The sequence below is a fragment of the Kogia breviceps genome, chromosome X, assembly GCF_026419965.1.
Source record: "Kogia breviceps isolate mKogBre1 chromosome X, mKogBre1 haplotype 1, whole genome shotgun sequence".
In the NCBI taxonomy this organism is placed as follows: Eukaryota; Metazoa; Chordata; class Mammalia; order Artiodactyla; family Physeteridae; genus Kogia; species Kogia breviceps.
Window position 1 is genome coordinate 10859946 of NC_081330.1, and position 144179 is coordinate 11004124.

The 144179-nt window shown below is 40.7% G+C and overlaps 1 protein-coding gene, 1 long non-coding RNA gene and 2 pseudogenes across 2 annotated transcripts; 1 reads left to right on the forward strand and 3 right to left on the reverse strand.

The window, feature by feature from the left end:
* The window catches only part of LOC131748884 (52 kDa repressor of the inhibitor of the protein kinase-like), a 2392-nt pseudogene extending 641 nt beyond the window's left edge, over nucleotides 1-1751 (reverse strand).
* Nucleotides 1752-25367: 23616 nt separating this feature from the next.
* On the forward strand, nucleotides 25368-26337 carry LOC131748885 (cerebellar degeneration-related antigen 1-like). The gene is given in 3 exon segments (XM_067023920.1): nucleotides 25368-26002; nucleotides 26004-26108; nucleotides 26110-26337. Coding segments are annotated over 3 exon segments (732 nt in total). The 5' UTR covers nucleotides 25368-25603.
* Nucleotides 26338-30805: 4468 nt separating this feature from the next.
* Nucleotides 30806-84045, reverse strand: LOC136793409 (uncharacterized). The gene is made up of 7 exons (XR_010838627.1): nucleotides 84001-84045; nucleotides 82105-82140; nucleotides 81069-81282; nucleotides 66568-66654; nucleotides 33892-35775; nucleotides 31212-33795; nucleotides 30806-30997 (listed from the first exon to the last, which is right to left on the reverse strand). It is a non-coding gene; the product is annotated as an uncharacterized lncRNA (long non-coding RNA).
* A 10346-nt stretch (nucleotides 84046-94391) lies between these two features.
* On the reverse strand, nucleotides 94392-94512 carry LOC131749047 (U6 spliceosomal RNA; annotated as a pseudogene).
* Nucleotides 94513-144179: the final 49667 nt, after the last annotated feature.

Sequence of the window (144179 nt, forward strand, 5' to 3'; positions counted from 1 at the left end):
GGGAGTTTCATCTGAATACCAAGTTTGTTTGCCAAATTTGTGGCTTCCTCAAACGGAAATTCATAATAAACTTCGATATTTTCCATCACTTCATTTAGTGAATGCAGTACTGAAGTCAAACTACTGGCTGCAAAGAAGACATCAGAGGTTTGCCCCTGAAGATTTTTCCCAAAGGCTCTTGTAAAACATAGAACATTTTTAGGAACAACAGTCGTAACGATGAAATCACAATCTGTTACCACACTACAGAGTACAAATGCTCGGCCAGCTATACAGTTATTCCATCGAACATTTGTGTCACTATTTATACCATCTAAACACAAAACAAGTGCTTGTAGGAGGCCCACTAAGATTTCAAAAGCATCATCCCTGCCTGTCCACTGAGAATGGCAAATTTCCTTCAGTTCTTTGCCCCTTTCTTCATTGTTCTGAAAGAGGACAGAAATTACATTGTCAAACTCTAAAAGCAGTTGTAGTGATTGAAGGAAAAAAGAACAAACTTCCCCAGTTGTTCCTAATGCGACAGATACTCCCATAACAGGCACTGATTTTGCCAACCACATATTTAAGGCACAGGAAGAGCAGAGTGTGTAGGTAGCTTAGGGATATTTCCCTAAAAGTCTAGAAGCAACAACTTTCATTTTGGAAGAAAATCCACTGGACACAATGTAAGCCTGGCCACGACAGTCCTCCATGTTTAATCCCCACTTCTCAGTTATCGTAGTGTGAAATTTCACAGCCAAAATTTCTGCATCAGCTTCACAAGGCAGGAAGCCCACAAATTCCTCTCTCAGGTCGCAAGCTTCGTCAACAAACCTCACCAACACAGGCAGGTGCTCTTCCCCTGCTATGTCCACCACATCGTCAGTGACGATGGAAAAGAAGTGAGAGCCTCTCACTTCCCTGAGGGTTTCTTCCCGAATGCAGCTCTCACAGATCTCTATCGTCTGTTTCTGTTGTGTTTTTGAACAGAACAATGTGTTCGCTGCCGTTGTCTCGAAGCGCTTTCTCAGAACCTCTTCGCCAGAATGGATCCGGCACTCCAGCAGTGCTTGAAAGTTATCAGCAGTAAAGAGACCTTCTGGGATTTCATCAGCTTCATGTCCATCCAGAGGTATGTTCTGTTTTCCCGTAAGAATCAAAATTTCAAATAACGATTTTAAGTATTCTTTGTTTTCCCTTCTCTTCAAGGGTTAAAGGTAAAATGTCTGCATCCTGCTCTTCACCCCCTTCTTCTGCACTGGGGTTCTGAACATTGCTGTTGTTTATTTCCTTATGGTTTGGTTCCTGTTCAGAAGTGTCATCAGTTTTTTACTGTTTCAGTGTCGTGATTTCATCTTCACTCAATTCTTTATTCGTTTTCTGTGTCTACTGTGCAGATTATTCAAATAGCTGGTAAGATCAAATATTGTTGTTATGGCATTATCTTAAAGAACTATGCTATAAGGACTCTCCCAGTGACTTCACAAGTATCTGCTTCAATTAATTTTGAGAATAAAATAACCCAACCATTCTTTAGTTTTCTGATGCCTCTGCAAAACGTATAGTTCTACAGATCATAGAAGTCTCAAAGTGGCACACAATCGATAATGTTTATTTAGTTGATCAGGTGTTTTATCTTCTTAGTCTGCTCTCCTACAATTCTCCACCCACTTCTGGCATCTGGCTGGATCCCACGGGAACCTAATAAAGGCCAGGTCCCACTGCGTGCTCCTCCCCGTGCAGCTGGGGGCCGCGCAGAAGTTCGGCATTGTCCTCTGCACGCCGGCTGGCCCAGCCCTCCCCTCCCGGCCTCGTCAGGGCAGCCACCCCGCCCGTAGGGGCCGGAGAGGGGAGGCCTTACAGTTTTTAAAAAGACATTTCTGAAAGTGAGGATTGTGAATCTATATGCTGTATTTCTAATACCCAGGGAGCCCTTACAAGATACATCTGCTGAAAAGCAAAGCAGAGATTCTGGGGTACTGCCTAAAATAAAAACCTACCACTTTGTAAATTTGCATTTACTTTAATATTTATCATGGATTACAAACCCAGTCAGTTAACATTTGTAAATATGAAACACCCAAAAGCAAACTCATCAGTTGGAGTCTTTTTACATTTCCCTTAGAGACCATGATTATCTGTTTGCACTAAAGTCCTATTATTTTATCACAACTATTATTGCTTCCCAGGAAGCAGTGATTGAGGTTTGGCCAAACGTGTGAATTGCACAAATCATACATTTCTTCTTATGGGTTTCATTAACCTCAATATTTGGCACTACTAGAGTAATAAACAATTAGAATTCAACAATGAGATATCAATAAGGCACTATGTAATAAATATGTTACTATTCTAAAGAATTACTAGAGAAAACAGGTTAATGGACCGTGGTACATTATGAAGACCTTAGATTCAGTATGTCAGAACTGGAAGAGCTCTCAGAGGAAGTGTTGCTTCAGATCACTGACTTAGTCTTGGAGTCACTAGTCTTCTGGAACCCTGTCCAGTATACTTCCAAGTTTGGGATTTTTTATTTGTGTGTGTGTGCGTGCATTTCAGTAAATATATTCCCTGTTTGAAGTTCATAGCAACTTGGTTAATTCCAAGATTTTTCTCTAGAGCAAATCATAATCTAACCAAGTTTCATAGAGATAAGTTCCCATTTATGGATATTAACTCTTGTTAGTTCTTCATCTGTGACACATTCATATTTGGAAGAAAAAGAAAGATAATGGGGAGAACTTTCACATTACAAGCATTTTCCATTATTTATAAATATAATTTTTCACATGTGGCTTCTTAGATTTATGTTAAAATGTTACATACTAAGAAATTAGCTATAGAATCATTCCTGTGGTTTTCTAAAGACAATTGTACCAGTTAATTTATTTTAGACAAACTAAGAAACTAGGTAAACAGAAAAATCATCTTGAAAATGGAATTGCACAGCAATGACAAGCACATGGGTCTTTTTAGTGACTTCATAGAAGCCCACTGCCACAATATATCCTTCTAAACTCTCAAGAGAATGGACTTGAGGACTCGGGGAGGGGGAAGGGTAAGCTGGGATGAAGTGAGAGAATAGCACTGACATATATGTACTACCAAATGTAAAATAGTGGGAAGCAGCTGCACAGCACAGGGAGATCAGGTCGGTGCTTTGTGACCACCTAGAGGGGTGGGATGGGGAGGGTGGGAGGGAGACACAAGAGGCAGGAGATATGGGGATATATGTATACGTACAGCTGATTCACTTTGCTATACAGCAGAAACTAACAGACCAGTGCAAAGCAATTATGCTCCAATAAAGATGTTAAAAAAAATAAACTCTCAAGAACGGACAATATAATCATATAATAACCGTTCAAACTTTTTCTCTGATTTGGGTTCAAGAGCTACTCTGGCACAATGCTCTCCTTGAAGGACACCTCAGCCTTGTATACTTCTTTAGAACTTTACATGATGCTGTAAACCAAGACCAAGCTCCTCACTCACATCATCAGGGCATTTTGTCTCGCAGCCTTGTCGACTAAACGTGCAGTTGGTTGCTTTTTCTTTGCTTACATCTCCCACTTACGCGAATGAGCCGACTTATTTGCCCGCTTATCAGATTTTATCTAGAGAGCAGAGTTTAGGGGAGAGCTCCATGCCAGCCCCCTTAAGGGAGGGCTGCAAAAGCTATAAAACTTCTCAGCTGTGGCGTGCAGCTGGCCCCTCGGTAACAATGCACTCCGCTACTTATATTGCCTGCCACCTGCCCCCTTTTGCTTCAGTGTTTCCCTGTGGCACAAAGGATATGGGGAGCTGATACTATAGTGATCTTGCTTTTGTTGACTGTGTAATACATTGAATCTATTTGGGCTAATTGGGTTTTTTTTCCAGCAGAATCTGTCATGGTGTCTGACATACTGTGTATCAGTAAACACCTCAAACTCCAGAGTAAGACAACCTGAATATAAATCCCAACCCTCTCACTTATGAGCTGTGTGATCTCGGGCAAGGTGCATAAACTTTCTGTGTCATCATTTCTTCGTGTTATGTATCATCTAAGTCTCCATGACAGTAAAAGAGCAAGTTTGCTGTGTCAAAATCCATTCAGTGTCATAAAATGAGCTATGCCACTTTTTTCATCAACCATCACATATTCATTGAATAACTATGCACTAGACTTTACAGAAAATACAGCTTTTAAGACACAGAATCTGTCCCCATGAAACCACTTCGTTGGGAATACTGGAGTAAAGGACATGCACTTAATGAGTAGTATGTCAAATAAACCCTCCAAGAGTTCAGAGGAGAGACAGACCACTTTGACCTGGGGCCAGAGCGTGGATAAAATCTAGATATCTTCTCCATTTAATCCCTAATATGTTTTAGCAAAACCATTGTTGTCTTTCCTCACTATTCCAGAAATGCATCAACCATTCCTTAGTTAAATGATTTTAGACACCAACATTATAATGATAAACTCATAACTTACACAGTATAAGCACAAAAAGACCTATTTTTTGTTCATCTTGTGAAATTTATTTTTGTTCAACTGTTTATTTTCTGCTTAGAAAAATTATATACTCATTAAAGATATTTTAAAATACAGAAAACATTTGAAAAACCATCTATTACTCTATTACCATGAACAGTTTGGGATCTTTTCTCCCATTTTTTTTTCTATGCATTTATACACTGTTGAGCTAACATTGCATAATTTTCTTTTTAAATAACTTTCTTCCTCTTAGTTTAAAATAAGTAAGACAGGAAACAAAAGTTCCACATAACTGTACTATCAGTTAACCCCAGATGACATTTTTTTTAAAGTTATACACATGATTAGAAAACTCAAATGGTATAATAGTGCATCCTTCCACTGCACATATATCAATATATATGCTGTATAATATGCCAAAAGATCTTCTAATATGTTTTCAATCATTTGAAATTACAAACTATGCTGTGTTGAATATTTTTATCACCACATATCACATTAAAATGGCTGGATAAATTTTCACCAAATTTGCAGGATATGTTTAGAATAGTCTGACTCAAAATATAGGCTATTTTAAATACAGGAGCTTCACTTTTTGTGAAACTTCACTTCATAAAAACATGCTTCAAAGCAGCTATAGCAGAGGCCTCTATGACTGCTAATCAGGAAAGCACTGTCATATGCGTTAAGATGCCAAGGAGAAAAAATCACACAGTGCTTAAAGAGAAGCCCCTTTTTGAAAGTCACAAAGGCAGATACTCCAAATTACAAGCACTGCTTTTCTATTGAATTATTTCTCAAATAGATAACTCGATGTTATGTGATCCAGAGTAACAACAGGGATAGCATTCATATTATGATCATTGATAATTAACTTGAGCAGTTCAGAAGAGGCCAGCTGAAAAATAATTGCCCATTGCCTGAAGATAATGAACAGCATGAAAAAGTGATGCAAAGCTGAATAGAGGTTACTAACTTCAAAGGATTAATGCAGGAAACAGAAGAAAACTTTAGAAAAAAAAATCCTCAGTGATATTCAAGAAAATTTTGTATCCATAAAAGAGTAGAACAAGCTACTGCGATAAAAGGGTATAATTGTAAAGCAAACAGTTTATGAACATTATAAATATAATTGCCGGATTAAAATAGAAAATACTGCCTCAAAATAAGGCCTAGTAGCAGAAGGGACATAGCAAGAAATCAAATTAGATGTCTGGAAGATCCCATTAAAGCATTCTTTTAGAATATTTGGGGAGGGGTAGAAGGAGAGATAGGAAAGCTAAGAAAGAAAAGTTGTGAGGTATGGAGAATAGATATAGGTGAGTCAAAGTCTTTCTAATAGAATTTCCAAATGGTGAAGAGAGAAAGGAGAGATGGGAAAACATAATTTAAGGAGTAACAGAAGATACACCTCCCCGAGCTGAAGACTATTGTTTTGAAGCAAAATACTGAAAAATAGCACACTATGGTATGTTGCTTACAAGAATGACCACAATTTTCCCCCTCATTGTATCCATGCCCCTTTGCAATGTGACTTTGAATTTCCTCTCATCAAGGAGCACCTTGAATCTGACTTGACCTTGTTGCTTGCCCAAGATATCCCACATTCCACTAATAGAATGTGGTGGAAGTAACATTGTGTTAGTTCCAAGCTGTATCTCAAGAGGCCTTGTGTGCTTCTACACTTGCTTGGAACCAACCCTCTGATTACTATGCAAACAAGCCCAGGCTACTCTCCTGGCAGGTAAGAAGTGATGTGGAGCAGACACAAGCCATCATAGCTGAAGCCTTCCTAGCACCCAGCTGACCTACCAGATTCTCACAGCCACATGAGTGATCCCAGCTGAGACCAGAAGAACTGCCCAGCTGAGCTCAGGACAAATTGCCAACCCACAGACTTGAAAGAGCCAAAGGAACTACCTATGCAGATACCTGGTGGAACAGTATTTTAGGCAAGGGATCAGTGTGTGCAAAGGCCCTGGGGTGAGAGCATGCCTGCCATTTCTCAGGAAAAGCAAGGAGGTCAGTTTGGCTGGAGTGGAGTAAGTGATGGAGGGAGGGGTAGGAGATGAAATGAAAAGAGGAGTATGGTAAATTGTAAAAACGGCCACATATTATTCCCCTTTCTGTATCCTCACCCTTGCACTATGATATCACAGATCCTTCCCTCAAGAAGTAGACTCTGTATTTCCACTCCTTGTATCTGGGTTGGCCATGTGGCTTGCTTTGGCCAATGGGATATTAGCAAATATAACACAAACAGAGGCTTGAAAAGCACTTGCATATAAAGGCTTGCTCTCTCGATGTTCCTGAAGCCCCTGACTGCCATGCAAGAAAATCCAGGCTATTCCCCTGGATTATGACACTCAGTCACTCTTGTCATCCGAGACAACATCTAGTCAGCCCCGAGACATGTGAAGCCATTCACTACACCTGCAGATGCATGAGTGATTCCAGCAGAGATCAGAAAAGTTGCCCGGCTGAGCCCAGCCCAAATTGCCAAACCACAGAATCGTGAGCTCAATAAATAATTTAAGCCACAAAATGTTGAAGTGTTTTGTTATACAACAAAACTTAATTGATGCATATACTTAAAATTATGAGAATAATGTGAAAATCATGGAAAATTTCAGAGAGAGGGAATAAAAGTTTAGCTGTAATAGCTGGCATTGAATTCTTTACCCGTAATATGGAATATTATTAGACATTATGATAATGTTCATAGAGTTCTGAAAGGAAAGGATTTTGAACCTAAAATACCATAGCAAAGAAATAGGCTTTGGAGATACCAGAAAGCTATCATCACCTAGGGGCAGAGACAATTTCCTTTTTTTTCTTATTAACATATTCTGCAATTAAAAATTGTCTGCATTTAAGGTATATAATTTGATTATTTGATATGCATATACATTGTGAAATAATCACTCTAATAAAGCTGATTAACATTTCCATCACTTCAGATAGTTACCACTTTCTTTTTTCATTCATTTGTGTGAGTGTGTATGAGAATAGTTAAGATCTACCTTCTTAGAAGAGTCCAAGTATACAGTAAAATATTGTTAATCATAGTCACATTGTTGTACATTATCCTCAGAATTTATTCATCTTGTATAACTTAATCTTTTCAGTCCTTGACCAAAGCATCTCCATTTCTCCCTCCTCCAACCCCTGGTAACCACCATTCTACTCTCTGCTTCTATGAGTTCAACTATTGGGCTGGCCAAAAAGTTCATTCCGGTTTTTCCATAACATCTTACCAGAACAAACTTTTTGGCCAACTCAATATTTTAGATTCCACATGTAAGTGAGTATTCATCTTTATCTGGCTTATTTCACTTAGCATAATGTCTTCCATATTCATCCAAGTTGTTGCAAATAGCAGGATTTCCTTCTTTTTAAAGTATGAATAATATTCCATTGTGTGTATACAGGCATGCTTGGAAGATATTTCAGGTTTGGCTTCAGCCCATCACAATAAAGTGAATATTGCAATAAAGCAAGTCACATGAAATTTTTAGTTTCCCAATGTATATAAAAGTTATGTTAACACTATAAACTATTACATGTGCAATAGTGTTGTCTTAAAAAACAATGTACATACCTTAATTTAAAAATACTTTATTGCTAAAAAGTGCTAACCATCTTCTGAGCCTTCAGCAAATCATGATATTTTTGCCAGTAGAGGGTCTCACCTTGATGTTGGTGGCTGCTGACTCATCAGGGTTATGGTTGCCAAAGGCTGGGGTGGCCATAGCACTTTCTTAAGATAAAACAGCAATGAAGTTTGCTGTATTGATTGACACTTCCTCTCACAAACAGTTTCTCTGTAGCATGCAATGCTATTTGATAGCATTTTACACACAGTAGAACTTCTTTCAAAATTGGAGTCAATCCTCTTATGTCCTGCCACTGCTTTATCAACTAAGTTGATGTCATATTCTAAATCCTGTGTTGCCATTTCAACAATCTTCACAGCTTCTTCACCAGGAGTAGTTCCATCTCAAGAAACCACTTTCTTTGCTCATCCTTAAGAAGCAACTCCTCATCCCTTAAAGTTTTATCATGAGATTGCAGCAATCCCATTGCACCTTCAGCCTCCACTTCTAATTCTAATAGTTCTCTTGCTATTTCCACCACAAATGCAGTTACTGCCTCCACTGAAGTCTTGAACCCCACAGAGTCATCCATGAGGGTTGGAATCAACTTCTTCCAAACTCCTGTGATTGTTGATATTTTGACCTGTTCACATGAATCACAAATGTTCTTAATGGCATCTAGAATGGTGAATCCTTTCCAAAAGTTTTTCAATTTACTTTGCCCGGATCCATTAGAGGAATCACTATGTATGGGCAGCTATAGCCTTACAAAATGTATTTCTTTTTTTTTGAATTTTATTTATTTTTTATACAGCAGATTCTTATTAGTCATCAATTTAATACACATCAGTGTATACATGTCAATCCCAATCACCCAATTCATCACACCACCACCCCAAAAAATGTATTTCTTAAATCGTAAGACTTGAAGGTCAAAACTTATCCTTGATCCATAGGCTGCAGAATGGATGCTGTGTTAGCTGACATGAAAACAACATGAATCTCATTGTACATCTCCATTAGAACTCTTGGGTGACCAGGTGCTTTGTCAGCGAGAAGTATTATTTTGAAAGGAACCTTTTTTTTTTTTTTTTTTTCCTTTTTTAACATCTTTATTGGAGTATAATTGTTTTACAATAGTGTGTTAGTTTTTCCTTTACAACAAACTGAATCAGTTATACATATACATATGTTCCCATATCTCTTCCCTCTTGCATCACCCTCTCTCCCACCCTCCCTATCCCACCCCTCTAGGTGGTCACAAAGCACAGAGGTGATCTCCCTGTGCTATGCATCAGCTTCCCACCAGCCATCTAATTTACATTTGATAGTGTATATATGTCCCTGCCACTCTCTCACTTCGTCACAGCCCACCCTTCCCCCTCCCCATATCCTCAAGTCCATGCTCTAGTAGGTCTGTGTTTTATTCCCATCCTACCACTAATCTCTTCATGACATTTTTTTCCCTTAGAGTCCATATATATGTGTTAGCATACGGTATTTGTTTTTCTCCTTCTGACTTACTTCACTCTGTATGACAGACTCCAGGTCCATCCACCTCATTATAAATAACTCAGTTTCATTTCTTTTTATGGCTGAGTAATATTCCATTGTATATATGTGCCACATCTTCTTTATCCATTCATCCAATGATGGACACTTAGGTTGCTTCCATGTCCTGGCTATTGTAAATAGAGCTGCAATGAACATTTTGGTACATGAGTCTTTCTGAATTATGGTTTTCTCAGGGTATATGCCCAATAGTGGGATTGCTGGGTCGTATGGTAGGTCTATTTGTAGTTTTTTAAGGAACCTCCATACTGTTCTCCATAGCGGCTGTATCAATTTACATTCCCACCAGCAGTGCAAGAGGGTTCCCTTTTCTCCACACCCTCTCCAGCATTTATTGTTTCTAGAGTTTTTGATGATGGCCAATCTGACCGGTGTGAGATGATATCTCATTGTAGTTTTGATTTGCATTTCTCTAATGATTAATGAGGTTGAGCATTCTTTCATGTGTTTGTTAGCAATCTGTATATCTTCTTTGGAGAAATGCCTATTTAGTTCTTCTGCCCATTTTTGGATTGGGTTGTTTGTTTTTTTGTTATTGAGCTGCATGAGTTGCTTATAAATTTTGGATATTAATCCTTTGTCCATTGGTTCATTTGCAAATATTTTCTCCCATTCTGAGGGTTGTCTTTTGGTCTTGTTTATGGTATCCTTTGCTGTGCAAAAGCTTTTAAGTTTCATTAGGTCCCATTTGTTTATTTGTGTTTTTATTTCCATTTCTCTAGGAGATGGGTCAAAAAGGATCTTGCTGTGATTTATGTCGTATAGTGTTCTGCCTAGGTTTTCCTCTAAGAGTTTGATAGTGTCTGGCCTTACATTTAGGTCTTTAACCCATTTTGAGTTTATTTTTGTGTGTGGTGTTAGGGATTGTTCTAATTTCATACTTTTACATGTAGCTGTCCAGTTTTCCCAGTACCACTTATTGAAGAGGCTGTCTTTTCTCCACTGTATATCCTTCCCTCCTTTATCAAAGATAAGGTGACCATATGTGTGTGGGTTTATCTCTGGGCTCTCTATCCTGTTCCATTGATCTATATTTCTGTTTTTGTGCCAGTACCATATTGTCTTGATTACTGTAGCCTTGTAGTAGAGTCTCAAGTCAGGGAGCCTAATTCCTCCAGCTCCATTTCTCGTTCTCAAGATTGCTTTGGCTATTCGGGGTCTTTTGTGTTTCCATGCAAATTGTGAAATTTTTTGTTCTAGTTCTGTAAAAAATGCCAGTGGTAATTTGATAGGGATTGCATTGAATCTGTAGATTGCTTTGGGTAGTATAGTCATTTTCACAATGTTGATTCTTCCAATCCAAGAACATGGTATATTTCTCCACCTATTTGTATCATCTTTAATTTCTTTCATCAGTGTCTTATAGTTTTCTGCATACAAGTCTTTTGTCTCCTTAGGTAGGTTTATTCCTAGATATTTTATTCTTTTTGTTGCAATGGTAAATGGGAGCGTTTTCTTAATTTCACTCTCAGATTTTTCATCATTAGTGTATAAGAATGCCAGAGATTTCTGTGCATTAATTTTGTATCCTGCAACTTTACCGAATTCATTGATTAGCTCTAGTAGTTTTCTGGTAGCATCCTTAGGATTCTCTATGTATAGTATCATGTCATCTGCAAACAGTGACAGCTTTACTTCTTCTTTTCCTATTTGGATTCCTTTTATTTCTTTTTCTTCTCTGATTGCTGTGGCTAGAACTTCCAAAACTATGTTGAATAAGAGTGGTGAGAGTGGGCAACCTTGTCCTTTTCCTGATCTTAGTGGAAATGGTTTCAGTTTTTCACCATTGAGAACGATGCTAGCTGTGGGTTTGTCATATATGGCCTTTATTATGTTGAGGAAAGTTCCCTGTATGCCTACTTTCTGCAAGGTTTTTATCATAAATGAGTGTTGGATTTTGTCAAAAGCTTTCTCTGCATCTATTGAGATGATCATATGGTTTTTCTCCTTCAGTTTGTTGATATGGTGTATCACGTTGATTGATTTGCGTATATTGAAGAATCCTTGCATTCCTGGGATAAACCCCACTTGATCATGGTGTATGATCCTTTTAATGTGCTGTTGGATTCTGTTTGCTAATATTTTGTTGAGGATTTTTGCATCTATGTTCATCAGTGATATTGGCCTGTAGTTTTCTTTCTTTGTGACGTCTTTATCTGGTTTTGGTATCAGGGTGATGTTGGCCTCATAGAATGAGTTTGGGAGTGTTCCTCCCTCTGCTATCTGTTGGAAGAGTTTGAGAAGGATAGGTGTTAGCTCTTCTCTAAATGTTTGATAGAATTCGCCTGTGAAGCCATCTGGTCCTGGGCTTTTGTTTGCTGGAAGATTTTTAATCACCGTTTCAATTTCAGTGCTTGTGATTGGTCTGTTCATATTTTCTATTTCTTCCTGGTTCATTCTCGGCAGGTTATGCATTTCTAAGAATTTGTCCATTTCTTCCAGGTTGTCCATTTTATTGGCATACAGTTGCTTGTAGTAATCTCTAATAATCTTTTGTATTTCTACAGTGTCAGTTGTTACATCTCCTTTTTCATTTCTAATTCTATTGATTTGAGTCTTCTCCCTTTTATTCTTTTTTTTTTTTTTCGTGGTACGCGGGCCTCTCACTGTTGTGGCCTCTCCCGTTGCGGAGCACAGGGTCCGGACGCGCAGGCTCAGCGGCCATGGCTCACGGGCCCTGCCGCTGAGCGGCATGTGGGATCTTCCCAGATCGGGGCACGAACCCGTGTCCTCTGCATCGGCAGGCGGATTCTCAACCACTGTGCCACCAAGGAAGCCCCCTCCCTTTTATTCTTGATGAGTCTGGCTAATGGTTTATCAATTTTATTTATCTTCTCAAAGAACCAGCTTTTAGTTTTATTGATCTTTGCTATTGTTTCCTTCACTTCTTTTTCATTTATTTCTGATCTGATCTTTATGATTTCTTTCCTTCTGCTAAATTTGGGGTTTTTTTGTTCTTCTTTCTCTAATTGCTTTAAGTGCAAAGTTAGGTTGTTTATTCGAGATGTTTCCTGTTTCTTAAGGTATGATTGTATTGCTATAAACTTGCCTCTTAGAACTGCTTTTGCTGTATCCCATAGGTTTTGGGTCATTGTGTCTCCATTGTCATTTGTTTCTAAGTATTTTTTGATTTCCTCTTTGATTTCCTCAGTGATCACTTCGTTATTAAGTAGTGTATTGTTTAGCCTCCATGTGTTTGTATTTTTTACAGATCTTTTCCTATCATTGATATCTAGTCTCATAGCGTTGTGGTCGGAAAAGATACTTGATACGATTTCAATTTTCTTAAATTTGCCAAGGCTAGATTTGTGACCCAATATATGATCAATCCTGGAGAATGTTCCATGAGCACTTGAGAAAAATGTGTATTCTGTTGTTTTTGGATGGAATGTCCTATAAATATCAATTAAGTCCATCTTGTGTAATGTATCATTTAAAGCTTGTGTTTCCTTATTTATTTTCATTTTGGATGATCTGTCCATTGGTGAAAGTGGGGTGTTAAAGTCCCCCATTATAATTGTGTTACTGTCGATTTCCCCTTTTAAGGCTGTTAGTATTTGCCTTATATATTGAGGTGCTCCTATGTTGGGTGCATAAATATTTACAATTGTTATATCTTCTTCATGGATCGATCCCTTGATCATTATGTAGTGTCCTTCTTTGTCTCTTGTAATAGTCTTTATTTTAAAGTCTATTTTGTCTGATATGAGAATTGCTACTCCAGCTTTCTTCTGATTTCCATTTGCATGGAATATCTTTTTCCATCCCCTTACTTTCAGTCTGTATGTGTCCCTAGGTCTGAAGTGGGTCTCTTGTAGACAGCATATATATGGGTCTTGTTTTTGTATCTATTCAGCCAGTCTGTGTCTTTTGGTGGGAGCATTTAATCCATTTACATTTAAGGTAATTATCGATATGTATGTTCCTATTACCATTTACTTAATTGTTTCGGTTTGTTCTTGTAGGTCTTTTCCTTCTCTTGTGTTTCTTGCCTAGAGAAGTTCCTTTAGGATTTGTTGTAGAGCTGGTTTGGTGGTGCTGAACTCTCTCAGCTTTTGCTTGTCTGTAAAGGTTTTAATTTCTCCATCAAATCTGAATGAGAACCTTGCTGGGTAGAGTAATCTTACTTACTGTTGCCATTTTGTTAATTGTTTTATGTTTATCTTGCAGTTGTTTTGCTCCTCTCTTTCAGCTTCTTTATTGTACTTCTTTTTTGTACTCTGGAGCTCTCCTAAATGTATTCTCATTGGCATGTAGTTCACTGTTTTTGTTGTTTTTGTGGGAGGGAAGAGTGTTGGGACCTCCTAGTTTGTCGTCTTGCAACAGGACAGAGACAATTTTCAGTAACTCATCAGGGCAGAGACATAAAGGCATAGACAATTTTCAATAATTCGGGGATTCTATTTGAATATATTCTCTGAAATGGAAACATCCATTCATGAGTGCTTTACCCTCATAACCTAATCACCTCCCAAAGGCCCCATCTCCAAATACCTGCACCTTGGGGATTAGGTTTCAACATATGAGTTTGGAGGGGGACACAAACATTCAGTCGGTAACACCCGGTAACTTGCTTTGGCCAATAGAATGTGGCAAAGGGATGATGTGCCAGTTCCATCTCTAGGCATCAAAAGGCTTAGTCCTTCTAAATCCTATCTTGGATCCCTGCCACGTCTTGAAAACAAGACTGCTGAAGAACAAGAAAATGTGGAACAAACCCCAGTTGTCCCAGCTGAGGTCATCCTAGGGCAGCATAAGCCTAGAGACCGCCAAATATGTAAGAGCACAGTGAAGAGCTCATCCACAGCTGATGGCCACCATTAATACACTCCCTATATTCATACCTGCTGCAATGTGACTTCGCAGTTCTTCCCATTAAAAGGTGGAGTTTATTTCCCCACACCTTGAATCTGGGATCCATTGCAACTTCCTTTGGCCAGCTGAATGTGGCAGAATTGATAATGTGCCGGTTCCATGTATAGGCCTCAAGAGGACTTGCACACTTCTTTTCTCCTTCTTGGAAGTTTGCCATGCTGTGAGAACATACTTGGGCTAGTCAGATGGAGAAGGAAAGGCCAGGTAAATGGGCAACTGATTATTCTAACAAATTCCCAAATATGAGAGAGAACCCAGCCAAGATCAGCAGAGCTGCTTCCTAACTTACCCACAGCTGACTGCAGACACATAAGTGAGTCTAGCAAAGATAAGAAGGTATGCCCAGCTAACTCATAGGTTCATGATAATAAAAGATTATCAACTTAAGCCACTGTATTTTGAAGTAGTTTGTTATACCACAATAAGTAAGCAATACAGGCTCTATCAGCAAAGTAACCCAGAAAAGAGTGACTTTGTATATCTTTTCTGTAGTGATCAAGTTACCACTGAACTCAAAATTGGGCTTACTGAAATGAGACATCTTAATCCATTTTGATCTTTGCACTAAAACTTTAAATAGCTGTTTTGTCCTTGTTTTAATAAGAAACCATGTAAAGAATGTCACTACTTGGATTAGTGGGAATCAGGGGAGGGTGAGAAAAAGGATAAGTAAATGTGACTTGGACATAAAATTGCAATTGAAGTTTGCTATCTTAATTTTCTGGCATTTTATGTTTTGGTGCTTATAGTAAACAAACAGAATTGTAAATTATACAGGAGTACAGAAATAAGCCCACTTGAACTTTCTGGATAAAGTTTAAGTCTGATGATTTTTTATATTGGCTACATTTTCTGATATTCTTACTTGCTATTTGCAAACATGCACTGGTGCAGTACTGAGATAATAAATATCTGTATTTATCTAAAAGCCTTTAAGAAACTGGAGCTCAACATTAAAGCTGCCCGCAACAACAGAAAAACACTAGTTCCCGTAAAAATAAAGCATTAATGATAACTTTTAGACAACTGCTTGATAATCTATTTAAGCTATTCATGTCCCACACTTCTGGATTCCTTTGGTGGGGGTGGAGATTTTTCTTTTCAGATCACTGAAGATTGAGATGGAGATGGAGATGGAGATTGTCTGGAGCTACACAAATTGTGGCCTTTTCTTTTTTTTTTTAAACATCTTTATTGGAGTATAATTACTTTACAGTGGTGTGTTAGTTTCTGCTTTACAACAAAGTGAATCAGTTATACATATACATATATCCCCATATCTCCTCCCTCTTCCGTCTCCCTCTCACCCTCCCTATCCCACCCCTCTAGGTGGTCACAAAGCACCGAGCTGATCTCCCTGTGCTATGTAGCCACTTCCCACTAGCTATCCACCTTACGTTTGGTAGTGTATATATGTTCATGCCACTCTCTCACTTCGTCACATCTTACCCTTCCCCCTCCCCATATCCTCAAGTCCATTCTCTACATCTGCGTCTTTATTCCTGTCCTGCCCCTAGGTTCTTCAGAACCTTTTTTTTTTTTTAGATCCCATATATATGTGTTAGCATACGGTATTTGTTTTTCCTCTTTCTGACTTACTCTGTATGACAGTCTCTAGGTCCATCCACCTCACTACAAATAATTCAATTTCTTTTTTATGGCTGAGTAATATTCCATTGTATACATGTGAATTGTGGTCTTTTCAAAGAAATACAAGGCTTCCAGTGCTGTCATTTGAACTCATGGTTTTATAACACCTATCATGGAATAATACAGCCAGTAGAAAAGGAAAAAAAAATAGTAGCTTAAAAACACAACTGAAAAATTGGATTAATAAGCCCTCATTAAACCAGATAAAAAGAAACAGTGGCTTAAAAGCAAAAACATGAACTTGGGTGTATTTTGGAAAAAAAGTAATATTTTTGATTCATCATGAAAGTGAATAGTAGCCACCATGCTACTGTGTTCTACTCCAAGCAGTCATGTGAAACTATTTCCACTCTTAACATCCTGAGTTTGGTCTCTCAGTTTTTCAATGAAAAGGAACTGGGGTCCTTAGATAGTAGCATACTTTAAAATCAGCCTGAAACATCCTGTTCCTGGAGGAAGCAAGGACACTTTCAAAGGTGTCTGAGTTGTGGCATCAGAGTCAGTGTAAAGTCATCACCACTGGTCTATGAAAATTTGAACATTAAAAAAGTGATTTTGGTCTCCTGGAACCAATGGAGTCTGTGAAAGGCCAAATGTCCATGACAATACTCACCGGGGATGACATAAAGTAAGCAGGCAATACAAAATGCATATATGATCACAATCCTCAGACAAACTGTATTAGGACCATCTGAGTCTGGATATTAAATTGAATCTGTGGGCTTTCTCACCTGCTGGGGACTTGGGGGCAGATACAGCATGAACACCTGAGCTCGTCCTCCTTTTTCACGTTGCTGATGAGGATGGAAACTTTCTGATGCTGAGCTTGGTTCAAAATGGAGGCACCAATTTTGCTGTGTTCTTCAGGAATGACATAAGACCCACGTATAAAAAGGTGGTTGCTGTAGTGAGTTTAGATATGTCAGGACCTGTGGGGACTTTGGCACCTATATGTTCCTGGTGATCTAGGTACCCAAGAGACGCTTGGTTGCGATACGAAAAAGCTGAGACTTTATACCACACTCCAGGGAGGGAAATGTGTTTTATTCACTAAAAATGAGAAATGCATGCAAGAAGGGAGACGACTTGGTGCTAACAATGGTAACCAGGAAAACATATTTTCTCAATAATTACTGGTAATGTGGTTATGAAATTAAGTCAACTATTAAGTTAAAGTCATAAAGTAGAAAGAGCATAGTGTAAAGAACCAAAAATATTTTGAAGTCTAGAAAAGGGGCAGTGGTTCATCAAGAATTCAGCTTTGTTGATCCACAGAACACCATATCATGAGGATAGCATTACTAACAGCTGTGCTCCCTTCTAGGAACTTTGGGGGCAGAGTGATCTGGAGGAAGTGATAAGGGAAATAAAAGTACAAAGTATGCTAAACACCTTGTCTTTTGGGGGTAGGAGCACTGTAGATGAATGATTATTTCTTGGCATTGATAAGAAAATGTTTCCTCAGTGCCTAGAGATTTGGGGCCCCATTCCCAACTCCATTCTGGGGAAGGAAGGGTCACACTGACTGAAATGGAAGCAAGGGCTCTGTTGAGGAATCAGGCCTGGAGCAGTTGACAGAAACTTCCAGAGGAGCTTAAGGTCATGGACTAAATGCTGACATGCCCCCAAATAACTCTCAAGGAAATGAGAGACTGACTATCCTCTGTTAGAGAGGATCCAGAAACTACAGAAACTGGGGAAATGTTTACATTGATGCTGTCCTGCACTGTTATTAAGGAAGAACTGTAAAGAAACCTTTGTTTTGGGTGAGGGGTTAATATCAATCTCAATGTTAAAGCATTTTAGGACACTGTCAAAATTGTCCCTCTTCAATAGACATCAAATGCTTTAAGGTTTCTTGGTCAAAAGTGAAGTCTGTTCCCATAGTTTTATGACCAGAATGTTGCATCCCTGAAGACGTAGGTCTTCCCTAATGGAAAACTATCATGACAGAAGAATAACTTATCTTCTAAGACATGTATCTACACTCTTTGTGGTTGGGTAGGACTCCAAGAAAACATAGGGAAAAAGTAGGGAACAAAATAAATGAAAGTAAAGGAAGGAACAAATGCTGATTTATAAAGGAATGAGGAAACCAGCCTGCCTGGAATAGATGGTCCATGGTCAAGTAGAGAACAGGAACGGTTATGGTTATAGGGATAAGGTCATGGAGGACTTCGATGTCAGGTGTAGGACTTTAGATTTAGTTAGGAATTGAGTTATATGGAGAAAGTTATATTTTAAGGAGATGATCTGGTAGCAGTACACAAGATGGACAGGTGTAGTGAGAGACTGATAGGTTTGTGGAAGGATATAAAATCTAGATGATGAGAGCCTGAGCAAGGAGAATGAGACTGGTAAGGAATGAACAAATACTGGACACATTTAAAAGCAGATGCTTTTTTTTATTACAAAAGTATTATATGCTCACCTTAAACATATTTTTAACAATATAAAAATGCATGAACTAAAATATGTATATATCAGTGCAGCCACTCTTAGAAGCTATATTTCAAACTCCTAAACCACTATATAGGAAAAAGGAGGAAACACACTTTGACAAATCTAGGAAGAAGAAGAAAAACAAAAAAAAATATTAATTGACAGAATTATTAATAAATATTTTACAGTTGTAATCTATGTAAAGGGTTTAATTATGAATTAAGAGGCAGACATTCTCAGATGAAGTTTAAAAAAATCGCATCACATGCTGTTTTGAAAAGATACACCTAAAACAAAACACAAAAATGTTGAAAATATGGGAGTGGATAAAGATACACCAGACAAATGCTAACAAAAATCAAGTGGGGGGGGGGATGTAAGGCAAAAAGCATTAAATCGGTTAAAGAAGGTTTCTTTATGTTGTGAATTTACACAATGCAATAAGAAAATCATGAAATTTAACACAATGAAAAAGAAGTTCAAATATGTAAAGCAGAAAAGGTTAAAAATAGGCTGTGATAAAACAACAGTGGGAGATTTTACATACTTTTATCTGAAAAATTAGATCAAGCAGTTAAAAAGGGAAAATCTAAATAACAATTAACAAGTTTGATTTAATATGTAGAAATATGATATAATATTACCAAATAAAAAGAAAATACACATTTGCTTTAATTGCCATGATTTGAAAAAGGTAAAGAGGCACTGCTCTAGGGACTTATTAATACAGAGATTTATATTCTAAATGAAATATCAACATAGTCAAAACATCATTACCAAGTCAGTTTTATTCCAAGAATGCAAGAATAGATCAACATTAGGAAATCTATTAATGTAATTAATACATTAATGGATTAAAAAGAATAACAATATTATCACCTTGGCAGATACCAGGAAAGGTCTTTGATAACATTCTATATCCGTTCCTGACAAAACTATAAGTCAATCAGGAATAAGGACCAGAAGGGCATTTCCATAACTTGAAAAAGGGTATCTATCAGAAACAATGGCAATCATCATATTTTAGAGTGAAACAATGAGTTATTTCTATTAAGGTCAAAAACAAGAGAAGGATGCCTACTCTTTATTAAGCCATATAAATCTGCACTGTCTTGGAAGTCATACGATCTTTACCAATATGCTAAAAACGAATAAAATTAGATGTAAACATTAGCAAGGAAAAGACAAATGTTTCATTATTTACTGCTGACATGATTGCATATCTAAGAACTCAAGATAACTAACTGGAAAAACCCCCACAGAACTGAGTTTAATATGATGCCTGTGTACAAGATAAATACAAAACTCTATATTGTAAAGATGCTAATTTTAACACATTACTCAAAAGGTCCAAGGCACTTCCAGGGATTTTTTTTGTTTTACAGAAGTTGATGAGTTGATTCTAAAATTCGTCTGGAAAAAGAAAACGTACAAAAACAGCCAAGTAAATTCTAGGAAAAAAAAAAAAGAATAATGAAGGGGGGACAGATTTCAAAAATATATTACAATGCTACAATAATTAAAGCAGTGAGGTACTAGCTCAGTAATAGACAAAAATTGAATAGAAAAGAAACATAGCAGCATACCCATAGAGAGAATTCCAAATCAGTGCAGATATAATTCAATACAATAAATAAGTTGGGAAGACTAGCTATCTCTTCTGAAAAAATAAACATAGGTTACTACTTTCCACCATACACAACATATGTGGATTAAAGCACTAAGCTATAAAAACATATAAACTAGTAGAGGAAAATAATTTTGGGTACAGAAGCCTACCTAAATATAAGACAAAACCAAGAAACTGTAAACAAAAGATTACAATGTTTGCCTTTTTACATAATTAAAATCTATGTCAAATACCATCATAAATAAACATTTAAAAAGACAAATGACAGACATTGACAGCATATAGCAGACAAAAGGATACCAGCTCTAATATCCAGAGACCTCCTACAAATCAAGAAGGAAAAAAGACAAATGACTCAACAGAAAAAATAGGCAAAGGATATGAACAAGCAATCTCCCACAGAAGAAATACAAATAGCTAATAAATATATTAAACGGTGCTTAACTTCACTGGCGATTAGGGAAAAATAAAGGAATGAGATTCAATTTTTCATCCAAAGTGCTGACAAAAATTAAAAAGAATAATAGTGTCCAGCATGCTGGGAGGCAATTTAGCTCAAACCCTTTGATCTATCAATTACACTTCTAAGGTACTGGCCTATGAAAATACTTCTAAATGTGCAAAAGATAGATTCAAAAGACCATTTTTTATAGCATTATCTGTAATAGTTAGGGAAAAAAACTTAACAACTTAAAGATGTATCATGTGGAAAGAGTTGAATAAAGTATATAGTACACCCTACTATAGAATTCTACTAGCTGTTACAATGACTTTCTATTGATCTGGGGATGAGAGGTATGGGTTGATCAAGTTGTAGATAGAATAACATGCATAGGATAATTTTGTTTTGTAAGACATACGAGAACACATAAACAGAAAAAGTACTTGGAAGGTACAAAACAAACAAATAATCATGCCTGTCTCTGGGCTGTGGGACTAGGAGAGGGATATTTTCACTTGCTACCTTATAAACCACTGTACTGTTTACTTTTATAATAAGCATGTATTACTTTTCTAACAGAAAAACAACATAAGCTCACTGTATAACATTTGGATTTTTTAAAAACTGTAAGGAAACAGAAGAAAAGCAATATGAATTCTCACCACACAGAGGCATTAGTGTCACCACTTGTCTTTTCAGTCCCTGTTATGCATTTTTAACATACTTGAGATCTTACTCTACATAATTTGGGGCTTGTCTTTCAATTAAGATAATATTGTATTTTCCCTATAGAAAATTCAGAGAATAAAGAGACACAAGAGAATAAAAAGCACATGTACTTCCACCACCCAGAGTTAATTGCTTAAAATGTGTAATTCAAGTGCACAGAACTGAATTATGAATCATGCATCCACACTGTCACAGAACATGCACACTGTTTCACTGATCCGTGCCCTCTTTTATTTTGATCCAAGAACTTGTTCTTTTATTTAATTTTCATAATACTCATACAGTCATTAAATAGTCAATGATATGTTTTTAGTTATAGAATGAATACCCACCTACCCACCCACCCATCAAATCTGAGCATTAGAATACTGACAATAACTTCCACCTACTTCTATGATCCCCTCCTATTCCAACCCCCTTTCCTCAGCCCCAGTGGCCATTATCCTGAAGTTTTCCTTGCTATTCCTTTGATTTCTAATAAAATATTTTTAATCCCAAATATATATATACACCTAAATAATACAGCCTTCAGTTTTACTTGTTTTTGAATAATAAAAAAGAATATCCTATTATATGTAGTCTTCTGGGACTTGATACCTTAATTTAACATGATAGAAGTAAAATCTACCCATATTATTATTATTATTATTTACCTGTAGTGCCTTCATTTCTCTGCTGTATAATATTCCATTGTGTAACTATACCACAATCCTTTCTGGACTTTCACTACTAATACTTTAGTGTATATTCTACTAGTCATTTTTCTGAAGACATTTATATAGTTTTCTTTCTACAAAATTGGAATATTATACATACTTTCATGTGACCTGTTTCTCTCACTACTGAGATCTTGTGAACATATTCCCATTTCAGTAAATATTCTTCTGAATATTAAATGGCTGCATAATACATCATCATATTGTTGCAACATAATTTTAGTTAACCACCCCCAACTGTCGGACATCCAGATTGCTTTTAATTTTTTTGCCATGATAAGCAATGTGGATGCATATACCCTTTGACTCAGCAACTCTCCTTTTCAGAATTTATCCTAAGTAATATCTGAACATTTATGCACACAGTCATGTACAGGGCTACCACGTGGGACAACACAGTTTGTGTTCTGCACAACTTATACAATGTATGTGTTCATCACAGCAGTTTTTAGAATACAAAACAAATTGGAAAGAATTTCATGCCCACCAGTAGGAGACGAAGTAAATAAGTTATGTATTAAAATTATAATACAGATGCATGTTTACTGACATGAAGAGATGTTTACAATTTATTAAGTGGAAAAAATAAGATAAAAGGCAGTATGATTCCATTTTGTAAAAGAAAATAAACATACATAGAGTGTGGAAGAGCATACACCAAAAATTTTACAGTGTTTGTCTGAGTATTGAGTTTATTTTTTAAATTTTTTCACTTTGCTTACTTACATTTTGAAGTGTTTTCAACAGTAAAACTTGATTACATGTATAATAAAAAGATGACTAAATGATGAATTTTATGCACAATCATTTAAATATTTTTCCTGAATATAAAATACTTTCACACTGTAAGAACTTTCGCAGAAAATGAGAACATAGAAAAATAAACAAAAATCACACATAATCCTACCCACCTAGAGATAATTAGTTCACAATCTCCAATGTGTTTATTTCTAGTCATTTTTCTCTGATTATACATATTTAAAATAATTGCAACCATACTCCATATAATCTTATATGCTGATTTCTCATTTAACATTATATAATATGAACATACCATAAATATTTTAATGGAAGAATAGTCTATCACATGGAAATAGCACATTTACTTAATCATGCCCTTAAAGTTAGACCCTTAGGTTTTTCTGTTTTTCACTATACCAAATAACTATGGGAGGAATATCCTTGTGCATGAATTATCCATATTTTAGATCATTTCCTTGAGTAACTTTATTGAAGTGAAAATACTAAGTCAAAGAGTACCAACATTTTCATATACCTTGATATATATTGCCAAAACTGTATTTACTATATATTTTAAGGCAGCATGGAGAAGTAGAAAAAAAAAGTCAAAATATTTGGATCCCATGCTTGTCTTTAGTACTTGCTGTTTAACCTCTAGTTAGGTAAAAGTGATATAAAAACATCTGTCTTAGCTTAGTCACAAGGTTATTTTGATAATCAAATAAGAAAATAGATCCTCCAGCAACCATATATGTTACTTCCTCAGGAATGCATTTCTTAACTTTCTGGACTCTTACAGCATCCTATACTTAATTTTCCTTCATGGCTTTACAACAACTGATAAATAATTGTTCAATTATTTGTACATTGTCTGTTTCCCCCAAATGATTTTAAGCTCCATTAAAATATGCCTGGCACACAGTTGACGCTCAATAAATATTTGTTGAATGAATGGATGGATGGAGATGGATGAAATGAAGTGACAGCACTTTGTAAACTAAATCATTAGACATTTATTTGGAAGGTATTTCAATTATTATTATTATTCACTTGTATAGATGATTCTAGATCTTTAGAGGTTCCTTGCCTAACCATAATTTCATTATGTAGCGTTAATGCTTGCCATGCCAGCCAGAGGCACAGGTAGCAACGTTGCTGGAAGCACCTGGTAGGAGCTGAGACTTGGAGAACCAAGTAGTTAGTTCTCTAGGTCACCAAGCTGGGAGTTAAGGAGTTGTAGTTACCATTAATCAAACACAAGGCAGTGGTCAGGAATCCAGGATGTCAGTGATATTTGAAGAAGCAGGTGGATCCTGGAGGTCAGAAACAAACTAATGGTAAATGGCCTAGATAGCAAGGTGCAAACTGGAGAATGGATTAAAGTAGATGGGAGAATTAAATTCCAGGCATCAGTGCTCAAAGCATGGAGTTATGAATATGATTCTAAAGCAAAGGTTACTTGAATTCAGTGCTCCCTTATGTTATTTCTGCCCCAACTGAAAATGATATCAGAAATGTTTGTGCCTAGTTCCATATACACGAGCAAGGAAATGATAGTAGCTAGTTGAGGAATGAGATTTGAGGAACACAAATAGGTTCTGATAAGTGATAGGATAAAGTGAGACCATTTATATATAAGTATAAGATCTTATAATAGTTTACACATAAAATGGGAGCAATCAAGCTTCAGATCCTCTAATTCTCATCTTGATTTTCAATAGCAGATATTATGGCATAATGGATAGGGTCATAGACTCTGGAAACAGGCTAGCTGTGTTCAAATCCCAGTGCTGTACTTTATTAGTTGTGTCCTTTGGACAAGTTACTTCACCTCTGTGTGCTAGTTTCCTCATCTGTAAAACAGGGATGAGAGTATCTACCTCAATGAGTTCTTGTGAAGATTAAATGAGTTGATGCATGTAAGGACCTTAGAACAGTGCCTGGACATAGTAAATGCTATGTTAATGTTATTATTATTATTATTAATGTCACATAAGACCAAACAACAAAAATTGATGCTATAAAAAAAATGGATAAATACACTGTATGTCAGCTTTATCTAAAATAATAAAGTCTCTAAACAGGAATTTTTCTCATTAAAGTAAGAATTTGACTTGTACCTAAACAGAGTTGACTGTATGAAATATATGAGCATTAGTAAATTAGCAAAATTTATCACAGCAATCCCATCTATGTGTTTATTCTATAGAAGCTGTTTTATGAACACTATCTTTAAAAGTTGTAAAGAATGAATGCACATTTCCTAGTAGCAAAAACACTATTAAGCTGAAGTACAGTTGACCCATAAGATCTGGTCTATAAGAAGGAATGCCCTATTCAATTTACTGAAGCTAATTCTACTAGAAGCAGAAATATTTGAGTTGGAAGGCTTGTCTATGGAAAAATCTGAACATGGAAAGGCTCGAACTTGGGAAGACTAATTTTGAAAACGTCTGGACCTGGGGAAAGGTCAGAAGGCCTGGACTATGGAACATGTTAAAATACCTGGATATCGTAGACACTGGAAGACCTGAATGTTAGAAGACCGGTACACTGGAGACGTTGGAAGACGTGGATATTGAGCCTGCTTTTGGAAGACTGAGTAGTTGTTTGGAAGACATGGAGATGCTGGAAGACGTGGAGATGTTGGAAGACGTGGAGATGCTGGAAGACACAGAGATGCTGGAAGACGAGCAGATGCTGGAAGCCCTGGAGATGCTGGAAGACCTGGAGATGTAGGAAGACATGGATTTTCTGGAAGACGTGTTTTTTTTGGAAGACGTGGATTTTCTGGAAGACGCACCTTTTTTGGAAGACGTGAATTTTCTGGAAGACGCACCTTTGTTGGAAGACGTGGATTTTCTGGAAGACACGGCTTTGTCGGAAGACGTGGATTTTCTGGAAGATGCCGCTTTGTTGGAAGACGTGGATTTTCTGGAAGACACACCTTTGTTGGAAGACATGGATTTTCTGGAAGACGTGGATTTTCTGGAAGACATGGGTAGGCTGGAAGACATGAATTTGATGGAAGACACAGTTTTGTTGGAAGACAAGGATTTGCTGGAAGACGTGGATTGTCTGGAAGCCATGGATTTGATGGAAGACATGGATTTTCTGGAAGACTTGGATAGGCTGGAAGACCTGGAGGTCATTGGAAGACATGGATTTCCTGGAAGACATGGATTTTCAGGAAGACCCGAATTGTCCGGAAGACCTGGATTATTTGGAAGACATAGATTTGCTGGAAGACTTGGAAGTTACTGGAAGACATGAATTTTCTGGAAGACGTTAATCTCTAGGAAGACATAAGTTTGCTGGAAGACCTGCATTTAGTGGAAGACATGAATTTTCTGGAAGACGTGGCTTTATTGGAAGACCTGGATTTAGTGGAAGACATAGATTTTGTCTGGAAGATGTGGATTGATTGGAAGACTGGATTTGGTGGAAGACATGGATTTTTCTGGAAGATCTGGATTTGATGGAAGACGTAGATTTTTCTGGAAGACGTGGGCTGAGAGGAAGACCTGGATTTCTTTCTGGAAGACATGGATTGACTGGAAGACTTGGATTTTTATGGAAGACGTAAATTAGCTGGAAGACTTGGATTTGGTGGAAGACGTGGATTGGCTGGAAGACTTGAAATTGTTGGAAGACATGGATTTTCCTGGAAGATATGGATTTTGTGGAAGACCTATAATTGCTGGAAGACTGGATTTTCTGGAAGACATGGATTGTCTGGAAGACGTGGATTTTCTGGAAGACTGGGTTAGCTGGAAGACCTTGATGTTGTTGGAAGACTTGGAATTAGTTGGAAGACTTGGAGTTGCTGGAAGACTTGGAGTCGTTGGAAGACCTTGACACTGGCGCCATTGGAAACCCTGGACATTGGAGACATTGGAAGCACAGGATGTTGGAGACATTGGAAGCCTTAGATTTTGAGGACATTCGTTATTCTGGACATTGGAGACTTTGGAGGCCCTGAGTGTTGGAATTAATGGATATGGAAGCCATGAATACTGGAAGCCCTGAACACTACAGACCTTGCAAGTCCTGTACCTTGGAAGCCCTAAACATTGGAAGGTATGGACAGTAGAAGACCTAGACATTTAGAAATCTTAAATCAGAATCCCTGGATATTGGGAGACACTAGAAAACCTAGATATTGACATATTCATATTAAAAGACATAGAATTTGGAAGATGTACTTTTCATGATGCTGGAAGTCAAGAGTGTTGGCAGTCCTGAACGTTAGGACACCTGGACACTAAAAGATCGGGATATTAAGAGAGACCTAGTTATTCAGACACTGGGGATGTTGGAACACCTGAATGTTAGAAGACCAGGCTCTTGGAGATATTGAAAGACTTGGGCATTAGAGGAACTTGTGATGACAAGACATTGTAAAATCAGGATTTAGAAGATAACTATAAATTGTAGGAACTGAATTATTTGTGTGCTGGAAGATATTAGAAGAGCTAGAGTTGGACACAATGAAATAAATGGACTCTAGAAGACCTGTAGCTAGGAGGCATTGGAGGATTGGGAACATAGAAAAATTGGAAGTTAGAACTCTGGCCCCTGAAAGACAAGACCTGGAACTTGAAGACTGATTTTTTGAGTTATTAGAAGACCCAGACTTTTAATGACTCGGATATTGAGGACGCTAAAAACATTAGCCCTGGAGATGCTGCAAGCCAGAGAGTAGGAGACATGGATATTGTAACATTTAGAAGATCTGGCAATTGGAGATATCAGAAGCTATGTAGCTCAGAAGACCTGATATTAGAGACACTGAAGAATTGAAAGGCCTAATCTTAGAGCTATTGGAAGGTCATGTTGAAAAATATTGGCAATGTTGAAAGACTATCATATTAGGACCTGATGTAACATTAAAAGACATAATAACGCTACTCAGTCTTTATGACTATGGCATCTCTTTCACTAAAAAGTAAAACACGGAGAAAGGACTTCTTAGGAGGATGACAAAGAGGAAGCAAGGCAATTCAATTAAAAGTGAGTAGTTTCAGTGGGTTGGAACCTACTTCGTAGTCTCAATGAACTGGGATTCTGGGGGTTTATTGATTGACAGCATGAGGAATGAGGAATTATCAAAGAATAAGCAACAACATGGAAGGGGAACTACTTGACTTTAGGTCAGGGGTCAGCAAAAGTTTTCTGTAAAGGACCAGATAGTAAATATTTAAGGTTTTGCAGGCCATATGGTTTCTGTTGCAACTACTCAACTCTGCCATTGTAGTGCAGCCTTAGACAATACGTAAATGAGTTGAGCCAGATTTGGCCCACGGGCCTTAGTTTGCCAGGCCCAGCTCTAGATGCCAAATCTAGGGAATGGTAAACTTAACTACTTCCAGGCTAGCATTCACATGCAAAAAAATGGATAGAGCAATCTGAAGCCCAATGGTAAATAAAGATAGTATTTATGTGATGATATTCGGAGATGAAGCTGGCAAGAACCTAAGAATGTAGTTTAGATCTCCAATTAATTGTTTCAGGACCCTAAACAAGGAGATTTGTATTCAGAGCCAAAATTAAGTGGGTAGCATTCAAGGCCCCTGGCCAGGGGGATAAGGTTCAGTGAGGATGCTCTAATTTAGTAGGTTGGAAGCTTAAGAAGAAACTCACAAAAAATATTTTTCTTAAAAAAGGAAGAAACTCACCCCTACAGACTGGTGTTATCCTGCCAAGACTAAGCACCACTCAGCCAAAGGGAGAGAGAGTCCCCAGCCAGTGAGAGACAAGAAGCCAGTGGAAAAGCCTTCATTCTATGTCCCATGTTCTTGTCATCATACCACTGCCAAATAATCAAGAGCCAACTCTAGGTGTTTGCAGTGATGGAGAACAGGAAGGAGATTACAGCTTGGTAGGCTCATCTCAGGCACTCTGGCTTCAGATAATCTGATTTCTGATCTTACCCATCCAAGACTGACAAGCTTAAGAGATCAGGATTGAGCTATAGGCCAGGAAGATCTTTGGTATTTAGATAGGGCTGAGGAAGAGAGGGACTATCACATATATTGCATAAAAGAGAACACTGGTAGATAAAACTGGTTAAGGTACACTGGGATTAGGCCTGGACTTAAAGGTTAAATAATGGACTATATAGACAATGGGCAGCCATTGATGATTTTTGAACAAGAAAGTACCAGAATCAGAATTGTGCATAAGGAAAGTTAGTCAAGCAGCAAGATGCTGAATGCCAAAGATCACTAGATAAATATACTAGAACACCAAAGACTCCAAATTAAAACACTTAAAAAGGTTGGGATGTGAGTTATAACATTACAGTTGAATTAAGGTTAATTAAGTTGAATTACAGTTCTGTTGCTCAGCTCACATAGCATCAGAGTTATGATGAATACTCAGAATGCTGAATACCACTATTTCAAACTTCTTGATTGCCAACACAGAATACATGAAATACAAGGAAGTTCAGAAGCTAGTTATAAGGAATTGTCTTGTTCTCACCGAGTAAGATTACTTAGACATCTAATTTTTCTCAAAGGCAGCTGAGCTAATACTTTGTGGTTTAAGCAAAGTAGATCCTATATAGCTTTATCTTTGGCTCCTATATCACAGAGTGATGTAATTATCTTAAAAGTGGGATCAAGTGGATGAATTAGTTTCTAAAGAATAGGAATACATCCATGTGAGAAAAGTCATTACTTCTAATCACTATTTAAATAAATAAGCACATTATAAATATAGTATATAGAATCTCTGTAGGTCAAGGTGTAACAGGGACGGAGGAATTATTGTTTCAGGTATCTCTCATAAGCAAACAAAGAAAAATATTTAACATCAATTTTTAGTCATTCTCTCTTCTTGAAACCATCATGCATAACTTATTTTGAGGGAAATTAGATAAAATATCAAAATGGTAAAATTTGGCAAAGAGTAAACGATCATATTCTAGTTCTATAATGATTATTCATGTTATAATAATAATAATAGCAACAATTTATTGAGCGCTTATTATGTGCCAGGCACTGTACTAAACATTTCATACAATCTCATAGCTATCCTATAATGCAAGTATTTTCGACCCTGTTTTACAGATTAGAAACCCAAGTTTGAAATGGTTTAAAAACATGGCCACAGTTACATAGCTGGTAATTGGCAGGGAGAGACAGGATTGAAAGCAGGCAGATCTGTCTGATTCCGAAGCCTAGGCCCATGCTGACTTCTCACACCCCAATAGGCCAAGGGTTATCCTGCCAGGACTAAGCACCATTCACCCAAAGAGAGGGAGTCCCCAGCCCAGGGCAGACAAGAAGCCATCGGCAAAGCCCTAACTCTAACTACCATGTTCCTGTCATTAGGGCACTTATCATACCAGGGCCAGTTAATCAAAAGCCAACTCTGGGTGTCTGCAATGATAGGTTAATTATATCTTTGGCTTTATGTAGTAATGCAAGAAAAATGAAGTGCAGTGTCTCAAGCACACTAGATTCATATTTAATTTCTCAATATTTGTTATACATGCTAATGAAATGTACTATTAATCCTTTCATCTATTTCTACTTGATTTTATGGTTCCCAAGAACATATACATTCTGTTCATAGCACATCATATTTATTTCTGAATTATTAGAAAAACAACCATAACAAACTGACATCAAAGGCCATTAAAATGTAATAAAAACTATGCAAAGTTCAGTGAGTAATGTATTTCACAGCACAAATATGACCCCCACACTCTTAGACTATACACACTGTAGAAGCCCTTTATTAGCATTCAGGTGCCGGCAGCTATGTAATCCAAATGTGTAGTTTAAAGAGCCTTCTCTGCATTTTGATCTTAAAAGATTTTAAGTAAACAAAAAGCTCTTTTTTAATGTAATGCCAGTTTTCTAATATTTTCTACAAATTTCAGCAACCTGGACTGTCCTTTCTCTCTACCCCTTTTTTCTTTCTTTTTTTCTTTTTGTCAGTTGTTAAATATCTGTAAAGAAGGAAATTACCATGCATTTCATGATATTGACCACAAGAATTGACCTGAACCATTTGACAACAGAAAGATTCTTTCCGCTCAAACTGTGTATAAAATATACTAAAAGAAATTTCAATGTTTCAATTTTAGGGACTATTCTTAACTTAAAAAAGAAAAAAGAGGCTTCCCTGGTGGCGCAGTGGTTGAGAATCCGCCTGCCGATGCAGGAGACACGGGTTCGTGCCCTGGTCCGGGAAGATCCCACATGCCGCGGAGCAACTAAGCCCGTGAGCCGTGGCCGCTAGGCCTGCGCGTCCGGAGCCTGTGCTCCGCAACGGGAGAGGCCACAACAGTGAGAGGCCCGCGTACCGCAAAGAAAAAAAAAAAAAAAAAAAGAAACACCCATGTACATGGCACTGTTGTCATTAACTTCTATTTCTACCACTTAGCCTATACCAACTTTCACATCCTCCTATAAGTTCTGCTGACTTGTTAAACTGAACCATATTAAAATGTTCTTTTACCCTCATCAATGATACTTTTTAGATTATTTTAACTGGATATTGCCTTAAGCAAGAATTAGATCTATCCCAATATTTTATTTCAAATGGCCTGGGACCTAGACAAATGTTTCCATATATCAAGCCAAAGTCTAGGCATTCCTACCACAATCAGAATCATACAATAGTCAGTTTCCCGTTGTATTATTTTATACTAACTGGTCCCGATGGATGCTATTCAACTCAAAATTTGATTTGTCTAATTCTGGTCAAATTAAGACAAAAAAAATTGCCAACACAATAATCTCAATAAATGGTAAAATTATCAAGAAACTACGTTCTTTAAAAGCATATGGGGGCTTCCCTGGTGGTGCAGTGGTTGAGAGTCCGCCTGCCGATGCAGGGGATACAGGTTCGTGCCCCGATCCGGGAAGATCCCACGTGCCGCGCAGCGGCTGGGCCCATGAGCCATGGCCGCTGAGCCTGCGCGTCCGGAGCCTGTGCTCCGCAACGGGAGAGGCCACAACAGTGAGAGGCCCGCGTACAGCAAAAAAAAAAGCATATGGAACTACTGATTATGCTGGTAAAATAATCATTAACTTAAAAATATTTTACCTCTAGGTATGATTAAGAGTACACCGATCATCCATGGAACCTTGAAACAGTTAACACAGATTTCTCTGCTTTGGTTTATGTAAATAATACAAAATGTTAAAGTGCTTTACTCACAATATCTATGCATTATATACATAATGCAAACCTATAACTCAGAGGAAAAAGAGCAATTATCACATTGAAAAACTCACAGAAGGTACTCTCTATCTTTCCTCTCAGAGAGTTGATGTTATATTGGTTTCCCTTTTTTCTATGGCATCTATGCCTAACGCTCTTTTCTGAGAGGGACTAAAACATGATAAAGCTTGAACCACAAGAACAATTTTAAAAATAACAGTATAAGACAGTAATATTACTACTTACCTTGGTCTCTGTGAAAGGGGTTGGGTAGTCTCAAAACCAACCAATGAGGCTGATGCACCGTTCTCTCAAGGTAAGAATGTCAGAGATAGAAGGACATCAGAGACCAAGTGGTCCTATTCTCTCCTTTGACAGATAAGGGAAGAGTAGGGTGATTTGAATAAGACCATCCATTGAGCTAGTGGCAGAGAAGAAGGTTGGAATCAAGTTTTCCTAGCCCCTGGGCCCACTATCATTTGTATTACATTTTCTATCATAATTATGTGTAAACTTAGAGCAGTGGTTTGCAACCATGACTATATTAAAAAATCATTTGAGAAGCTTTCAAAATAAACAACTGCTGGCCTCACCTCTCACTCAGCATGTCCAGGGGCAGGTCCCAGAAATCTGTGTTTTTTGAAGCTCCCCATAATGATTTTGATGGGCAGTCAGTGTTGAAAAGCACCGTGGCTTACAGAAGAGCGTAAGCTCCTACGGCACGGTGGCAAGTCACTAGATCTCTATCACCCTATAGTGGGTTTTCAACTCTCATCTGCCTCTTGTGAACATGTTGAGGAATGTCTGTCATCTCAACTGTAACTATGCAAGTAAGCCTTTTAACTTTTGTATATTTTCCCTGTTCTCTGATCACTTCAAACTCAGATAAAGGTAGCCTATCTTTCAGACCTCCTGGCTGGGAGGGACATTACTGGATTTCCAACATCTTTAGGGACGAGGATATTCAACCATTCAAATCACTGGGAAGAGCAGATATGAGAACAGAGAAGATGGATGGAAATGAACTCTAGCAGCTTCTCCTCCTTGATTAGGTGCCAAAGTAAATCCAGGAATCCATTATAAATGTACTGCCTTTCAGGACCTTAAACAATTGCTGCAAAACAAATTAACTTATACCAAACTAATTAGAAGGAGAAGATTTGTGTCCTTTCGGTTGAGATAGCAAGTCAGGCTTAAACAGAATTAAAATAAATTTCAGGATCAAGAATACAAAATTTTCCAATCAAGTTGAGTACCCCCTCGCTAGGTCTTAGAGGTGAGTTCCTGAAACCCTCATTGTAGGGGAATTTGTGTTGGAGGAATATATAAGGTTTGGGGGGAAATTGGGGGAGAGAAGAGAGTATTATGAAAGCCCAGACAATTGGTTTGTTCACTGAAATAAAACACTAAGTAAAGTGACTCTTGGTGGTATTTCACTAATTTTACATTAGCAATAGCGATTGTTGGGCAATTAATTTCTATTTCTCTCTGAGCTCAAGGTGAGGAATATCATGCATCAATGAAAATGCTGATCATCACAGTAGTGACAGGGGAAGAATGGAAAAAACAGAATTTTGTCTGAATATGAGTAAGCTCAGTCTCCCGCTCCACTTTCATCCTTCAGCACGTGGGTCATCACATCATCAGAGCTGTCAGTCTGAATCCCGAGGTTCAACTATCTGTGTGAGGTCTTTCTGCCTGCTGTTTGTAGAATGGGTTTGCATGACACAGCCCGATGGTCCAGCCTCTTCTCCCTATTGAAGCAAGCAGAGAGAAAACGCTTACTGGCCTTTGTTTGAAGGTTTCTTATTACTGCTCTATAGGGTTATGGGTAATCATTTAAGCCTTGCCTGAAGGTCAATAAATATTCCACCGAAGGATCTCTTTCCTCTGAATCATCACGGCAATTTGATTTGCAGAGGGGGTGCTTCAACCTTCTTCCAGTTCTGGAAGTTAACCTATACTGACCTCTTTCATCAACTTTGGATGTGATCACATCTCTGAAATATTTCTCAACTGTCTTCTGAGGGTGAGAGTCTACAGTTCAGCAATGTCACTTAATTCACTGTCTTCAAATCCTTCACCACCAAAACGTTTTGCAGATACTACAACATTTTCAATATTTTCTGCAACTGGAAGGAACCTTTCAGAATCAGTTACAACCTCATTCCAAAGTTTCTTCCAGGCTCCATTAAGGTTTGATTGTTTTATTTCTCTCACTGATTCTTCTACCACAGTTAAAGCGTTACAAACGGAGAAATTTTGCCAAGCTACTTTCAGAGTAATTTCTGATGTCTCTCTCATAAGATCTGCCAGGTAGTCAAATATACTCACAAGTGCCTGGATTGAAGGAGTGGAGTCATACTGGGGGGAATGGAGACGACTTCAACACAAAGATCAGCATTTACTATCACGCTTTTGTCACTGGGAGCCGTGTCCAAAATCAGCAACACTTTGAATTCAAGATGTTTTGGGTTGAAATATTGTTTGACCTCAGGAACAAAACACTTCAAAAACCAGTCCAAAAAGAGTTTCTCAGTGATCCATATTTTATGGTTCCTTTCAGGTACACAGAAAAGTGTTTCTGGCATTTTCTTTTAAGAGGGCAAGAATTTCGGAATCTGTGAAGCAACATGGGTTTAGTCAGAAAGTCACCAGAAGCATTGGAACAAAGAACTTAGAGCTTCTCTTTCCCAGGCTTGAAGTCTCTGGTCCTTTTCTCATCCTTTGCAATAGATGTGCAAGTAGGCATGCGCTTCCAGAACAAGACCATTTCATCAGCATTGAAGACCTGTTCAGGCAAATAGCCATTTTTCTCTCTCCGTTTCTTCAGGATATTCTGCAGCGGCTTCATGATCTGCTTCCTCTGCCAGCCACTTCTTTTCATACAGACCATAGCGGTTCTTAAACCTATCCAACCACCCATTACGATAAATGTTATAATTTTCCATCCAGATCAAAATTTAAACTTGCATTTTTGTGATGCTCACTGCCAGATTATACACATGGAAAGAGGCTTATTCAGGCCTCTATGTTTTAGAAGCCACAAATGCAAATCTCTTTCCATTTTCTCTATTTCGGCATTTCAAGTTATGTCTGATTTTCTCAGTGATTCTGGCGTGCCCCTTGACGCACTGGCCCTAACAGCTTTCTCATTTTTCTTTACTGATTCATTAACACACACACAAAAATGCCCTACAGAGGTCTTGGTTTCACCATTATCAAGCGTTTCAAGAATTCTCATTTTGTTTGCTATAGACACCACCTTTCTTAACCTCTTCACTCTTCTTGCATTTCTATCATTTACCTCTTTGGTTTTTTGCTTGGATGCCATTCTCACCCAAACTTACACAAGTGTACATTTACGGAAAGTTTTCTATCACTGAGCAATACACAACACTATAAGGAGCAAATGATGACATTCACAAGACACATAAAAAGGGCAAAAGAGGTTTTGCATGACTACACATGTGTGGGATTGACGGCCGGAGAGGGAACGATAGGCAGAAGAACCAGGGTACAGGCAAGCAACCCAAATGCTGGTCTTGTCACATGAGATAGTCAGCAAGACAACATGATGCTAACTTGAATTTGCATATTGTTACAAAACTCTCAAAGGTGCAGACTAGGTAAACTCAAATTTCGTATGAGAATGACTTGTAGCTGTGAAGGCACCACAGAGCTCAGGAGTCAAGGTCAGGCTACCAGGCTGAGATGAGAACAAGTATCACCATCTAGGAAAAAACAGACACAAAAATAGGAAATGAAGTCAGGAACAGAAGCAGTCTGCACAAGTGGGTAATAAGCTAGTGAGGAGAACAGAAATGTGGAATAATAATAATAATATATGCCAAATTGCCCTTTCAAAGGCTGTACCAATTTGCATGCTCACTAAGAGTGGATGAGAGTCCTTTTCCCGCATGTGTTCACCAACATGAAATACTATCAGCTTCTGCAATTTGTGCCAAGCAGAAGGTGAATAACAAGGTATCTCATTTTTGTTTTAATTTTCATTTCTTTAATCATCTTTCCATATGGTAAGCCATTTCTATTTCATCTTTAACTTGTCTGTTCATATCCTTTGCCCAGTTTCTAATGTTTTTCTTACTGATTTGTAGGCACTATTAGCATATTAAGGAACCCTTATTTGTAATTCTATATTGCAAACATTTTCTCAAAGCCTGTCATTTACTCTTTAATTTTATTTTGTCTTTTGCCATAAAGATGTTTCAAATATTTATGTAGTCAAACGTTTCATGCCTTGCTTTGAAAAACCTTCCCTTCCCTAAGAGGATAAAAAGACATATAAAAATAAAAATACATACAAAAATACATTTCTATTTTTCACATATTTTCTTTCATTGTTTTCATAGTACTGTGGTATTATTTTAAGCTGTGGAGGAAGGGATGGACTACTCAATAATTGGTGTTGGAATAATTGACTATCCATCTACAAGAGTGTCTGAAGGCCTCTAGCAATGGCATTTCTCCTCTGTACTAGAGTCACGGAGCTTCTGGTAGAGTCAGAGCTCCAAGGTGACCAAGTTGGGGCTCAAGTTGATTGCAGTTGATACTCAGTTTGTCTGGAGGTCAGCGTAGCTTGAGGAGGGTGATGTTTCCAAATGAATAAATAATGACTATACATTTTGCTGGCTTAAGTTCCATTCTGCTACCAATCTATACTGCTAACTTTTATCAACTGAGTGACAGTACCAAGTTCTCAGATCTCTGATCTTCTGGTGGCACAACAGGAGAAACCTGAATATGAGTTGGTTGTTAGATGAGATTAGGTGATTACTATTGACTCTATTAGGTATAATAATGGAACTGTAGTAATATAGGCAAATATTCACTTTGGCGGGGGAGCTGAAGTAAACACACATGTTATGTAATCAGTTTTGTTTTATGGAAAAATGCTAATTGTTAAATCCAGGTAGTTGGTAGGTAGGCATTCATTGCACTATTCTATTTCTCTATAGGTTTGAAAATTCTCATAATAAAAAGTGTATGTGTGCAAACACATATGTGCATGAAGTATTAATCTCATGTTTCATGGCTATGTTTTAGGCACTATCCCATATCCATCAGTGGCTTTTCAGGTTAAATACAAGATGAAGAGTTACAACTAAAGACTAACTGATCACTGGAGGGAAATCACTTTAAATGAAATATTTTCCTTTAGTTTTAGTCAATAAATTAAATACTAAGGCATTATGAAGCTGAATCCCAATATCATTTTGAAGGTAAGAGACTCAATTTCCAAGTCTTTTCTTTTTCTCTACCAAATTTGAACGGAAGGTTTATAGCAATTTTATTAGAAACTTGATTATTTGAACTGAACCTGGGGATAATTCAACTTCATAATATTAATAACTGTTTTCTATACCATTCAAGAGATAGAGATTTATGAAAGGAAATAAGGAGGAAGTAGGAGCTTTAAAACTGATAACTCCAGGTAGGGAGAATGATATTACTCTGTGTTTAATTACATCACTGAGTAAAACTTCATTCAACCAACTTTCCAATGGTAGCTATACTTCTACCCATAAAACTCACTTTGGGCCAGAGTTTAATCGTGTGTTCTCTGACTTTGCTAAAGATATGTCACTTTTGCAAGATGCTGGAGCCCAGTTCATGTGAGGAATAAAGACTCTGAAATAAACTTCCCATGTTAGCTTTCACTTCTGCAAGCTGTAAGGAGACTTGAAGCTGTTAGGATGCTAATAAATAATGGAATAATCAAGTGCACCTCTTCTCAAGGTCTTTTTCCAAAGTACCTTTAGCTAGAGAGTGTAACCTCATGCTTCTAGCCCTCCTGAGTCCGAGAATGCCTGGCATCCTCTGTGAGGAGAAATAGAGCCTGGCTGGTTGAGCTCTGTAGTCATGAGCTGGGACTCACCCTGCTCAAGTGCCCAAAAGGGCAAAAGGATCTCAGGATGCTTTTCTGTCAGCATTTTAACCAAGAACAAAGAATTTTTTAAAACGCCACACCCTGTGAGGATTTGTATGGACAAAGAAGATTGAGTTCACTGCAGCTTTTGTTATGAAAGGACATTTGGGTTTAAGGAGTTTGCTTTTATAAAAGCTGTGCAGAGCTATCATCCTCCTCCTTCAAAAATCTTAAAACACACACACACTCAAGTGGTGAGCTCAAAAAGTACAGGCCGTCAGAATCATTTAACATTCTAAAGTATGTACCCATAAATGGTAACCAATGGTGAGGTTTCCATGAGAAATCTTATTTTTTCAAAATTTATAAACTACCCACAATGAATTTACTAATATGTTAAACAAAGATGTCATCCAACTGACTTTCGAGACCAAAGGGCAATAATAGAGCACTTCAAAAGCAGTTGCCTCAGGCTTCCCTGGTGGCACAGTGGTTGAGAGTCCGCCTGCCGATGCAGGGGACACGGGTTCGTGCCCCGGTCCGGGAGGATCCCACATGCCATGGAGCGGCTGGGCCCGTGAGCCATGGCCGCTGAGCCTGCGTGTCCGGAGCCTGTGCTCCGCAACGGGAGAGGCCACAGCGGTGAGAGGCCCACGTACCGAAAAAAAAAAAAAAAAAAGTAGATCCTCATGATCAAAAATTTCAGCCATTCATTCCTTCTCCTAGGTCAACTTATACTGACAAAGAGCTTATCATGTACAAGGCCATGTGATATGAGGAATAAAGACATGAATTTAAAAACCTTTATCTCAAGGAACTTAGTCTCCTAGGGAAGATAAATAGAACACAATATAAGGTAGAAAGCCACACATTCCAAAAGAGTTGCAAACAATGTTTTATGGGGGCCTAATCTGTGCGGCTTGCAGGATCTAGTTCCCCAACCAGGGATTGAACCCGGGCCACCGCAGTGAAAGCTCCAAGTCCTAACACTGGACCGCCCGGGAATTCCCATGTCCACTCGTACTTAGATACAGGCCCTTCTCATTCCATCTGAAGAGTGGCGTAAATTCCTAGGTCTGCCTGCCATTCAACCCTGTCGACGACACTGCCTCCAGAGCAACCTTTCTAAATAGGGTCTGATCCAGTACTTCCTCCACCTTAAATCACTCCCATGAAAGAAGTCCCCATGCCTTACTGAATAAAGTCCAACTCCCTCCGTACGATGGCACCTGCCTACTTTCCCAGTCCTATCTTAAACTACCTCTTCCCTTCCTCCGCTGTAATCTACAAGTCAGCCAGTTAAGGGGCTATTTCAATCATCCAGATTTCCTTAACCTTTAATGCTAGTTCAAGTACCATCTCTTGCAGGAAGCTTCCCCTGCCCCCTCTGGCCGCCTCGGAAGCACTGATGGAAGCTCTCAGACCCTCCCTCCCATGCTTACTCTGATTACAGCATTTATGACATTTCCTGTAGCGCCCTCCGTTTCCCCCGCGTTTTCATCATTTGTGAATGCCTCGACAGTATCTGGAACAGAAGAGGTCCTCATTTTATTGCATAAATGCTCCACTAGAGAGAGTAAGAGCTACATGTAACACTCACAAAAGGGTCAGCATTTGAATTGGACCTTGAAGAATGGGTAGGATTTCCAGTGCATGAAGGGGCAAGTGAGTGGGAGGTGAGGGCGGCAAAGGCAGAGGCAGGAACTGCTAGGGAAGTATGGGGGTTTGATTTGATGAGCCTGAAACAGAGGGTGGCTGAAGTGGAGTGTCAAAAATAAAATTGGAAAAGTCTGTTGAGGCGTATCATGGAGGGCCTCTGATGCCAGATTTCTTTGGTGAGATGGAGTTGCGTTTAACTGTCCCAATATTAATGAAAGGGTTTATGTTTGCAATGAATAAAAGAGCAGGTGTTTAGGATAAATCAGACCTATTCTTCCCTGTTACTAGGTCTCAGCACACACATTCCTAGGAGAAAAAGTCCTAACTAGTTGTGTCCTAAATAATTTAGGGATATCGTGCTGAGATTTATTATCACTTAGCTATTATGTTCTTGCTATTTTAATCCTTGATAACAAAGACAGGTATGAAACATCTTCACTTCCCTTTTCTGGTTCAATGGGTCATTAATCAAATAGACATCCATCAGTTCTTAATAATAATCTATTTTCCCCATTAAAATTACATGGAAAATCATGCATATTTTTTACTGGATGCAAGCATTCTTTACAGCTCTTAAAATTCTTCCTCCCCCACCCCGCCTCCCCAAAAGTCAAAATGGATTCTATGTAGCAATAGTGCCCTCCTCTGGCTACAGAGAGGAACAGTTAAAGCCGGGGAGAGAAGGCATGCAACAGCTCAGGGGTCTGCGGTGCGCTCTGCCCGACAAGGCCCACAATGTCCACACTTGCCCAGTTCTTTCCCCTTTTATGTTAAGCAGAATGTTGAGTTAATAGCTCCTCAAGGTAAGCAAATTCGCTTTAGCAGGGCAGGAATCCGGCAAGTGCTCCAACAAATTTCACCTTTTTTCCTGATCTTTTGGAGGACTAGCCATACCCAAAGCTTCCAAAGAGTTTTTTTTTAAGAAAAGGCACATAAATTTAAACAATAGTCTCCTGATCTCCTCCTCCATTTATTTGCTCGTCCTCTTTACCTCATTTTCACTGGCCTGCGTAAGACAAAAGAAAGTTTTTAGTTAAGGAACCCTTTAAGGAACCTGGCAATCGTGGACCTAGTGGCCGGCCTCGTCCCAATCCGGAATATAACCAGGTCATCTCCAAAACCTGGGCTAGATGCGCCGTTTGTCCCCTCTCTTAACCTTAAGGACAGCGAACAATACAAGATCAGCATAAAAATGGTTCCAGGGGACAATGACGATTAAAAGGCGCTTTTAGCCAGCGCCTAGCAGAGTTTCTGGCCTAGCAGAGTGTCTGAGGGAAGACAGGGGGAGAAGCACTGTAAATTATGGAGTGTGATCCTTATTAAAGGTGTTTTTATCGTTGCAATTTCAGACTGAATTGCAACACCAGGAAATGCTCATGACAGGCCAGCGTGGAACGAGGCGTCCCCAAGTTCAGAGGCATCCTTCTTTCGCAAAACCATTTCAAAAGCCCTTTCCTGCTACTTGTGGGTCCTTTAAGGTATTTATATTCAACCCAGTTCTGAATGGGTTCCTAAGCCCTAATTAAGGGATCACCGGTTCCTTTTGTGCCTTACTTCCGTGGGGTTTTTTTCGGCGGTTCCAATGCAGAGCTTTGCAACCTGGGGCGATTATGTAAGCACTCACCTTCCGTCTCCTCCAAGCGCCACAGCGTCCCCGCCGCCTCCGTGAGCAAAGCCGGGGCGGGGAAGCAACAGTCCCTTCCCCGGAGCCAAGGAGGCACATACACAATAAAACCCAACTCATTGCAACGGAAGATCAAATAAATAAGTACCACAGAGGTCCAGGACTCGGGACGACGAGAGAGGAGGGAATCACTTTAGAGTTGATTTGCAAAGCCGGGGATTAGGGTGAGGCCCAAGTCAGGGTCGGATCATGTCTTTATGTGATATTTTCATATCTTGTTCATCTTGGAATTTTTTGCGTTTAACTTTGAATTTTAAAGGTAGTGCATTAAAACTTTTATCTTCATTACTGAGTGTCTCGTTGCCCCCTTAAATTGTGTGCCTCACTCAAATCCCCTGGTGATGGGTGTGAGCGTTCAGCTAGAGACAGGGAAAAGGCAGCCCGGAGAGGCTCCTGGGAGCCGAAGCTTGGGCCGCGGCAGGATGAGGAGGAGGTGGCCGAAGAGGAGGGCTCCGGCTGGCTGGCTGGGAGCCGACGATGCTCCGCTCGCTCGGCTACTTTGTGGCAGCCCCCGAGGGAAACCAGCTTGGTTAAAGGAGAATACCGAAAGGACGTCGGCTTACCTTGTTCTGGCTGCTCCAGCCCCCCACGATCTCCTCCTAATCGCCCAGGCCCACTCTGCTCCCCGTGGGGAGGATGCGTCTCGTCTGGGCAGGGCGCCTGCTCTGAAGCAGTGCCCTTCGGCGCAGCCTTTATCCACCGGCTGCTCTCGGGAGAGAACTGCCCCCACGGGAGGCCCACTCCCTCGGCGCAGGGACGGCTCATCCTCCGCAGGGATGGGAGGACCGTTTGCTGTCACTTCCGACCTGCTCGCGGTGTGTCAGGACACTTCCTCAGCTACACCCTCGACCCACCCAACCCCGCGCCCCACTCGGCCCCAGCAGCTGCAGCCGAGAGGCACTCGATTAACTCGGTCAAGGCCAAAGTGATAAGAGACTCCGCGAGGGTCTGAAATTCCATAGCGGCAACAGTCGCTTGGGCGGGCGGCAAACCTTAGAGCAGGCCCGAGCATCAGATTTGGGTAAGATGTAGCTTTCGATGTCTTTCGTGAAAAATCATCGAGCAAATGAAATATGTGTCAACGTTTAGTACTAGTAGTGCATCCTACAAGTACGCACACAAAGAAACCCGTCAAAGCAAGCCCTACCAATCGCTGCCTGTGCACCCTTGAAATCGCCATCAAGAGATATGAAAAAAAGTTTAAGTACAGAGGTGAACTCCCTGTGCTATGCTGCAGCTTCCCCTAGCTATCTAATTTACATTTGGTTTAGAGACGGGAAGGGTTTCTGGGCGGAACTGTCCTAAAGTAAGCCTAGCCCCTTAGAACACCAGCCTGGGGGGGACTGGATTTGTTGTTTCCACTCAACTCCTTTATTATAAGACCTCGAATTTCTCTGAAGCTCTCTGCAAGTGCCTGTGGGTTGGGTTTCTTACAAAGCAATTAAAATGTCTTGTCCAAGTGAGACTGGCAGCTAAGAATGCTAAACAAATACATCGGGAGAAATGGATGCCTAAAACTGCTGTTTACACCACACAGTTGTTTTAACGGGTTAAGGTGTACATTTCCCCCAAAGCGCAAAAGACATATTTTGCTTCCGAAGGCCTGTCTTCAGATCTTTGGTTATTTTTCAGGCCTTAGTCGATAAGTAACAAAGTCCATAAGTACAAGAACCAATGCCAGATTTAGCAAATAAAAACACAGGTCTCCCAGTTCAAATTGAACCTCAGATAAACAAATATTTTTTAATGCAAGTATGTCCTATGCAATATGTGGGACACACTTATACTTTAAAAACTCTTCGTTGTTTAACTGAAATTTAAATGTAACAGGGTGCCCTGTTTTTTTCTGGCAACTCTAAGAACAATGCAATCACTGCTTGAATTCTTCTGTCTATAGTCCAACAAACAAGATGCAAGTCTACATGGAGAGGTAGGCAAAAAATATCACAAGGATTCTTAATAATTTATACACAAGAAAGAATGGTCACTTTGAAATATTTATTAGGAAAGCAGTAAAAAACTTATTTAGAGGAGATTGTCAAATCAGGTAGTTAAGGGTATTAATGCAGGCATCTACAAACTACTCCCTGGGGGCCAAATCAGGCCTGCAGCCAATTATTGCCTGGTTTTTGAGCTAAGAATGGTTTTCACATTTTTCAATGGTAGAAAAGAATCAAAAGAAGAATAATATTCTGTGGCCAGTGAAAGTTATATGAATTTCAAATTTCAGTATGCATAATTAAAGTTTTATTGTAATTAGACCACACCCACTCATTTTCCTACTGTCTCAGGCTGTTTTCAGGCTATAAAAGCAAACTTGAGGGTTTCCTTGGTGGCGCAGTGGTTAAAAATCCGCCTGCCAATGCAGGGGACACGGGTTCGAGCCCTGGTCCGGGAAGATCCCACATGCCGCGGAGCAACTGGGCCTGTGAGCCACAACTACTGAGCCTGCGCATCTGGAGCCTGTGCTCCGCAACAAGAGAGGCCGCGACAGTGAGAGGCCTGCGCACCGCGATGAAGAGTAGCCCCCACTCGCCACAACTAGAGAAAGCCCGCGCATAGTGATGAAGACGCAACGCAGCCAAAAATAAATAAATAAAAATAAATATCTCATCGTTTTTAAAAAAAGCAAACTTGAGTCATTGCAACAGAGACTAATCAACCTGCAAAGCCAGAAATATTTACTATCTGGGCCTTTACAGAAGTTTGTCAACCTCTGATATGGAGGAAACCATTACCCGTAAAGTGCTGTTACAAATAATTGTTAACTCAGTCAGCTATAACTCTGAGTGGACTAAACATTTTCCTCATTTGCAGAAAATATTTGCTTAGCTGTCCTTTTTCTAACAGTCAAAAGAAGACCATGTTTTCATAGATACAAAATGTTGGTAGATTGAAAATCAATGGCGTTTGAATGAGATTTGTTGTAACAATACAGGCCATCTCTGCTTTTCACAGTTTCTAATTCACCCTTTGTCCACTGCTGCACCGCCTCGCAAACCACAATATATGTGGTTTTTATATCCCTAACTTGCACAGCATTTGATCCAAGTGGTTCGCCTGACACCTTAATGGGGAAAGATGTGTGTATTAATTTAGGTAAACTGACTAGTTGGCTTTAAGCTGTAGGACCTTGGACGGTGATGATTATAATAGTAATTCTTTACATTTGAATGGTAGTTTGCCATTTACAAAGCACTTCCCCGTATAGTATTTTAATTAATCCTCCCTCAGCACAATGCAGTGTTATAAGCAGATCTTCTCTGCCCTATTTTTCAGATGAGGAAACTGGGTCTGAACATTAGCTTATTTATTCAGGGTCACACTGGTGGGCTGAAACCCAAGTGTTCTGTTCGCCGAAGCCCTCTGAACTTAGGCTCCCTCATTTCTACATTTCTAGCTCTACTTTATGAATGCTTTTGAAAGCTTCTATTTGCCACAAATTCAGTTATTTTAGGAAACTTCCATGGATAGTCTTTTTAAACAAACATGAGCCATCTAAACTATCCCCTCTCAAGAAAAAAATTCTAAGGAGGTCATCACAAGTTTTTCTAGGTTAATGTCTAATTAATGTTTATCAAAAACAGGATATGAGTTAAGATCCATTTTCTGATGGAAGGTGCATAAATTGGGCAGAAGATGCTTAAGGCTTAATCCTTGGAGGGCTGTTTGATTACTGGCAGAATACCTGCCACCAGCCACCTTTAAAAATTTTTCGATTAAGACATATAATAACCATTTTTCCAATGCAATATGACTCCCTTACTTTTAGGCCTACAAAATGAAGTTTGCACAGAACTTTAAGAGTGTAAGACATAGAGGTCTCAAAAAGAGATCCATTTTAATTGCTCTGTGTCTCAGGAACTTCCGGGGGCTTGTTGTGAATCTGCAAAGGGACCTTTGAGCTCGCTGTGCTAAAGTTCATTTTAAAAAGGAGATTTGTGGTCTCTTCCAGGGCTTATTAAGGTGCCTCCGTCTTGTAACAGCAGCCTGTGTGCTTAGTGATGACCAAGAACCAGATTAAGTCAACCAAAAGTTAGGGCAACCCATAAGAAAGAGTCATGTTTACGATGACATCCATCTGCTGACTCTACAGTCGGACACACAATGGGAATATACTCAATCACGGGCCACCTGCTCAACACAGCCGTACTTGTTGAGTGTGTCCAAAAATGCCCAAAGGGTCAAATGAGAAAGAACAGTTTCCACAGCTTTGCAGATCATTGTTCTCAGGCTGTGCCTGTTTCTTGTGAACACGCCCACAGTGGGAACACTTTAGTTTACAGTCATCCCTCCGTATCTGCGGGGGGTTGGTTCCAGCACCCCACCTCACTCCTCGCAGATAGCAAAATCCGCAGATGCTCAACATCCCTTACATAAAATGGTGTAGAACAGTCGGCCCTCCGTATCTGCCGGTTCCGCATCCGCGAAGTCAGCCAACAACAGATTGAATTTGTGCATTCAATTGGTTGAATCTGCGGAAGCGGAAACCACGGATAGGAGGGCAGACTGCACTTGGAAACAACCTCACTTCATATTAAAATTTTAGCTTGAGCTACGGGTATGAAAACTAAGGCACCTGGGACATGGGAATTAAGTTCTTTTATTGCTAGACTTTCAGCACAGTCTTAAGTTCACCACAGATGATCCCTACTGCTTGCAAGCTTTGCTGATGTGATTTGTATCATATATGTAGAAGCTTCCTGAAACTCTAACTTGGACATGATCTTGGACCTGTTTTATTGGTTGTCCCCATTGTCCTGGCAGCCAACATTCTGGTTGAGCCATTTCTAGCTGCTGAAGCTTGGCTATGTGTGTGGCTAGTACATGGCTCGACTCAGGTGTACCTCAACAATTATGCAAAGAGGATGGTAGTGATCATTTTTAAATAGCCCCTGAGATTCACTACAGGTTTTCTTAAGCAAGTCAGGTCATCCTAAGTTGTCCCTATAAGTTCACAGCACAAAAACTCCCTGAAGTGGCTACTTATTTGCATCACAACTATTATTGTTACTGCTACTACTACTGCCACCAACAAGTGACATATATAGTGTTCCCTTTTGCCAGGCACTGTCCTAGGAGCTTCATATACATGAACTAAATCAATCCTCATGGATTGTAACTGTGGGATACAGTCTGTTGCCACCCCCATTTTACAGATGTTAAAATCAAGGCCCAGAGAGGCTAAGAGACTTGCTCAAATTCACTAGTGAACTGGAATATAAATGATGGGGCAATATTTGAATGCAAGCAGTCTGATTCCAGAACCCTAGCTTGAATATTGCCTCAGTCCAAAAGCACAGTCAGAAGAAGAAAAGACACACTGCCTACTCAATGAAGTCCAACGGCCCAGCTTGGCATTCACTACCTTCCATGATCTGGCTGCATCTTATGTTTTCCTCACACTGTGCCACCGCCCAGCCTAGTCCACTCCAGCCACTTCAGAGGACTTACTGATATGGAGCAGGACCCTGTGGGGCTCCTGGCCACAAACACCTTTCTGTGTCCCCCATTTCTTTTTTTTTTTTTTTTTTTGCGGTACGCGGGCCTCTCACTGTTGTGGCCTCTCCCGTTGCGGAGCACAGGCTCCAGACGCCGCAGGCTCAGCAGCCACGGCTCACGGGCCCAGCCACTCTGCGGCACGTGGGATCTTCCCGGACTGGGGCACAAACCCGCGTCCCCTGCACCGGCAGGCGGACTCTCAACCACTGCGCCACCAGGGAAGCCCCCCCATTTCTTGATTACAGGAAATAGGCTTCATTCAGCCTCTAAGACCTTCCCCGAGTTCCAAGGGGCAGGTTCAAACAGTTGCTAATTAGGGAAGGGAGGGGATGCAGAGACAAGAGGGGAGCAGTCAAGAAGCAACAGTGCAGCCTTGGGGCAGGGTCCTGGTTCCCCCTCAAGGGATACACTTAACAATATCTTTGAGCTGTTTTGCAGATACTGAAACCCCCACCAGGTGGGAGAAATTAATTTAGTCTGATCAAGCTTATACCTCTAACCACTAACTTAAAGAAATACAAGAGGCTGAAACACATGTTAAAGGGCACCAAATTAACATTGTGCTGCCCACCAGCACGTACACCCCAGACCGGTTGGAACCAGAAAGTTGATGATGTTGATGCCCACTTACCTCACCACCAACCAATCAGAAAAAAGTCCACGAGCTGATCACACCCTCTTTGAACCATTACTATAAAACTTCTCACTACCCCTCCAGGTGGGATCACACAGTTTTGAGGGCATTAGCCCACTGTGGCCCCCTTTGCCTGGCAAAGCAATAAAGATATTCTTTTCTACTTCACCCAAAACTCTGTCTCTGAGATTTAATTCGGTGTCAGGGTACAGAGGCTGGATTGGGCTTCATTAACAGGAACAGGCCACTCCTCTATTTATGCTGTCCCTTCTGTACTATCTCCTCCATCACCCTTTTCCCTGTTGAACTTCTATTCATCCTGTAAGGCCCAGCTCCAATTTTGTCCCTTTGGTAAATATTGGGTTGGCCAAAAATTCATTCAGGTTTTTGTGTAAAATTGTATGGAAAACCCAAACGAACTTTTTGGCCAACCCAGTACCTAAGGCCCCTGCTGGAAGTAAATGCATCCACCCCTGAATCCTCCCTCATAACCCTTTGTCTAAGTTTCTCTTAGGCACTTAGCACCTTTTACATGGTACTAGAACTATTTATGTGCATGGCAGTCACATCCACTAGACTATAAACTCAGTAAAGAAAACCCAGCTCAAACTCTACTTCAACCATGACTTCTTCCGCAGCTTCCCCAATGATATTAACTCCTAAGCTCCCTCATCACTTCGTTCTTACCTTAATTGTCTGTAACAACCTTACCCCAGAGTGCGGTCATAGTTTGGGTATCTATCTGCCTTTCCCTAGGAGGTAAACTCCTTCGGGGCAGAGGGTGTTTTGTTTTTTTGTCTTTGTATCCTCAGCCTAGCATAGCCTCTTGCTCATTTGCTTTTTGGATGAATGAATGAATGAATGAGTGAAGCCTTTTCTGATTTCCTCTGACTAGAAGTAATCACTCCCGTCTCTGAACTCCAATAGCTTCTCGTTCTTCCTTGTGACACTTTTGTTTCTTACCTTGTGTTAGAGTTATCCATAGACAAGTTTAGCTCCTTGTTAGACTATAAGCACCTTAAGGTTGGGCTATGTCTTAGGCATCTCTATGGTTCCATCACCTGACAGAATTCCTGGTTCAGTAAATGGGCTCAATAAATATTTTTTGAACGAATGATTCATCACAATGAATGTAGCCCCTTAATGATGGGCTCATAGGCCCCAAAGAATAAATGAAAGAAGGCTGAACTGGGTGGGAATTAGCCACCCAGGCTGAGGTGAGCTGTGTGTGATGGAAGGGCTGTGAGCTCTATAGGACCTGTCACGGACACTGATACAAACAAGCGGCCATCACTTATCATTGTCAGTGCTGCCATTAGAGGCAATTCATTATTCTTTGCTTTGCCACTGGAGAAATTAGGAGAACAAACGTCACCACCCTCCAAGAGAAGAAGACAATGTGATAAAAGCTTATAAGGAAAAAAGTCGTTTCAGGTTCATACAATAGCTGCACACGTTCTAGAAAAACAACTGTGCATTCATTTGCCAGTGCAACGGTATCCCAAACCTAGAATTCCTTTCACATTACTAAAAATTTATCTTAGCACCTAGTACTATAAGAAAAGTAATAAATTTAAAAGTGTATATTATTGGGTTGGCCAAAACGTTCGCTCGGGTTTTCCCCTAGCATTTCAGATGCTATCTGGGCCAGTTCATTGAATTTCAGAGATTCATTCAACACATCTAAGCCCCAGTGCTCAGTATGTCTTCGATTAAGCCACCCTATTGTAGTGTTTTTAAATTGTTTTTCATCTCCCCCAAACACACTGTTTAAGTAGCCTGAAGACAGAAAGGCAATCGTGGCAATCCAGATGTTCCAATGGATCAAAATTCGCTTGGCGGCCAGCTGCCAAATGGCCAAACAACCGCCATCGGAAAATGTGGAGCCCAATTCTCCTCTGGTCTGCCACCGACTGACTGAGTGGGTCATTTTTCTGTAGCAGTGGTGACAGCCCCTTCCAAGCAATCACAGACGTGAGAGTAGTATGCAACCAGCAGGCAGACAGGGGACTTACTTTAAGGTATTATACACAGTTTCAGACTGGGGAAAGGTTTGTGAAAATGTATAACAACACATTTAACTAACAGAGTATTCACAGTTTTGAAAACACTAAGCACTTGTCAAAATGGCAGAGTTAATTTCTTTTAGAATTAAATGAAAATGAAGGAACGATAATTAGGTGTATAATTTCCCATAAAAATGTTTTTAAGATTTGTAATTATAGTTAATTGCTATAAAATATGTTGATTTAAAAAGCTGTTAACGAAATTGAAAATAAAGTAATGGCATTGTAAATGCCCCAAATGACTTTGCATCCCAGCTCACTGTAGTACCTGCTGGGCTGGCTATATATTCAGCCTCCCTTACACTTGTTGCACCTCTTTTTTGCTTTTTTGCTTTGTCTCTGCACGTGTAAGGAGTTCTATTATTCTTTGCCCCCTTTCCCATTCCACAGAGCTCCTGTGATGGAGATTCCAAGAGAAAATGATCCATGGATTAAGAAAAAATATAATGGAGTCATGGAGGTGATCTGGCTTTAAAACTGGAATTCCATTGGAGTATGCCAGGGTTGACTCTCTCTACACTTGACCTGACTTCAAAGCCCATCACTTTTATTCACTGTAGCCACAACTATCTCTTAATACAAGAGGTTTCCAATTTCATCCTTTCTGAAGTTTCATTCAAATGTGATTTGGGTTATGACTATAGTATAAAGATGGACTTTCAGAAAAAAAAAACATGATGTTATCTTTTCAAACTTCACCTTAATATTTTAAAAAAATCTAAATCCATGGCTCTGTAATATCTCTTTGTTGAGCTAACATCACTATCCTCTTATGGCTGTTCTCAAAAAGAAAAAGTTGGGGGCTTCCCTGGAGGCACAGTGGTTGAGAGTCCGCCTGCCGATGCAGGGGACATGGGTTCGTGCCCTGGTCCGGGAGGATCTCACATGCCGCCGAGCGGCTGGGCCCGTGAGCCATGGCCGCTGAGCCTGCGCGTCCGGAGCCTGTGCTCCACAACAGGAGAGGCCACAACAGTGAAAGGCCCGTGTACCGCAAAAAAAAAAAAAAAAAAAAAGAAAAAAGAAAAAGTTGGGTACTTGTTACTCATTTGTTCTATTTTTAGTGAGGAGAGGTTATATAAGAAGTTCAGAGAATTATTTTTTCTTCAAGCACTTAAAGGTACATGTTTCAATAATATATAGTTACTAATTACCATTCTAACTCTTGCTTGTCCATTTTAATAGCTCCTTACTTAGTAGAATTTACTTACGTCGGGCTATAAATTAGCGGTATTTATCATTTTTCATATTTGAGAACAATTCGATCCCCTAAAATATCTCTGTAAAGTAAAATGTGTACTCTGGCCACTGTGAGACTCAAAGCCATTGGCAAAAGATGACATCTTTAGCTCTTCATCTATGTCTAGTATCTCTTTTATGAAAATGCTAGGGGAATGAAGACACACTGAGTCTAAATATTTGATAGAGAAACTAATTAGCTTTTAGCAATTCACTCCCAATAACACCCCGGCACTTTCAGATTGATCCAAAAAGTGGGCAATTTCACTGCAATATTAATATTCGTTCATTCATTCATTCCACAAACCTTTCCTCAGCTGCTATGCTGGGCACTTCACTGTTCAAGGTGCTGGAGATATGTGGAGTAACTCATCACATCCTGACAAAGGTATGAAGTAGGTCCTACTATGATTCCTAGTTTACAAGTGGAGCTTAGAGAAGTTACTTGGCCAATGTCACATAGCTAGTAAGTGGCAGAGCTACCCCGTAATAACTCAGGCAACATGACACCTTTCACTTAATCTTTCACTCAGGGAAGTGGTATTTAATCAAAAATCCTAGGCAGAAGATTGGTAAAGCCTCAGAGCACTGTGGACACATAGGATTATTTACTGGAACTTTTCCCTTATTAACTCGCCACTGCCTTGGCAAGACATTACCACCACTGGAGGTGGCACCAAATTTGGCCATTCATGATCACAGTAATCCAGCACCTCTTTCTCAAGCACCCCTAGAGTCAGGAAGCGCTCTGACTTCCCAGGATGCCAAGATACAATTCAGTAGGATCTGATTTAAAAGCCTAGGGTTTTTAGTTATTTTGCCAACCTATTTCGAATTCATTACCAGGTCTCCAACCTTGGTCATCCGTAGAGACTGGGAAGGCACTGGCAGCCCTGCGAATTAAGAAGACTATCAGAAGAGAGGAGTAGCTTCCTTCTTACCCTGATAGCGCCCAGCCACAGGTAACTGTGGATTTAGTGAGCATATGGGGATGGCAGACCTCGGAGAAGGTGACTCCCAACATTTGAGGGTCCAGTTAGAAAATGCAGCCTGTGCTACTAGGAATCAACATGAACTCGATGGCTGCTTGCTCCATGCTAGAGGACGGCCCAGTTCCGATCAAGCCACCTTTTGTACGTTCCCTTCCTTAGACCCCTTAAGAGTCCCCTCCAAAAAAATCTCTCCACTAAAACAAAAGCAAAACAAAGTAACACAAATCTGGCAGAAGGAATTCTCTTAACCAAAGAGATGGTCAAACTCCTTGAGCCCCATTTTCCTCTCTGAAAACAGACCAAGTAATACTAAGTATCTCCCTGGGAGGCCAGTTGGAATGCAGTAAGCTGATTTTCAGAAGTAGCAGTAAGACAGAATTAATTCAAGTTAGTGTTTCCTGTCTCTTTGCTTAATTTTAACAACTGAAGAGCTACGGAGAAGGTCCTTTCACTCTTGAGAACTAGTTCAGGGTCTGAACTTAGCCTGTTTGAGTGTTGCACCCACCTTTCATCCAGCAGCTGTCCAACCTGGGGTTACACATGTTTCTGGCATTCATGTAACAGAGTCCTATTTCATTATGATCACACCACCTATGACCTTATGGAAGAAACTCAGAGCATAGAAGAAAGATCACTATGAGTTGTATTAGGTGAATCAAAATCATAGGGAGGAGGGAATTAAGTATTTTTAAAAGATTCTCCACGTAATAAATTTTAATAATAATAATAAAATGTAAATTCAATTCAATTCAATTTAAAAAAAGATTCCCCGTGTGATTCTAAAGTGCTTCCAGGATTGAGACCCGCAGGTTTAGATGGTTTCAACCTTGGGAGGTTTCTAAGTAACTGGAACTCATTTCACATGCAGTAGGAGTAACTCTTAGACCAGGACTATCCAATACAAATATAATATGGGTCATGGATATAATTTAAAATTTTTCAGATAACACATGGATAAAAGCGAAAAGTAACAAGTAAATTAATTTTATAACATATTTTATATAACCAAATATATCCAAAATATTATCATTTCAACATGTAATCAATATAAAAAATAATGGAATACTTTATAATTTTTTCGGAACTAAGTCTTGGAAGTTCGGTGTGTATTTTACATGTACAGCGTATACTCTGTACTGGACAGCATGACTCTAGGAGCAAAGGCACTCTTCTACCGTGGGAATATGTTCAAAGGGATACACCCCAGATGAGGATGGTTTTTAACGTCCCTATTGGCTACCACTCCAGAATGGCATCATATATAGTAATAAAAGGTGTTTCACAGAATTGCTGGAAGGGTCTGTAGATATTTGGTCCAACTCCTTTATCTATTAACAAAGTGATTAAGGCCCAAAGGTGGAAGGCTTATACCAGATTGTACTGATAATTTACGGCAGACAAAGAATTTGTGCTGGAATTTTCTGGAATTTTAGGCTCTTCTCACTATCCTGAAAGAGATCACTAGTTGAAAAGGTGGTGTCTGTCCTAGCTCTCCCTCTTTTGGATTAGCAAAAACATGTTTTCTCTAGTGCTGAATAAAACAAAGAAACTCATCAGAAGCTTTTCATGTTATGTTACCAATTAAAATACCGAATTTTCACTTTGTTGGAGTTTTTTATTAGTGTAGCAGGCTTGGGCCAGCTTATTTGATGCTTCCTCAACTTCAATTTCAACACACAGGCAACGAATGAGGTGGTCAAGGGCCAAATTAACTCAGGAGGTTCCCAGTTGAATAGAGTGATTGATTTCTGGAACAATTAACACATCTGGAAGGAGCAATCAGAAGCCTCATTAACAGACTTGTGTTAAAGAAAAGGGTGTCTGAGGTGTTAAAGGCCACTGGTTGGTTACAGTTTCTCATCTGTTTTGTAAGGAAACAAGGGTCAGTCAAGGCCACTTAAATACTAATAGCAACCGGCCTGATATTCAGGAGTGTGTGGTAATGAAAAACTCTTTCCAAAAAAAAAGAAAAGACTCTTCAACATGTGCCTCCCTAATTTGCAGTTGTGTACTAGAGAGAGTTGTGGGTCTGTGGGTCGATGTGTCTGGGTCCCATTTGTTCCTTTAATTATTCTTCCCAGTTTGTGCTGGGGTTAACCTGGAGGCAGGTCTGCCTCACTCATCGTTGGCTTCTCTATGGCTTGTCACTGTTACACCACATAACTGTGCAAATAGCCAACACTCAGATACAAACTGACACTAACACGCTGATTCTGTCCTCTGTGCATTCAGTCATTGACTGGGCACTCCCTGCAAGGGACACAGAAGTAAAGGACATAGAACTTCTACCCTCAGGATGCTTAGATGCCTGAGAAAGGACCATACAAACAGCTGAAATAGATCCCCAAAACTAAGTGTTCAGAGATATGCATGTGCAACACTATGGGAGATGCATCTTTTTACAGCTTTCTATCCATATAGTTTGTGTTTAGATCATTTTGACTAGATCTGGGTGAGAAAGGGACACGGACATGACAGGGGGAGAAGAGACAGGCAGATTTGATAAACTTCAACACTTGAAATCAGGGCATAAGGATGAAAGCTACAGTCTTAGTTTATTCTGCTTTAATTACACAGTGGTGAGAAAATCCCCATCTGCCCAGAAAAGTAATGCATTCTTGCTTGTCCAATTTTGCATTACCCCAAAGGAGCTGGGTATGAATTTTCACCAAAAATGTGAAAGACAGCCTTCCCAATCAAATATATATTTACAAGGCGGCATTAACCATTTGCCCAGAAGAAGCAAGAGAATCTTCATCATGGGGCTTGCGCAGAGCCCAGTTAATCTGGTAGTGTTCATGAGCCTTATTGGCAAGATACAAGCAAATGACCGTGCCCGGCGGCTCGAGCAATAACCACAGTGCAGGACTGTTGATGTTAGGAACAGAGAAGCCTTTCCCCACAGGGAAGTCTAGGGCCTCACTCTCTCCACCTCCTTCTCTTGACCTTGGAGTTGATAAAAGTTTTAGGTTTTGCCACTGAGTGAGCAGAGCTGGTTTGTTTCTTGCTGGTGGCGGAAGGGACGATAGCGAGGCGCCTGAGATGAGCCTTGAAGGATGGGATGAGTTTGAACAGGCAAATTGAGGAAGAGGAACATTCTAGGCAAAGGCAGTGGCACACAAAGGGAGAGAGGGAGAAAAGCCTGAAGAACTGAGAGGAGCCAGAACGAGGCGATCCTACGCTTCCCGATCAGGAACTCCTGCAAGCCCCTTAAAGAGGCTGAGCCAAAGGTCTCCCCTGTCCCTAGAAACATCATCACCCCGGAATCAGGGAGCGGGGTGATAGGATGATATGGCACAGGCGAAGGAACAATCGCGAACCTCTCTCTTCCCTGGGCCAAGTTTCTCTCTCTCCCAAAGCTGCTGCAGCTCCTCTGCCTTTCTTAAGCCTCCGTGTAATAATGAGGACTCTGAGGTTAAATGTGCAGAGGGCTTTCTGAGCTCCTGCAGAGCACTGAATAATAGAGCTTTACAAACCAGGGGCTTTCAAAGTCCTTAATCCCAAGAAATTTAATAATATTCACAAACACTAGTTTAAATGAAAAACTTGAAAAGTAAAAAAATGTCTGCTATATTAATAAAGCATTAGTGGACTGTAATAAGGTTTTGATTTAATCTCTTTAGAAAGCCCTTAATACTCTGCCTCACATACAAAGCTAATCTTCTTGTTTCCCCTGAAACTCCACCTCAGCAAATTGTTCATCCAGCCATGGCAAGAAATTGGAGCCTCTTCAAAACTTATTCTGCCCACGAGAAAACCAGTTGAGGTTTTCAGGTCTCATTTTATATCACATGCATCTCACTTTGGACTCATAGTGTATTTCATAGATTAAACAGTCCTCTAGAAATAGTCATGTTTGTAAGTGGCAAAACTTAAAATACTTTCCAAGTAGTGATGCACAGATATGACTTCTCTTCCTGCTTCAATCGCTCTTTTTCTTCTCCTGTTAATCTGTCTTATGTCAATTTCATTATTAGACCGACCAAAAGAACTCAAGAAGGATAAGGAGGAAATTTCCCCTCCTGACACTGCTCAACATGACTGTGGCCAGTGGGGTAAACGGTAATTATCTGGCATTCCATAACAAGATGCTTATTGTCTGAATAAACTGGGTAAAATTACAACAGAGAACTGCCCCCTCATTGATTGGGTTGAGGGAAGAGAAAGAGATTGAATATGCACAGGAAGAGATCTGTACCACTCCCAGATCAAGCGTCCACTGGCTGCCATTAACTGAAACTCAATGAAATACCTTTGCTGCCTCATGGTTTCACTTCATCTACCCAAGAAGCAGTTTCCTGATTATTTAAATTAAATGTTAGGCTCATAACTGTAATAAAGTTTCATTAAAATGAAAAGTGAGGGCTTCCCTGGTGGCGCAGTGGTTGAGAATCCGCCTGCCGATGCAGGAGACACGGGTTCGTGCCCTGGTCCGGGAAGATCCCACATGCCGCGGAGCAACTAAGCCCGTGAGCCATGGCCGCTGAGCCTGTGCGTCCGGAGCCTGTGCTCCGCAACGGGAGAGGCCACAACAGTGAGAGGCCCGCATACCGCAAAAAAAAAAAAATAAAATAAAATAAAATAAAATAAAATAAAATAAAAGTGAGATGGTTCCTTCTGGAGTGGAGGTTAATACTTTACATTCTTCTTATCTCAGCTCTTTACCCGTAAAGGAGCATGCGGTGCCTTTAAGTGCATAAGGCATTGTCATCCATCATACCCTTTGCTCCTTATTAACAGACTGTTGGCCCGTGAGAGGGAGAGCAGAGCCCAGGGCGGCGATGGGATATGGCCAAATGCGCCAGGGCACCAGAGGAATTTTACTGCCCATGGCCAAGTTCTGCTCTTAGCGAACGCAGCTGCACGCAGGCATCCCTTCCCACTGGTGGCTGAGAACGAACAAAGATCCCAGTCAGGACACCAGGCTTAACATGCTCCCAATGACTGTGGTCCAGAGCTCCAAGCTTTGCAAAAACATAAAACCCAGTTCATCCCACCCTCTACCTAAATAAACCTTTTTTATTGCATTTCTTATTTTTCCTACTAAGAAAACTCCTATACATTTATGGTGGACATTTTTGGAAATGCGAGGAAAATTTATTTATACTGATACTATATATAAAATAGATAACTAATGAGAACCTACTGCATAGCACAGGGAACTCTACTCCATGCTCTGCGGTGACCTAAATGGGAAGGAAATCCAAAAAAAGACGGGATATATGCATCTGTATAGCTGATTCACTTTGCTGTACAGTAGAAACTAACACATTGTAAAGCAACTATACTCCAATAAAAATTTTTTTTTTTTTTTGGCGGTACGCGGGCCTCTCACTCTTGTGGCCTCTCCCGTTGTGGAGCGCAGGCTCCGACGCGCAGGCTCAGCGGCCATGGCTCACGGGCCCAGCCGCTCCGCGGCATGTGGGATCCTCCCGGACCGGGGCACGAACCTGTGTCCCCTGCATTGGCAGGTGGACTCTCAACCACTGCACCACCAGGGAAGCCCCAATAAAAATTTTTTTAAAAAGGAAATGCAAGGGAAATGTATTTCCTTTCGTTTTGAAAATCAATTCAGTTTTGCATTTGAAGCTTACATGCTGTTTTCTTCAGAACACTAAAGGTAGTGCAAAGGCAAGGAACCAAATTTGAAACTGTAGGAACTCCAGCCCCAAGAAGAGAGGCAGACTGAGCAATAAATGTAGTAAATGCCAAGGGTGGGGGGCATCAGAACACTTAATCATGAACATGGTACAATGCAAGCCAAGTTTTCACCCACATGGCTCTTCTTTCAAGAACATTCCCAACACCAAATAGTCTGTTCTACTATCTCCGTAATTACATTTACAGTTATCACCCCTCTTGTCATAATTTTCAATTTAACCCTTGCATGGAGTGTGCATCACGTAATTTTCAGTGAGTAATCACTGTGGTGTGTGCTGGTTATATAAAACCACCAGGAATGTGAACATTCTCATAAAAGTAATATCACACTGTATCCTGCTCTCGTTCAATTACTTGAAGCATGAACCCAACACACCACATCTTCTTTACTTTCTACTAGGGATTATTATTTAGTCAATTCTATATGGAATATGTCACATTTTTCAGCCCATGCAGTGAACAAACTTATTAGCTAAAATCTAGAGGAAGAAAAAACTCAGATTGCTACATTTTTAAGTGACCAAGTCCTCTTTCCGTCTCCTCGCAGGTGGTGGTGGTCTTTCCTGAGACTGTGGGGGGGGGGGGAGACGTGAAGAGAGAAGGGAAGTTTCCAGCTCACTCCCACTTCACTGTGAACAGTGCAGGTGGTGACTCGATCCCATTTAAGGTTCACTTTTCCATATTTTCTCGGGCTCCCGGAGTCCATATGAAATGATACGTAGAGAAACTAAGGATATGTAGAAAAAAATAGATACTACAGCTCTCAACAGAAGATAGCTTTCTAGCCTCCATGTTTGTTCCTAATTTTCAGTGAGTGAAATACTTTTGGTCAGACGCATTGGCTATCCCTGTTGTTCTTAGTGAAGTAGATTTAGGGCATCTTTCAGCTGCGTTTAGACTGTCTGGAAACTCTGGGTGAGTCAAGACTGCAATGTGACCATAAATAGAGGAATGATATTCAGCTTAAGGAACAAGTGGTCCAACTACACCAGGAATACTGTCCAAAGCTTTGGGATCCTGGAGACCCGGACCACCGAGAGGAGGGGGAAAAGGGCAATGTGGGCAATGGGGACTGGCGGACAGAGACTAAGCTAGGCAAAGAGAAGAGTTAAATGTCTTCAATGATTAAAAGCTCCGTGTGTCAGCAGGAGGCGACTTGCCCCAGAGATCAGAATGTGGCTCCTCAGTCCAGTACGAGGCAGAACTAATGAAGATGGTGCGAGAGGCTGAATGGGCTGCCTCAGGACACACTGAATTCCCCATTCCGGGAGCTGTTCAAGCAGATATAGGAGAAACCATTTATTGGAGATTTCAAAATTGAGATATAGGGATTGCACTAAGTGGCCTTGAAGGGTTCTTTGCAAGTCTGTAACTATATTATCATCTTCCTTTCTCTGGTCCTCAGTCTCAACTGGGGACCTAAGGAAAGTGCTGGAAATCTTCCTATATTATAAATGAGGTCGTTGCTGAGCTCCCAACCTGCGTTCACCAACAGGTATGGCCTCTGTTGGCCGGTGTGGGAACACACAGCAGGGGTTTCTGGCAGTGCCGTAGAAAGCTCAAAAAAGCTCTGATTCCAACCTGAGCGGGGCTTGACCTAAGTCAGGTACAGGCACCTGCACAGATAGCCCCCTTCCATCCAGTTCACGGAGCCCCCCACAGTACCCTCCCCACGCCTCATCCTCTCACGTACAGACCTCTGCATGCAAAAGCAGACCCCCCTTTACAGGCTCCCTTGTGATGAAAGCCTCTCGAAACGCACGTGGTCAGTAGCAAGATCTTTAGCACAAATGCAGCTGCCCAATCGGCATCCTTATCCCCTGTCTCCAGTCCTGATGTAGGCTGTCACGCATCTTCCCCAAACCAAGTTGCTAGGCAGTGGGAAGTCTCAGATCTGGGCCAATCATAGACCAGCTGTTGGCTGTTCGCTGTTGGTTTACCAGACCCACAGCCTTTGCTGCAGACTGAACCTAGAGTGCAAACTCTGGTGCAAAAGCCTCAAAATAATGCAAATATATCCTGGCCATTTCACCCCTTGCATGGTGACACAACACAGTAACCCTCCTGTTTCCCAGTAGAAACATGTGACCAAACGCACTGTATCATCTTAGGCAGGGGATAAACTGCCTTCTCTTGGACACTCATTCCTACAAAGCTACACCCCTATCCTCGCTTTTGCCACACAGAAGATACAAAGTCTTGGGCTATCTCTGATTGGTGAAATAAGGCAAACTGTCTACCACCATACTCCATCGGTGACAGGGGATATTGCAAATGGCATTTTCTGTGACCTCATTTGAAGTGCTACTTTCCCCTCTGTCCGTTGCATTATAGCAAAACCCTGCAGTTGTTTAAATAAGACTCTCAGGATGTACCACGAAGTCACTGCCAGGCATTCTTGCATACATAAAAGCCATATGGTATTTCCTGGCTTTCTTGAGGCCTCCATTATGCCATTTTCCCCCTTTACATGCAGGAAAATGAGTTCCTTCACACAATGGAAACGAAAGTGTCCTTTTCTAACTCAGATAATGGCAACTCAATACAATTCCATTCTAAGCAATAAGAAAGCTCTTATTGGGATAAATTAGGAGGCTGGGACTAACATATACACACTACTACGCATAAAACAGATAATGAACATGGACCTACTGTACAGCACGGGGAACTCTACTCAATATTTTGTAATAACCTATAAGGGAAAAGGATCTGAAAAAGAATATATATAATTGAATCGCTGTGCTATAACCTGAAACCTTACACGATATTGTAAATAAACTATACTTCAATTTAAAACATTTTTAAGTAAAATACAATAAAATCTGTTGCTTTCATCTAATTATATAAAAAAAAAAAAAACTCCTGTGGCAGTCTGAAGTGGCTGGCACCCATGGCTGTGCCCTCCCTAACTCCGGATGTACCACGTGTGCCCTAGAAAAAGCCCTTGAGACTAGGTCCCAGGGGCTCAGAGGGTCTTTCCTGGCTGCACTTTCCTTCCTCTCTCCTCAGCCCTCTAGTCCTGTCCAAATAGCAGCGATTTCCATCCAAGGAGCCTTGATACAGCCCTTTTGACAGCAGCGAGATGCGCTGGCCAGGCTCTTGAAATTGCAGAGGCATTGATTTTTCTGGCTCTAGAGCCCCCTGGGGTATCTGCTCTATAGCCATGGGCCAGAGCAGCCTCACTGCTGAGCCCAACTCAGGCGCCCAGGGCCCCAGGCAGATGGGTGCCGCCCAGACTCCATGCTGGGGAGGGGAATAAATAATCTTTTATATCTGTTTCAACCTTTACAGATCACAAGTACTTCCATGGGCATTTCAATCTGATTCTAACAATTAGCCTTATCTGGGTTTAAGGAGGATGGGCGTAATGTCACTGTCATTTTACAGGTGAGAAAACAGAGGCACAGAAGATGCCCCAGGTCCTATGAATAAATGGGGGAGTCAATACAAAGAACTGTTGAGTGATAACTACCAATCCTGCGATGTACTTTCCTAACAACAATAGTAGCTTATGAATACTATATTTATGAGTACTGACAGAAAGAATTCGGTGCGCAACATTAGAAAAACAACGCTTCTAGTTTAGTTTTGAAACTTCAGTTCATTATCCTCCGGCAAGTGTCTCCTTTTGAACAGGATCGGCTACATAATTTGTGGGACCCAGTGCAAAATAAAAATGTGGGACCTCCTTTTAAAAAAAATATTAAGAACTTCAAGACCATGACAGCAGAGCATGAAGCCAAGCATGGAGCCCTTCCAAGCACAGGGCCCTACGAGGCTGTACAAGTCACAAGCCCACGAAGCTGGCCCTGCTTCAGACGCCTCAAGACACACTTAAGTCTTAGTATAAGTGTAGGGACGAGGGAGGAAACATGGTTTGGGTTCTCTTATTCTTCTCATTTCACGAAAACTTTTAATTTTGTTTCCCCTTGTAAATCTCTCATATCATCATGAGTATCATTAGAATCAGAGATTCGCCACAATTCCTAGGTGAGAAATCTAGATTGCTTTTTTTTCATTGATTCTTGACATAACGTACTTCCTGTGGAGTTTTTATTCATCTTGCTGAGCCTCTCGAATACTGTGTAAAACAAAAACTAGGAAAGCAGTTCAAACTCCATTCCTCCCACTTTTAGGCCCTTCAATCAAGAAAGGATACATTGAATATGTTAAAACTAAGCTAAAGGCTGCCTCTGTTAGCACCCTTGTGAGGAACAAACAGTGCCATTGAAGGCACAGCCTCTCACAAGACTGCGCTAAGTGGTTCTCACCACAGAGATGCTAGACATCTTCAGTCTGGGTGAGCCAGTCCTGCCCAGCAATAGCCCCACCCATCACGATTCGTCCCTAACTCTCCCACTTCCAAGCCAGGAAACAAATAAAAGAAAGCTAAGAAAACCACCTAACAACAACTAAGATGAAATGGATAATGTAATGTTATTTAAGTGCACTATGGTAAATTTTTAAGTAAGAGCCACATTCTGTATTTTTGTAAATACAATCATACACAGAAAAGGTGTTTTCACTAGGCTGATGTCTTGGCTTTCTGTCCTCCGTGATCCTTTTTCCTATTTAAACGATTCTAAGATGCATATTTTCTTCACATTTTCATATCTCTGAAATCAGAATGTGCCTTATAATCAGTGGCATTTTACAATCCCTGTCGGCCAGGAGGCAGTTGAAAGGGAGATGTCACTGCCTTATATACTCACGGTATCATGATATATGATAAAAAAATATATGTCTATATATGCCCCAAAAGCTCTTTCAGTAAGTATAAAATGAAAATTCTATGGATATGAAGCATTACATCATAGTTTATTTGGAAGTGTTTTTTTTCTTTCTTAGTGTTACATAAAAACATAATTACTTTAAAAAGTATCTCAAATATGATGAAACACTTCATATCTTCAATAGAATGCAACATCTGCCACTGACAATTTTAAGGAGTTTGACAAGCTTCACATGTACCCACTGAGAAGCCATCCAAAGTTCACACTGGGAAAATTTCTAGGTACTAATGAAAGACTACTTTTTAAATATTCTTAGTGGAATATTGGTTGCTTGGTTTGTTTGTCTGTTAACTTTTTCCTGCTTAACAACAGGAAATTCCCCAACTCGGAAACCCAAACACTAGTAAAAGGAACTGGCCACATCAGAATACCAATAGTAGTGGACAAATCAATTTTCTCTGTGGTCATGCTTTTAGAGGAAGTTAGAGAATTCCAATATAAGCTCTAGAGCAGCAATATCCTATATAACATATAATGCAAGCCATATATGTAATTTTAATTTTCCTGTTGCAATATTTTAAAAAGTTTTAAAAGTAGGTGAAATTAATTTTAATAATGAATGTTGTTTAACTGAATATATCCAAAATATTATCATTTCTACATGTAATCAATATAAAAATATTAATGAAATACTTCATTTCTGTTTGCCCTGTCTTTGAAATCTGCCGTGTGTTGTATTTCACACTTAGGATAATATATCGCAGTTTGCACTGACCACATTTCAGATGCGCTCGCCGGCCACATGTGGCTAGCGGCTCCAATAGCAGACAATGGAGGGCTAGTCAATACATACACGCATCAGCAAAGCACAATAATCCCTTCCAGACCACTTTGCTCAAGCATGATCAGTCATAGAAGCATCTGGCAGAAGTTCAAGAGTGGCAGCTACTTCCACTGCACTCTTGTGACTGTGAACTACAATAAATTGGTTACCCTAACAATGACAGTGCGTTGCTCTGGAGCAATCCTGCTGAAGACAGTCTAGAACAGTGGTCTCCAAACTAGGCTACTGGTACATGAATTCTTTTCAGAAAGTATGCGAGCACGGGTAGTTTGTAGGAAATCCACGCTCAGATTCTCAAGATCCACGTGTCTTCTTGACTAAAACTGATCTGCCCAAGAACAACTTTGTTTCCTACTTGCTTAAAATTAAGCATTATTTTGCAGCTATTCTCAATACTAATCACTTACATGTGTCATTAACTGGAAAGAAAAGCACCTCCTAACTAATAGCAACATATACTGTTGATGCTGATTCTTTTAAATATAATTGGAATGTTTTTTGTACTACAAAATGTTTACACAGCTAGAACTTCCACAGATATTGTATGTGATTTCTTTCAGATAAGGTACATCATTCAGTTAAACTAGTGAAAACCTGTTTTCTCAGATTGTATCTTGAAATATCTTTCCAAGTTAAAGTCAATCCTCACTTCATTTTATAAATAATTACATATTTTCTACCTCCTATTATCAAAACTTAAAATATGGCAGTTGCCAGACCAATTATTTTTCAGCTATGTATACTCTTCTCTTTCATAAAATATGGTTGAAAAGTTTGATTCTGTGGCCTAATAAAATTAATGTTTTTAAAATTTTTTATACATTATTCTTAGTTATTTCCAGAAACCCAACACCAGGATATATGTTTACCAAAGGAAACTATGCATGCCATCCGATTCCTTGTTTTACACATGTTTGCTACATATTACATTGTTTAATTTTAAATTACATATAAGAAATAAAGTTATTATTCATTTTGAAGTGGATAAAAATCTCATTATCATTTTAATCTTCTATTTACTTTGTTAGTAAACTATTTAACAAGAGGTGCCCCCAAATTGATTTCTCCATGGTTTAAATAATGCTCCTCAAAATGCATATTAATTCATGGTGGAAATGTAAATTGATACAGTCACTATGGAGAACAGTATGGAGGTTCCTTAAAAAAATAAAAATAGAGCTACCATACGACCCAGCAATCCCACTACTGGGCATATACCCTGAGAAAACCATAATTCAAAAAGAGTCATGTACCTGAATGTTCACTGCAGCACTATTTACGATAGCCAGGACATGGAAGCAACCTAAGTGTCCATCATCAGATGAATGGATAAAGAAGATGTGGCACATATATACACTGGAATATTGCTCAGCCATAAAAAGAAAAGAAATCGAGTTTTTTGTAGTGAGGTGGATGGACCTAGAGTCTGTCATACAGAGTGAAGTAAGTCAGAAAGAGAACAACAAAGACCATATGCTAACACATATATATGGAAGCTAAAACAAACAAACAAACAAGAAAATGTTCTGATCAACCTAGGGTCAGGACAGGAATAAAGACGCAGATGTAGAGAATGGACTTGAGGACACGGGGAGGGGGAAGGGTCAGCTGGGACGAAGTGAGAGAGTGGTATGGACTTATATATATTACCAAACGTAAAATAGGTAGCTAGTGGGAAGCAGCCACATAGCACCAGGAGATCAGCTCGGTGCTTCGTGACCACCTAGAGGGGTGGGGTAGGGAGGGTGGGAGGGAGACGCAAGAGGGAAGAGATATGGGAACATATGTATATGTATAACTGATTCACTTTGTTATAAAGCAGAAACTAACACACCATTGTACAGCAATTATACTCCAATAAAGATGTTTTAAAAAGTGACAAATAGGAATATAATTTATATATACTGTGCTCTGTCTCATTAGAAGTAACTAATAGTCATCCTCTGAGTCATGTACTAATTTGGGGGAAAATAAACAATCGAACTCACTTAACGAAAGCATTTCCAACCAAATTCTAGCTTTCATTTTTAATAATCAAAATGTGTAAAATTTTATACTGTTCTGAGGAACTGTGTACTACTAATAATTTAATGATAAAACATTTAATACTTAGAGGCTTAGAGTTTTAGGAAAATGTGTTTCAATCCATATATACTTTTTTGCAGAGATGTATAGTAGGGTGACCAATAAAAAGCCTTTAAACATAAAAATATACTACATTAGGATTAGTTATGTGAGGGACATTGCATGGAATGGTGCTTTCAAGAAGATAAAAAATCATGTAAAATTTCTGACTGTTCATGGTTTTTTCTTATTTGTTTGCTCTTAATTAACAATGATGAGTGTCAAGTTTCCATGGTATTTTTAGCTCACTGGATGGATTTTAAAATGTGGTTTAATCATTTATTTAAAAGTATAAGTATTTATAATATGCTGCAAATGATAACTGTACAAATACTTAAACTTACGATAAGAAATTTCAGAAGCTAACTTCAAGATGTTTGACCGGGTAGTTTATCAAAATTCTTTTAGGTAGCCTATAATTAGAAAGTCTGAAGACCTCTGCTATAGAACATAGTCTCGATGAAGCCCAGAGGAAAACTGAGTGGGGAAAAGAAATTTAGAAAGAATGACTTCTTTTTATTTTATTACTATTTTAAAATTCTGAATACAGCAGTCCCCCCCCCTTATTCCCAGGGATGTGTCCCAAGACCCCCAGTGGATGCCTGAAAACGTGGATAGTACCAAACCCTATATAGACTATGTTTTTTCCTATAAATACACACCTATGGCAAAGTTTAATTTATAAATTAGGCACAATAAGAGATTAATGACAATAAGTAATAAAAGTAAAATAGAACAATTACTACAGTATACTGTAATAAAAGTTATGTGAATGTGGTCTCTCTCAAAATATCTTATTGTACAAATTTAATGCCTTTTCCATCTTAACTAAGCATTTATCACTCACTAAGGCTGTAATTTTTACATTTTGAGATGTGATGGCAAATCTGGCACAAATTTCCTTTTCCTTCTTCACAATTTCACGGATAGCAATTTCGTTCTTACTGTAGATCTTAGCAACCTCAGCATACGACGTTGTTCTTTCCCTATAAAGTCAAGAACTTACATCTTTTCACTTACAGGAAGCACTTTGCGGCTTCTCTTTGGCATATCCGAATTGCCAGCATCACTACTTTTGCGCTTTAGGGCCATTATTAAGTAAAATAAGGGTTACTCGGACACAAGCACTGTGATACCTGGACGGTGTATCTGATAACCAAGTGACTAACGGTGGGATATGCAGGACTAAGAGATGATTCGCGTCCTGATGGGACGGAGCAGGACGGCGCAAGATTTCATCATGCCACTCAGAATGGCGTGCAAGTTAAAACTTACAAATTGTTGATTTCTGGGAAATTCCATTGAATATTTTCGGACCACGGCTGAGTGCGGGTAACTGAAACCACGGAAATCGAAACGGTGGATAAGGGTAGGGACTACTGCATAGCAGAAACCACTACAACTTGATGTATACCAGCTTATTCGCCAGGACAGTTACACAACCTTGCAATGGGTGAAAATTTAGGGATGCTTCTCAGCAATCCACAAATACTGTACTTACTCAAAATGGTCACTAGGTGGCAATCGTGCAGTGGACAAGAAGCCCTCTTCCGCGCTTCCGCGGGCCCTCTCAATCTTCTATCTCCTCCTGCAAAAAGGAAAAGGATACGAATAACGTGTAATAGTGACAACCACAACAAAGAACAATAGCAGGAAATATTTGTTTTAGGTCTTTCCATTTGCCAAGGACAGCAATAAGCCCTTCTCATCTCTGAAAATTTCAAAAATAGCCTTGTCTGGGAAAGTAATCTATTTTTCATTAGTATCATTTCCAAATAATGTTAACTAATTCACCTCTCTAATATAACCATTCACTTTAACCACAAAACTCAAACCCTGTCCAGCTAAGAACTTCAGCAGCATCGGTGACATGCCAAGCACCAGGCTAAGCCCTTCATTTCACTGACTCTGCAAACACGTCTAAGAGCTAGGTGTTAATATTAGCCCCATGATATAGGTGAGAAAGCAGGAAAACGGCCCCAAATCATTAAGCCAGTAAGTGCTGGATCTGGGATGTGCACACAGGTTTGGTTTTGTTCGTTTCCAAGTTCAATAGCCATGCCCTTAAATATCACACTCTGTGATGCTTTGGTGGTGTGTGTGTATAGCCATCTATGGATCTTTCTATATTTGTCTATGCATGTTTACATTTCTGTGCTTCTTTGTGATTCTGTGTCTGTGATTCTGTGCATGTAGAAGTGTGTGGATGCATCTGTGTGTGCACACAAAAACATATGTGATTTTTTAGAGATCTTTCTGGTAATTTCCACATCTGCTTTATACAGTATAGTCAACAGAGGGAGCTCAAGAATTTTCATTTTCTCTTCAAGAGACTAAGAAAAAGATACATTAAAAGTCACATGTGGGGCTTCCCTGGTGGCGCAGTGGTTGAGAATCCGCCTGCTGATACAGGGGACACGGGTTCGTGCCCCGGTCCGGGAAGATCCCACATGCCGCGGAGCGGCTGGGCCCGTGAGCCATGGCTGCTGAGCCTGCGCATCCGGAGCCTGTGCTCCGCAACGGGAGAGGCCACAACAGTGAGAGGCCCGCGTACTACAAAAAAAAAAAAAAAAAAAAAAAGTCACATGTGGTTGAGTCTCTGTTTTCATATGTGTAAATCTGCATGTGTCTCTATGTCTGTGCATGTGTACATCTGAGTTTCTGTTTGTAGCATGATTAAGTCCATGTATGCATCTATATGCTTATGTTGGCAGATATATATGTGTCTGTGCATTCATATATTTATTTGATGTACATTTAGACTGGAATGCTGCGTGGGTAAAAGAGTGCATTCGTAGATCAGCTTGTGTGCGTGTGTGTGTTCTAGTGAGCGCACACGCCAATGTGTGTATATGTTGACATGTGAGGGCGCATGTCTGTGCATCTGTGTGCCTGTGGATATGTCTGTATTTTTTTAGTGTGTTTGGGTCTGCGTTGTCTGTAGATATATGTGTACGTATCTCGCTTTTATGGGCTGAAGATGTTGTGTGCCTGTGTACTTCTGGGTGGGTGTGTCTGGCATCTGAGTGTACATTTGCAAGTGAATTTATGTGTCTGTATATGCAAGGGCATTTACAGAGCTCTGTGTGCATGTGCCTGTAAGGGGGTCTTGGCGTGTGTCAGCATCTGAGTGGGTGAAGTCTCGTCTTCTGTGTAGATATCTCTGCCTGAGACCATGTGTATAGACAGTATCTATGCCTGTGTGGACATGTTTAGTCCTCATGTTTACTGTTTGCAAATTCATCTGTATGAGCCTCTGCATGTCTCTGTGTGTATGTAATATATGTATGTGTGTGTGAGTGTGAGTCTATGTGTCTACACCTGTACATTCTTGCCTGTAAGGCTCTTTATCTGTGTCTATTTCTATATTCACCCATGCACGTCTTGGTGTTCACGCATCTGTTCATACACCTCTGGCTGCCATGTGTATGTCTGTGTGACCATCTCCATGTCTCCGGGTGCATGTGTGGGGGGGTCTGCATAAATCTGTCTGCATGGGGATGAATTTCTCTGGATGACTCTCCAGGTAAATGCATCCGTGTGCTCATGTGCAGGTGTTTATGTTGCTGTGTGTATTTGAGGACTCTCTGTGCACGGGAATTTTGCCCGCCTATGTGTACTCATATGTCTCTGTCCCCGTTTGTTTGTGCATGTCTCTGTGGTACATATGCTCATTTATGTTTGCATGCATACGTGACTATACACACAAGTGTCTGTGCAAGTGTGTGTCTGTGAAGGTGTGCTGTTCTCTGCCTTTCTATGTCTGTGTGCACAGGCCAATAGACACGCATGCTTGTGTACCTGTGTGTCTCCGGGTTTCTTCAGGTGTGTTTGTGGGTCTCTGTGTCTATTTGTACAGTCGTGTGGAATGTGGGCATATGTATAAATCCGTATATATGTATCTGCACACACCTGCACAAGCTTCTGTGTCTGTATCTTTGTGAGTCTATACGGGTGTGAGTCCCTGTGCATCTCTGTCTCTGTGCACATGCTTGTGTCTCTGTGAATACAACTGAGATTCTGCACGTGCGTGTGACTCTGCACGCTCCTCTTGTGCATCTGAGTAAGCCTGTGTGTGAGTGCAGATGTGTTTGCCTGTGTGTACTTTGTGTGGCTCTCTAGGCCTGTGTGTCTATATGTGTAGGTATACGCTTCTGCATATAAATCAATCTCCCTCTCTCTCCCCCTGTTTTTCTCTCCCCCCGTGTCTATATATAAATACATGAGCACTTAGACTGCATGTATAGGCAGGAACATGTGTATGCAGGTGTGTTTTAATAACAACTATGCCTCTGTGTGTAGATTCATGTGACTCCATGAGCATGAAAATGCTAGTAAGTACATGTTTAAAACCCATGTATCTACGTATGAATAAATCTCCATATTTTAGTGTTTGTGTAAATGTCTCCGTGTCTCTATCAATAAAAACGCATTCACTTGTGTCTTCATAAGGATGACTCTGTGTGCCTGTCTGTGTGTCTGTGTGGGTTCATGTGGGCTTGTAAATTTCTGCATAAATGTCTGGGGGTGTCTGAGAATGGGTGTGCACCTCATGAGCCTCTAGAAGCATCTGTGTGTTTCTGTATGTGTGTGCATCTGTGTTTTTGCATCTTCGAGGTTATGAATCAGCAAGCACGTCCTCTGGATGCCTAGGTCAGCATACATATGTCTCTGCGTGCTTCTCTGGGCCTGTGTGAGTGTGGAGTGTGGATTTATGACTATACATTGCTCTGTGCCTACATACAGAACTGTGGGCATTTGTGTGCATTTGTGTGTGTGCATACGGGCACCTGTGTATACATGAGATGATCCCTGCCGGGACTCTGGGTTATATGTTCATATTTGTGCAAACATATGTCTTTGGCTGTGGCTGAAAGAATGTATGCTCTGTGGGATTAGGACACACCTGAAGGTCTGTGTCAGTGTGAACATCTGTGGCACTGTGTGTGCTCTGGTGTGTGTGTGTGTACATATCTATGATGAATGTGTGTGTGTAGATTGGCCACTTTCTTCCAGAAAGACTTCTCTGCTCCTTTCTACACCTGCTTTTCTACAGTTCAGCCAGCGGAAGGGGCTCAAGATTTTCTTCCTCCTCTTGAAGTAGCCAAGAAAATAAGCATTAAAAGATGGCCTCCCTTGAAAAGTGCTGATTATTGAAGATGGCGACTATGGTCCAATAACACTGGCTTTTATCATCTGAAGGCCAAACTTGGTGGCTGCTCAGATCTTGCAATCCTGCTGCCATCGGGGGCATTTCTGCTGGAGACCCTGGCGCGCACCTCTCTTCCTTCTCCCCTCTGGCCCTAGGCACGCACAGCCCTCACCCCGCCTTCTGCTGCCCCAGGCCTACAGAGTACAAGGCGCTCAAAGGCACTCCTACCTTCTTCCCCATTCTACTTATTTTCTTTGGCTAGAAATTCAGATTAAGATACCTGGTGTTGTTCAACCCCTACAAGAGCCTCAGAGGCAGGAACCCGTGTCGTCCACAGTTGACAAATGAAGACTGAGGGTCAGAGAACCAAAGCGAATCGTGAGTGTCCTATGGCCAGTAAGTGTCAGAGGCGGAATGGAAAACCAGGCCTGACTGACACCAAACCTTTCTTCCTTCTACTCCACCACCGGGGCTCCAAAGACTGTGTCCTGAGCCTTGATCCTTTCCTGAAATTAGCTCCTTTAATCCTTGCACTGGCTGAAAAGGAAGTACTTCATCCATGCCTACAAATGGGTATACAGACTCAAAGAAGTGACGTCGCTTGCCAAAGTCCCGTGTGAGCGTGTAGGTCCTCTGTTTGTGTCCTGTGGACCAACAACTTGTCGTCGAGGCTTAATTGTGATAGAGTGTCCGCCTCACGAAGGGAATCTGAATGTTCTAGAGGAAGCGTACATATCGTCCTGCTTTTCTAGTTGTTGTGAGGCCTTCTGAGTATCGTGTAGCAGGCCTGGCTATTATTAGGGGTGTCTGTGCAGTCTGGGGCCAGGCCGGGTGCTGTGGGATGAATACGTGTGCTGTGGATTGTGTCCCTCTGTGGATGGCTCTTATATGAGAAACTAGTCTGAGCGTCCCAGGGCTGGTTTCTGGGTTAGGCGGCACGCGTCTGTGTAGTGGGTGCGAGGCTAGATGTCGCGGGGTGAGTCTGTCCGAAGGAAGGCGGGCCTAAGTGCTAGGGCGCAAGTACATGTGAGGCGTGTGGCGCGCTGGTCAACGCATCGCTCTCAGATCCCTTTGTCCTGTGAGCGAGCTCCTCCCGGTGTCGCCCTGTGACTGGTGTGACCCACGTGTGCACCGTGAGGTTGTTCTCTGAGTTAAAGGAGTCATAGCTACGGGGTGTGAGGCAAAGCTGGGGATGGCGGGTTACCTCCGTGAATTACGGGCCCCGTGAGGCCTGCGCATCTGGTTTGGAGCGACTGTGCTCTGTGGGAGCGATCGCGAGTGTTGTGACTTTTATGACTATGCTGTTTTGGATGTGCCATCAGGTAAATCTACAGACTGAGGGAACATGTCCTCGTTGTAGGGCATGTCTAGGTGTTGTGGTCTATACGTTGCAGTCTGTACGTCGTGGGATGTATCTTGGAGTCATAGGGTGAGACTATGTGTCATGGGTTGACTCTGGAGATTCTATAGTAAGGTGTTGTGTCACAGGGCCAGTCTTTGCATTGTAGGGTATGTCTGTGCTTCATGGGGAAGCTATGTGGGTTTCCTAAAGGCGGGGCGTCCCCTCAGTTGGGGTTGTGTCTTTACATAGTATGGCATCTCTGGAAGCCGCGGTCCATGCTACGCACTGTATGATACAGGCTGATTCTGGATGGGGTGCTGGGTATATTCTGCTGTTTTAAAGAGAATGTGTACTACTAGGGGTGAGTCTGGGCGTGAGGGCGCTTATGCTTGTGCTGTGGCATTACCCTGTGTGCCGTAGGCATATGTGCTTTAGGATGGCATCTTGCGTGGTGAGGTATGCCGGCGCACGGCTGAACACGTCTTGAGTTGGGGGTCTTTCTGCTGGGTGAGGATTTGTTTTGCAGGGTGAGTTTGTGCTTATGCGTCACGGGGTGTCTCTCAGTGGTGTGGGGCGAGTCTCTGTATTATGAGGCTTGTCTGTAGTCTTGCTGGTCATGCGTTGGTTTGTGGCAAGACGTGAGGTTGCGATGAGATTTTGCGCGTGTAGGTGAGTCTGGGTGTTGGTGGAGCATGTCAGTGCGCTGTGGGGAGAACCTGACACGGAGTGACGTTGTACGTTGTGATTTTGTTCTAGGCGCTTCCCGCTGAGTTTGCTTAGTGGAGAGAGTCCGACCCTGCTGTGGCCGTTCTGGGGCTGTGGGAAGCGTCTGTGCATTTTCAACGTGTTGCAGGGGCGAGTAAGGGCACTATAGATCGTGTCTAGGTCGCGGGTCAAGGGTGCCTCGTGAGGCAGGGCTGGGTTGTAAAGCACGGCTGTCAAGGGGAGTAACTGTCTTCATCCTGTAGGGCAAGTCTGTGTGTCCTAGGGCAATTGGAGGGGTTGGAGACACATGTTTTCTTTGTGGGGTATTTGCCTTGCGGAGTGATTGTGTGCGTGTTGGGGTGAATCTGTGCCTCAGAACGCGGTTTCACGTTTGCGGGAGAAAGCTTTGTGTCACAGGGTGCACCTGTAAGTTAGTAAGTTAGCTGCATCTAGGGACTGGGGAGCTAGTTTGTGCGTTGGAAGACGTCTGAGTGTTGTGTGGCAAGACTGGGAATTTGTGGTTGAATATTTTAAGTCTCTTCTCACCATAGTGGGGTGCGTTTATGATGTAGAGTGCAGCTGTGCAATACAGGGAGACTCTGGCTTTGTGGCACTTACCTGTGGGTTATAGGGGCGCGTCTTGGTGGGAGGGGCTAAGTCTGGACATTGTGGGGCAAGTCTGTCCGCTATAAGTTCATTGCAGGTATTGTGAGGCATTTGGGGAGTATTGTGGTGCAAGACATTTTGAGGCAAATCTACGCATCGTAGTGATGTTGGATGCCTCGTGGAGCAAAACTTGGCTTTCCTAGAGAATTTTTGCATTGTGAGAGAAACCTGTGTATTGTGATACTATTCTATGGGCTATGGTGGGAGTCTTACGTCATGGCGCAGGTGTGACATCATAAGTCGGTCTAGGTAAACGATGGGCGAGTGTTTCTTGGTGTTGCGGTGCACGTTCCGTGTGTTTGGGGGGCATATCTGGCAGTTGTGGTGCATGATGGGTTAATTATTTGCTTTGTAGATGAGTGTCTGCATTGTGGGCTGACACCGTGTGTAGGGAGGAAAGTCCGTGCATCATAGGATGAATTTGGAATTTGTGTAAAATTGTGTATGTATTCCTAAGACATTTGCAAACATTACAAACACTTCTGAGAACTGTTTGTAAGCTGTTCTGCAATACTGTGTGTTTCTGGGGAGTCTATAGCTTTGCTGCCCACTTTGGAATGAGTGTGTATTTTGTGCAATTTGAGGCGCTGTGAGGTGCGTCTGGACATTGGAGGCAGAGCTCCATTGTGTGACTGGGTTCTGCGCAGTTTGGGGAGTGCCTAAGCTGTGCTTGTTGTCTCTATACCGTGTGTCCGGGCGCTGTGGGACAGATGTGAGTCGTGAATTGATTCTAAGGGAGAGTACATCTATGTGTCATGCTGTGTCTGATGCAGGGTGGGCTTGTGTATTCGGGGCTGAGTATGAGTGTTTGTTTGGTGCAAGTTTGGGAATTGTGTGGTAAGTGTGGGGGGGGATGAAAGTGTTCTCTGGGACAGACCTGTGAGTCGTTGCTTGTGCTTGTGCCTTAGGATGCAATTCTGTACGTTGTGGGGTGACTCAAAAAATTGTGAGCTGAATTTGAGTGCTGTTCTTCCTTTCTCTCCATTGCAGGGCAACTGTGGGCTTGGTGAGGGTGTTTCGAGGGGGGCATGTTTCTATATTTTAATGTGATTTGGCAGCTATTTTCAGAGTCTGTGTGTTGCACTCTGAGTTTGAGACTCCATGGGTCAAATCTGTGTTTTGGTGTAAGTCTGGCAGTTGTGGAGTTAGTGTGGTGTGGGGCAAAAGTGTGTGCTGAGCTCATCCGTACCTTGAACAGTGAGCTGATGTGCTGGGATGTGATTCTGTGTGCTGTGAGAGGAATCTGCATCTGGGATGCGTCTCTACCTCTATATTGTAGAGTGTTTCTATGTGTTGTAATGCATGTGTGTACACTGCTTGGGCAGATCTTTGCACCGTGGGTTAAGCGTGTGAGTTGTGGGATGCTATTCCACACCTTGCTGGGAGAGGAGGTTGAACGTTGTCACATGGACCACAAGTGTTGGGGATCCGTCATTGTGCTGAGGGCCACGTGTGTGTAAAAGTGTGCATGTTTTGTATCAGCTGTGAGTACTGTGTGTGTGACACATCTGTGTGTCTTGAGTTGACCTTATAGAATGCCTGGGGTGGTTTTGCGTTCTTTGGTGCAGGACTAGGAGTGCTGGGCAGTCTAGGCATTGGCTTTACAGAACGTCTGGATGACTGGGTGGCGAGGGGGAGAGACGTGCGCTGGGGCATGTTTCTACATTGTAGGAAGAGTCTTGTGGCATGAGATGTGTCTCTGCATTGTGACTTCACACTGCATCGTGGGGCATCTCAGTGCTTTTTGTTATGATTCTGTGCTTTCTGAGAAGAGTCCAGATTTTGCATTTGCATCTGCACGTTGGCTTTTTGCGATTCTGTGCGCTGTGCGCTGAGCTTGCAGTTGTGGGGTGAGTCTGTGTAATGGGTTGTGGACGGGCATTGCGGGGTGTGTCTCTGTGCTGCAGGACGGGTCTAGGTACTGCATGGCTCCTGTTTTCCCTGTAAGCCAGGTGTATGCCCAGCAAGGTGACGGGGTATTGGGAGGCACGTCTGTTTCAGGGCATGTGTGTGCGCTGTTGTGCCGCTTTGTGCTTTTCAGACAGGCCTGTGTGCTGTGCATTTCTGTCTGTGCATTAGTGATATGGGGTTTCTGAGTATTGCGGAGCGAATTTGGGCATCATGGGGTGATTCTGGATGTTGTGGCACATGCCTGTGTACTCTAGGATACGCCTTTGTGTTTGGGGACAAGTCTAGGGATTGTGGTATTAGATCAGACGGAGGGGGTGAGCGTGTGCCTCGTGGGATAAGTCTGTGCATTGCAGGGTATTAAGTGCATTATGAGGCATGTTTGGGTTGCATACAAGGTGTTCTGCCACCTGCCTGGATCGTGGAGCGGGTCTGTGCATTGCACAGGGTGCTTGGGCAAGCCCGTGAGGTGGAGGCATATCTGCACATTATAGGGCCTCTTCTGTGCTGGGGAGATGCTTTGTAGCGAGCCTGGTGTTGTGGGTCTAGCGTTTTCATTGTGGAGTGATTGCATCTACTGTGGAGCAAATCAGCTGTGCGCCCTGAGTGCGGGCATCGTGATTCCAACCCGTGAACGGTAGGAGGGTCTGTGGGTTGCCTGGCGCGCCCCCTGTTATGAGGCAGGTCTAGGCGTTGAGGGGGTTACCTGTGCTCTGTTGGGGTTAACACCTGGCGTTGAGGCAGGACCGTGCTGCGTGATGAGTGTGTGCGCGGCGCGGTAGACAGGGCATTGCGCTGTCACTCTGTGCATCGTGGGGCGAGCCTGTGGGCCGCGGGCTGTGTCTGTCCTTTGAGAGGCATGTTGTGAGGCATGGCTGTGGGCTGTGGGGCGGCCCGTGAGCGGTGAGTTGCCTCCAGATGTTCTGGTGTGAGTGCGGGTAGCGCAGGCAGACATTTGCAGTATGAGCTGTGTCTGCAGATTGCGGCAGGAGTCTGTGGTTACCGGTTGTGCTTGAGTGCTCTGGGTCCTGCGTATCTATCCGGGGACTCCGTGGACACAGCGGAAGGTGTCTGGGGCCCTTGCCTTGTGATGTAATTCCGTCCCCTTGGGGGACTGGGGCTTGTGAGGACGCCGTGCATTGTGGGGTACACCCAGGTACTGCGAGGCTGCCCTGTGCGCAGCGGGGCGAGAGGGTGGGTCGCGACGCCTTTCTCTACTTTGTGGGAGGAGTCTGCACTGTGCAATTGAGTCTGAACACTGTAAGGCACGCCGAGGTAGTATGTGTCAGGCCTGTGTGTCGGAGACGGCTATGTGTTGCGGATCGTTTCTAGGGATTTTAAAGTGAGTTCTTTGTGTGGTGAGGCCAATGTGCTCTGTGGTGAGTGTGTGTATTGTAGAGCATGTATATGTATACATATATACGATAAGGTGCATTTAGCTGAATGGGATGTGTTTGCACGGATGAGTTTGTGTATCATGGGTGTGTTTGTGTATCGCAACGTGTACTGTGTGATGCGTCTAGATGTTATGCCGAGACTGTAAGGAAAGGGTGGTGGGAGTGAGCTGTGATGTGATTCTGTGCTGCATGCGGGTGTACTTGATGTGTTGTGGGTTATTTGAATTATTTGAGATTGAGGCGTACCATCACGATCTAGTTCCATGTGTAGAAACAGCAACGATAACAACAACGACAAGATCAGCTAACACCGATAACGCTAATTCTCTGCCAGGCGCTCTTCTAAACACCTTATAAGCATTCACTCATTTACTCCTCTTGACAGCCCTCATAAGTAGGAACCATGATTATTCCCAATTTATACCTGAGAACAATAAGGCTCAGAGAGGTTAAGAAACCTTTCCAAGGTCACACAGTTAGTAAATGATACATGTGGGCTTGGAGCCCCGGCGTCAGCTTGTAACCACAATCTACACGGCCCCTCTGTCTGCGGCTGTGCACGTCTCGGGGCTTTGGGCAGTATGTCCAGGTGTTGTGATATACCTTGGGATCTTGGGATCTTGCAGAGCACCTACAGACAGTAAAACTTATCCAAGTATTGTGAGGCTTATCCCTGAATTGCGGGATGGGTCTTGTTTTGTATCCGGTTTTGGAAGCGGAGGTGCTAACGCTTGCACCGTGGGGCAAGGCTTCCATTGGGGGCCAACTGTGTGTGCTGTGTGCTGAGCCCCTGCCTTAAAGGAAAGATATGTGGTGACGTAACTTTGTGAGCTGTTGGAAAATTTTGTGTGTTTGAGGGAGTGTCGATTTGGAAAGGTGTGTTTCCTTGCTGTGAGTCTAGTCTCTGGACGATGGCGTGGCCCTACGCCTTGTGGAGCGAGTCTGCGTATTGTTGCCCAAACTGCGCTGTGTAGGGGAAGTCTGTAAATCGTGATGCGGTTCTGTGAAGGGTGAGGGAACCACGTGTGCTGTGGGAAATATGTTTATGTTGCAGGGGTCTCCAGGTATTCTGAGACTAATTGCCGCACTGAGGGAGAGGCTCTGTGCATTTTAGGATGCCCGTGTAGGCTGTGTGCGTGTTGGTATGGAATATCTCTGCGCGTTTGGGGGCCCGGCTGTGCTCAGCTCATGGGAAGCGTCTTCGTGTTGCAGGGCATTTGGGGCAGGACGCTGTGCATTACAGAGTGAGGGTGTGTGTTACGCGATGCTGAGCACTTCCGTAGTCTGCACTCAAGGTGTCTTGGGAGATGTGATGTGGATTATGGAGTGCTCTCTGTGTTCGTAAGGCAAGCTGGGTGAGTGCGTGCGTTGCAGGATGAGTGACGATCGTGGTACAAGGCTTGGACATTGCGGAGCATGAATTTAGGAGCGTGTTTGTGAGATGCAGCCACACGTTACGGGACAAAAATCTGCGTGCAGTAGGTGTGTTTGTGCGATGTAGGGCACGTTGCTGAGTTGGAGGGTGGGTGTGTGTGTGTGTGTGTGTGTGTGTGTGTGTGTGTGTGTGGTGGGTCTGCTTACCGTGGGGTGAGTCTGTATCATGCAGCAAGCCCGTGCACTGTAGAGCGCGCTTCTGAACTGTGATGCAGCTCTGTGAGTGGCATGTGGCTTAGGGTCCTGTCTGTGCTTTGTAGGGTGTGTGGCTATTGTGGCGGGGTGTCTGTGTGCTGTAGAGTGTTTCTAGATGTTCCGGGGCTAGTCTAGGTATCATGTGGTGAATCTGTGTGTTTTCAGATGATTCTAGGTATTTGGGGTCGGCCCGTTTCACACTAGCAACAACGGGGGGGGTGAGAGTACCACACGTTAAATTAACAATTGTAATAGTTCCTGTGTGCCAGGCACTGTACTAAGCGCTTAGCCTAGCCTAATTCACTGAATACTCACAGCAACCCTTTGCAGTAGGTACTACTGTTACCTTTGTTTTACAGATGAGCAAACTAAGGAACAGGTGACACAATGAGAAAGGGGTGGGGCTTGGATTCGAACCCAGGAAGCCTGGGTCCAGAGGCCTTGCTCTTAACCATTACACAAGCTGTGGCTGTTGGGGGCCAGGGTTGTAGCTCAACAGGATGGCGAGGCACGTCTGTAAACTACGATGGACCTCTCGGTGTTGCACGGGTAATAGTGTGTGCTGTGTGTCCACACGTTGGGGAACGCTCATGTGCTTTATAGGTTTGCCATCTTAGAGCAAGTCTGTGCATTGTGGAGGAAATCTATGTGTTCACGCGCATTCCTGTGAATTCTAAGCTTTGTGGGTGTGGTTATGGGCTGGGGCAAATGTATGCCCTGAAGGGCCTGACTGCGTATTTGGGGTGAGGCTCAGGGTTCAGTGGCGTTTGTGTGTGTCACGGAGCAAGTCTGTGGATTGATGGGAGAATCTGTGCATTCGGGGTGGAGTTCTGTGCATGCTTGGGCAGATCTTGGTGTGAAAGCGTGCGATGGGGTGAATCCGGGAGTTGTAGAGCAAATGGTGTGCGTGCTTGGGGGCGTGTGTGTGTGTGTGTGTGTGTGTGCACTGTGTAATCGCCCCAAGGAGTGTGGTTTGCGTGGAGTGGATCTGTATGGCGAGTGTGTCTCGTGACATAGCTCTGGGCATTGGTGAGCGTAGCGCCGCGCTGTGGGATGTGTTTGTATGTTGTGGGTTGCGTCTAGGTTGTGAGATGACTGCGCCCTGAGGGGTGAATCTGAACGCTCTGGAGAAGGATTAGGTGCTGCTTTGGCATGAGTGTGTCTGTCGTGGGAGAAGCCTGCCCGCTGTAGGGGCAATCTGCACACCGGGGCGCAGCGCTGTGCGTTGCGAGGTGCGCCAATGTACTGCAGAGTGTGTCTGAGGGATTTGGGGTGTGGCCCGTGGACAGGGCCTGTGTCCTGGGGGAGACAGTTGTGTTTGTGGGGTGAGTCCATGCGCTGGCCAGAGAGTCTGTGTGCTGTGGGGCATCTTGGTTTGGGGGACAGGCTGTGTTCTGTGTGCTGTAGGGAGACTCTCTGTGCTATGGGGCTTTAGCCTGTGTTTCGCGGGGTGAGTCTGCGTGATCTGGGTCGTGACTGGGTACGGCAGGCCAAGCGTGTGTCCTTTGGGGCTGGTCTGTGTCCTGTGCTGCTTGTCTGCGTGTCGTGGAGCAAGTCTGTCTGTCGGAGTAGAGCCCGCGTCTCTCTCTGTGTGGGTTGTCAAGCTATGTCGTGAAGTGTGTTCTGGGGCAGGAGGGGGGCTGTGTCGTGGAGGGCGAGCTCGTGTGCCCTGAGGAGGGTCTGCATGCTCTAGGGAGTGTCTCTGTGCCACGGGATAAGTCCTCTCCCTTGGCGGGGGTCCGTGTGCCGTGAAACGCGTCTGTGTGCCCCGCTGAGGGTCAGTGTGGTGTGCGGAGTGTGTGTGCCCTGGGGAGAATCTCAGCTATGGGTTCAGTCGGCGGGGCGCTGGGGAAATCTGTGAGCTGTGGGGACGATCTTTGTTCCTTGGGGCGTCTCTGTGCCATGGGCAGAGTCCCTGTTCTGTGCTGAGAGTCTGTGTGTTTGGGGAGTATTGGTGGGTGGTAGGGCGTGTCTGTGGCCCGTGGAGTGAGTCTTCGCGCCTTGAAAATGTGCGAGCTTTTGGAAGCATCTGTGTTCGGTGTGGTGGTGGGGGGGGGGAGTCTGTGTGCTCTAGAGAGACCATGTACCCGAGAAAGGCTCTGTGTGACAGGGAGATGATTGTCTGTGTGTCGTGGGTAGAGTCTTTATGGTAGGGCCAGTCCGCATCACGTGTGGCAGGTCTGAGTCCCTCAGATGGGACTTTTTGCCTTAGGGAGGATATGTGTGTCTGTGGATGAGCCTTCTGTGTGCTGTGGGGCGAGTTTTTGGCCGTGGTACTTATCCATTTGCAATGGGAAGAGTTTGCGTGTTTGTGTTATTTGGCCATGGGACGTTAGAGGGTGAGTTTGTACATTGCAGCACAAGCTTGTTTCAGGGCAAGTCTCCTTTAACTTAATATCTACAACTAATAATAGCCGACATTTATACAGTAGTTATCATTACCAGACACTGTTCTAAAGGTGCTATTAATATCCCCACTTTACATCTGAGGAAACCGAGGCACAGAGAGATTCCGTAACTGTACTGTGCTCATGCAGCTAGCAAGTGGTGGAGCTTTGAAACCAGGCAGTCTGTTACCTGTGCCCACACTGCTATGGATCCCCTTGGGGCCCTGAGTGGCCTCAAAGATTGGGAAGACTTCGTGATCACAGGTGGACATATTGAGAGCAGGTAATTTGGGAGGAAGAAAAAGGGAGTGCCTCAAAGCCTTCCAAGGATTAAAAAAAAAAAAAAAAGAAAAAGCAATGCTCTATAGACAAGAATGGTGGCATTTTAGCCCAGAAAAACTGACATCATGACTGCAGAATAACTCCTTCAGCGACTGGGGCCCGCAAGCCCCCTCCCTTGCCTCTGCGGCCGGCCGCATTCTGCCACTGCGGAGGAGAGAATGCGCATGCCCGGGCGAGCGGCCGTTGCCACGGAAACCAACCTCCAGTCACAAACAAATCACAGCCTAATGCGGCAAGTCAAGAAATGACTGGGGCCGGGGCTGTGAGCCAAAGGAGCCCCTCGCTGTAAGGGCAGGCAACGCATCCTCCCACCCACGCCCCTTTTTTTTCTTCCAGAATCAGTAAAGGCTAGAGGCCAGAGTCAGAAGTCAATAGAAAAAGAAGGCTGTGTTGGGAGTGGGGGTGGGGAGGGTCAACAGGGGGTAGCAGGTGATTTTAACAGTCAAATATTTCTGTAAGCAACATTTAACCCACCTGCCACTAAAAGACTTCGTGGTTTATGCTTGAGCCTTCCACCTGCGGTGAAAAGAGGTGAATCCCTGGGGTATGTCCCTATCTAGAAGAGATACGGCCAGCAACAGGCTGGCAAACATTATTTTTGCTCCTTATGCATTGCTTACATTTTACTCTTATACCATTCTAGAAAATTCCAGGAACTGAGTCCAGACAGCTTTAATTCTCCGAGTACCTAGGGAGTAGAAAAAGAGGTTGAAGGAGGAACTTTCAATAATGTTAGGAATAACACGAACCCCGGGAGTATTATTTGAACGCACAATTAGGCTGTCAGCTGTGTGCAAGAGGAATAGCACATCTGGAACAGTGGTTTTCTATACATCAGGATTCCTCACTTTTCATTTGTAAAAAGCATCTGATAAAAATTAAATTTTTAAATGTTTACAATTTTACAATCCTGTTTGAAAACCACTGCCCTAAACTGCTTGTGTCTAGAATTCGTGAAAGGCATCAGCAAGAACATGATGCTATAGAATGCTGCCAGAAGCTGCAAGAAGGTAGGAGCATTGCTGTGGGATGTAACCTTCTCGGGTAGAGAGAAAATGGCTGACCTGTGGAAAGCTACACCCTATCTAGTGGGAGGCCAGTTCTTGCCATTTCAAATCAGTGGAAGGAGGTTGGATTATTCAATAAATGATGCTGAAACAATTGGTGACCTATTTGGAAAAAACACAAAATTAGATCCTACTTCATACCATATGCCAAAATGAATTTTAGGTGAATTAGAGTGAAGTATAAAAAACGAAGCAATGAAATGACTAGGAAAAAAATGCACGTGAATATACTCCTCAAAAGAAAGAAAGAAATCACAAAATCAAAACTGTATAGCTGTGGATCTCTAAAAATGTAAAGCTGCAATTTGTTTAAGAAAACCCATCATAAATGATAAAAAATGAATAGGCAAAAAAAAAAAAACTGAAAAATAATGCTTTACCACATATGATAAATTAGGCGATATGTATGGGGTGATGGGGAGAAACCTTAAACTGGTTCATACCATTTGATCCAGGAATTCCATGTCTACGAATTTACCCTAGGAGAAAAAAACCAGAAAAGCACACAGAGATTTACATGGAAAGATATTCCTTAAATTATAGCAGCAAAAATTACACATAGAAGCATTCAATGATTGGACATTTAGTGGGACACCTATATGATTGAAAACTAAGCATCTATAAAACATCACATTCTTGTGGACTATTTTTAAATATGGGGAATTGCTCCCAATATTTTGTTTAGTGCTTAAAGCAGGTTGAAAACGACATGTACATATGATCTTCATTTTGTATATAAATATACATTTTTATGCACAGTTTGCATGTATTCAGAGAAGAGGGAATGACTAATTATATTAATAGTAATTGTCTCTGGGTTATAGGATTATGGGTAATTTTTATAGTCATCTTTAGATTTTCCCCAAGTTCCTACAATAAATGTGTGAATTTTTATAATAAAGGGGAAAGACGGCATCTTCACAAGATATTTTAATAAGCGCTATAAAAGTGGTGAGAGTACAGAAGAGAAAGTCTAGGAAAAGAGACAATAAAAAAAAGAGTACATGTGCCAATGTATGTCAACAGGGGATCAAACCAAACAAACTCAGTATGTACTACGTAAAGATTACAGTATCATTTGTATGTAAATAGGTACAGAATTTCTTATACAAGATGGACTCCTGGAAAATTTTCTTCACTACACCAGAAGATGGTCACATGTCCCTGGATGCGCCAGTCATTCTCTTTGCCGCAGCGCCCTGTTCAACGCCCCCCTCCCTCCTATGCCTGCACCATGCTCCCCCCTTTCCTCCTGCAAAACATGCCACCAGCAGACATTTTCAGCCTGGAAAAATGGCCCATTTTGTCAACTTTCTTTAAAGCTATTTCATTCTTATTTTTCCTCCCTGATTGCTATTTTGGCATCTAACTCAAAAAATCTACTTATCTATCTTTTTTCTCCTTTTCCTCCTGTTGAAGTCAAAGCAATCTGAATTTCAAAGAAATTTTTAAAAACACCCGCACTTCAGCTTTTTTGCTTTTTTCTTGCAGAAACGTATCTACAAAAGCAATTTCCAGGTAAAAGGACACACAAAAGCTTAAACATTTTCAGGCACAATTCAGAAACAAATATAAAAGCTTTGTTGATAGGAATCTGCTATCTTTTCCACATCCCTTTCCAAGGAAGGAAGCACTGATAATATTCTGTCTTTACTGTGAAAATTGATGTCCACAAATACAAATGAATTATTGTCAAAATCAAGGCACAGTCACATAGTTATTATTTCTCTTTCATGATTTTTCAGCCTAAAACCAAATTTAAATCTTTCCCATAAATTGCTCTCACGTGAAGCAATTAATCTGAACATTACAGGCTGCCCTCCTCATTTTCTCTCCTGTACAGACATCCAGTCACATGCTTTTCTTAATTAAGAAAAAAATGAGGCATGGTATTCTTTTCCCCACTGCAAAACAACATTTTTCTCATGCTCTCTCCATACTGCGACAGGAAATCAGATCTGAGAACATCGTGAATCGTCACCATTTCATCACATCTAATGCAAACATCGTAAAGCTGAGATACCATTCCGAACACAACTTCTCATTTCAGTAACATCTTCAATCAGGTCCCCTTTGGGGAACTATCTTAGCCAGAATCACAAGAGGCAAGTTTCTGTATTTCCTTCTAGGAACTCATTCACCGTTTAAGAAACGAGCTTTCAACTAGAAAAGTGACCGTGGAAGATTTAGAATTGAATTAAGCCATTTTCTCAATGCCGCTGATTACAATCACAAATTCCTACACAGTTCTGTATTATTCTGTTTCATCAAAACACGTCGCCTGCTTTAAAAAGCGTATTTCGGATATCTGTGTTACAAAAGATTTCTCAGCTACTTACCCGCTGCCGGTGCTCTGCCTCTCCACCAGCTCTGAGGCTGTCGCACTGAAGGGGTGGGGGCCCGAGGCGCAGCAGCCACTTGAAAATGAGCTGTGCTCTGAAGAAGGGATTAGCTTTAGGGAAAGAAAAAATGCCTTGGGATTATGCTCAAAATTCCTCCCCAAATATAAAATCATATTAAACATTACATGCTAAAAAGTACATGCTCAACAAAGGACGGAATTTAACAGCAAAACCTCTGATCTAAAACACACTTAAAATGCCTTGATTTCCAGTGGAACCCCTACAAAGCCATGGGCTTTTGGCTCTCCCGTCTCCTAGCAACAGTCTCATTAATATTTTTTCTCTGCAGTGGTCCTACTAGGCATCAGAGAACATTCACAAGGTCTAGTCTCTGGCAGGGGGCATTACCATTTTGTTGTTCAAGATGCGTTTTCCCCAGGTAAGTAACAAAGGCGAGTCAGGCACTCGGTAACAAGTTCTCCCAGGGAAGATTTCAGATTCAAAGGACATTCCATTCACATGACAGAGATTGTTCTTGTCCTTCCCTTGGTGCGACGCTGTCACTAGACCCCTGACCTAAAGATGGGCCTCAGCAAAAGATGCCTAACCCCTTCTGCAATCGCCAAGTTACAAACAGCACCACAACTGGAAATCCAGGCCCTACACCAGTATTGTTCTCCACTGTGCTCAGAGAAAAAAATTAATGCACAGAATTCATTTGTATCTTTAGCCCTGTCTTCATGATCTCCACCCATCAGCGTGCTTACTGGAGGTACATGTCATAAAATTCGTGGATGAAATATAACCAGATCAAAAACAACCCATTTACTTATTATTATTAACAAGGAAAATATTAACTACATGTTGAGAAAATGAGAGCAGGTTACTATACAGTATATACAGTATGATCACTTTGTTGTCTTATGTGGATAGGAATAAATATACATGAAGAAATCTGAAAGGATATATACCAAAATGTTGAGTAATTACGTCTGGATTTCTATGGATGGTAGAATTTGAGGGGTGTTTGGGTCATTTTTCTTTTTGATTACCTATTTAATAACTTTTCTACAATTAACTTTGTAGTTGTTGGGTTATTAAAAGAGAGCCACGCACAACAATGTGAGCGTGCTTAATGCCACTGAACTGTACACTTAGGATAGTTAAAATGATGCATGTTATGTCATGTATATTTTACTACAATAAAAAAGAGAGAGAGAACCATTCTTTCACCCCTCAAACATGAATTGAGTCTCACCACTTTCAAAATCCTGGGCTGGGGGTAGCGATTATAAAAATGAATAAACACAGCCCATACCCCTTCTAAAAGCTCAAAATCTAACAAACAACTACCCCCAAAACTTTTATATGGGTTTTTATTACACATGACATGTAGAATTGCTGCATTTAGAAACAGAAGCACTTTATCTTTTAAAAAATTTCATCCATTTTGGGTAACATTTGTAATTAGGGATGTTACACTGTCTGCCTAAAAATATTAGGACACCCAGTGAGTGGAAGAAGTAAATAAATACACATTAAATATTTTAAAATATAAGTATATATGTGCATTTACATATTTATAGAATTATTCTATTAATATTTTTTAAAGGAGGGGCAGGGAAACTGTTCTAGATTAAAGAAGATTAAAGAAATGTGACCCCAAAAGAGATATATGACAACCAAATGCAATGTGCGATCTTTGATTGGATCCTGGATAGAAAATAAAGTAGCTATCAGAGACATTTGGGGAACAATTGGGACATTTGAATATAGGTTAGATATTAGATAATATTAGATCAATATAGTAGTTTGGTATGATAATGTGGCATGATGGACTTGCTCTCATGAGACACGTGTTGAAGTATTGAGACGTGAAGTTCCATAATGTTTAAAATTACTCTGAAATGCTTTAGCAAAAAATCGTAGAGAGGATATATATAAAGCAAATGTAGCAATATGTTAATAATCGGTAAATTTGGTTAAGTACATGCAGGTGTTTGTTGTTTTGGCTCTAAAATCCAGAAAATAAAGAATAAAATACTTTAACAAAAATAATTATTGTACGATAATTATCTTTAAAGTTAAAATGTATATACATTTTAGAATTAATGAGAATTAAGTTTGCAGTCCCTCCACGCCAACCAATTGAACGATGACTACTTGTCACACGCCATCTAGTGGTAAGATCCTGATTTACCAAGACCGAAGGATTTCTAAAGCGATCCCCAACCTTTTTTGGCACCAGGAACCAGTTTCGTGGAAGACAATTTTTCCACGGACCGGGGCGGGGCGGGGGGGGTGGTGGTTTCAGAATGATTCAAGCGCACTACATTTATTGTAACATATAATGAAATAATTAAGACAACTCACCAGAATGCAGAACCAGTGGGAGCCCTGAGCTTGTTTTCACTCGCCACTCACTGATTGATAGGGTTTTGATAGGAGTCTGCAAGCAATGGATTTATGATGGTCTCTGTGCAGACAAGCCGCTCTGCTGATGATAATCCGTATCTGCAGCCGCTCCCCAGCGCTAGCGTCACCCCCCCAGCTCCACCTCAGATCATCAGGCGTTAGATTCTCATAAGGAGCGCGCAGCCTAGATCCCTCGCATGCGCGGTTCACAGTCGGGTTCGCGCTCCTATGAGAATCGAATGCAGCTGCTGATCTGACAGGAGGCAGAGCTCAGGTGGTAATGCTTCGCTCGCTTGCCGCTCACCTCCGGCTGTGCGGACCTGTTCCTAACAGGCCACGGACTGCTACTGGTCCGTGGCCCGGGGGTTGGGGACCCCCTGTTCTAAAGAACACAATTTGAGGGCTTCCCTGGTGGCGCAGTGGTGGAGAGTCCGCCTGCCGATGCAGGGGACGCGGGTTCGTGCCCCGGTCCGGGAGGATCCCACGTGCCGCGGAGCGGCTGGGCCCGTGAGCCATGGCCGCCGCGCCTGCGCGTCCGGAGCCTGTGCTCCGCAACGGGAGAGGCCACAACAGTGAAAGGCCCAAGTACCGCAAAAAAAAAAAAAAGAACACAATTTGAAAATTGACCCATTAAATATTACTACAATTTTATTGCAATACATTAATAAAAGTATTTTTATTACTGTGTATCAGTATGGTTAAAAGTCTCCATTAATTTTCAGAATGTGTTCTTGGTTATAGGGGAACGCCTCTGCTCAGGTGTCCTAACAACCTGGCACCTCTCCACACAGGTCCCACAGGCAAGACTCAATCAACTACGAGCTGACCTAAGCCTGGGTGAACGCCCTGTGATCCCCGCTGGAACGTGGCAAGGCAAGCAGCCTTGCGAGGACTGCTTCTCACCTCCTCCCTATCTCGTGGAACGCTGCCCTCATTCTAGTGAGGCGTGGGGCTTTCCGTCTTGCTTCCGCCCGTAGGGTGCACCTTCGGGCTATAAAACAAACTAGAGGTAATATGGAAACAGCTCCTCCATGATGGAGTGACTCACTGCTCATGTCACCTGTCACCTTGTCCCTCTGGTTCATTGTCTTCTTGTGGGCAGCTGACACCATGCTGATCTGACCCCGCTTCTGCTGTCCTTGTATGTAATAAACTACGTGCATCCATTTGGCTCACTGACTTCTTACCTAATGAATATATGGCAGAGCAGCAAGCCAAACTTAGCAGCTCGTGTGTGTGTGTGCGTGTGTGTGCGTGTGTGTGTGCGCGCGCGCATAAAGAGAGATAGTGTACATACTTCATACATTCTGTGAAACACTGGAAGCTTTGTTTTGAAATTGGAAACAAGATGAGTGATATCGGCTTTCACAACTTATATTCAATGCTCAGCCGGGGCAGGGATGGGGTGGAGGGTGGGTCCCAGTGTAGTAAAATGACACAAAGAGGCAAAAGGAACAAAGAGTAGTTATGAAAAGATTAGCATAGGCAGCCAAGTAATCACTTAGTCATAAATAAAAGATTAACACATCACGGAGAGAAAACTACACGCCTTCACTGTGCATCCGACACATTGCTTCAGGCCAAGTAAGTGGAGGTGCTCCTGAGCGACCACCCCCTCTTCTCTCCCAGGCATCCCAGTGCCGTGGCTCTTGATTTGACCTGCCTGCTTGGTCGCCTAATGGAAACTTCCAGTCCCACCTAGGAGCCGACATAAAGGGATTCCTAAGGAGCATCAAAAAGCACCTGCAATTACTGCAAAGCATTAAATACATAAAAATCAGAATTAACTCCCCCACCAAAGTACTGGTCACCTTTGGTAGTTACTAGGGTAACAACGCCGCATTCTGAAAATTGATAAGTAAAGGAAAATATGCATTTACTTTAACTCTCCTGCACAGGCTGTATTTCAGCATAAGCAAGTAGCTAATGAGTGAAAGCACTTTTTAAAAAAAAGTTTCGAGCTGATACGTGCAGAAGAAATGAGAGAATTCGAAAAACATCACCATTTTGCAACCCTCAACGAAACAGTGAATCTAGGCCACAATCTTCAGTGGCTGCGAAAACCACTTAGTGGATGATTGATGAGGAATTTCTTTTTAAACAACAAAAATAACTTCCCAGGCCCAGCTTTCCCAATATCTTTTATAATGTTAGTACAATTTGTGATATCAACTCTGGTAAAGGGTAGCAGGAAAAGTGAAAATTACCATTTTATGTTCTAGAGTGTGTGTTACCACTTCCGGGTAATATATACATATTTTCATTGGAGAGTTCAGGGAAGAATATTTATACCAAAGGACCGACTCTATTTTAGGTCTGACCTTAATTATGCCCGGATTAAAATGCAACCCAATTTAGATAAAATATTGGAAATGAAATAAGCTGTTTAGGAAGAATCCTCGAAGATACTAATCTAAGACTCCGGATTCTTTTTTTGTTATTGGAGTAGAGTTGATTTACAATGTTGCGTTAGTTTCAGGTGTACAGCACAGTGAATCAGTTATACATATACATGTATATCCACTCTTTTTCAGACTCTTTTCCCATATAGGTCATTACAGAGTATTGAGTAGAGTCCCCTGTGCTCTACGGTAGGTAGGACTCTGGATTCTTAAGGCAGGTCATCAACAGTACTGTTTGCATGAGACCCTGGGTCCCCATCTGGGAAAAGGAGAACAGCACTGCCGAGCCACGGCAGGCATTACACCTGACCTGCTCCCCATACAACTGCAATCTCAAAACTCTTCACCATTCGGGCTATCCTCCTCTGGACACTCTCTAGCGTGTCCTTCAGAGAGTAGTGCTACAAACTCATTAAAACAGTCCAGATTCTAGCTGAAGAACGCAGAGAAGACTAGTGTTGTTACTTCCCTTTTTAAAAAAATAATTTATTTATTTTATTCTTGGCTGCATCGGGTCTTAGTTGTGGCATGCCGGATCTTCGTTGAGGCACGTGGGATCTTTCATTGTGGCGTGCGGGCTTCTCTTTAGTTGTGACGTGTGGGTTTTCTCTCTCTTGTTGTGGCGCACGGGCTCCAGAGTGCGTGGGCTCTGTAGCTTGCAGCATGCAAGCTCTCTAGTTGAGGCCCCTGAGCTCAGTAGTTGTGGCGCATGGGCTTAGTTGCCCCCGCGGCATGTGGGATCTTAGTTCCCTGACCAGGGATCGAACCCGTGTCCCCTACATTGTAAGGCGGATTCTTTACCACTGGACCACCAGGGAAGTCCCTAGTGTTGTGACTTCTGCTGATCAAAAGTACTTGTGGGGGGCTTCCCTGGTGGCGCAGTGGTTGAGAATCCGCCTGCCGATGCAGGAGACACGGGTTCGTGCCCTGGTCCGGGAAGATCCCACATGCCGCGGAGCAACTAAGCCCGTGAGCCATGGCCGCTAGGCCTGCGCGTCCGGAGCTCCGCAACGGGAGAGGCCACAACAGTGAGAGGCCCGCATACCGAAAAAAAAAAAAAAAAAAAAGTACTTGTGGGGCTTCCCTGGTGGCGCAGTGGTTGAGAGTCCGCCTGCCGATGCAGGGGACACGGGTTCGTGCCCCGGTCCGGGAAGATCCCGCGTGCCGCAGATCGGCTGGGCCCGTGGGCCATGGCCGCTGAGCCTGCGCGTCCGGAGCCTGCGCTCCGCAGTGGGAGAGGCCACAACAGTGAGAGGCCCGCGTACCGCAAAAAAAAAAAAAAAAAAAAAAAAAGTACTTGTGGACACTATATAGCCAAGCAGGGGGGAAGGGGAGAAAGCCAATAATTGTGCTAGGTGCTTTGGTACAACAGCAAATAAGACAGACAAGGTCCACGTCTTAAAAAAAATTACAATTTTAAGAGGGAAAACAGACCAATATGAGGGATCAAACAAATAATAAGAATGTAAGAAAATGAGTGCTACAAAGAAATTTAAACAGTTATATGCTAGAGCATCTTGGGTAGTGAGGAAAGGCCACTCTGAGAGAGTGACATTTGAGGTAAGGTCTGACTGATGAGGAGTAAACCAAGAAACTATAGGCAGAAGTGCTTCCTGGGCTGACAGAACAACGAATATAAATGTCCCAAGACTGAATGAGCCTGACATGTCCAGAGACAAAGAGGTGGAAAAGTGTAGGAGGTGAGACCAAAAAGGTTGACAAGGGTTAGATTACACAGGGACCTATTGGAAATGGTAATATGTGACAGCTAATTGCAATGGAAAGCTTTTGCAGGGACTTAAGCAGGGAAATGACATGATATGATTTATCCTTTTAAATTTTAATTTTGGCTACTGTGTTGAGAACAGACTGCATCTTGGCAAGTTCTGAGAGCAGGGAGGTTTTTGAAAAGTATCTTGTAGGAGCCCAGGCAAAAGATGTTGATGGCTCGATTCGGATGGAAGCAGAGTAGATGGTGGAAAGGTTTAAAATTCAGGACAAATTTTGGAAGTAGAGTCAACAGGATATTATTGCTGCTATAACAGAAAAATAAAATCCAGGTAAGGGGAAAAAGTAATTTGGATGACTGTTAGTTGTTGAAATAAGTAACTGGGTGGATGGATGGTGGTGCCAGGTAATTGATGGAGAGATAGGAAGAGTGCTGGATTCTGGAGTGAGGCTAAGCCTGTTTGTGGGAGGTTGTAGCCCAGGTGAAAAGTGTAACGGAAAGGAACATGCATAAAGTTATGAAAGAGAATCAACCCTAAAGGGAACCCTTTCTTAGAAATAAGAGAAGCACTTTGAAAGACACAATGGATAAGCTGTAGAGATCAGCTGAAAGATCATTGTAAGAATTTCCTCATCAGTCACACAAGGGCGCCAGACCATGTCAGCAGTTTTGTAAACTGCCTATGCATCAAAATCACCAGGAAAAAATATTTTTAAATGCAGATATGCAGTACCTCCCTAATACAGAATTAGTAGCTCTCGGGGGTTGATACCTAAAAATCTGTATTTTTAAAGTTCCCTAAGGGATTAAGATGTATTGGCAGGTTTAGAGATCAGTGGACTAGAAGATTCTCAACATACTATGACCTGAAATGAGCTGTTTAATATATCAGCAATACAGCATTAATTACTTTATCTCAAGCCTAATTGTTTACTAAGGATTTACTTCTAACTCCAGAGAGATTATGAAATGAAGGGATAGAATTTAAATGGCCCTCAAACCTATATTCCTCTCTACACCTCAGTCAACATCATTAATAAAGGAGCCATATCCTTGTGGGTGGGTAGGGGTAGCCAGCTGGGCTGGGTACATGGCATATTAAAGCCAAGGGAAGGACCAAGTCTCAGGGGTGCTAGATGTTCACTAGACCTTAGGGGAATTCAGAGAAACTGAGTGTGCCGTTTAGTTAGCTTTATGTGTCAACTTGGCTAGGCTACAGTACACAGTTATCTGATCAAACACTACTGGAGGTGCTACTGGGCAGGTATTTTGTGGATGATATTAACATCTACAATCAGTTCATTTTAAGTAAAGGAGATTATCCTCAATAATGTGGGCGGGCTTCATTAGCTGAAAGGCCTTAAAAGAAAAACTGAGGTTTTTCCTGAAGAAAGAGGAAATCTGCCTGTAGACTGCGGTATCAGCTCCTGCCCAAGAGTTTCTAGCCTGCCAGCATGCCCTACAGATTGCAGACTTGCCTAGCCAGCCTCCATGACTCTGTAAGCCAATTCCTTGATAGACAGATAGACAGATAGAAGGATAGATAGATAGATGATAGGTAGATACAGATATCATAGGAGATATATATATTTGTGATATATATATCAAAGATACATATATGTATATGATATATGTGACATTTATATCTCCTACTGGTTCTGTTTCTCTGGTAGAATCCGGACTTATACATTGATTAAAGCTTCAGTGCCTTCGAGAGATTGACCATCCAAAACTAAGTCAACAGAGAGCAAACATCAGGGTCTGTCCAAGTCCAAAGACAAACCAATATGGAAGGAGTGAGTCAGATGAAATTCTGCGAATTTAGGGCGGAGACAGAGTGGGCCAATCACAGAACGACGAAGAAGGGGGTCCTATAGGAATAAAGCAAAAACCTGCCATAATCAGCTGCCTGGGGCTACCAGGTGACTACTAGACAGGCTTTGCGATGATCCAATTTGTCTCCATAAAGGAAACTCTGGGAGGCAGCCGCTCTGGGGTTTAGCTCTCCGAATAGTATCCCAGAGGCTAGAGGTGTACTGAGTTGTTGGTTTACTATGCATGTAGATATTGTCATATATAACAGCAAGAGCTGAGATTTGTGGTGTCAGACACTACTGTGAACTGTACACTGATGATCTTATTTAGCCATCACAATAACTCTGTGACAGAGGTGATATTTTTACCCCCATTTTACAGATGAGGAAACTGAGTTTCAGAGAGCAAGCAGTTTGCTCTAGATCGACGACTAGCAAGTGAGAGAACGGGATGGAGTCCAGGCATTTTGATCACCGAATCCCTCCTCTTTACACTCTACTGCCTCCTCTATTTGATTTGTGTGATTTTGTGTCATCCTGACTTGTCACTGATATCTTGTCTGCCTTCTGTTACTAAACTACAATCTCCCTGAGGGCAGAGATCTGGTCTCATTCACCCCTGTGTCTACACTCCCAGCAGGAACCCTAAGCAGCCCTCTAGGCCCACCCCTTCATTCTCTCAGTCACCCCATGAGCCGGTTTGATTCTATGAAGTAATGCCGATATGGTGATGTCCGTGGCCTCATATTACTGGCTCCACTTCAGAATTCTCAAGGAAGCAGAGTATCTTAGTTCAAAGGATAGAGAAAAGACAGAGAATTGGACTACAGTTAAACTCTTCCTTTTTTGCATATGACAAAAAGAGTAAAAATATTTAAATAATGGACAAAATTCCCAAGTTCTTTTATCTTTTTATTTTGTATTTTTAGTGGAATGTCACCTTCATTCGCACATGGCTTATTCCAGTGAGTAAAAGTTAACTGGACAACTGATAGGCTTAAAAAGTAACATTAGCCACTGAGGAAGTAAAACTGTATCCAAGAGCAATGATTTTTCACTGTTAGAAGTTTTCAGGACAGTAAATATTCAAAAATATTTTGCAGCACCCACAAAATTCAACGGATCACCAGCCAGACCAAATGAAAACACTGGAGATCATCAGGATAGTGGATATCCATCAAATACTCAGGTAAATGAATACAATATTCACCTTCAGTGAGAGGATAGAGTTATTTCAAAAGAAAATATAGACTAGGTCTTCTTTCACATACTATATGATTCTGTCTTTGCCTGTATATTTGTTATTGGCACTGTCCATAAAATACAATAAATTAGATGAGCATTTGCTCATAAATTAAATACTATAATCTTCCATGTCTTTAAAAGGAACATTCTCTTTAGGGATTGCTGCTTTCTTCGCTTTCACTTTTTTGGCGTGGCACAAAATCCTCCTTCCTAAACAGATAATATGAACGTGGCTGTATGACTTTCATTGTAATTTGATGCACGTGTCTTGGTGGTAAAGGCTATTAGTCCAGATACATATAATTTGCAAGTGTACAGCTTTCTTTAAAGTTACTTGTCTTTTACTGTGCTTTGGTTTTTATTGTTCGAATGCTAGTGGGAATTCTGGTTATCTCAAAAGACAGGAATCGACACCTGAAACTCTACAGTCAGAGAGTGAATAGTTGTTGGAGACATGCGGTACGCAAAAATGATTCAATTTCTTACAAAGTGCATAACATCTATATAATATAATAATTTATAACATAGTATATATTTATAGAAATATATAATATATAATGTAATTTAACTTGTCTTAGTCCCTCCCTGGCACTGACTTTCTTATCTTCCAATGAGGTTCCCTAACCTGTACTACAACAAGGCAGACCAGAAACCAAATGGAATCTATTCTTTTTTTAAAAAATTAAAGCATAGTTGATTTATAGTAGTATATGAGCTTCAAGTGTACAGTATAGTGATTCAGTTTTTTGAAGATTATGTTCCATTATACGTTATTACAAGCTTAAAAATAGGGAATGCTTCACAAATTTGTGTATCATCCTTGGGCAGGGGCCATGCTAATTTCTGTATCGAAATGGAATCTATTCTTCATGTTCCAAATTAACTAGAGCAGACATTCGATGTGAAGAGTTCCTCATAATTTTGTAAATACAGTAAATTATTCTGCTGGACGTGGAGTATACTACATGAATTTTATTAACATTTAGCATTTTAGCTATAGAAAAACCACATTTTAGGCTCCTTGTATAATTCCAAGTTATTTTCGTATCTCCCTAAACCTATCTCTACTCAGTCACCTCCCTGTGATCTCCTACAGCCTTATAACTGGGAGCCCTACCTCCAGCCCTCCCATACAATTCGTGGGACATCACAGGAACCTGAGGGCCCATAGCCATTTCCAGGAACATTGTGCTGCGTGATTGCAGAGGGCACCAATGTGGCCACCACTAGCTTACATGGCCCTTTTATTCAGATTAGACAAAGGCGCCCCCCTCAGGACACACGGATTGGGAAATGATGCCCCTCTGGGTTAACAAGTTGGTGGAGCACCCCCTCTTGTTGGACATATTAGAAACGTGAACCCTCTCCGGGCTGGCATAGCCCTGTGGGCTCACGGCACAGCAAACGGAACTGAGGCTGATTTTCAGGTCTCCCTGCCGCGTCTCACCCACCAGGACCCTTTGTGCAGCACATAGATCGCTCAGTCATACACAGCAGTCCTGTGAGTAACACTTCTGGGAGTTTTTCCTTCTGTCTTGGCTTTCTCTCCTGGAACCTACTAGACCACTTAATTCAGAGTTGTATGAGCTGGAAGGCCACCGCTGCGTCTTGCAGAGCTCTTGCCTCCTGGAAGGTGTCCTGTTTCTTTCCCTTCTGCATATTTGCTAAATGCCTGCTGTGAGCAATCCACCGCTCCTCACCCATCCTCAGCCAGCACAAACACACGGGCTTATTCAGCTTCCTAAAGCTCACGTATGAGTGTGTCATCACTTGTCTGTCCCAAGACTTTTGTCTTCCCCAAGCACCAAGCACACAGAACTTCTAAGACCTTTTCTACTCCTAAGCTGGGTCTCAGTGTAGGTTTAGTCATAGAGACAGAAAGTAGAATTCTTTACCTCTTAAGGTTCAGAGGTAGTTCCCTGGAAAAAATCCAGTTTTCTCCTGTCAGCTTTTAATCATATGAAAAGATGCTTACTTCGTGCATAATAAGAGACATACAAATTAAAAGTACACCAAAATATGGGTTTTCGACTATCATATTGGAAGAGATCAAGATGTTTGATAGCATACTGTGTTGGCAAAGGAGCAAGTGAACAGAAAAGCTCATATATCATTTGTAGGTGTATAAATGGGTTTAACTTTTATAGAGGTAAATTGTCAACATCTATCAAAAGAAAAGAATGCGCATACGATTTTTGACCCAGCAATTCAACTTCTAGGACTTGTTTCCTAAAAAAATACTATTCCATTTCCCTAGTCCATTTACTCTCCCATTCTCCTAAAAGACTATCTCATATATTTTCCTGTCCCCTCAAATCCCTGACATTTTCCCACAGCCTCACACCCCGGTGATGGTCTTGTTTTTCTCTCACTGAGAAAATACAAATGGTCAAAAGAGAACTTCCACCAACTCCTACCACTCCTCCCCCCTTATACCTGCATCCGGAGTCATATTCTCTGCCTTCCTGCCCGTTGCTACAGATGAACTATCCACGTTAAGGCCAACCCCTCCACCTGTGCACAAACTTCTACCCAACGCCACTCAAGGACATCCCTCCTGTCATTTTTCTTTCCGGCTGGATCACTCCCATTAGCATACAAGCATGTGTCATTTCAGGCATCATCTCCTTCCCTCACACCCTCCACTGCTGCCCCATTTACAGGAAATTTCCTATCCCTTAACACTAAAGCTCCTCAAAAGAGCTGCTCAAACTTGCTGTCAGGCTTCCCTGGTGGCGCAGTGGTTGAGAGTCCGCCTGCCAATGCAGGGGACACGGGTTCGTGCCCCGGTCCGGGAAGATCCCACATGCTGCGGAGCAACTAAGCCTGTGTGCCACAACTGCTGAACCTGTGCTCTAGAGCCCACGAGCCACAACTACTGAGCCTGCATGCCCAAAGCCCATGCTCTGCAACAAGAGAAGCCAGCACAATGAGGAGCTTGTGCACCGCAACGAAGAGTAGCCCCTGCTCGCTGCAACTAGAGAAAGCCTGCGCGCAGCAACGAAGACCCAACACAGCCCAAAAAAGTAAAAATAAATAAAATAAATAAAAAACTCAATCGCAAATAGCCTTGTAATCAATTCCCTTTTATACAGTACCACACAAATTAAGACAATAAATGCATCATTTAATCAGAAAAGTATGGCCACTCTTCTTTCAACCAAATAGATTACAAGTATCCTACCGAGTCAGGAATTCAGATTCTCTACAATACGAGAGAGAGGTGCTTTGACTAAGCACAGGAGGCAGATGAAATAAGGGAGCCAGGCACTCAGCAGGCATTTAATTTGTATTTGTTTACACAGACGGTGCAATCTAGTCTTAGTTCTGTTTTATTTGCTTAAAATAGCATTTCTGATTACTTTAGGTATATCCAATTTTCTTTTCTATTCCCCTATAGGAATAACAATATGATTGACAAATATGTCACTGATACACAAAGTTAAAACAAAATTATCATGAGAATTTCTTTTCTTTCCTTTTCATTTTAAGCAGTGATTCCACATGGACCAGCTCTTGCTAAAGTAATTTTAATTGTGTATGTAGCCAGCCACCTGCATGTCTCTGATAGGTGCAATGACTGTTTTGTGCGATATATAAGTTTATACCAAGCAGCACACACTACTCATTAGACAAGCAATTGTATATTAACTAAGGCATTATGTAGTGTCAACTAATGATGACGGTGACAAGAATCATTAAATTATTATAGTCAAATAAATATTTCAGATCAACGTTTTCCAAAAAGTGGGGACGTGCTCCTGAGTTGCTTCATGATACCAATTGTTTAAAAATGAATCAGAACATAATACAACTTACTAGAATAGAAATATCAGACTGTGGCACATGTTTTAAGTGTTTTATGGCATTTTCTTTTCTATTACACAGACACACAGCACACACACACACACACACACACAGCACACACACACACACACACACATACTGGGTTGTAATGTAAAATACATTTCCTATCGTGGGTCATCAAAAAAGTTTTGAAAGCCACTGTCCCAGATGCTGGTCCTCTTCCCAACAACTTACCCAAAATGTGGTGTCATGAAATGAACGGGCTCTTCCAGCTGAAGTCTTAACAGTGCAGATCAGGAAAGGATGACCACCTTCTTCTTTTCTCTAGATACTAATTCTTCTCAGCCCGGCCTGTGAGAATATTAGAAGTTTTTTTGAATATAGATCCCACTGTTTGTACAGATCACGCTTGTGGTCAGGCTCAAGCTCTTTCAGGCGGTATTAGCAAGTTGAAATTAGTATTAGACAGAGTGACGTATCATCATATTAGTAGCAGGAAAAGGTTGAACTCGGAACAGAACCCACATATTCTTCTTCCTACTCCACTATTCAAATACATCACATCATAAAGAATTTGAAGAAGAACAAACTTTCTCATTCCACTATAATTAAGTAGAAAAAAAAGGATGATATTGACATGTAAGTGTAGTTATTTTTTCATGTAGCCACTTTAGGACCAATTTGAAATAAGCAAATGTAGGCAAAATGAGGTGGAAAACAAAATTTTTAAAACTTGTTACTGAGAGAAAAAGTAACTGGAATGCTTACTTTGGGGTTATCTAGTTTGGTTATTTAGATATCTGGATTATCTCAATCTGCACTGATTCGATTTCTTCAGAAGGGCATACAAATATCAAAACATATATAAAGTGTTTTAAAGGAATTCTTTAAAATTTAAATTGGGGCTTCCCTGGTGGCGCAGTGGTTGGGAGTCCGCCTGCCGATGCAGGGGACGCGGGTTCGTGCCCCGGTCCGGGAGGATCCCACGTGCCGCGGAGCGGCTGGGCCCGTGAGCCGTGGCCGCTGGGCCTGCGCGTCCGGAGCCTGTGCTCCGCAGCGGGAGAGGCCACAACAGTGAGAGGCCCGCGTACCACAAAAAGGAAAAAATAGATAAATAAAATAAAAAATAAAATTTAAATTGAAAGAATATCCCCTTGATCATTCAGTGCTCAATTAAGGAGCTGAGTTACAGTATTCTCGCACAGTTCCCATATGTGGCTTACCCAATTTCTTGAGTATCTGTAACAATGTTTAATACCGTCCACATTCTTCCCATCAAGCAGCATGCTGGAGTGCCTTCTCTCCTCCCACTCCTGGCCCTGGGAACAAATAGGCAACGTCAAAAATTAGGTTTTTTTCTAAAAAAATTAGTTTTTAGTACGTAAGCAGAACTAAGAAGGTCAGTATGTTAGGAAAAAATTAAAATTTCCATTATCCATTTCCAAATCAAAGAGAAACAGCTGTCAGATGATCCACTCTTTGGGATTATCAGAGCCACTCCTCTCTTACTTATCAGCACATACATTTGAGAACTGACTATAATGGTTTAAAGGTTCATTTCTACCCTCCTTTCCTACTAACCCACACCCACAAGTGACTTAGAGACTCATGCAGATGGTTATACATCTTTTGGGTAAAATGGTCACTTGATTAACACATGATGGTTCCCGGTTAAAATTTATTCCTAAATTCATACATATTAATATGTCTAGTTGTCGTGAACAGCTTGAGGGAAGACTTCAACTTATGTGGCTCTATCAAAATGTTAAAAAAAAAACATTATCAGTAGTGCAGGAAGATAGCTGGGAGGACAAAGATGTGTCGCAGAAACTGAGAAGGTGCTAAAGAAGTTTTCTTTCGAGTAGTAAATCTACCCATTCAATTTGTCAGATTCACGTTTACAGGAAAGCTAAGCTAGCAATGATAATTTGATTTTCAACAGCAATGCTAAATGGGATCTGATGCAGTTAAGCATAAGAAAGATTAATACCCAGTGCCACACCTCCAGAAACGGAGCAGTTGTCAGCAAATTATGCTGGGGAACAAACAGCTTATTTATTTGCTTGCTTCATTTTGCAGAGAAATTCCAAGTATCTAAGACAGAGTTCTGTGAGCAAACTGTTTTCTTAGCCAAAACATTTCCCATAAACATGCACACTGATGTGGTGTTATTCCTGATGTTACAACACCGACACAGAGTTCTTCCACTCATGCCAACTGCCTCCATCTGATAGAGAAACGTGATCCAAGCCCACTTCCGTGCAAACAACATGAGGGGATGACAGGGAAAACATTCACCCCAGTGAAAGACTCCTATCTTAGAGGCAAGCCTGTAATAAATGTATTGTGCATACAATAGCAGTAAAAATGCAACATATATGATCATACAAACCTGATTTTGTAAGAATTCTAAGATTTCTGGTTACCTGTTTAAGAAAATCTGAAGTCAAAACATTAGGTAGTGAAGGGCACTGTTAAGACACGTTAACCGAGTCGTGCCCGGGTTACCTCTGACGATTCAAGTCATACACAGAAAGGCCCAAGAAACAAAGAAAAAATGGATATTTACTGAAGTAGATGGGCCTTGTCAAACTCTATAGAAAAAATATTTTAAATATTATTTCTAGCAGAGGGTAAATTTTTTCTACATTCTTCATCAATTTTAAGGACGGTGGGAAAACGATTTTAAAATTCAAACTTTAACATCCTTTTTTGACAATCAGCATATATTAGTCCCTTGAAATTCCACTGTTCACACCTTTAACCTTTCACACGTTTTTGTTTGTTTCCACTTTTACTACTCAAGAATTAGTAACATTTTATTTAAATATTAATTATAAAATATAAAAGAAGACTAGTAATTCTGAAAAAGATTTATATATGTATATGTAGAACTGAATCACTTTGCTGTACACCTGATACTAACATAACGTTGTAAATCACCTATGCTTCAATAAAAATATTTTAAAGAAAGAAAGAAGATGTGTTGAAAATAAGAGATTAAGTAAAAATGAAAAGTTGGAGAAGCTATTTTTAAAAGGAAAATAAAGAATAAGTGCGGTAGCCATGAAATCTCTTCTCTTTACTGTGCGTCTCAGCACTCTGACTACCAGGAGTACATTTCACTGACCACCCCAGCTGTTGTGCTCTGCAATCTACCACTGAATTTGCACTGAAGCCACGCTTTCCATAAGCTACTCCGAGACAGTGACTGAAAAAGGCAGGGATTAGAATGCAGGCCCATTCCTGCGAGATGCAGGACTCCTCTGACAGCCAACTTTAGTTCAAGGACCACCCCCACTCTAATCATTAGAGAAATGCAAATCAAAACTACAGTGAGACATCATCTCACACCGGTCAGAATGGCCATCATCAAAATGTCTACAAACAATAAATGCTGGAGAGGGTGTGGAGAAAAGGGAACCCTCTTGCACTGCTGGTGGGAATGTAAATTGATACAGCCACTATGGAGAACAGTATGGAGGTTCCTTAAAAAACTACAAATAGACCTACCATACGATCCAGCAATCCCACTACTGGGCATATACCCTGAGAAAACCATAATTCAACAAGAGTCATGTACCAAAATGTTCATTGCAGCTCTATTTACAATAGCCAGGACATGGAAGCTACCTAAGTGTCCATCATCAGATGAATGGATAAAGACATGGCACATATATACTATGGAATATTACTCAGCCATAAAAAGAAACGAAATCGAGTTATTTGTAGTGAGGTGGATGGACCTAGAGTCTGTCATACAGAGTGAAGTAAGTCAGAAAGAGAAAAACAAATACCATATGCTAACACATATATATGGAAGCTAAAAAAAAAAAATGGCCATGAAGAACCTAAGGGCAAGACGGGAATAAAGACGCAGACCTACTGGAGAATGGACTTGGGGATATGGGGAGGGGGAAGGATAAGCTGTGCCAAAGTGAGAGAGTGGCATGGACATATATGCACTACCAAAAGTAGAATAGATAGCTAGTGGGAAGCAGCCGCATAGCACAGGGAGATCAGCTCGGTGCTTTGTGACCACCTAGAGGGGTGGGATAGGGAGGGTGGGAGGGAGAGAGATGCAAGAGGGAAGAGATATGGGAACATATGTATATGTATAACTGATTCACTTTGTTATAAAGCAGAAACGAACACACCATTGTAGGGCAATTGTACTCCAATAAAGATGTTAAAAAAAAATACATACCTAACAACTCTAAATACATGAAACAAGAACTGTCAGAACTGAAGGATGAAATAGACAATTCAATAGTAATAGAGACTTCAACATCATCCTACCAATAACTGATAGACAGAAAATCAGCAAGGATATAGAAGACTAGAATAATATCATCAACAAATTAGACCTGACATCCAGAGAACACCCCATCCAACAACAGCAGAATACAGTATACATTTTCAAGTGTACATGGTACATTCTTCAGGATAGATCATACACTAGGCCACGAAGCAAATCTCAATAAATTTAAAAGAACTGAAATTATACAAAGTATGTTCACCAAATGGAATTAAATTAGAAACCCAGAACAGAAGAAAAAAAAATTTGGGAAATCCATAACTATTGGAGATTACATAGAACACTTATAAAGAACCTACGGGTCAAATGTCAAATAATAAATCACAAGGGAACATGGGATATATTTTATTTATTTATTTATTTTATTTTTTATTTTAATTTTTTACTGAAGTATAGTTGATTTACAATGTTGTGTTAGTTTCTGGCATACAGCAAAGTGATTCAGTTATACACACACACACACACACGCACAGACACACACACACACACATATTCTTTTCCAGATTCTTTTCCATTATAGTTTATTACAAGATATTGAATATAGTTCCCTGTGCTATGGTAGGTCCTTGTTGTTTATCTAGTTTATATATTGTAGTTTGTATCTGCTAATCGCACACTCCTAATTTATCCCTCTCCCGTTTGCCCTTTGGTAAGCATAAGTTTGTTTTCTATGTGAGTCTTTCTGTTTTGTATATAAGTTGATTTGTATCATACTTTAGATTCTACATATAAATGATATCATATTGTATTTGTCTCTGTCTGACTTACTTCACTTAGTATGATAATCTCTAGATCCATCCATGTTGCTGCAAATGGCATTATTTTGTTCTTTTTATGGCTGAGTAGTATTCCATTTTATATATGTACCACATCTTCTTTATCCATTGATCTTTCAATGGACACTTAGGTTGCTTTCATGTCTTGGCTATTGTAAATAGTGCTGCTCTGAACATTGGGGTGCATGTATCTTTTCAAATTAGAGTTTTCTCTGGACAGATGCCCAGGAGTGGGATTGCTGGATCATATGGCAACTCTGTTTTTAGTTTTTTAAGGAACCTCCATACTGTTTTACATAGTGGTTGCACCAATTTATGTTCTCACAGTGTAGGAGGGTTCCCTTTTCTCCACACCCTCTCCAGCATTTATTATTTGTGGATTTTTTGATGATGGCCATTCTGACTGGTGTGAGGTGCAACTTCATTTTAGTTTTGGTTTGTGTTTCTCTGATAATTAGTGATATTGAGCATCTTTTCATATGCCTGTTGGCCATCTGTGTGTCTTTTTTGGAGAAATGTCTATTTAGGTCTTCTGCCCATTTTTTGATTGGGTCGTTTGGGTTTTTTGTTATGGAGTTGTATGAACTGTTTGTGTATTTTGGAAATTAAGCCGTTGTCAGTCACATCATTTGCAAATACTTTCTCCCAGGCCATAGGCTGTCTTTTCATTTTGTTTATGGTTTCCTTTGCTGTACAGAAGCTTATAAGTTTTATTAGGTCCCATCTGTTTATTTTGCTTTTATTTCTATTGCCTTGGGAGACTGACCTAAGAAAACATTTCTACAATTTATGTCAGAGAATGTTTTGCCTATGTCTTCTTCTCAGAGTTTTATAGTGTACTGTCTTATATTTAAGTTGTTAAGCCATTTTGAGTTTATTTTTGTGTGTGGTGTGAGAGAGTGTTCTAATTTCATTGATTTACATGCAGCTGTCCAGCTTTCCCAACACCACTTGCCAAAGAGACTGTCTTTTCTCCATTGTATATTCTTGCCTCCTTTGTCAAAGATTAATTGACTGTAAGTATGTGGGTTTATTTCTGGGCTCCGTATTCTGTTCCATTGATCTATATGTCTGTTTTTGTGCCAATACCATGCTGTTTTGATTACTGTACCTTTGTAATATTGTCCAAAGTCTGGTAGGGTTATACCTCCAGTTTTGTTCATTTTCCTCAGGATTGCTTTGGCAATTCTGGGTCTTTTGTGGTTCCATATAAATTTTAGGATTATTTGTTCTAGTTCTGTGAAAAAATGTCATAGGTAATTTGAGAGGGATCCCATTAAATCTGTAGATTTCTTTGTGTAGTATGGCTATTTTAACAATATTAATTCTTTCAATCCAAGACCATGGGATATCTTTCCATTTCTTTAAATAATCTTCGATATCCTTTATTAATGTTTTATAATTCTCAGTGTAGAAGTCTTTCATCTCTTTGGTCAGGTTTATTCCTAAGTATTTTATTTTATTTTTGGGGGGATGCAATTTTAAAAGGGATTTTTTTTTTACTTTCCCTTTCTGATATTTCATTGTTGGTGTAAAGAAATGCAACATATTACTGCATGTTAATCTTGTATCCTACTACCTTGCTGAATTCGTTAATTAGTTCTAGTAGTTTTTGTGTGGATTCTTTAGGGTTTTCTATATATAGTATCATGCCAGCTGCATATAATGACAATTTTACCTCTTCTCTTCCAATATAGATACGTTTTATTTCTTTTTCTTGCCTGATTGCTGTGGCTAGCACTTCCAATACTATGTTGAATAGAAGTGGTGAGGGTGGGCATCCTTGTCTTGTTCAGATTTTAGCAGGAAAGGCTTCAGCATTTCACTATTGAGTATTATGTTGGCTGTGGGTTTGTCATAAATAACCTTTATTATGTTGAGATATGTTCCCTCTATACCCACTTTGGTAAGAGATTTTACCATGAATGGATGTTGAATTTTATCAGATGCTTTTTCTGCATCTATTGAGATGATCATGTGGTTTTTGTCCTTTCTTTTGGTGATGTGGTGTATCACACTGATTGATTTGCATATGTTGAACCATCCTTGTGACCCTGGGATGAATCCAACTTGATCATGGTGTATGATCTTTTTCATGTGTTGTTGGATTTGGTTTGCTAATATTTTGTTGAGAATTTTTGCATTTATATTAATCAAAGATATTGGTCTGTAATTTTCTTTTTTGGTAGTGTCTTTGTCTTGTTTTGGTATCAGGGTGATGGTGGTTTCATAGAATGACCTTGGGAGTGTTCCCTCCTCTTCAATCTTTTGGAAGCGTTTGTGAAGGATCAGTATAAGTTCTTCTTTGTATGTTTGGTAGAATTCCCCAGTGAAACCATCCAGTCCTGGACTTTTGTTTGCAGGGAGTTTTTTTAATTATTATTACAGATTCTATTTCACTTCTAGTGATTGGTCTGTTCAAATTATCTATTTCTTCTTGATTCAGTTTTGGTGAACTGTATGTTTCTAGAAACCTGTCTATTTCTTCTAGTTTGTCCAATTTGTTGGCATATTATTGTTCATAGTATTCTCTTATGGTTTTTTTGTATTTCTAGGATATTGGCTGTTATTTTTTCTCTTTAATTACTTATTTTGTTTCTTTTGAGTCCTCTCTCTTTTCTACTTGGTGAGCCTGGCCAGAGGTTTGTCGATTTTGTTTACCCTTTCAAAAAACCAGCTCTTGTTTTTATTGATTTTTCTATTTTTTTTTAATCTTTTATTTATTTCCTCTCTGACCTTTAGTATTTCCTTCCTTGTGCTGACTTTAGGTTTTGTTTGTTCTTCTTTTTCTAATTCTTTTAGGTGGTAGCTTAGATTGTTTATTTAAGATTTTTCTTGTTTTTTGAGGAAGGCCTGTGAACTTCTCTCTTAGGAATGCTTTCGCTGCATCCCATAGATTTTGTATAGTTGTGTTTTCATTGTCATTTGTCTCAAGGTATTTTTTAATTTCCTCTTTGATTTCATCATTGACTCATTGGTTTTTTTTTTTTTTTTTTTGGTGGTACGCGGGCCTCTCACCGCTGTGGCCTCTCCCGTTGCGGAGCGCAGGCTCCGGACGCACAGGCTCAGCGGCCATGGCTCACGGGCCCAGACGCTCCGCGGCATGTGGGATCTTCCCAGACCAGGGCACGAACCCGTATCCCCTGCATCGGCAGGCGGACTCTCAACCACTGCGCCACCAGGGAAGCCAGACTCATTGGTTTTTTTAATAGCATGTTGTTCAGTCTCGATGCAATCATTTTTTCTCATTTCTCTTTCTGTGGTTGATTTCTAGTTTCATGCCATTGTGGTCAGAGAAAAAGCCTGAAGTAATTTCTATCCTCTTAAATTTGTTGGAGCTTATTTTCTGTCCTAGTATGTGATCTATCCTAGAGAATGTTCCATATGCACTTGAAAAGAATGTATATTCTGGGTTTTTTTGGATTTAATGTCCTGAAAATATCAATTAAGTCTAACTCTTCTATTGTGTCACTTAGGATCTTTGTTGCCTTGTTGATTTTCTGTCTGGAAGATCTGTCCATTGATGCTAGTGCTGTGTTAAAGTCTCCTACTATTATTGTATCCTCATCAATTTCTCCTTTTATGTCTGTTAGTATTTATTTTATGTATTCAGGTGCTCCTATATTCGGTGCATATATGTTAATGAGTATAATATCCTCTTGTACTGATCCTTCTATCATCTTATAGTGTCCACTTTTATTTTTTCTTTATGGCCTTTGTTTTAAAGTCTATTTTGTCTGATATGAATATTGCTACCCCCACTCCTGGTATGGCCCTATTTCTCAAAGAGACTTACTAACCACTTGGTTTCAAACAGACTATAATCAAACCCTCTTGTTCTGGATGGGCCAGTGATTCATACGAGGATAGATATTTATTCCAGCAATGGGTTTTCCTTCCCTGCTGGTAGAGCCTCAGCCAGCACCACTATCCTGGGGCTTAGAGAATGCAGAGGGATGTGAGTATAGCATGCAACCAGAAGACTCAATTCACAATGAGCAAAGTGTGGGAGTGGACCCATGACCATGGGATCTGCAAGTTATGTAACATAGCACACCATTCAAAAGCAGCCAGCCCCAGAGAGAACTAGATTGGCTTTCCAAAGGCACAGCTGAAGCACTAGCTTGGGGACAACACTCTGAAAGGATGGGGTGCCATCCTGAGAAATGCAGTGTATGTAATAAAGACCTCAATATGGTGCTATGTCCTCACTAGGAAGAACACATAGGTCTGAGAACAAAGGAGTGGAGGTAGTAGTCGTCCTACTTAACTGTACTCCCAGTAACCATCCAAGGATTTTATGCTTTCTGTTCCCTCAACTCTGAGGTCCACAGGGTTGTAGGTCCTGTTTCCCAAAGGGGGCACAATCTTTCCAGGGGAGGGGACAAAGCAAGGGTCCCATTAAACTATTCCTCGTGCCAAAGGACCAGCAGGCAAGAAGATGAGTCGAGACAGTGGTAGGGATAATTGACCCTTATCAGCAGAAAGGAGGTAGGACTGCTTTTACACCAGGGGTGTAGGAAGAATTAGCTGTGGAACCCAGGTGATCCACTTGGGTACCCCTGCCCCATTCTAATTGTGAATGGACAAGTACAGCAAGGCCAGACTGAGAAGGGTGTGATTTCCAAGGGTTCAAACCATTAAAGAATGAAGGTTTGGGTCACACCACCAGGTTAGCCACTAGACCTGCTGGGGAGGCAGCTGAGGGCGAGGTGAACTTAGAATGCAGAGTAGAGGAGGTAGAAGACGAATGCCAGTTTTAGTCCCAAGATCAACTGCAATGGGTAGGGCTGAGGTCATTCCACTCATCTGCCCCTTCTACGTTCTTCTCAGAAAAGAAGTACATGGAACCATGGGGGAGTTGCTCTTTGAACCTGTGTGGACAAGTACATCTGTGCAAAGCAATGGAAGCCCTCTTGTGATCATGAAAATGCACCATTCAGATTCTCTTCCCCAGAGAGTGACAGTGACCCATTGGCCCCCGCTGCTATGCTCTGAATCCATCACTACATGCAGGCTGAGGCTCTACTTCCAGTGACTTAGGGCAGCAGGCATAGAGAGACACACCCATTCCTGGAAGATACAGATCTCCTTGGACTATTAAGAAAACCCTGTGAATAGCTTAGAAAATATTCTAGGTCCCTGAAGTTCAAAGTGTTGTGTAGATCCACTGCACTGAGCCAGAATGACTGTATCTTTTAGGGCTTACAATTTGGCCAGCTTTAGGAACACCCAGAAATCAGCCCTCTTTCTCCCTCACACTCGCAGAAAACACCACCACCACCAGCCCGACACATACATACATAAATGATTTAAATTCCTCAGAGATGACATCAAAATTATGTAGCAATGTCTCTCAGGAATTTAAAATTATGATAATTTTATTTGAGTTCTTTTCTTCTATAACTGTAAAAAATCAGCAAGTGGGACATAATACAGTAAAAAGAGCAATAGGCAAGAGGTCAGAAAAAATGATCCCAGCTCTGTTACTAAGAAGCTGTGTGAGCTTGAGTAGAGTCCATTTGCTCTCTGGGACTCACTTTCCTCATGTGTAAAACAGGAAGGTTGGATTAGATTATCTCTAAGACCCCTCTTTAGCTCTAAATATGATTTTGTGAACAATCCATATGCTTTCAGTTCAACCAATGGAATTCCAACATCATACATACCCTTAAATGACCACAAGGTGTCAGAATGTGTTCATCTAACATTTAATTTGTCCTCAACAATTCTGTTTATTTGCATTAGACTAGAAGACTAATTTTCATATATCGCACACACTTTAAGAACCTTCATAACAGCCCTATCAAGGAGGTAAGACAAGTATTATTAGTAAAACCTATCCTGGACATAACAGAGAGCCACCCATATAGTTTTTACCACCCAATAATTAACCCTTATACCTTCTCCCAGACACTACATGCTTATTTTCTTCACTAAGCCTTCAATTGTGCTATTTTTGTCCCCCAAATCCAAATTTTATCCCTCCTTCAAAAACTAGCTCCACTGTATCCACAAAAGCAATAATAATAATGCCTAGAAATAAACCTAACACAAAATGCTTAAGACCTAGGTTAATGCAACTATAATACTTTACTGAAGCATATGAAAGATGATGAAGATAAATGAAGACACCTACCACGGTCTGGAAAAGTCAGTTCTCCACAGTTAATTTTAGCCATTTTTGTTTGTTTGTTTGTTTTAAATTTTTGTCTGTGTTGGGTCTTCGTTGCTGCATGTGGGCTTTCTCTAGCTGTGGCGAACAGGGGCTACTCTGTTGCAATGCACAGGCTTCTCATTGTGGTGGCTTCTCTTGTTGTGGAGCACGGGCTCTAGGCGCACGGGCTTCAGTAGATGCAGCACGTGGGCTTCAGTAGTTGCAGCATGAGGGCTTCAGAAGTTGCGGAGTGCAAGCTCAGTAGCTGTGGCGCACAGGCTTAGTAGCTCTGCAGCATGTGGGAATCTTCCCAGACCAGGGATCAAACCCGTGTCCCCTGCATTGGCAGGCAGATTCTTAACCACTGCACTACCAGGGAAGTCCCTCCACAAATTAATTTTAATCCAATATATTTTTTCCAATTAAACTTGATAATCTCAGTCTCATTATTCATCCAGAAGAGAAAAATGGACAAGAATGGTCTGGATTTTTTTAATCTCCTGAAAATATTAAGGAAAAATTAAAAAGTTACACATGCCTTACAAAATGTCAAAAGATTTTAAACTACAATCATTGACACAATGAAACAGCACAGGACTAGGAAGACAGAGCAACGGACCAGAAAATAGAGTCCAAAAGCAGATCCTGTATATATAGGAATTCAGTATATGATAAAGGTTGAATTTAAAATAAGTGATAAGAGGGAGTTCTAGTGGTTAGGATTCCCCAGGCTTTCACTGCCGTAGCCTGGGTTCAATCCCTGGTCAAGGAACTGAGATCCCTCAAGCCGCGTGTCGCAGCCAAAAATAAAATAAAATAAAATAAGTGATAAGAAGATTGAGTAAATAGTAACTTTATTTGGAAAAATAAAATTAACTGAAGTTCTCACTGGATGCCACAGTGAATGCTAAATGAAGTAAAGACCTTTTTTGAAAAATTATGTAATAATAGAAAAGAACAAATACCTTCTTTCCACGCGCTTCATTAACCTTTTCTGTGAGAAGAGGTGACAATACCTACCTCACAGGGCCACTGTGAATGTTTAAAAGGCTGAGGAATGGCATATTGATAAGTACTGAATATGTGTTTTCAGTGTAACGGAATCACAATAAATATTTAGCAATAGACAAATTGTTTGTTTGTTTTTAATTGAAGTAGAGTTGATTTACAATGCTGTGCTAATCTCTGCTGTACAGCAAAGTGACTCAGTTATACACATCCATACGTTCTTTTTTAAAAATATTATTTCCCATTATGGTTTCTTTTAAAATAAACAAAAATTTTAATATGTTCCATTATGGTTTATCCCAGGAGATTGGATATAGTTCCCTGTGCTATGTAAATTTTTTATTAGACTGGAAAAATACAGGACTGGAGAACAACTCACTTGCTCCAGACAGACGCAGAATTTATAACTGAGCCAAGATTAGAACCCGGCTCCTCTGAGTTCCAGCTCATTTCTTTTTGTTACAGATACTCTATTTTTTAAATATTAGGATACCATGCTAACACTGAAATATTTCATTGATTTCCACATGATACGAGTATCTGTACATTTAGAAACTCTTACCTCATAAACTGTTACTATAAAGTCAGTATTATTTTTAAAGCAATTTGTATTTAACTAGGCATAACAGTATTTACATACATTTTTTAAAACTACAGTTTTTAATTTTCTGAAATATTATTTATTCAGTCCACAGTAAATGCCTGGGGTAGCCCGTAGGGTAGGAACCACTGAACTATGGACAATGCTCTAGTTTATTACTCCAGATAAAGCACTTAATCAGAACAATCAAAAGACTGATTGCAACCTGTCAAGGAACAACCTAAGAGCCTACAGTCCTATGTCGCCTCTCAATAGGGACCTTAATCCTATGGGTAGAGAGGAAGAGGTTAGCCATTTGGAAAAAAGGGCCTAAGGCTTACAGGTAAAGGTAGTTCCACTTATGACATCAGCAGAGCAATTTACTCTAATTATCAAATGATTCATTTCTCATAGGATAAGCAAGTCTTTTAATTTCACTTCAGAAGAGGAGGAGTCCAAACCTGGAAGGTGCATGTTGTGGCTCTTTGGGCTTTGAGTCAAGGGTAGTGGCTGCCACAGGAGTAGCAGGGAAAGGGATGAAAGGCACTGGACAGGAATTTGCACACAGAGTAGGAGGGTGGTAAGGAGAGAAAGTAAGAAAGGGGTGGTGATTCCAGGGAAAAAGATGGTGCTAGTGCAGGCTGTGCATTTCGGAGGGATTTTGTATTTCAGAATCCTCCCAGAGCTAAATGCTTTTTTGAAGGCTTTGAAGTCATGGGTTCTGGTTCTGTTCTACGTCTCTCATGTTTCAATCCAGCAACTTTCATCCATGCCACTTAATTTTTGTACTTGTTTTTGCTCATCTGTGAAACAGGCAGATAACCACTGCTGCTACAACTTCCCAGGATTTGGGAGATCTCAGTAGACCTAGTATATTATACAAATAGAAGACACTGCTGTGACTCAAGGCATCTGCCCAGCCTGGATTATGCAGAAACAGAAAATAGAGTCACACCACGTCTCACCCTACCACAGGACCACGGGATTGTGCTCAAGAAGACAAGAAAAAGAACAACTCTTTTTGGCTCTACTGTTTGGCGTGTAGAAATGTGAGGATACTGACATGATGGATGCTACAGAGTTCATCAGAACCTGCCCCCACCTTTCATCACTCCAATTTATGACTGCTTCTGAGGTTCACAAGCAGGTAGACGATAGCCAGAAAAAAACTTCACCTGGTGAATTTTAGAGAGAAAGGAGGATGCAATCCCCTGGGATCATAAACATAAGGAAATTCACCTTTCACCTTTGTCAAACCGAAATCCGCCATCTCCCTCCCACTCTCCCAGGTGCTCTCTGCAGCCCTGTATCCCAAACCATTCCCCAAATTTAGAATTCCATTTCCACCTCTTCTCTTTGAGCCTTAGTTTTACCTGGAGGACCTTCTCATCATAAAACTATCCCAGCACAGATATTATTCTGAACCAGTGAGATGCTGAACATTTTTCCGACAAAGATTTTGAAAACATTGCAACAAAAGGATAGCATTGCATGTGTGAGAATTCCTGGCCTCGAATTTTGAATTATATTTGTGAAAGGTGCATGGGCTTGGCTCTCAGATAAGAAAGGTACAGAGCATGTCCTGCCGGTACTATCTATGTGCACTTGCTATCCCAACAGCACTTTCATTTCCATTGCTCAAAATTGTGATCATCTCTGCAGTAGAATGAGACTCTCAATAATGCCTGGAAACAACTCTCTGCGGAGAGAAAAAGCACCACTGCCTTTTAAAATAGACAGCAGAGGTCAGCAAAGCCCAGTCCACTCATCTACTCCTGGGAAGCCTCAGCAGACCCTGACATTCACATTGCAAATTTCAGGTCCATTAGCAACCAAACCTCTCTTATAAGGATCCACAAGATAATTGAGAGAAGGTTTCTCCTAGATATAGCGAGTGAACATTAATCGTTTCAGTGTTGGTATAATAAGGATGAACAAAGCCATGGCTCTCACGATTATGCAGTAAACACAAACAACATAGCAGGCTTCGGGAGACATTATTTTCAAATGAATAGGCTCCTCTCAGACTTGGTCAGGAGCAGGTGATATAATATACAAATAAACACAAAGCATATATATGATACGTATCACACTTGAATAAGAAGACTGCAATTAAGGAAAGCCATTTAAAACTATAATTAATAATTTTTAAGTAAATATACCCTTGTAACCGAATGCAGATGGCAAACCCACTATACAACTGACCTCTGGGCATGAAGAAGAAATAAACAGGAGGTGCATTTCATGCTATTAATTATTTTCACTGCTAGAGTTGTCTGCTATATAATATAGGTCAAGGGGTTAGCCTGAAGCTTCTCCTAATATATTAGTAAATAAATTTGAACAGATTTTAATTTGTTAATGGAAAGGTCTGGGCCAGTTGCAAATAAGAGTGAGGCTACTTTGTCTCCCTCATTAGCATGCAACCAGGCTTACCCTTCCCACTCATACAAAATATTACGTTTTCACAAAGTGTAGTGTAATTTGTCAGAAAAAAACTCTGTAAACTATATCAGAATAAAGATAAATTTGTATCATGTGGTCACCCTCTTCACAGTCTTTATGATAATTGCATGTCTAACACCTGCCTCCAGATAATACTGCCTGCTAAATAATACCACTCTGAATCTTCACAGTATGTACAAAATGACAGGGAATATAATAGCTAGTCCTCTAACTTATTTCTAAGTATCTGTACTTATAGCTACAGCCTTTATTGCAGTTCACTAGTGTGTCCCAGGTTTGGTTTGGTTTGGTTTTTCTCACAGAAGACCCTCCCTGCTTGGCAATTTTAAATACTTAGTCTGCATTATGGATTATGATATTTTCAGAAAGCTGACACTAAAATCACATAGCAAATCATTGCATACATACATAACGAAGTTTGAAACGAGTGTTTCAAGTTATATATTGTAGAAAATTTCACCTAATAGTTGCAGTTCATATTTTTTCAGTGCCTCCTACCCCCATCCCCGATCATTTATTTAACATACTGAAAATAAGATGGACATCCCAAATAAGGAAGAGCCAAATCTAAAGTTTAGAAGCGTGAAAGTGAATTTTAATTCTCCACCTCCTCTTCATTCTGTCCTCCCCCTCTGGCCACCCCCTCCTCAGCCACAGCCCTTGTTCCTCAGACGCCTTCAATTGAGGTGGGAATCTCTGCCATTGCTATCCAAGTATGACTGGAGTTCCCTAGATGTCTATCCGCTCCGCGGAGCAGATTTTTCCCTGGTGCCCACGGTGCCGGGCGAGTTCTTTCAGGTGTCAGGGCAGCTTCCCTTTGGAGGGTCAGGAGGGGATGCCCCACACAGTTAGATGACCGAGTGGCAGGGCTGAACGGCACAAGTCTCTTTTTGAACAGATCAATGTAGAGCCCACCTGCCAGGATGATGGCTTTGGAAGGCCATAATTCACCATTAAGAGCAGAGGGTCAACAACAGGAGATGCAAAACTGATATGAGAAAATCTGGGTTTATGAAATCCGTTAATTTAAGGAGTTAAACTGACTCAGAAAATCTCATAAGACGTCCTGCAAGCTCTCATTCCCACGTTTGTATTGATGGCTCACATCTACATTTCCAGTCCTGAGCTCTCACACAAGTAAGTAACATTGATTTAGGGTTTAGTGGTTTCAGAAAATGCTTTCAAGTTCATTGTTGGCTGGGATGTTCACCATAGCCCTGTGAAACTGGCAGGGCTCAGAGAGGTACAGCGACTTGCTTCAAGTCACACAGAGGGGACTCAGGTACTGGCCCAGTGACTCCAAATCCCAAGCTCTCTCCGCGACCCTATGCTGTTTTCCCCAACCTTAAAGTACCTAAGATCTATGCCACATTCCACACCAACGGCCCGGGAACATCCGAGGTGAGCGCAGGCTGAGGTTCTGAAATCCCTCACCTTGTTTTCCTCACACCTTCCTCCCCCTTTTCAGGATCCTTGGCTGAGTCCCAAAACTGCAGAAAATACTTGGGTGGTCTTGACCGAAGAACGACCTCCCACCTCCACCCCTGGCCCTCTCCCTGCAAAGTGGCCAATGCCCTCTCTCAGCAAGTGGCAAGTGTCTTCTGCACAGTGGCACGGAAAGATACACTATTGATCACAGGACTCAGTTGGAGAAGTGGGCGGGCAGGTAACTAACGGCGGACTCCCTCCCCTCTCTGGGGCTAGAGCCATCTAGGGCATCAGCCAACACTCTCCAGAATTGTATGATAGGAAGCTGAAGAGAATTTAACCGATTTCCCCACGTGGATGGCACAACAGACCACAAGATCCTCTGCCCTACCATCAAAGTAACCTACCCCACATCTCCTCTTCAAATTGGAAAAAAGGAAATTGTGACTAAGTCCCTGTCGAGAGTCTCCTAAAGGGATGTGGACAAGCCACCTTACCCACTCCACTCAACGGTGTATTAGATTAAATTTGGGTCGGGGGAGAAAGGAAAAAAAAAATAAGACAGTGATTGTACAGCTTAATAATTGCAACAGAGACAGAAAAATAAGTCCAGGTAACAAAATACTATGCTACTGGCCAAGCACGGGGGACCCATTCATCCCTTAGTGCTCATTTTTTCACCTGTTATTTTGTACAAAAATAGAGGACCTTTTTATTTTTATTTTTATTTTTTTTTGCGGTACGCGGGCCTCTCATTGTTGTGGCCTCTCCCGCTGCGGAGCACAGGCTCCGGACGCGCAGGCGCAGCGGCCACGGCTCACGGGCCCAGCCGCTCCGCGGCACGTGGGATCCTCCCGGACCGGGGCACGAACCCGCGTCCCCTGCATCGGCAGGCGGACTCTCAACCACTGCGCCACCAGGGAAGCCCTTGTTTTTTTTTTTTTTTTTTTTGCGGTACGCGGGCCTCTCGCCGTAGTGGCCTCTCCCGTTGCGGAGCACAGGCTCCGGACGCGCAGGCGCAGCGGCCACGGCTCACGGGCCCAGCCGCTCCGCGGCACGTGGGATCTTCCCGGACCGGGGCACGAACCCGTGTCCCCTGCATCGGCAGGCGGACTCTCAACCACTGCGCCGCCACCAGGGAAGCCCGAGAACCTTATTTTAATATTCTCAATCGATGTCTTTCTGGACCATCATCATCTTCATACTGAAAAAGTACAATCCCCTAGAAAAAGAAATCATTGCAAGCAGCTATAGCAGAGGGCACCTCTGTTTGTAGTACTGGAATCTCGTCAGTAGCAATCCCTTCTCTATTCTAGATTGTCACTCATACTATTTCATATTAAAATAACATGAGGAAGTACCTCTGCAGTCCATGTGACCGATAGCTCTGATCCAAAGCTACTGTCTGCCTGCGTGTAATATAGACTCTATAATGTATTAAGTTCAACGTTAGTACCTTTTGGGCAATACTTTCATTTTAGTCAGTGCAGAACTTTGGCAATCAGGCATAAGAAATGACAGAGAGAAGTGTATATGTTAATCCTTACTAATTTCCAACCCTTTTACTTTCTTTTGTGATGTTAAAAAAAAAAACCTATTTGGTAACTGGAAGGAATGGAGGAGCACAAAAGTCAGTCCCCTTATTTACAATAACGCCTCAAGGATTCGTCAAACCTAGGCCGAAGTCAGGTACTTTTAATTCCAAATATCTTCCCTTGGTTGTGGTGGAGAAACACTAGCACCTTGCACTTTGAGGCATCGTTGTATAGGTTGCTTTAAAATCCTACATGTCTGCTAACTGCATTTTTTCCTAGGAAGGCAGGCAGTTATTATGAGCTTTGCTCGTATTCCCACTATACAGATGAAATACTGAAATACAGCTAGGAAAGACACGAATTCCGAGAACATAGCTGAATACTTCACTTTATAGTGAAGAAGTAAACTTGGCCTTGATCAAGGGTGCCTAGATCACGACACTCAAGGAGGGATGTAAGCAAACCTTTAGACAAAATAATTGACGTAAACATGGGACCTCTCCCCCCTCTTAAATAGTTGCCTCAACTTTCCACCTCCCTTTACATAGAAAGATAAATATTATATGATCATTTTCATAACCAGCACATGAAATTCTAAGTCGCCATTCCATTATGGTTTTTTGCCTTTATGAAATATAAATTCATTTTCTGCCTTCCATTATTTCCCTTACAGAGCTAGAGAAGAAAGCTTGCAACCTGGGAAGAAAAAATAAAGCATCACTTGGTAAATCTGACATCTTGGTTGGTAGTTAGCTTTATTCAAAACTTAAAAGAATTGTTCTCAAATCCTATAAAATTAAAGATAGTTAAAATGTAAGTTAAATTGATTTTGCCATTAAGTTTGCCTAATACAGTTCAATATTGTATAAAAACATAGACCAGGTTATAATTTAAAATACCACACATAACCAGACTCCATGCCACCTGCTTTTATTAGGAGGAAAGAAAAAAGCTTAGAAAAATCTATTGCTGGAAGAAGTGACAGGATGAAACCCTCCTAAAGTCACTTTATCAAACCATCCTTGTTCCCACTTGCAAGTTAAATGCCATCTGCCATTTAAATCTGAAGGGGCATATTTGCCAACTGTCTTTCCTAATCTAACACCTGTCTGCCAAAAAACAAAATTTACATTTACAGATATTAGTGACGCTGACAAAATCACCAAGGGAAACCTAATGCTTCTTCTAGTTTACTGTAGGATGTCGGTTGTGGATTTTGCCCAATCTCCAGTTCACTAGCTGTTACCCCACGCTTCACCTCCTGATGCTCTGCATTCCAAAAGTGACCCTTCCTGACGGAGTCTATCAATACCTTTGTGCCTTCTGCAGCCAATGTGATGAAATGCTTACTTTTCAGGGGAGACTGCGTTTCTCTCTCTCTCTTTCTTGAAGCTGCTTTACACTGGGTTAAAAGTCAGTAAATCATTTTATTGTCAAAATACAAATATTCATTATAAGCTTCTCTGTCAACTAAAACCATATAAATTATGGTCATCATTTCCACTGTTTTTCAAAATCCCTATACCTACTCTTAAAAGAAAAAAACAAAACCTGAATAGGCAGCATCCAGTGTAGCGTGGATTAAAGCCGCAATCCACATCACCTCACAGCTTGAAGAAAGGTACAGAAAAACTCCTTCACAGCACTGGACGTGAGAAGCAAGATTCCCTCCTTAGAGATTAATGGTGTTATTGAAATGAAAATTACTTCAGATGATAACAAGAATGACGTCAACACTAGCTATCATTTATTGAGAACAGCTAAAGTTTAGTAGGTGCTTACCAAGTGCCAGGTATGTGTTAAGCACTGTATACATATTATCTCATATTTAGCCTCTCAGTAACATATAAGGTAGATATTATTATTATCCCTATTTTACAGATGAAGAAATTGAGACTTAAAGTTAAATAACTTGCCCAAGATCATGTGTCTGCTAAGTGGCCAAAATGGGATTCAAAGCTGGATGGTCTGTCTCCAGAGTCTACCCCCGTACCTCCTATGCTCTATAGCCTCTCTGATAACAGACACGCACACAGCACTTTGTGACCTGTAAAGTATTTTATACATTTATCAAATATTTCACATTCACCCTGTCAATGCTCACAACACCTCTATCTGCCTGCCCAGGGGTAACTTAGCCGGTTTGAACACTTCTAGGGACACAGAAGCAACAATGGTACATTGCAGAACCCCTGGACTCTGGAGTCTGACACATCTGGACTCTCATCCCTGCTCTAGGATTTATTGGCTGTGTGACCACGGACAAATGACTTAACCTCTCTGAGCTTCATTTTCTTCACCTGCACAATGGGTTTCATAGTTCAGCCTTGCTTTCCCCCACCGTGTCACTAGTCCTAACATAATGTATATGAAGGTGCTCTGTTAACTGCAAAGCAGTGGAAATGAGATCCTTAACATGAGGGCCACACACAGGCTGTGGAAGGTTTGTATGTATGTATATGCATTTTGTGTGTGGGGAAATACTGACCTTGGTTTTCCTCAGATTGCCCCAAATGAGGTGAAAAACTGCTACGGTATATATTGACTCATTTTGTCTTCAGGTGACTAGAAAAGAAGAGTTCCCTTTATTGGAGACCATTCTGTATCCCTATAGTTTCTTTCTATATCTGTTGGACCTAATTTTATGAAGACACCATAGGAAACAGGCATGTTACCGCTTCCACATGCCAGCCTTCCCAAGATTTAATAGTTCTCTCTCCTCATCTCTGCTTCCAAGCCTTAACCTCTCAGCCACTAATTCATCTATTCAATATGTATTAAATGCCAAATTTAAGCACCAGCACTGTGCCGGATACTAGGGACACAGCAGAGAACAGCACTCCCTACCTCATGAAGCTTAAGAGTCTAGTAGAGAAGACAGATAAACTTTGGTCTTGAGAGTTCTAGGGACGACGTGTGGAGTACCACAGGAGCTCAGATGATTTCTGTATCTTTTTCATATAGAGAATGGTGGAGTCCTTCTCTGGCCTTGTCACTTTTCCCCCAACGCACTTAGTTTGTCTAGATGTTCCTTTTAAAATGAACCAGAGGGCTTCCCTGGTGGCGCAGTGGTTGAGAGTCCGCCTGCCAATGCAGGGGACACGGGTTCGTGCCCCGGTCCGGGAAGATCCCGCATGCCACGGAGCAGCTGGGCCCGTGAGCCATGGCCACTGAGCCTGTGCTTCCGGAGCCTGCGCTCTGCAACGGGAGAGGCCACAACAGTGTGAGGCCCGCATACCGAAAAAATTAAAAAATAAAAAAATAAAATAAAATGAACCAGAAAAAGCACAGAGGTGTATTATGATCAGCATAGCAAGGAACATCTCCATCATTCCAGACTCTAAGCTTCAATTAATACAGGCTAACATCAACTCACTATATTTCCTCAATTTTGAGTTTCATGATTTCTACATTTCAATGCATCTGAAAGTGAGAGATAACTGCATACATTTAATGTGAAGTACTTTATCTGGTCCAACAGAGATCATTTGGGGTCAATGATGCAAGTTGTAAGCAAAGGAGAGCACCTTTAAATGGGGGAAATATGGCAACCACATCTTGCACTCATGACTCATAGATGATGAAGCATGATCTCTTTCAAATGTTGGACAAGACCCCAAATGACCTGGCCTCTGCCCGCGGCCCCAGCCTCAATTTTCACCACGTATATGATTGTCTTGAGCCCTGTGCGCCAAGCCTCCCAAATTGCTTTCAGGTGCCAAATGGGCAGGTAGTTTCACATATATAACAGCTGTCTATTAGCTATCTTCCTCAACTAAACTGTGAGCATGTGCAGGGTATGACCAAGCCTGATTCAGCCCCCCGTCTCCAGTACTGAGCACAGTTCCCCCAGTATAGGTGTGGGCAAGTTTTAAGGAAGACATTAATTCACGGGCTTACTATGGACTAAAACCCCAACCCCTTTTCATACGGGTTGCTAAAGCCATCTCTTCCATCCTGTACTTGTGCAATTAGTTTCAAAATCTAGCTCAGATACTACCCTGTCTACAAAGCCTTCCTTAATTATCCCCGACAGAAGGGACCCCCCTCTTCTCTGAATTCACTCCTGACAGTCTCCATGAGGCTTCAACAATGGTTCATTAGCGGGCAGAAGCAGGTTCCACTAGAATCCTGTTTCTCAGCTATTCTGCGACAGGGCACACTGACAAACACTACAGTTTAGACAGTCAGTCCACTTAAAGAGATTAAAAGATTCCAGAAAGGCCAAAGCACGTGAATGGTAACGGCCTCACAATCACTATTTCTCTGCGGTTGGGAACACACGCACAATTATTGCGCGCCCACGTGGTTCTTTGAGTGGAACTGTTTACTGCGCTGATAGCTTAGGCGCTCTCAAATACTCTCTAAGCCAAATTCGCAAATTTCCCAGGCATCACACTGTAGTTCCTCGGTGCTGGCATGAAATTACGGTCGTGTGACTATAAAGGACTTGTGCTCCTCCGCGGTGCTCTGGTTCAGGTTCAGCGCGACAGAGAGTACGCTTAGCTCACCAAGTTCACGGCTGGCTTGCAGAGGGAGAATGCCACGGACTTGCAAGGGCTTAGAACAGGTGCCCTGCTCACATACTTGAGCGTGTGCGTCCCAGCCTCCCAGGGCGTATGCAAATGACCCACGGTGTCTCATGACCGAGAGATCTTAACCCCCTGAGTTACATGCAGGCAACAGGGTGGTCATGTGGTAGAGAGCATTAAAGTACAAGTCAGGAGAGCTGGTCTAGACTTGCTGGCCCAGAATGCCAGTACACTACTACCAGTAGTAGTCCTCTCACCTCTTAAATGATGTCGTCTTGAATGGCCTTCCTGGTTTGGACACTCTAGGAGTCTACGGCAGAGATTCACACCATTCATCTTCCAGAGCCCCACAGCCTAGCTGAGGACTGGGGCCAAACACATGTGTAATGAATAGAAAAGTGAGGTGATTTATTTCGTTTTTGACCTTGTTTTGCTTTATGAGACATGTGTCTTTGGCATTAATAACGGATCGGCACTACCTTTTTTTATGATAGTGTCAGGGATAGAAGATTCGTTCAAGGCCAGCTTAGGCTAGTTGGGAAGCATTCAGCAAGGGGCCTAAGTAGGTCAAGGAGATACCATTTTACAGTAACAAATTCAGAAATCCATGGATTTGGGCAGGCTGTGTTATAGGAAATTATCTAAAAACAACAAAAAGTGATCTGTGACTTCAGGAACCCTACGTAGGGTTATCAATTAGATGATAATAATAATGGCCCTATCTTCAGCCAAATATCAGTTTGACGGTATCAGGGCACAGTTGTAATTTTATAATAGTTGGAGGGGGACTGCAGTTTTACTCAAATAAGAAAAACATATTGGTCTTTAGAAATCAACGTGGAATGATCCAACGTATCTACCTGTCTCTGAAACATAGTCCTAGGGCTGCAACTCAAGAGGACTTCTGATTCAAGGCCAATGTGAATGGGCAGGGAGAATGGAACATGCAACCAAATGGCTGACTCACTGAACGAGGAGGGCGGAGACACGAGTTTCTTCCAGGTTTGTAGCATCCAGCCAACCCACGCTAACAATGTTCTAGTAGCAATATGAAAATCAGAGACCCCTGCCCCGGATCAGGAGGAGTTTGTGAGATAGGATCTTCTAAGAGAAACACTTAGACTCCCGGGAGATGTGCCCTAGACAAAAAGATGTGCCCTGAGAAGCCTCGTAAAATGAAACAGCAACACCTGAGACTTTACAGAAAACCAGCTGCAAATAGAGAATTTTTAAATTCCCGGAGTACTGAGTCAGAATGTGGCAGTGAGGGGAGGACCAAGACCCTGTCCCCAGACTAGCCCTCATCTCTTCCCATTCCTCTCCGAGCTCCACCACTTACATGAGGACCCTCATGTCCTCCCACGTGGAGACCCCAGCCTGCATGTTTAAGCTCCAGCCATTGTGACCCAGCAATTGTATTTCTACTTATAGACACGAGAGGATTAAAAACACATGTCCACACAAAAACGTATACACGAATGTTCATAGCAACACTATTCACAATGAACAAGACGTAGAAACAACCCACATGCCCATCAACTGACGGTTAGATAAACAAAATGTGGTCTGTCCATACGATGAAATATCATTCAGCCATAGAAAGAGATGAAGTACTGATCTATGCTATAACGTCAATGAACCTTGAAAACAAGCTAAGTCAAAGAGGCCAGTCACAAAAGAGTGCATATTTTATGATCCCATTTACATAAAATATCCAGAATAGGCAAATCCATAGACACACAAACCAGATTAGTGGTTTACCAGGGATTGGGGAAAGGAGAGATTAAGAGGTGACTGCTTAATTTGTATGGGTTTCCATTTGTAGTGATGAAGTAGTTCTAGAGCTAGATAGTAATGATGGTTGCACGACACTGTGAGCGTACTAAATGCTTATCCTGGTCCATTCAGGCTGCTAAAACAAAGTCTCACAGACTAGGTGGCTTATAAACAACAGAAATTTATTTCTCACAGTTCTGGAGGCTGCAAGTCCAAGATCAAACAGCAGCATGGTCATGTTCTCCTGAGGACCCTCTTCTTGGCTTATAGCCTGTGCTTTCTCACTGTGTCCTAACATGGTAAAAGGGGCAAGCGATTTCAGAACACTAATCTCATTCTTTTTTTTTTTTTTTTTAACATCTAATCTCATTCTTGAGAGCTCCACCGGCATGGTTTAAGCACCTCCCAAAGGCCTCACCATTTGAGACCGTCATCTTTGGGGAGCAGGATTTCAACCTATGAGTTTTGAGGGACCCATTCAGACCACAGCAATACCATGAATTTTCACCTTAAAATGGTTAAAATGGTCATTTTTATGTTATGTGTGTTTTACCACAATTATAAAACAATCGCAAACTCATTTATGCAAAAGGATTGATGACTAATAACCAACAGCTTACATGTTTAAAATTTTAACCTACAGTGAAAGCAGCTAGTATTTGCTGAATTTCGACCATATATTAGTTACTTCGTATGTCTGTAAGCTCTCACAACTGCCCTGCAAGGTAGGCATTTATCTCTCCATTTTAGAGATGAGAAAACTGTGAAGTGAACTGTTTTATCCAAGGTCACGCAACCGTACGTGGAAATCCGATCTGACTCCGAAGTCTACACTCGTGATTATGCTAAAGAAAGAGGCAATGTGGTGGAATTTGGGGCATCTGCCAGCAGTTTGAGAAGGTCTGGAGAGCAGTGTGCCTCCCACATAAGGAAATCAACCCACTTGGACATTCTACAACTGAAACAGTGGTCTCCAAACTTCTGTCATCAACATCCGTGATAAAATCGGAACATGCGCTCCTAATATGAGCATATTTCACTGTATGCATTAAAGTATATGCTTGAACTTCTAGCAAATCACATATTAGCTATTATTAAAGATCCATTTATTTCTTGTTAGGATCAAAGTAAATACAACTTTTAGTATATCCTTTCTACTTCGCGGATGAATCATCTTACACACACCCTTGGGGTGAAAGGGGTCTACTCTGGAGACCACTGCTCTGGAGAAAGCAAGCCCTGGCTCTAGCCACATATTAAGTGATTTAACTGAAGAATCATTATTGGTGACTTACTTGACACAAGGCACCTTGCTAGCCTCCATGGATGGTGCATAGTAAACCGAACACTTTCTCTGTTGTCAACTTACTCACAATCTAGAATCAGTCACCCATTTGGATTACTCCCATCCAAGGCAGACTAGGTCAAGTATAACAGACACAGGTTAAATTCAAAAGTCCTTTAAAAACTGTCCACTAAATAGTTTGAAAGATAAGCTGTTATGTCAATTTCAGTACTAAGATGTAAAAAATAAAAATGACAGATGGAGATAAATCAGATGTTGACTTATCCAAACATTGAAATATACTAATTTGGGGTACACAATGCATGGAATGCATCTATATGGGTGTGTGTATGTGTGTATAAAACATACATAATATGTGTGCCAAGTCTGGGAAAACAGTCACAAGTGATAGAATGCATGAACAAGAGAGCTTGATTTTAGAAAAGGGTTGTTAGCATTCTGATATTTATCCTCCAGAGCTTCTGATCATGAAGTTAGGTAGTTCATTTGAAATGTGGCTTTTATCTTTCTTATGTCCTGGCTAACTAAAACTCTTTTTTAAAAAAATATTATTGGGCAATCACTAATGTATTTTAAGTAAATTAAGCATACTAGGTCCCATTTACCACTTCATCATGGAGATGATCTATAAGTCCTTGGAAATATAGTAAATTTAAAAGAAAAAAAACACTTTCCAAATAAATACTTTCTCTGCTCTGGCTTAAAAATAAACTCCAATATGATTTATGAAATGTTCTTATTTCTGCTAGGTATTGTGATTTCTGAAATAATGAAGTGTAGTACTTGAAAATCACATTTAATTTACTCTGAGGGAAGCAAGCTAATGCCGTGCGAGGTTGCTGGGGAAACTGAAAAGCTTCTTTAGGTCAGTGTTGTAGCAGAGAAGTAAGCTGATATTTCACAATTTATTCATGGTCATAGCTCTAAACTCTTTCCTGATTTTTAACAACATATTCCTAAGTTTACATTAAATATTCACATACCCCTTTAATCTGTTCTTATTTTTGGTAGCTGATGGAGATTTGTAAAGCAAAAAAAAAAAAAAAAATTGAGAATTTAAGCTGCTCTTTATCACAATCCCTGTACATTTTAAGTTATTCTCCTAAAGCCCAATTCAATAAAAAATTACATCCGGTTTCAGAACCAGACAAGCTCATTTTGGGCAATGGAAGCCTATTTATCATTAAACTTTTAGATGAAATAAAATAAGGGCCCTGGGCTTACAATGACTCTAATTATTCAGATAATTCACAAAAGCCCTGATTTATGCTAAATACTTAGCTTTAATTAGCCAGCGGCTACATAAAGGAAGAGGGGGGTCTTAAGATGAGTGTTGGAAAAAGAACATACGTGGCAGGAGCTATTAGTTGCTTTCCTAACACCCATTTTCCTCCCCCTTTCTCCCTTTCAAGCAGAACTACCTCTCACTATAGAAGCTGGATATGCCAGATACCCACATTCTAATCCTCTCTTGCTGCTAAGAAGTATGTGACTATCGCTTATGTGGCCAGTGGAATCCAAGGGCAGTTGGCTAGGGAAGGTTTTCCTCCATAATTAAAAGAAAAAATAAGAAGAAACGTCCCTTATTCCTCTTCGCTGGACATTTTTTTCCTGCATATGATATCTGGAGCTGCTGCAGCCATCTTGCAACCAAGAGGGGAGACACCATCATGCTGGCGATGCTGAGGATGACAGAGTAGAAAGATGAAAGAAACACTATAGTTCTGTTGACACGATTGAGACACTGAATTAAGTAACCCTAGAGCCAACCTACCTCTGGATGTGAGATATTAAAATTTCCTCATTGTTTCAGCCACCTTTAGTTAGATAGTCTATTAATTGCAGTCAAAAGCATCCTGTTAAAAACATGGTTGATTTTTCCTGTATATTCTCCAAAGTCACCAAATTGACCTTTTTTTTTTTTCTTCCATAAACTAGCACTGTAAATCAGAATGTCAGAGCTTGGAAAAACTTTTAAAATTTATGGATTTTAAAGTTGGCAGGAGAACCATCTGTGGGATTTGTTTTCCCAAACTATACTCATGCCACCTTCACACAGGTGCGTAACAGCTACTGTAGTGAGACACTTCGGTGATGAGATCATACCATCACTCAAGTGTCTTAGGGAAGAGAGAGACAAAGCAAGAAAGAGACTGAGAGACAGATCTACCCTCATGTCGTCACTATACAGATGAGGAAACTAAAGGCCAAGTGGTTTTTCAAGGTCGCCTAAAGCAACCCCTAAGAAGGGACAAAGTGCTAAGGGAGCTTTCGAGGAAAGAAAGAGCACATCACCCCAAAGGATGAACAAAACCAACTGACCTGGCAGGACTGGACCCAGGCCCATTATTGAACGCTGAGCTGGGAACATCTACACACAGGCAACAGAAAGCCCTGATGGACCCTTTTGTCTGCTTATCAAGCTCAGAGTCCCTGCCTGACATCCAAGACCCTCTGCAGCCTGGCTCCTCTCCGAAAGTCTTGCTGGATTTCTCCCTTCTCGCCACCACTCCCTTGCTCTTTACTGTTCCATGAAAATGCCAGGATCATCTGGCCAGCCTCCTCCTCAGCCTCGAATGCCCTCTGTTTTTATCCACTGGCCTTCCAAATCCTATCCATCTTTCAAGGTGTCACATAAACATCATTGCATGTGTCCTTTAATGGTGACAGTGACAAATTATTTCTGTAATCTCTGTCTCTATACATGTACACCATGGTATTTTGCTTGAAACTTATAATTAAGCTAAATTTTATAATAAAAAAATATAAGGACTATCAAGTAAAATTGAATCCAATCAATCTATGTAATTATGCAGCATGAAACACTTTATATCTCTCTGATTTTAAGGGCATCAAAAAAGGCTCAGAGCAAACTATATTTTGTTTAGTTATACTGTATTTCAGTCAAAACCTAGAACAAAATTATAGGAGGAAATAAAGTGAAAAAATGCAGGGTAGGACTTCCCTGGCGGCGCAGTGGTTAAGAATCCGCCTGCCAATACAGGCGACACGAGTTCGAGCCCTGGTCTGGGAAGATCCCACATGCCGCGGAGCAGCTAAGCCCACGCGCTACAACTACTGAACCTGCGCTCTAGAGCCCGTGAGCCACAGCTACTGAAGCCCACGCAACTAGAACCCACGCTCCATAACAAGAGAAGCCACCGCAACGAGAAGCCTGTGTACCGCAGTGAAGAGTAGCCCCCGCTCGCCGCAACTAGAGAAAGCCCGCGTGCAGCAACGAAGACCCAACACAGCCAAAATAAATAAATAAATTAAATTTATTTTTTTAATGCAGGGCAGCAATTAAACTGCTGATTTATAACAACACGTAGTATCAGAGTTGAAAGCTTTCAGAGATCACTTAACCCACTGCCTCATCTTACATGTGGGGAAATAAAGGTCAAGGGGGGAAATGTGGTTAACTCCTCGTCCAGTGACCTTTATTTTTTGTCCCCAAAGGTGGAATTTAGAACCTCCGTAATAACAGCTACCTACAAATCTTAGAAACTGTCACTGTTCCAACTATCTAAACTCATACTGCTTTAGCCAAATGCAGTACCTCCAGGAGCCTTGATCTTTTTTCCTAAGCTGTTTTTTTTTTCCCAGAAAATTTCCTATTATCATCTGTTTCTCACACCTTGAACACTAATGGCATGGGCATAAAAATAAGACGCTGTTCTTTTGTTACAACAAATAAGATTTCAAGTAAGAAAACAGCTAATAACAGCAGATATACAAAGCTTCATGGATCCCTAAGTGATATAAAACTCCAAACATTATGAGAGAGAACATGAAGTGGCATTATTCTGATTTTAGAGTTAGAGTGGATACATTTAAATCATACAAATAAAATCAGTATCGCTTTGCAGAAAATTTGCTGTGCTAAATTCCGAGAAACTGGTGCAGTTATGGATTCTGTTTCCAGCTCTACTTTTGGCTTGTTTATGACTTTAACAGTTCTCCTTTTGTAAATGATGTTTTTTAAACTAGGCTCTGAAGATGTATCGTGGGAGATTGTTTGTCCATTGCTATTAGAAAATTCGAATTTTGTGTTTTCATTTCTATAATTTATTTAAAAATTTCCAAAGGTATATTCTTATAATCAAGTGCTGTCATGCTATTTTTCTGCCCATTTATGGGTTTGTGTTAACCAACTGAATGGAAACCAAGTGTTGTAATTGTTAAAAGCTAGACCAAAAACCCCACAAAGGTGGACGTGTTAGACAAAAGATGTGTCCTTGCCAAACAAAAGCGCTGTATACTGGGCTTCCCTGGTGGCGCAGTGGTTGAGAGTCTGCCTACCGATGCAGGGGACAAGGGTTCGAGCCCTGGTCTGGGAGGATCCCATATGGTGCGGAGCAACTGGGCCCGTGAGCCATGGCCGCTGCGCCTGCGCGTCCGGAGCCTGTGCTCCGCAACGGGAGAGGCCACGACGGTGAGAGGCCCGCGTACCGTGATGAAAAGTGGCCCCCGCTCGCCGCACCTGGAGGAAGCCCTCGCGCGGAAACGAAGACCCAACACAGCCAAAAATAAATAAATAAATACAAATTTCAAAAGTGCTGTATAGGATGCAGGTTTACTTCTTTGACTAGAAGAAAGGAGTGAGAGAAGGGAATCATCATGTGTGTTCTATGTATGAGGAGTTTATACCTAATTTTATGTGTATTACTTAAAATATATATTTATATATAAAATATATGACATGTTATATTATTCACTTCATTTATATTATTACACTCTTATTTTAATAGCATTATGAAAATAATGTAAGTCAACACGGGGGATTAGTAAGAATTTTTCCCCCTTTAAAAGTGATCTCTACATGACTCAGTTGAGAAAAACAGGCTTAAATGATCTCTCAGCGTCCTGCGGCTGTGACATTCCATGTGTCCATTAGAACTGACTCAGAGATCCTATTTACAGAGCCCAAGTGAATTGAAGTGGAGAATTAAACAATATCCAATGAAATTCCCCCTTTTCTAGTATATCGTCCAAAAATGCAGACAACAAAAATGGCTTTCCTAAATTTTCCAATTAGAGACAATATCCCAAACTGAAAACAAAATTGAGGAAATTCACAGTGCTATGGCTGGGCCAGTTTCTTGGTTGAAACTGGTTGAAACTTGGTTGAAATTTCTTTCAGCAGGTCATCTTGGTGATATTCTTCATGAAGGACAGACACTTGACACACTGTAGCCGGCACAGAAAGGATTACAGAGGCTGCGAAGGAAGCAAGATGTTTCCCTTCCCCATTTCACAATCTGCAGTGCTATCTCACAAAGTTTTTCTTTTAATTTAAATGGAAAACTCAATATTAGAAACCATGGGAGAAGTGTTGTTTGTGAATTACTCCGTCATTCACAGTAAGAGTGTATCTCGCCCTTTTCCTCCTCATTCGTCACGCAGAGACCCCGGGTCTGGCTACATCCTTGACGAGTAATATTTTTTATAATGTTCTTATAAGTGATTGCTTGCAGCATCTTACAGTCTTATCTCAGCTTGTGCAGCTTCTCATTAATATTCTGTACATATTGAAGAGTTTTCTATATCATTGTCCATTAACAAGGAGAATAATCACTCATTCAGTTATCAAGCAGTCAGCAAAGACCTGGCCTTATGCCCTTAGTGCAAAGAATCATGGGATATCAAGAAGGTTAAATGTGGTTGACATTATGATAGTTACATTTTTTATATAATTAGAGTTCTATAACCAAGTTGATCAAAGATAAGCGGAAGTATTAAAGTCTTTTAGGACTTAGAGACCATATTAGTGACTCTTTACCTCTTAGTAGAATGACAAAAACCATATTTCAGCTGATACATACCAATGAGCATTCTTTCATGGCAAACAAGAAAAGGTCATAAGTTTACATATAAATGACACATTATTACAAAATAGCTTTTAAAGAGAAGTGAGTTAAGTGATACTAGAAAATTCAAAATTGAAATGGGGCTGGGCATAAGGAAAGAGGCATAAAACAGCTAACTGACTGAACCACTATCAGAGGCCAAAGGTTCAGAATGACTCAGCTCAAAACAAAACACTCCCTACTGTACCTTTGTGGTCGTCATTTAGTCATTCGGGCCCTTTTCATTTCTACAATCACAGAGTCACAGAATATCTGTATAGACACCCGGTGAATAAATATATAAATATAAATATATAAATATATAAATATATATATATATATATATACACACACTAGTGTCAGCAATACTGGGGAGAGCTGGAAGCAACCAGACTTTGTGGCATGTATGCCTCTAAATAGGTAATGTGAACTATTCCAGATAGAGTTAAAAGATTTCAGAGTAGGATGGTAGCAACTCGATTGTCAGTTATCAAAGCCCTCCCTAAGGGGTTACTGTGCCCATGCAGGTGAGGTGACAGAGATCTGTGAAAAGGAGTGGCCAATGGAAATGGATAGGAGGGGACAAATCCAAGAGTTAGAGCAAAAGAAGAAATGGTGACAGCATTGTAAATCAACTAGACTCCAATAAAAATTTTTTAAAAAAGAAGAAGAAATGGTGGAATTTGGAAACTGGCCATGAAGATGAAGTGAGGTGGTGTCCCAGAGTAGAGGAATCTTTGAACTTCTAGGTGAAAGATGTAGGTTCTCTTGCCTCTCTCACTTTCTACTCTTGTGTTATCTTGAGCAACTCTTTTAATATGTCAGCAAACTATTTCCTCATATGTAAAACTGGGGTAACTATATCAATTCTGGGGTAGGAATCACCTGGGTTTATGTACATTAAAAGTTCAGACAGAGAAAGACAAATACTGTATGATTTCACTTAGATGTGGAATCTAAAAAGCAAAACAAACAAAATGAAAATGAAAACAGACCTATAGATACAGAGAATGAATGCGTGTTTGCCAGTGGCAGGGGCAAAATAGGTGAAGGGAATTAAGAAGTACAAACCTCCAGTTATGTAATAAATAAGTCACAGGGATGTAATATATGGCATAAGGAATGTGGTCAATAATATTATAATAACTTTGTATGGGGACAGATGGTTACTAGATTATCGTGGTGATCATTTCATAATGTATGCAAATGTCAAATGACTATGTAGAACACCTGAAACTCACATAATATTGTACGTCAACTATTTTCAATTTTTATAAAATGGGAAATACTTTTCAAAGTTCAGTGTTAAACAATGTAGGGGAGAATATTGGTGACACCACAGAGTTTGGCAATGATATGAGCCTCCACCCCCACCCAACAGTGCCAGGTGGGGCTAGTCAACCACAAATTCGATATTCTATGAAAATCTTCTTTAGGGATGAAGGTGAAATAAAGACATTCTCAGACAAAGGAAAACTAGGAATCTGTTCCCCAAAAAAGTTATCATTAAAGGATGGTTTTAGGAAGATGTCTAAATGCACAGAAATTGTGACAGAAGGTTTGGAACTTCAGAAAAGAAATAAGAACAGTGGAATGGGTAAATATAAGAAACTATCTTTTTTCCCATGAGTTTCTTAAATCATATTGTTTTTTCTTTAGCCTGTTGACAAAGCGGATCACATTGATTGATTTTTGTATGTTGAACAAGTCTTGTATACCTGGAGTAAATCCTTCTTGGTCATGGTATATAATTATTTTTATACATGGGTGGATACAATTGCTTAATATTTTGTGGAGGGTTTTTGTGCGTAGAGTCGTTCAAGATATTGGTCTGTCATTTTGTATTGTTTTGGTTGTACTGTTTTATCTAGTTTTGTTATCAGACACTTATAAAAGTGAATGAAAATTACAACATATCAAAATTTGTGGGGTACTGCCAAAATAGTACAGAGAGGACAATTTATAGAAGTAAATGCTTATGTTAGAAACAAGTAAGGGTCACAAATCAATAATGTAAGTTTCCACCTCAGGAAACTAGGAAAAAAGAAGAGCAAAATAAACCCAGAGCAAATAGAAACAATGAAATGATAAAGATACACTCACAGATAAAGTATCTGTGGAATATGGAGAGCTGATGGTACAAAAAGCCATTTGTTTTTTCCCCATTACGCGGGCCTCTCACTGTTGTGGCCTCTCCCGTTGCGGAGCACAGGCTCCGGACATGCAGGCTCAGTGGCCATGGCTCACGGGCCCAGCCACTCTGCTGCATGTGGGATCCTCCCGGACCGGGGCACGAATCCGTGTCCCCTGCATCGGCAGGCGGATTCTCAACCACTGAGCCACCAGGGAAGCCCAAAAAGCCATTTTATATAAGCGACTTGAGCTGACCATCGGCAAATTTTGGCATGGGGGTGGGTGGGTCCTGGAATCAATTCCCTGCAGATATTGAGAGATGAGTGTAATTGCAGAAATAGAGAAAATTTTTAAAAAGAAAATAGAGAAAATTAATGAAAAATGGTTCTATTAGAAGACTATTAAAATTAATAAACTTCTAACAAGATTGATAAAGATTTTTTTAAAAAGAAGATACAGGGCTTCCCTGGTGGCACAGTGGTTGAGAGTCCACCTGCCGATGCAGGGGACATGGGTTCGTGCCCCATTCCGGGAAGATCCCGCATGCCACGGAGCTGCCGGACCCGTGAGCCATGGCCGCTGGGCCTGTGCGTCCGGAGCCTGTGCTCCACAACGAGAGAGGCCACAACAGTGAGAGGCCTGCGTACCACAAAAAAAAAGAAGATACAAATTGCCAACATCTAGAATAAAGCAAGGGATATCACTATAGGTCCTACAGCTAGTAAAAATATAATGAGGGAATATGAATGACTTCACACTCATAAATTTGGCAACCAGAACAAATGGTTTTGAAAACTCAACCAATATGAAATAGACAACCTGAGTCACCCTATAATCCATTAAAAAATTTGAATTCATAATTTAAAAGCTCCCCCAAAAGGAATTTCCACAGGGAAAACAAATTTCGACCTATACCTCACATTTTATGCAAACATTAATTCAAAATGGATCATCTCTTAAATGGAAAATGGAAAATTATGAAACTTTTAGATTAAAACATAGGAGAAAAGCTTTGGTACCTAGGACTAGGTGAACAGTTCCTAGATTTGATATCAAAGGCATGATCAACAAAGGAAAATATTTTAAACTTTGACTTCATCAAAATTTAAAACTTTTGTGCTTCAAAAGACCCTGAGAAGACCATGAAAATTCAAGCTGGAAGAAAATATTTGAAAACCACATACCTGACAAAAGCTTGTATGAAGAACATACACAGAACTCCCAAAACTCAACAGTAAAACAAAACAAAAACAGCCTAATTACAAAATAGGCAAAAGACATGTACATACATTTTACTGAAGATGACAAAAGCAATGAAAAGATGTTCAACATCATTAGCCATCAAGAAAATGCAAGTTAAAAACATAATATCACTACATACCTATCAGAATGACAAAGAAAAAATAGCAACACCACCAAATGCTGTCAAGGATACAGAGAAACTAGATCACTCATACATTGCTGGTGGGAATGTAAACTGGTACAACCATGTTGCAAAAAATTATGGCTGTTTCTTAACAAAGCTGAACATGCCATTACCATAAAACTCAGTAATTGCACTCCTGGGCATTTATCCCAGAGAATGGAAAAGTTATGCTCACACAAAAACCCTTAATGAAATGTTCATAGAAGCTTCATTCCTACTAGTTTGGGAACTGGAAACAACCCAGATGTCCTTCAATATGTTAATAGTCAAACAAACCATGGTGCCATGGGATACTAGTCGGCAATAAAAAATGAGTAACTACTGATATACACAACAGCTTGAATGGATCTCCAGAGAATATGCTAAGTAAAAAAAAAAGTTCCATAAAGGTTCCATACCATATGATTCCATTTATATAACTTTCTTGAACCAACAAAACTACAGAGATGGAGATTAGTGGTTGCGAGGGGTTACAGAATTCGGGGGAGAGGGAAGTGAGTGTGCCTATAAAGGGGCTACAGGAGGGATTCTTGTACTGATGGCACTCTTCTATATGTTGACTGTGGTGGTCTTCATATGAATCTACACATATGATCAATTGTATAACTAAATACACACACACACATATACCACATGTAAAACTGGAGAAATCTGAATATGGTAGATGTATCAATATTGATTTCCTGGTTGTGATGTTGTACTATAATTTAGCAAATTATTACCATTAAGGGAAACTGAGTAAAGAGTATACTGCGATCTTTCTGTTATTTCTTACAACTGCATATGAACCTACAATTATACCAAAATAGGATCTGTACACTAAAAGCTATAAACATTGCACAGAGAAATTTATGAAATAAATGGAGATATAAACCTTGCTCATGAGTTGGAAGACTCAATATTAAGATATCAGTTCTTCCTAAATTCATTTACAGATTTCACACCATGTTAATCAAACTTCAAGAAGAGCTTTTTTATAGAAATTGATAGGGTAAGTCTAACATTCATACAGAAATAGAATCTAGAATAGCCAAAAGAACTTCTAAAAGGAGAACAAAGTTGGAGAGTTTACACTACTTGATTTCAAAACTTATTATAAAGCAACAATAATCAATGGATCAGAATAGAGGGTTAAGAAATAGACCCACACATTATGTATATAGAGACAACTGATGATAGGTAAATATGTAAAGGAAGATTATAGGAGAAAAAATAGTTTTTTCATCAATGGAGTCTGGAGCAATTAGATAGCTGTATGTAAAAGGAAATAAATAAATTTTGATCTATACCTCACACCAAATAAAAAATTAAATCACAAAACTAAATGTAGGCTTCACAGCCCCAGCCCGCCACATCCTGGCACTCAGCCACTGCACCAGAGGCAAGCGCTGCGCTTGCCTCTGGACTGGGGGAATCAGCGGCATCTGCTGCAGGAGTGGCTGTAGCTGCCTCAGCTCCTCACTCGGGTCCTTCCCATTGCCCCACTAAGAGCCTGTCCCAGGCATGGGGACACCTCTTTTGTCCTCCCTCTGAGGCTTGTGGGACTGATGGACGGTCATGACAACCGAGGGACAGACTGTGGGCAGTGGCAAGAGACCTTCAAGATGGCAGAGGAGTAAGACGTGGAGATCACCTTCCTCCCCACAAATACATCAGAAATACGTCTACATGTGGAACAACTCCTACAGAACACCCACTGAATGCTGGCAGAAGACCTAAGACCTCCCAAAAGATAAACATATTTTTTTCCTTTTTCTCTTTTTGGGAGTGTGTATGTATATGCTTCTTTGTGTGATTTTGGCTGTATAGACCCACTGCAGACCTAGGGACACATACAGACTGAAAGTGAGGGGATAGAAAAAGATATTCCATGCAAGTGGAAATCAAAAGAAAGCTGGAGTAGCAATTCTCATATCAGAAAAAATAGACATTAAAATAAAGACTATTACAAGAGAAAAAGAAGGACACTACATAATGATCAACAGATCAATCCAAGAAGCAGATATACCAGTTGTAAATATTTATGCACCCAACATAGGAGCACCTCAATATATAAGGCAAATGCTAACAGCCATAAAAGGGGAAATTGACATTAACACAGTCATAGTAGGGGACTTTCTATGGGACACTTTCACCAATGGACAGATCATCCAAAATGAAAATAAGGAAACAAAAGCTTTAAATGACACATTAAAGAAGATGGACTTAATTGATATTTATAGGACATTCCATCCAAAAACAACAGAATACACTTTCCTCTCAAGTGCTCATGGAACACTCTCCAGGATAGATCATATCTTGGGTCACAACCAAGCCTTGATAAATTTAAGAAAATTGAAATCTTATCAAGTATCTTTTCCGAACACAACACTATGAGACTAGGTATCAATTAGAGGAAAAAAAACTGTAAAAAATACAAAAAGATGGAGGCTAAACAATACGCTACTAAATAACCAAGAGACCACTGAGGAAATCAAAATATACCTAGAAACAAATGACAACGAAAACACGACGACCCAAAACCTATGGGATACAGCAAAAGCAGTTCTAAGAGGGAAGTTTATAGCAATAAAATCCTACCTCAAGAAACAAGAAACATCTCAAATAAACAACCTAACCTTACACCTAAAGCAATTAGAGAAAGAAGAACAAAAAAAACCCAAAATTAGCAGAAGGAAAGAAATCATAAAGATCAGATTAGAAATAAATGAAAAAGAAATGAAGGAAAATGTAGCAAAGATCAATAAAACTAAAAGCTGGTTCTTTGAGAAGATAAACAAAATTGATAAGCCATTAGCCAGACTCATCAAGAAAAAAAGGGAGAAGACGCAAATCAATAGAATTGGAAATGAAAAAGGGGAAGTAACAACTGACACTGCAGAAATACAAAGGATCATGAAAGATTACTACTACAGCAACTCTATGCCAATAAAATGGACAACCTGGAAGAAATGGACAAATTCTTAGACAAGCACAACCTTCCGAGACTGAACCAGGAAGAAATATAAAATATAAACAGACTAATCACAAGCACTGAAATTGAAACTGTGATTAAAAATCTTCCAACAAACAAAAGCCCAGGACTGGATGGCTTCACAGGTGAATTCTATCAAACATTTAGAGAAGAGCTAACACTTATCCTTCTCAAACTCTTCCAAAATATAGCAGAGGGAGGAACACTCCTAAACTCATTCTACAAAGTCACCATCACCCTGACATCAAAACCAGACAAAGACGTCACAAAGAAAGAAAACTAGAACCAATATCACTGCTGAACATAGATGCAAAACTTGTCAACAAAATACTAGCAAACAGAATCCAACAGCACATTAAAAGGATCATACATCATGATCAAGTGGGGTTTATTCCAGGAATGCAAGGTTCTTCAATATACGCAGATCAATCAATGTGATAAATCATATTAGCAAATTGATGAATAAAAACCATATGATCACCTCAATAGATGCAGAAAAAGCTTTTGACAAAATTCAACACCCATTTATGATAAAAACCCTACAGAAAGTAGGCATAGAGGGAACTTACCTCAACATAATAAAGGCCATATATGACAAACCCACAGCCAACATCGTTCTCAATGGTGAAAAACTGAAACCATTTCCACTAAGACCAGGAACAAGACAAGGCTGTCCACTCTCACCATTATTATTCAACATAAATTTGGAAGTTTTAGCCACTGCAATCAGAGAAGAAAAAGAAATAAAAGGAATCCAAATCGGAAAAGAAGAAGTAAAGCTGTCACTGTTTGCAGATGACATATGATACATAGAGAATCCTAAAGATACTAGCAGAAAACTACTAGAGCTAATCAATGAATTTGGTAAAGTAGCAGATACAAAATTAATGCACAGAAATTACTTGCATTCATACATTAATGATGAAAAATTTGAAAGAGAAATTAAGGAAACACTCCCATTTACCACTTCAGCAAAAAGAATAAAATACCTAGGAATAAACCTACCTAAGGAAGCAAAAGACCTGTATGCAGAAAACTATAAGACACTGATGAAAGAAATTAAAGGTAATACAAACAGATGGAGAGATCTACCATGTTCTTGGATTCAAAGAATCAACATTGTGAAAATGACTCTACTACCCAAAGCAATGTACAGATTCAATGCAATCCTCATCAAACTACCAATGGCATTTTTCACAGAACTAGAACAAAAAATTTCACCATTTGTAGGGAAACACAAAAGACCCAGAATAGCCAAAGCAATCTTGAGAACGAAAGATGGAGCTGGAGGAATCAGGCTCCCTGACTTCAGACTATACTACAAGGCTACAGTAATCAAGACAGTATGGTACTGGCACAAAATCAGAAATATAGATCAATGGAACAGGATAGAAAGCCCAGAGATAAACCCACACACATATGGTCACCTTACCTTTGATAAAGGAGGCTAGAGTATACAATGGAGAAAAGACAGCCCCTTCAATAAGTACTGCTGGGAAAATTGGACAGCTACATGTAAAAGAATGAAATTAGAACACTCCTTAACACCATACACAAAAATAAATTCAAAATGGATTAAAGACCTAAATGTAAGACCATACACTATAAAACTCTTAGAGGAAAACATAGGCAGAACACTGTATGACATAAATCACAGCAAGATCCTTTTTGACCCACCTCTTAGAGAAATGGAAATAAAAACAATAATAAACAAATGGCACCTAATGAAACTTAAAAGCTTTTGCACAGCAAAGGAAACCATAAACAAGATGAAAAGACAACCCTCAGAATGGGAGAAAATATTTGTAAATGAAGCAACTGACAAAGGATTAATCTCCAAAATTTACAAGCAGCTCATGCAGCTCAATATCAAAAAAACAAACAACCCAATCCAAAAATAGGCAGAAGGCCTAAATAGACATTTATCCAAAGAAGATATACACATTGCCAGCAAACACATGAAAGGATGCTTACCATCACTAATCATTAGAGACATGCAAATCAAAACTACAATGAGTTATCACCTCACACTGGTCAGAATGGCCATCATCAAAAAATTCTAGAAACAATAAATGCTGGAGAGGGTGTGGAGAAAAGGGAACCCTCTTGCACTGTTGGTGGGAATGTAAATTGATACAGCCACTATGGAGAACAGTTTGGAGGCTCCTTAACAAACTAAGAAGAGAACTATGATATGACCCAGCAATCCCACTACTGGGCATATACCCTAAGAAAACCATAATTCAAAAAGAGTCATGCACCACAGTCTTCACTGCAGCTCTATTTACAATAGCCAGGACATGGAAGCAACCTAAGTATCCTTCGACAGATGAATGGATAAAGAAGATGCGGCCCATATATACAATGGAATATTACTCAGCCATAAAAAGAAATGAAACTGAGTTATTTGTAGTGAGGTGGATGAAACTAGAGTCTGTCATACAGAGTGAAGCAAGTCAGAAAAAGAAAAACAAATACCATATGCTAACACATATATATGGAATCTAAGGAAAAAAATGGTTCTGAAGGACCTAGGGGCAGGACAGGAATAAAGACGCAGATGTAGAGAATGGACTTGAGGATATGGGGAGGTGGAAGATTAAGCTGGGACGAAGTGAGAGAGTGGCATGGACATATATACACTACCAGATGTAAAACAGATAGCTAGTGGGAAGCAGCCGCATGGCACAGGGAGATCAGCTCGGTGCTTTGTGACCACCTAGAGGGGTGGGATAGGGAGGGTGGGAGGGAGACGCAAGAGGGAGGAGATATGGGGATATATGTACATGTATAGCTGATTCACTTTGTTTTAAAGCAGAAACTAACACACCATTTTAAAGCTATTATACTCCAATAAAAATGTTAAAAAAAAACTAAATGTAAAACCTAAAAGTATAAAACTTCAAGAGAAAAAAGGATAAAATATTTATTAACTTGGGTTATTCATCAATTTTTAAATATGATAAAAATCTCTTAATTTGGACTTCATCCAAATTAAGAGCTCCTGATCTTTTTTTTTCAGTATCTGTATCCTTTTTATTTTTCTTTTTGAAATAAATTGTATACAGCTATCACAATACTTATAGTAATATGGATTGTTAAATTTTAGGAAGAGTTCCTGTTCTTTTAAAGGCACTGTTAAGAGAGTTAAAAGACAAGCCACAGTCTTGGAGAAAAATATCTGCCAGTCACATATCTGATAAAGGACTTGAACTGATATTGTATAAAGAACTCTCAAGACGCAATAAAAAGGAATCAAACAACCCAATAAAAAATTAAAAAGTGATTTAAACAGTCCCATAGCCAAGAAAGACATACACAATGGCAAATAAGAAAATCACATGAATAAATGCTCACCACAAGTCTGTAAAAATGCCTAAAGTTGAAAAGACTGACCATATGAAATGTTGGTGAGTATGTGGAGCACTGGAACTCTCATATACTGCTGGAGAGAATGTGAAATGGTACAGTTACCTTGGAAAATAGTTGAGAATGTCTTAAAAAGTTAAACATACATCTACCATATGACCTGGCCATTCCACATCTATGTTTTTACCAAAGAGAAAAGAAAACATATGTCCATACAAAGCCTTGTACATGAATGTTCACTGCAGCTTTACTTATGATAGCCAAAAACTGGAAGAACCCAAAAAGGAAGTGTATGGGCCAATTGTGGTATATCCATGTGATGTAATACTATTCAGAAATAAAAAGGAATGAACTATTGACACATCTACTAAAGACTTAGCTCCCTATATGCTGATGCTTTCACCTCTCAGAAAATTTCCCCCTTAACCCAATCTGAAATCAATTATTGCTTTACTCTGGGTCTTCCAGCACTTGTATATTACATGTGCAATTTTTTTAAAAAATTGCGCCTAGTAATATATTGCTTATTAATTCAATATAAAAACACAAATGTGTACTACATCCCCCACATATACTGATTCACAAAGGAACAAAAGCTAATGTCAGAATAAACCTAGAATTACTTCTGACTTGTAATAGCATTTGGCTGGCAGCTATTTATATAGCTTCTCCTAACTTTCCACTAATATATATATATATATATATATACATATATATATGGAGAGAGAGAGAAAGAGAGTTTGTTTCCTCTTTAATCCACACTTAATCACTTGGTGATCTCATCCAATTTCATGACTTTGAATAATATCTATATACTGATAACTCCCAATACATACCTCTCACTTAAACTCTAGATTTGTATATACAACAGCTGTAATTGCATGTGTAATAGTCATCTCACATTTATCAGATCAAAAATCAAACCCCTGTCTTTCCCAAAACCTGCTCTTCCTGCAGTCTTCCCTATCTCAGCTGATGAGAATTTCATCCTTTCTAGTTACACAAGACCAGAAACGTTGGAGTCATTCTTTATTCCTACCTTTCTCTCACACTCCCTATCCACCCCAGCAGCAAATCTTGCTGATACTACCTTCAAAATGTATCTATGGTGCAACCACTTCTCACCATCATCCCTCACCTAGAGTATTGCAATAGCCTTCTAGCTGGTCTCCCTAGTTGCACCTAACTCCCTATTCCCTTTCAACACAGTAACAAGAATGATACTTTAAAAACCTGTTCAGTCACAGTAATCACACAATAAATGCAAACTGTCAGTCGTAGTAAGAGAAACAATAATAACTGTACAAAGATATTTTACAAGGAAGTATATTGCTCTCTGCAATGGCAAAAACTTAGAAATAATCTAAATATGTCAATAATTAAATAAATTGTGACTTTAAAATCATGAAACACAAATTGATAACGTAATTGATATTGATCTACATATATTAACATGAGAAGTTTCCCAAGATACGTTTTTGGGAAAATAAAAGCAAACTGCAAAACATTATGCGCATAGGATGATCCTATTTATGTTTTAGATAACTATATATTTGAGTGAGGAAAAAAAAAAAATATATATATATATATGTTAATGCACAGAAAAAAGTTTCAGGTATGCGCATTAAAATGTTACTACTACTGATCTCTGAGCATGGGAAGAAGATTTAGGAAGATATGGACAAGTAAAGATTGAAAAAGTTTTTTTCCAATTTTAAGGTATATATTTTAAAAAATTAAACAATAATAATGCAATTATATGGTATTTCTGTTACAGCTATTATAATGACACTCAAGAATGTAAAGGAGGGGTCTTCCCTGGTGGCTCAGTGGTTGAGAATCCGCCTGCCAATGCAAGGGACACGGGTTCAAGCCCTGGTCCGGGAAGATCCCACATGCTGCAGAGCAACTAAGCCCATGCGCCACAACTACTGAAGCCTGTGCACCTAGAGCCCGTGCTCTGCAACAAGAGAAGCCACCGCAGTGAGAAGCCCGTGCACTGCAATGAAGAGTAGCTCCACTCACTGTAACTAGAGATAGCCCACGTGTAGCAACGAAGACCCAATGCAGCCAAAAATAAAATAAATAAAATAAATAGTTTTTTAAAAAAGATAAAAACAATTAACATCTTTATTTAAAAAAAGAATGTAAAGGAGGGACTTCTCTGGTGGTCCACTGGCTAAGACTTTGTGCTCCCAATGCAGGGGGCTCAGGTTTGATCCCTGATGAAGGAACTATCTCCCATACGCTGCAACTAAAGATCCTATATTCTGCAACAAAAATCCCACATTCTGCAACAAAGATCCTGTGTGCTGCAATAAAGATCCCACACATGGCAACAAAGATCCCATGTGCCACAAATGAATAAAGATCCTGCATGCCACAACAAAGATCCTGTGTGCTGCAACTAAGACCCGGTGCAGCCAAAAAAATAACTAAATATTTTTTTTAAAAAAGAACATAAAGGAAAATATGAACATAGTGAGGAGAGAAATGGTTATGATAATCAAATGGAACTTCTTCAGAGGAAAAATAAAATATCTGGAAAAAACAATACCCTGCATGGAATTAACAGCAAATTAGATATCTGATAAGAAAGAATTAAACTTCAAGTAAACTTGAAGACATGACAATAGAAACTATACAAAATAAAGCATAAAGGTTTTAAAAAGACAAATAAAATGAACCAAATATCAGCAACCTACGGAACAAAATCAAGCAGTTCTAACATACGTGTAATTGTGGTTCCTGAAAGCCAGTGTGCAGAAAAAATATTTGAGAAAATAAGGGCTCCTAAATTATACAAATCTGATGAAAACTATAAATCCACATGTGCAAGAAGCTCAATGAATTCAAGCAAGATAAATACAAAGAAATCCACACCAAACACATCATAATGAAATTCCTGAAAACCAATGATAACAACAAAAAATAAATGCAGGCAGAATAAAACCATATTAGGTATAGAGGAACAAAGTTAAGAATACAAACAAACTTCTCATCATAGAACATTCTACCCACTAACTGCAGAATATATATGCCTTTCAAATACACTTGGAATATGTATCTAGATAGACCATATTATAGGTCATAAAACAATTCTCAATAAATTTTAAATGATTCAAATCATAGAGTATTTTCTCTGACCAAAGTGAATTTAAATTAGAAATCAAAAAGAGAACAACTATATAGAATACTAAATATTCAGAAACTAAGTAACAGGTTTAATAATCCATGGGCCAAAGAAGAAATCACATCAGATATTAGAAAATATTTAAACTGAATGAAAATAAAAGCACGACATTTCAAAATTTATGGATTTCAAGTAAGGCATTATTGGGTGGCAAATGTATAGCTTTAAATGCTCATGTTAGAAAATAAAAAAGGTTTAAAAGTCAATGATCTGTTTTAACCTTAAGAAACTAGAAAAAAAGAGCAAATTAAATCCAAATTAAGTAAAATCCTAAATGTATAAATCTATGAAAGAGAAAATCATAAGAAAAGAAAAAGGAGAAAATTAAGAAGACAAAAAATTGGTTCTTTGCAAAAAATAAAAAGGATAAGTGTTTAGCAAGAGTGACCAGAATAAAAAAAGGAAACACAAACTCCCAATAAAAGAGTAAACTAGGAGATATCACTAGAGAACTTATAGTCATTCATAGGCTAAAAATTCAATATTACAAACAACTTTATACCAATAAGTTCAATAACTTAGAATAAATTGAAAAATTCCTTAAAAAACACAACTTCCAAAAACTGACTCAAGAAGAAATACAAAATCTAAATAATGCTAAATCAATGAAAGTGATAGAATTTGTAGTAAAAAAAATGTCTCCATGAGAAAGAAGCTCAGGTCCAGATGGTTTCACTGGTAAATTTCATCAACCACTAAGGAAGAAATAATATTAAACTTACACAAACTCTATCAGAAAAATAGAAGAGGAGGAAACACTGCTAACTCATTTAATGAGGCCAGCATAATGCTGATTTCAAAACTTGTTAAAGACATTCCAAGAAAGGAAAATTTCCCTCATGAAAATAGATGCAAATATCATTAACAAAACATTGCCATATTGCAGAGGTTGGCAAACTATGGCCCACAGGCCAAATCTGGCCTGCCACCTGTTTTTGTAAATAAAAGTTTTATCAAAACACAGCCATGTCCATTCAATTACGTATGGTCTCTGACTACAAAGGCAGAGTTGCATAGTTGCCACAGAGGCCATATGGCCTATAAAACTGAAAATATTTAACATCTGGTTCTTTACAGAAAAAAGTTTGCTGACCCGTGGCATATTGAATTCAGTAATATATTTTAAAAAGATAATACATCATCACCAATTGATGTGCATATGAGAAATGCAAGATTGGTTTTTACCTTCAAAACTTAAACAATATAATTCACCACAGTAAAGGAGAAAACACATACGTTCATCTCAATAGATACAGAAAATCATTTGACAAAATTCAATATCCATTAATGATAAAAGTTCTCAGTAAATTAGGAATTAAAGAACACTTCCTCATTCAGATAAACAATATCAAAAAAGTCTTAAAACTTAACAACATATTCAATGGTAAATATTGAACATCAATCCCCTAATACCAGTAACAAGATAAGGAGGTATGTTTCTACCACTTCTGTCAAAATTATACTGGACATTCCAGCCATTGCAATAAGGCAAGTAAAAGAAATAAATGGCAGACAACATAACTGTTTATGTATTAAAGAAAACCCTAAGAAATCTAGAAAAAAATAAGTAAATAAATTAGGAGGTAAATTTATTAAGATCATAGTATACCATGTCAGTATACAAAAATTTATTTATTTTTATTTTTTTGCAGTATGCGGGCCTCTCACTGTTGTGGCCTCTCCCGTCGTGGAGCACAGGCTTCGGACGCACAGGCTCAGCAGCCATGGCTCACGGGCCCAGCCACTCCATGGTATGTGGGATCTTCCCGGACCGGGGCATGAACCCGTGTCCCCTGTATCGGCAGGCAGACTCTCAACCACTGCGCCACCAGGGAAGTCCTCTAATATTTTGTTTTTTGAAGTATAGTTGAGTTACAATGTTGTGTTAATTACTGCTGTAGAGCAAAGTGATACAGTTATACATATATATATATATAT